Raw genomic sequence first — 144,179 nt, forward strand, 5'->3', positions numbered from 1 at the left:
ATCCCTAAAGCACAAGAAGTCCTTCATAAAATATCAAAGGAATTTTATACTTGATCATTCTTTCCTCTCACATGTACAAGGTATTACTAATCAACAAATCTTTCTCCACTTATAATTCAATTACTTAAATAGTTGCAAATTGCAACCATAGGCTATCCTGCATTAATAAAATCATCAGCAAACTCAGGATTAAGAAAAATATTAGAATACACTATGATCATAAAACTCATGTTTCCTTTATATTATAATTTAACTTTGACATAAAGTCAAATATTTCAAAGTCATAATTTTGCAAGATTAGTTCCAATTAATTCAGGGATTCAAGACCTGGGAATAGACTACTAAGTCTATTAGAATTTGATGCTAACTTAATTGGAAATTTGATCTTGGGAAATATCTTCCTTCTTTGTTCCATCTACCTTTATATCTATCCATCATTATCATTTCTCAAGACCTAAAATGATCATCTGTTTCTCTAAACAATTCTTAGCAAAGTTACTTCAGTGTAGAAATGTGGCAATTCTTGTGAATTGCACTTTTCTGCTGCAAAACCATCTCCTACATTCAAACCTCACAACCTACAGGACTTTTCTTTTGTGTTCTAATCACATGTGGGAGTGTGATTTCTGTCAAGTTTCATTGCTTCCGAAAGCATAAAAGAAATTGAAACAACTACTATACAGCCTATGTGGGGACACTTTGCTCAGCCTGGAAGGAGGGTACTGGACCTGCCTGTACTGAATCCACCAGGTTGAATTGAATCCCCAGGGGATTCTTGGCAATGGAGGAGATGGGAATTGGGTGGAGGGGCTTGGGGGAAGGTGGGGTTGGGGGTGGGAGGGGGAAGGACAGGGGAACCCATGACTGATGTGTAAAATTAAAACAGAAATATAATAAATAAAAAAATAAAAAATAAAAAAATCTAAAAACATTGAAAAATATTAATTAAATGTCCATTGTAAAACTTAAATCTATATACTTAAGAATGTATGTGTGTAGCTTCATGCTACATATACTTACATTTGTGCTATGTATAATTACATAATTGTAAACACCTTCACCACAGTGTGTTTGTCTGTGTATATGTGTGGTTATACAAATGCATTTGTAGCTAGCTACATACATTTTATATAGACATATACTCTACATTAAGAATCACATATTATATAAATTATACTATCCATAAAAATCAACACTACTGTGGCAATTTTATGGTCCTTTTTCTGCAGCAATGACTACAGTGATTAGATTACCCTGCCATTCCTGAGGGCTTCATGTTATAAGTTGATACAGATACTTTTCGTTTGTGGCCTTTTTAGCTTGAATCTCAAGGAGTCTTACTAATAAGATCAAACCCGAGGCCAATTATTGGGGTGACTGCTGGAAGATCAGAGAGACAGAACAAGCCACAGCTACCTCACCTTGCCAGTTCCTCAGCTGATCCTATTTCCTCAGACTGCAAGCTTCTGAGTCCTCATCCAGAATGAATCTCAGCTGAACTGTGCTGCTCCAAAGCCTGAATGCTTAACCAGCCAAATGCTTCACCAGCCAAATGCTTCTAGTTTCTGGTCTTCACGTCTTATATAATCTTTCTCTTTCTGCCCCCACTCTCTGGGATTAAAGTCGTGTGTCACCATGCTTGGCTGTATCCATTGTGACCTTGAACTCAAAAAGATCCACAGATATTTCTGTCTCTGGAATGCTAGGATTAAAGGTGTGTGCTACCACTATCTAACCTCACATTTAATATTGTGGCTGTCCTGTTCTCTAACCCCAGATAAGTTTATTTCGGGGAACACACAATATTTTGGGGAACACAATACCAGAGGCCTTCTATTGTTGTCCATTTAGTTTGTACACAGTCACTACTACTATATTGTCTTTGGAACATTTTGATAATTTCATATTCTATGGCTTCATGACTAGTCCCTTACATACAGAAATAAAACAACTGGACTTCCTGATTTCTTCATCTTTAACACTTAAGGATTATACCAGTCTTACCTGACATAACAGATTGTCTAGTTTTAACTACCATTTACATCTTACTCAAATGCATATGTTAGAAACATTGAACCTTCCTTGTTTAATGTCTCATCAATAATTCTTACAAATACTTTATCAATTTACACTTTTTTGATGTATATAGAAGACGGTACTTTTCAAGCCATCATTCAAATATCAGATAATGTGGTTTTGTTTTAAATAATTATCTCATAAGAATGACTCACAGCATTCATCAAGTACTTTCTCTTTAAGCTATGTTGAAAATGCAGACTCAAAGAATCTTATTTGTAATAGTCAAAATCATATATTACTAAAAAAATCACTTAATTGTAAAAAAAAAAGTTTTCTAGTATCTTAGATTTCTAATGGGGGTATCACCTTTTCTAATACAATTTGTTTTCTTAAAATCTCAACATCTTGAACCGTAACAACAGTACTGCATTTCAAAAAGGTGACATTTACTTTCACATCTGGAGAATTAAATCAATAGCTATATTTGAAAGAACAAAAGTTGGATAGCATATTCCGCTGAGTGAAGGAAAGAAGACACCATGAGGTAAAAGGAGGTGTTACCACACTAATGATCATTTTCTAATAACAGAAGGACCTTTCTGTGAAAAAATACCAACATATTTTTTTTTCCACTTCTTCCTTCTCTTTCAGCTAACCTTTGAATGAGAGAAACTTCTGATGGTGTCAAATGACCATGAGGATATTAACAACTGGACATGCAGCCTGTCCGTCGCTGTTGGGTATATCTCCTTTACCAAGCTAGCTTTCCCCACTACTGCCACTGACCTTGCAAACAGCTCCGACAAAGGTCGGAATGGATTCATTGATCAGCTAGACCAAGCATATGACAGTCTGTGCCTTAATTGAATCCCAAAAGGGGGCAGCCTGGGTTTTTATTACAGAGGCCAGCCGATAGCACTCATTAAAAGCTCCACAGACTGTGTGGTTTACTAATTAGTTTATTATACAGACACCTTGACGATGGGCGAAGTTGTCATGTTGCCCTTTATCGCACAGGGGATGTTGTTAAAAGTTTAATCAGCTAACACTGACCAAGTTAGCTTGGCAGGCTGTGAACGGTCATTGCGGAGGTCACTCGTGCTGCAGAAGCTCTGACAGGGTCGCAGCATGAACGTATAATAAAGAGAGTGTTACATAAGGGAGGAGCATACCTGAAAGAGACCCCTGGAAAGAGATGTGCTCTGCGGGGAGTAGGGAGCAGATGGGCTGTTAGGACAGGTGAATCCTTTTAAAGTTTACCTTTACCTGCCCTGGTTAACACATTGGTTCTTAGGGATGGGGTGTACAACCGTCATTTTGATATGTTCATCAGATATAGTAAGATTTATAAGTGGGTTTGGAAAATTTTGGTTTCTTTTTTTTGCCTAAAATAAAGATTGTTCTTAAAAATGTACTTATTTTTAATATTTACATAGTCCTAGAGAAGTAGGTGAGATATTTTTTACATCATTTAGACTTGGCCTACATGTCTAAAGAAATGTGTCCCATAACTGGATATTATTATTAATTATTATTCAGAAAACTAGAGCATTGATCATTCCTATAAGAAAATTCTCTAAATTACCGGTTAAGTCCTATTTATTCCTGAGATTTTTAAATTTTCTGATAGGTTAGCTTTAAAAACATATCCTTTACACGGAAATTATTCTTTCTGATATGCTAGCAAGACTATTCATTGGAGAAAGCGTTAGTAAACTTACCATATCTGTTTGGTAAGCACTCACTAAAGAACTGAGGTGAAATGATGTGAAAGTTTTTGCTTTGATTTTATAATTCAGATTGTAGATAATGTAAATCTTGAGTATTCACCTTAGATTTTTCATTGTTGTTTTACTTTCCCTCGTGTTCCCATCCCGTGTCTGAACAGAATATCCCAGTGCAGGAAGGGAAGCTCACAAAACGGAACAAAAGATAAAAAGGTCTCCATGCCAGAAAACAGAAAGATGTGTTCCTTAAACATGCATTAAAAGGGAGAAAAATGCAAGGGAGGGAGAGAGAAAGGGCAGGGGCAAGGGAGAGAGGGACAGAGAGAGGGTGGAAGGGAAGGAAGGAAACACAGGGAGAAAGGCAGAAGGAAGATCACACGTTCTTCTACTCCAGTCATTAAGGTAGTCCTAAATAACATTATTCAGTCTATGATTTTGAATTTATGAACAGAAGCTGCATGGGTGCATAGGACTGTATTTTACAAAGTATCTATTGAGAAATTTCAGCAGTGGATTTTTTTCCTCTATACATCTTAGTGAGATGCAGGTGACTGGTTTAGGAAGAGATACGTGTATTTTCTCTCTGTGTGGTCCTAGAATATTCAAATCTCTAGGGTCTGTGTAAGCCTGGAGTTTAATTCCAGGTCATTCAATGGATAAATTGTGCTGTTCCAGACCAAATCCTTTGAAATTGATACATTTACTACTCTATAATCTGACTTTACTCAACACCAGTTGTCATATCTGCAATGTTATCTGAAGGCATTGTGATAGTGAATCCATGTGGGTTAAAAAAGATAAGGATGTATTGGAGCAATACATTTATTTTTGATACAGCAAACTTGTTTTTACTATGTCTTGAAAACTAATAAGTAACACTGAAAGACTTCTATCCCAGAGATTAAATGACAATTTAATACATCATTCAATGTTTTTGTGAAAAGTAAAGATATACCCTGTATTGCATTTCAACTGGAGAAGAAATTTTAGGCAGCATTGTGTATTATTCAAGCTGGAATTGATCCAGAAAAGTAGGTCTAATGTTGGAGCTAACTATAGGCTTTGTGAAAAGAGGCATCTTCAGGGGTTCACACTTCATGGTAGTTCTGAGGAAGCTTCCCATGGAGACAGATTGTTCCATCAAGCCCACACAGGCAAACTCTGTGCTATTAACTCACTTTGGAAGAAAAAAATAAGTGAACTGTTTGAACAGTACAGCTAAAAGAAGATGCCTATGGTGTATTTATTTTTTATGCCAACCATGGAGAAAGTCATGAAAAATTATTACTGGTTTATCTGAAAATTCATCTTCACAAATGCATCTCAGCAGGATTGTGTTGCTTCAGATATGCCTGCTTTATGTTATAAAAAAAAAAGCAACAAACTGACAAATCTGACTGCTAAATAGGAAATTGTGGATCAAATGCAACTTAGATGTAGTCAAAGTGTAATTATAGAATGTGAAAAGACATCTGGGATACAGTAACCCAACAGAGTTCAATATCAAGTACATGCATGTAACACCTATGGATTGTTGAGATATATAGAAAACCCACATGGAAGCAGAAAACAGGATAGCCAAAGTACATCTTGCAGAAGAGGAAGACATGAAACCAGAATACGAGCATATAATTAAAATACTTATCTGATCAAGGAAATTGAAAATTAATTTATACATAGTTTAATTGCAATTTTATTACATCTGACAATTCCAATGTTAAAAGACACCATAAATATGTGCACTCTCATATAGTAATTCTACTTTAAAAATATCTCTGGTCTTATGTGTCTTTAAGTAATCAAATATTTTTACCCAGAAATGCCATCTGAGTTTCAAAGACATGTGTGGGAAAGTTCAGGTACCATCCATATGCTCTTATTCATTTAACTGTAAGTAAATCAAGCAACCAACAAGTATGCAAATAAAAGACTACATAACTAATGATGGAGATATGGAAAGGTTTCTCTTAATTTAATTTATAAGCATGTAGCATAAAAATAGAAAAAATCAAACACAAGGAAATCAAAATATTGCAAGATCATAAGGAAATGTAAGAGCATTATCTGAGGCTGGCATTTCCTGGGTAGCGATCAGGTGACTGGCTAACCTAAGTCACTAGGTCTCATATTATGCTGGGACAGTGAATAAGAATGAGCCCAGATGGGACCAGGGTTTAGAATGGATGCAGCCACAAAATCTTCTGTCTTCAAAGTACAATGCCTTGTGTATAAGAATGAACCAATGTTTCACGCTGGGAATGTAAAACGTATGGATGATGAAAATAAGTTTTCCCCTGACAAACTTAACCACTGTCTTTATTCTCAAGACACTTTGGAGTCATTACCTGCAGCTCTTAAGAATTCCCATGCTAGAGATTCATACTGTAAAAGGACTTAGTTCAGCATTACCTATAAAAGCAAATTCTGCACTTTTGGGGAAATAATAACAATATAAATTGTGACTGCTTATCCATCTCCAAAGGAAAAGATCTAGTCTCATAAAGGTGGACTTATGATGCATCATTAAACTCAGATGAAGGTACATATATTTTACCATGACTCATGGATTTCTACACTTTGGGCAGAAGAGAAAAAACAATAAGAGTGAAACTGTAGGTTGATTCTCTCACACAAAAATCTTGTTTAAAAAGTGTGTGATTAAGAATACAAAATAATAAAAGACAATAGTCAAGGAAATTGATATGAAGAGAAGCCAGCTAAAATGAAAGAGGTAAGAAACATTAAGTGCATGTTTACTTAAATCACAAAACATGAAGCCGAACTAAAATACAATTAAATAAATGACCCAGCAGTGCCAAAGAGAAAAACAACAATCTGGAAGTTATTTAATTAAATTGCAACTCAGAAACTAAATAAAGATGGAAACGATACAGAATAGGTGTGACAGGTGTTTAACTGTGGCTAGAAGTGAAAGGAAAAGGGATAATGAGGTTATGCTTTTCACTACAGTAAACAAAATAAAAATGGGAGTTTCACCTATTATCTTGAAATAATCACCTGGCTAAAGTCATTCTGAAAAGAGAAGAGTGATAAAACCATTTGAACTGCCATTAATTAACTGACTGATGCATAGGAAACAAAGCAAAATGTATGAAAGGAGCAGATAGAGAAGACTGCTTAAACAATGAGCAAGTAGTGGACAGGATAAAACATTGCTTAGAGAAGGTTGATCCCTGGAGAGGAAACCAGAGCTCCATGCCCACAGGACTCAGATCATGTAAAGATGACAGGCAAGACTCAGCAGGAAAGGTCTGCTCTAGGGTACTTTATACTGGCTGCCTACACAGAGTTCACAGAGGCACAGTGCCTTCTGCTTCCTGCCCTCATCAAAGCACATAGTCTAAGCATTTTGACAATTGAATACAGAACAGTATAAATAAAATTAGATATTAGATCCTGAGAGCAATGGGAAAATAGACAATTCAGTCACCAGATGTCTGTGGAAGCCTCTGAGAATTCAGTCTCCAACCCTTGAGAATAAGTAAATCATAATCACCAACAGTGTCTTCAGAGTCTAGAATCTTCCATAACAGTGCTTAGTTATGATTCACAGCCTATTAGAACAGATTCTTGAAATGACAGATATGTGTTTGTATCAGCAAATCCAATCTTACATATGTTCAATTTTGGGGATATAGACTGGAATAATTTTGTCACTCTGTTTTGGAATCTTGGAAGAGTCTTGGAATAGTGACTATGGAGACTACTAAGATGGATATGTAGTTCTTCATACTCTAGAGAGTTCTTAAATATAAATCTATACTGTCATTTTCTTATGATTCAGAGAGAGTAAAGTGAGACAAGGACCCTATGTGTGTCATTTTCTGCCTTTATGTGCCTCCACTTCTCAATTCTTACTATTTTCTGTCTTATGCAGCCAAGCATTTATATGGGTTTTTCACTTGTTTTATTATCTAGGCAATGAAATAAAGCATGAATTTTTAGCTATATTAATTAATCTTATAGCCACAATATACTAAGAATAAAATGTTTTGTATGTGTAAGGTCACAAATATTTGTGTAAGTAATAAGAAATAATGCTAAGATATATTTTTGTTTACCTGTCTATTATTAAAATAAGATTTATAACTAAAATGTATATGGTAACAGTTTTATACTTGTAACTCTGAAGCGTGTCTGGATGTTTCCTTAGGGAAGAGATCTTAAGGTCATACTTTTAATCATCTTGTTGTTCATCTCCAGTATTTATTTTGTAATTTTGCATTGGGAGAGGTAATTCAGAAGAGAGTTATGTAAGTACAAACTTACATCTAGTATCCTCTTATGAGTGAGTAGATACCGTGTTTGTCCTTCTGAGTCTGGGTTATTTTTATCTTTCATAACTGTATTTAGTTTAATACAATGTCTTCATTCCCCCTGTACAACCCATTTTAAGCATAGGAAGTATGTGCCATCCACCATAGGTCATTGCCATCTTTTAAATAAAAACCATTAATAGTTTTATGCAATAACTAGCTTAAGTTGAAACAGGTCATTTTGGGAGCAAAACTCAGAAATCTGTTATTACACTGAATACTTACAAAAATAAATGTTTCCTTCTAGCTCAGGAGTCAATCAATTTTTATCAAAGTGCTATGGAGAAGCTTTTAATTTTGAGTACTTTTATGGATATCATTTCTGACTAACAAGGAATGCAGCACATTTTAATAACTATGAAAATTGGCCTTAGTATTAATATTGCCTAAATGATTCTCTTTTGACATATGATATTCAGAAAAAATCCTGGGTTTCCAGCTGTGATTTTGAAATTGCTTCATTTTTTTTCCCCCAAGACAGACATAATTTTTTTCATTTGGTGACAGGAACAGGAATTTTAATGTTTTGATGTGTTATTAGTGTTGAGGTTAGTTTTCATTAATCCACTGTAATTTATTCACAGTAACTATTTTCATTGTATGGCATAAATATTTTCATGGCTAGAGAATCGATATACTAGAAAATGTAGGCAAAGATAAATTAGAGAAATGCATGCTTTAGTATAGGGATAAGTAATGAATTTTTGTATGTATCAGATCACAAATGTTTGCATAAGAACTGAAAGTTTTAAACAATATGTTTGTTTTAAGCAGTGTTTCAAGTTCTAAGACACCTAGCAAAAATTTCGTGATAGTATGCAGTGGCTACTAGAAGGAAATCCAAAAATCTACAGTTTATCTACATCTAGATGTACTAGGAAAAGCTATTGAAGCAACAGGGTAACTAATAATACAAACAAAAAGAAAGGGAATGGAATATAAACATTTTTTATGTAACTTGGCATCTTGCTTGTGCTGATTAATTTAAGCCATCAACATGAGATAACCTAATATAACCTGGGGAAAGTTTCAATGTAGAAACTGCCTTGGTTAAATTGGTCTATAGACATACATGTCTCTAAGGTGCTGTAATTATTGTTATTGAGGCTGGAAGATCCAGTCTGTAAAGTAGAGGCAACATTACCTAGGCTGGGCCTTGAGCTGTGTAACCTAAAAAGCTAACTGTGCCTGAAGAGCAGGCCAACAAGGGACCATATATTCATTCTTTCTCTGCTCCTTGCAGTGGATGTGATGTTAAAGGTCCTCCCTTGATTTCCTATCGATCATTTAATATGCGAAATAAATGTATTCTTACAATCAAAAGGTGACTTAAAAAAAAAGAACATAACTGATTCAGAAGAATCAGTGATATTTCATAACCATAAACATTTCATTAAAACAAAGAAAGAAAATTTTCCATTCCGCTGGGCAGTGGTGGCACACGCCTTTAATCCCCGCACTCAGGACGCAGAGCCAGGTAGATCTCTGTGAGTTTGAGGCCAGCCTGGTCTACAGAGTGAGTTCCAGGAAAGGAGCAAAGCTACACAGAGAAACCCTATCTCAGAAAAAAAAAAAAAAATCCATTCCTTAGTGAGGAACCATAATAATATGATAAGTGAAGTTTCACTTGGTGATTTATTAAACAAATCAAAAAGACAAAATGTACAGGCAGAAATAGAACACACTTTTATGAGAATTCAGTCTAAGGTAAACAGTATTTTTTTACAGTGGTTGAGAAGAATGGAATTTTATTCTCCAATGAGTCATGTTGATGAAAAAGAAAATGAAACAGCTACTTATTTCAAGACTCCCAAAATTTCAGATATGTGTTGTGGTTTGAAAGAAAATGGCCCAAAAGGGAGTGGTACTGTTAGTGTGGCCTTGATGCAGGAAGTGTGTCACTGTGGGGGTGGGCCTTGAGGCTTCTTTTTCTCAGCTTCCCTCAGTGTGCCTTTCAGTGGACTTCCTGTGCCTGTAAGATGTAGGAATGTCATCTATTCTAGCACTACATTGCTTGCATGCCGCCATGCTCCACAAAATGATGATAATGAACTGAAACTGTAAGTGAACCACCCCAATTCAATGTTTTCATTATAAGAATTGCCATGGCCATGGTGTCTCTTCACAGCAATAAAAACCCAAAGTAAGACATGTGTGTCTAAACTACCATATATATCCCTGTTTATACATGTATAGTCATAAAAACTAATATTTAAATTGATTAGAAAAATATAAATGAGTTGTTATGGTCCCTCATTGTTACAACCATTTTTGAAGTTCATTTTACAATGAGCAATATACCAAGAAAAATATTACTAGATATGAGGAAAGTGAATATACACCTTTACTTCCAACTTAGAAGATCAGACATTGCATAGCACACACAAAAAAAGCAGGAACAATATATTGTTCCAATATTGAAGGAATCTGTGCAGACTTAATACATATGGAGGTCTAAAATACCCCCCAAATCTTATTTTGAGGCCTGACTGCCAGACTGTGACACTGTTGGGGGATGGTAGCATTCTAAGATTGTGCTCCAGTGAAAAGACCTTGGGTCTCTGAGCTGGTGGGTGACCTGATGGGGCCCTGGAGCCTAGTGGCTTCCTAGATACCCTGAGGTAATCACCCTGCTGTCAAGCTGTGATGAAATACTTCAGAGGAGTGAGGCCAAGCAATCATTGGTAGAAACATCCAAAATTGTGAGTTGAAATAAACATTATCTCATTTTAAGTTGTCTACCTCAAATATCTTGTCATGGCCACAGAAAGCTAACACGTAGATTAAGATAAAGAGCTATTACAAAAGTAGCATAAACAATGGGAAAAGAAAAGTAAGATTATGTTTTTGAAAGGTTTCAGGGTCAAAAATAAGTTCTGCACAGTCATTATATGAAGAAATATAAATCATCAATGAATAAATACTGCCTGACCATAGATGGCATGCTCTCTCTCTCTCTCTCTCTCTCTCTCTCTCTCTCTCTCTCTCTCTCTCTCTCTCTCTCTCTCTCTCTCTCTCACACACACACACACACACACACACACACACACACACACACACACAGAGAGAGAGAGAGAGAGAGAGAGAGAGAGAGAGAGAGAGAGAGCTAGGGAGAGAGGGAAGGACACAAATCAAACCCATAATTAATTAGAGCTCTACCACTGAGCAACATGTTCAACACAAGATAGTGATAAATTCACCCTTAAATTGGATATTCATGAGAATATAAAGCAAAGGAATATTCCCAGAAGCATTCTGCAAATAATTACCAAAAGCAATAAAAATGAGTGGATTGTTTGCCTTAAAAAAAAATCTTGCCTCAACTGAATGTACCAGGCTCTGCTGACTCCCCACAGGAGGCTTGTCTTAGAGGAGGTGGGAATGGGAGGTGGGTTGGGGGAGGTGGGAATGGGAGGTGGGTTGTGGGGGGGGGGGAGGGGGGAGGAAGGAGAGGGGGATCTATGGTTGGTATATAAAATGAATAGAAAATTTCTTAATAAGAAAAGAAGTGAATTAAAAATTCCACTAACTTTGTTTTATTTTTACATTAGCTACCATTGTGTAAATTATAATAAATGTATTTGTTGTGTTGGTTGTTTTGAAATGTTTTGAATTTAATCTAATCAATTTTTTTAACTGCTCTACGCCCATCAATTGCAAAAGCACTTGAGACAAAGTAAGTGTCAGAAATCCTTATTCAAATAAACAAGTGACATGCGTGGTTTAAAAAAAATCCTTATTTTTTTTCCAGTCAAAAATCTTATTGAAACATTGCTTTCCCATACACTATATTTTGATTACAGTTTCCTCTCCCCACTTCTCCACCTACCCTAGCCCATCCCCTTTCTTTTCTCTATCTCACTAGAATATAAATAGGCTCTAAAATATATAATAAATATCATAAAATTAGATATAGTACAAAAACAAAAACCAAGGAAAACATAAAAACAGAGTAAAACAAAACAAACACAGAAGAAAAAGAGCCAAAGAATTAGCTCCAAAGACATAGGTGCAGAGATACACCGTGATCCCATGAAAACACCAAACTGGAAACCACAATGTATACAGCAAGGGCCTGTGAGGAAAAATGGAAAGCCCTGACAACATTATGAGGAAAAGAACCTCAAAAAATACTTTTGAGTTTGTTAGATGTTGACAATCTACTGCTGAGTATGAGGCCTTGCTTTAGAGTGGTTTGTATCCCCACTGTGATGGTGTTGGAGAAAACAAATTTTTCATGTTGGAATCATTATCAACTGGAGATAGCTTCTGGGTTGTAAATGGGGGGTTGGATTCATTTCCCATCTCAGTGATTGGACACCATCTCGCCCAGAGCTGTACAGGCCTGTGCTGCCACAGTTGCTCTGAGTTCATACATGCCTCAGTTTTCTTGTGTGTGGAAGACACTGTTTATTAGCTTGGTGTCATTTCTCCCCTCTGGCCCCTACAGTGTTTTACCCTGTGTCCTGCATAGATTCATAGCCCTGATGGTATGAGTTTTAATGGAGACATCCCATCTAGCCCTAATTTTTTCTAAGTCTCTCACTCTCTGCACATTGTCCGGTTGTGGGGCAAAGGAGGCACACTGATCTATGAGTACAGCAGAATATCATTAAGAGTCTTTTTTTCTAAGTTCCTTTGATAGAATAAAAATATTTAATGCTTTTTCTCTATCCTAGGCTTATCTAATATTGGGTTCTTAGCAGCCTGAAGTGTGTCAGGCATGCATTCCATTTAGTAGAATGGACCTTAATCAATCAGAGTTTTTGGTTACTCCTACAATGTTTGTGCCACTATTGAACTTGTTCCTCTTTCAGGCAGGTACCATTATAAATTGAAGGGTTTGTGGCTGATCGCTCTTCATGTTTCTTCTTTAATAGCATACAAAGGACCTTCCAGTACCACAAACTCTAGTCAGTAGGGGGAGGGTTCTAAGTAGGTAGCAATTCAACTTCGTAATTTTCAATGGCTCGTGCAGGTATCGTCTTCAGCCATCTGTTTGGAGAGCTATCAATCATCTTTGCAATAACCTCAGTTGTTTTAGGGTCTCTATGGGACCCCTTTGGCCACCAACTCAATTAGATGTAATGTCTGAAGGCTTCATTTGGTGGCAAGAGATGTCCAGTTGGGGTTTTATACTCTCCATTAATATTATTTGGTTACTCCATTTAGATCACCTTCATGTATGTATATATTTTAGAACACTTTTACTCTATTAGGTTTTCATTATGACCCCCTCCAATAATCCTTAGTTTTATCTGTCTGCTTGTATTCCTTCCCTCACCCCCTCTTCCCTCCCACTCCATGTTTGATGCCCCTGTTTCAGTCTCCACATCCATCCCATCCTTATTTAATAAACCTAAGCATCAGTTGAAAAAATACACAAACATTAGTTTGAAATATATTCAAAAAAATGCTTGTTAATCTAGAAAAATTAGTATTACCTTGATCTTGACCTAAGGCTCACTAAAATGACCAAACTGTGTATTAGTTATTCTGATATATCTAAAATGTAAATATAAATAATCTGTAATCATTAAAATGAAATATATTCCATAAATGTTGCTTATATATTATATAATTTTTAAAGACATATATTACACCCATCTTTTCAGAAGCACATTTTAATATATTTTATGATATAATAATATATATTATATAAATAATTCATAAATTTAATGCATGTGTGGAATGGGAAAATGTAGATGACATCTCCATTGTGCAGTCTCAAACAAAACCATATTTTTAAAAATTTTTTTTGGGTTTTTCAAGATAGGGTTTCTCTGTGTAGCTTTGCACCTTTCTTGGAACTCACTTTGTAGACCAGGCTGGCCTCAAACTCACAGAGATCCACCTGCCTTTGCCTCCCTCCCAAGTGCTGGGTTTACAGGTGTGCGCCACCACTGCCCGGCTTCAAAACCATATTTTAATGGTCCATTAATCACTTTTAATTTTTAGAAATTTCTATTAGGTGAGGAGTACATTCCATTAAGGATATAAACCAGCCTAAGCTTTGAAAATTTAATATTAGTTACTACATGTCACTAGAGATAATGATGGGTTGGTGTTGAATTGTGTGTTTTTAATGCTTTATCAAGAACACCAGGGAAACCATGACTGCTGCATTTATACACAGCTTTTTATAAAGTCACCTGCTATTTTTCCATGCCCTATGTTTCATAGAATGAATGAAGGTGGCAGCCTGCCAACATGGTACTACCTTTTTATATTTTATCTTCTAACAAACTAATTTCAGTTAGCCAGGCATCACTCTACATGAGAACATTTAGAGACAAAAAAAAAAAAAAATTGCAAATACAGTAGGGGTGACACAGGAGGCAGACAGGCAGACATTCTTTCATCTGACTGCCCTGTGAACATAAAGTACAGGTCAAGATTGTTCTTCTATAGTAATAAGGAAGGCACCAAGGATATGTCTTCTATTCTTGTCTACAGGGAGTTTAAGTGTGCTGGCCTAAAAGCAAAAGTAAATTATTAAGCCTTTATATTGACTAAAATAATGCTTAGTGATGATAGTTATATGGTTTTCACACAAACATTCCTCTAAGATTAGCTGAATTCTTTTTCACTCATACATTTATTGTTTCTTTAAAAACTTTCATTTACTCCATTTTCCATCACAGCACTGATCATCATACAACATAACTGGCTTCATGTGTTTGGTTAACCACCTTTCTTTCCTTGACAAATATGCATGAAATTCCATGTTTCAACCTCTTCTCCCTAAAACCAGGTGTTATGACACTTGCTAGTAACCCCACCACTCAGGATAATGGAACAGAGGAACCAGAAGTTCAAATACAAAATCATCAGAAAGACCCATATTAGAATTACAACCAAGGTTTTTGTTTTACTTTCTTTCTACTTTTTATCCATTATAAACAGGAGTTTTACCAAAAAGAAAATGAATAAATGCTAGCAAATATTTCTATATTATCATGGTTCAGAAATATTGTATTGAACTATGTTAGCAAAATACATACACCCAAAAGCTTTCTTGTGTTTGAAATGTCACTCATGGAAAACCAATAAATAAATAACACAATTCTGAATATCATATATCATAATAGCTGACAACTTCATATTAATATTACTATTATTTATTACAAATACTACTACTCCTAAGTGTGGGAGTGCAGTAATGCATAAAACATAACTTCCCAGGGGCGATCAGAGGACAGCTTTTGGAAGTTAGTTCCTTTTTCCAAAACTGGGTTCTGGGCATCAAACTTGGGTCATTGTGCTGGCAAGGGAAGCGCCATCTTGGAATTCCAGTACTTAGAAATACGTGGAATTTACAAAGTGTGTAAAAATACTGCCTTGACTTTGTTGTTTCATCATTGTGGTCGTATATTTGATGCACATCTAACTGTATTGAGTTATGTTGCATGTTGGAACGGGTCTTCTTAACAGTAACGTGGAAGTGAAATCAAGTTGTTTTGGGATACAGATCAACTATCATCAGAGAGATTGGAGTTTTTAGTTGGAATTGTGTTGTTGTGAGATGTAACCAACTGTGTCTGAATGCCTACCTGTTAGCAGGGCTTTCTCAACAGCATTCCTAGAGAACAAACTTTTCAAATCATGGACTGTTTTGATCAGCTGTTGTTTTCAAGTTACTATGTCTCTTTTCTTTCTAAGCTAGATTTCTGGAAAATAAAAATTAGAGTTTTCCTTATAAACAACAAGAGTAACAAATCCAATTTGAATTTAATGCATTGAGTCATCTTTCAGTTTTCCTTCATTAATTCTTTAAACATCTTTTCCCTAGAGATTCAAGATGTTTTTTGTTTCTTTGTTTTGGTTTTGGTTTTTGCTTTAAGTTAACACTAAAATTTCAATGAAGTTAAGTCTGTTTCCATTCATCCTATTTACTCCATTGGTCTTTTCGTTTGTGGAGTGAAAACATATTATGATCGTAAGTTGGCATTAATTATCCTTCTGCTTAGAACTTTCCCATTGATTCTTTTTTTCCAGAATGTATTCTAGAATTTTTTTAATTTAATTTAATTTTATATATCAGCCATGGGTTCCTCTGTCCTCCCAGCTTCCAAACCCGACCCTGCCTTCCCCCCAGCTCCTGCTCACCGTTCCCATCTCCTCCAGAGGAAAGATTCCCCTGGGGATTCAGCTCAATCTGGTAGATTCAGTCCAGGCAGATTACAGTCCCCTTCTTCCAGGTTGAGCAAAGTGTCCCCACATAAGCCCCAGGTTCCAAACAGCCAGCTCATGCACTAAGGACAGGTCCAGATCCCACTGCCTGGGTGCCTCCCAAAGAGTTCAAGGTGTTCAGTTGTCTCACTTATCCAGAGGGCCTGATCCAGTTGAGGGCTCCTCAGCTTTTGGTTCATAGTTCATGCGTTTCCATTCGTTTGGCTATTTGTCCCTGTGCTTTTTCCAATCTTAGTCTCAACACTTCATGCACTTAGAATCCCTCTTCTTTCTCGACATTTGGACTACTAGAGCTCCACCTGGGGCCTGGCCAAGAATCTCTGCATCCACTTCCCTCAGTCATTGGATGACTTTGAAAGCCAAAACGACCTGGACAGGTATAAACCCATTGATTCTTAATTGTTTTTTTCTTCCCAATTAATTTTATAATAAATTTATTCAGCTCAAAATTCAATGGGATTGGAAATAAAAATAAATAATAGTTTCTAAGAATCAATTTTAATTCTAATTTTTGTCTAAGTGAAGTTATCTATGTTTCCTAAATAAATGATTCACATATTCACAAGCACACATAAACAGGAATAATCACTGTAACAAGTACAAGAAAAAATACAAATAAGTAAAAAATTTAAAAGAGAGGTGATTGAAAATAAATGAGTATTGTATAATTTTAAGCTAGTTGTGAAATTTTTAAGAACTTATAGACAAATTTATACATATACATATATATCATATAACTTAAACATATATAAATGATCTTAGTTATGTAAGGAACTGTAATAAAAATAAGATGTGTATATATGAAAGGAATAACAAAGGAAAAAATGTTACATCATTTATAACAAGTAGTAGCTGTTATAATTATTGGGATACTTAGATACTTTCTAATCTCTGGTATTTAAATGATTTAAAGTAAAACAATAATTTATACTTTGCAAAATTGCAGTGTATTTCCCTACTACATGTTAATTAGAATGACAAAAAATTGCATATTATTTCTTAGGGAACTCATTGTCTATTTTCTCCTATTTGGCAAAATTTCCACAAATATTTCTCTTTATCATCTCTTTGTGTTTAGTCTGCTTCTCTTGAACCCTAGAAAACCACAATTCCTTCACCTAACATCAAGCCACACTAGTTATGTCTCATTCCCATGCAGATGAACAATACCATCCTTGACCTCTCACCAGCTTTGGAAAATCACTTCTTTCTAGTTTTTCCAGAACTTGGCTTCTGGATCCATATTGTGCAGGCTTTCCTCCTACTTCCACATGTTGGAGTGTCCCAAACTGTCCTTAGACCTATTACCCATTCTAAGTAGGCTCTTTTCTAAGTAACCTCACCTGGATGTTTATTATGTGTATATTAATAAAGTCTAAAGTGTCCCCATCTCTAGAAAATGAATAACCCAACATTTCATATATCTCAAGCTATTCAACTTTTCCACATAAGTGTACAATAACTGATTTTCAAAGAGACAAAATGGTATCTTGAAGAGGTGGAAGACCACTTTCTATATTATTATATTAACAGGTTAAGGTTGTCTAGCATTTAATGAAGCATTACAAAGCTTTTGAAGAAACAAGGGAGAACAACCTATTCATCAAACTAAAAGAACCCAGGAAAAAAATATACTTTGAGATTAATTTGACAATTTTTTTTTATGTCTACCATCCTCTATAATACCCAAAGAGCTAAAAGAAACCTTCCTATAAAGGAAAAAATGGAAATTACAAATACATCATATATTGGGGTTGTAAATAATTTTTTTAAAAATTATAAAATCTATTTTACTTTTCAACAGTTGACTTAAACAGTTTGAGAGTTCCCCAGGGAGTTATCATATGAACCCAGATATTTCACTTCCAAAAGTATTGAAAAGTTGAAGACATAGGCTTATGCTACCACTGCTCACAGTAACAACAGCTTATATGTGTGATAATTGATAACCAGAAAAGTACATGTAAAGGAATATTATTAAGTCTCAAAAATATCACAGTGGGGGCCTGGAAGATGGCTTAGTGTTTAAGAACACTGACTACTCTTCCAGAAGACACAAGTTTGATTCTCAAAACTCATTTGAAGGCCCATAACTATTTGCAATTCTAGTTCCAAGGGATCCTACCTTCCACTTCCGGATTCAGCATACACCAGGTATGCTCATGGTGCACGGACATACATACCAAGCACCTATTCACATTAAATAAATAATTTTAAAATGGCAGAAAGACACATTCTGGAACATGGTTTATCTTCATTATTATGTATGAATTGACATCAAAGGCCACCTGTATTATTCTAGAGTGAAATAATGGGAATAAATAAACCAATAAACAAAAAGACAAACATGTAGATTGCTTATTGTAGAGTATAAGGGGACATTAAGAACATCCATGTAGTAAGCACTGCTTTTCCCATGGGGGGTGGAAACGTCTGAGACTAGACTGAGGTGCTGTTTCTTAGCACTAAGAATGTGCTCAGTAACTCTAAATTGGTCCCTTTGTCATGATTAATTTTCTGCTTTTCAGTTTTGTGTTTAGACTTGTTTCCTTAGCATAATAATCTCATCTGCCTGGTCTCCCCTGTTGCTCAGCATCATCCCCATGATCCTGCAGCTGTCCCTCACCTAATGAGAATGTGTCCTCAACCTAGTCCCAATATGGCCTACAGAAGCTCACATGTGATTGGACATCAGAGCAGCCACACATTGACTTTTGATCACCACAAGGCAGCACAGAAAATCCCGCCATTGACCTCCAGGGCCAGTTATCATGTAGCTTCTATCTCACTTTTGTGACCAAGCTGCATGAAGTGCCTGGCTCTTCCTGTGGTTTTCTGACCACATCGCAAGGAATGCAGCCTCAGAACCTGCCCATTGATAGTCCCTTTATCTGTAGACTCTTACCTGTCCCTTGACATTTACTTTGCCCCGTGACCTCTTCCAAGAGCATCTTTGTGGCTTACATCCTAACCTTTTGTGGTTCTCTGTTTAGATGAGGATTTTAATTAGCCTGTCTCTCCCACCTTTAATTGTCCTCATTGTCCTTATCTTAATGTAAGCTTGTCATCAACTAATTTCTCTGTTCATTCATTTATTTTCTATCTCCTTGAAATATTAAGACCTTAAGTAGAGAGGATTTCATTTTCTGCTTCTTTGTTTAGTTTTGTTTCTAAGTCTTAGGTTTAAGGATCCTGTCTGATTTTCCTTTTCATTCTTGTGCCCTCATTTCAGAGTCCATATGATTTATTAATTATTAAAGAAATAAGCATTGTAAATTGATAGCCATATGATATCTATAAAGTTTCATAAAGCCTATAACAAGAAGTTATTAGGGTTGTAAGTGAAATCCTTGTTATGAATGCTTGTTTTGGTTATGCATGTTCCTGAACTTCACATTCTTAGTAGAAATACAACAGGTATATACTTCTTATCATTTCAGCTCTATGAAAGGTGAATGTTGTCTGGGACATATAACAGTTTTGATTAAATACTGATAGTCACCCCCTTCCTGAATAAGACACCTAATCATACAATCCTCCCAGACAATTTTGCTCCATGCTTTATCAAAACTATGCTGGCATCTTTAATTCTTTCCTTGTTGACTTACTGATTGAATAATTGATCAATTGATTTTATGTGTATAAGTGTTTACACTCACTCGTGCTGCAGAGGCCAGAAGAGAACATCAGTTACCTGGGACTCAGTTACAGGTGATTGTAAGCAGCTATGTGCATGATGAGAACAGAATCATGGTCCTCTGCAGTAGCAACAAGTGTTCTTAACCTCTGAGCCTACTCTCCATCCCTTGCTTTTATGTTTTATTCTGTTGATTTGCATCTTTTGGGGTCTTATATTTACACCAGACATTGGTGAAACTCTAATAGTGTTATACTCCCAAATTTATCTTTAAAAGCCTCAGGAAAAGTTTCATACATACATACATACATACATACATACATACATACATACACACACATATATTAGAAATATACTTATAATACATAGTATTATATATAAAATAGAAAGCAATAATAAATAGCAGTGTAATTCATCTCCCACTAGTCTGGAGAAGTCACCTGAGCCCAGTCTTTAGGCCCAGGAAGCTTGCTCATGGAGATGCTGACTCAAATCCACAGTACTTCCTCAGAGTGAGTGAAATAATTAAGGAGGTTGTCAGGACCACCGAAAGCCTCTGATCCACCAGTTCTCCTGATCCACAGAGACTCATCCAGTTCACCAGTTCCTCAGTGCTTCGAAGAACAAAGGACTCATTTGAGGATCTCACTGATGGAGAACCCTTTGTGGGGCTGTGTGCTAATCCTTGTTTCCTGCCAGGCCAAGGTGAATGGAGAGAATGGACTGTATAATAAGGCATTTGGCTCTCTGTTAGAAACTTTCCTAAAGCAGAGAAGTTGCTGATGAAAGGCAGTGGGCTGTACATTTGAGCAGGGGACGTTTCCCAGAATCTTCAGTGACTGTAGAATGAAGGACAACAGGGGAAGGGGCCACACACCTGAACTCCCTTTGCTCCTTCCCTGAAAGTGAGAAAGAGCATCAAAAGAATGAAAGGGACTGAGTCTCCAACAGAAGATATCATAGATTCTTCCTTTGGGTCACAGGCATGGTTCGCATTATAAAGCAAAAAGACTCCTAATATAACATTTATGAACACCTTGGTCCTTGGCTACACATCCAGAAGTGGTAGAAATGTGTCTGTATGTTGGATGAGAATTATAACTAGGGATAGATTTGCAGTATCTTTTGTAGTTAGGGATAAATGACTAAATCTTGACTGCTTTACTTTCATTTTTTTCTCCTATTCACTATTTAAATTTTTTACCTTTGTAATTGTTTACAGTAAATATTTAGCAACCTTGCTACATTGTATTACCTAAGAAACACTACCCAGAAATTGCTTATTTGAAGAATGTTAGATCATTATTTGTAAGTTAATTTCTTTGATCTATTAGAATTTATATTACGTCAGCACTTTCCAAGTAATGAACATTAATTAAACCCTGGTGTTAGGATCAGCTCTGTCAGAAGTTTAAATTACTCTATTTTTAAAATATCATGAAATATTTTCTTTCAAGGCACTGCATAGGTCTTTAGAAATCACTAGATCATGACTGTAAAGCAAGTCTGAATTCCATTTTAGAATTTTTTCAAGCTTAAATTTGTACACTGTAAATATGATACTTTTACACTGTTCTGTTAATTAAACACACGGGATGATTCCGACTTTCATAGAAACATAACTTCTGGAAACATCCCCAGCACTGTGAACATCTTACCTCCCTCTTTGTCACTCCCATCACTGCTGTGTGGTTGTCTGTTGTCATATGTAAACTATACTTTCTAAACCTCTCTCTCTCTCTCTCTCTCTCTCTCTCTCTCTCCCTCCCTCCCTCCCTCCCTCCCTCTTTCCCTCCCTCCATCTCTCTTCTGTGTGTGTGTGTGTGTGTGTGTGTGTGTGTGTGTGTGTGTGTATTTTGTGTGAGTTTGGATATATACTACTACTGTGGTGTACATTTGCTGTGGCACACATATGGAGGTCATAGAACAACCATAGGGTTTGGTCCTCACAATATATCTTGTGAGAGGCAGGATCTTTTATTGTTTAGTGTTGTGTACACTATTCAGCTGGTCTGAAGTTATCTGGAATTTCTCCTGTCTACACCTCCACAACTGACTTTGTGTGGTGCTGTGGATATCGCTCTGTGTAAATAAAGTTCTGATTGGAGAGAGGCCAGGCAGGAAGTATAGATGGGACAAGAGAGAAGAGAATTCTGGGAGGTGGAAGGCTAGGTGGAGAGACACCGCCAGCCGCCACCATGAGAAGCAACATGTAAAGACACTGGTATGCCACAAGCCATGTGGCAAAGTATAGACTAATAGAAATGGGTTAATTTAAGATAGAAGAAGTAGATAACAAGAAGCCTGCCACGGCCATACAGTTTCTAAACAATGTAAGCTTCTGTGTGCTTTCTTGGTTGGGTCTGAGAGACTGTGGGACTGGTGGGTGAGAGAGATTTGTCCTGACTCTGGGCCAGGTAGGAAAACTCTAACTACAAATGGTGCCCAACGTGTTTGCAAGAGTTTCCACCTGAAACCTGAGAAAAAAGATCCTAAATGGAGCTAAAAACAGCTTCCCAGTTGTCTCTCTCAAGTTAGTGGCAGCCTGCCGGTTTGAGCTACTATGGCGGGTTCCTGGCAGGTTCCTGGTGTGTGTGTCTGACCTGCAGTGTGGCAGGAATGAAAAATCTACAAGTGGCACTTTACTCTGCTGCGTGGTAGATTTAGCCTTTGCTAGTTAAAAACAACAACAAAAGGTTTCTGGGCTATGAACTGCTTTGATAGAACTGCTTCTGATAGTTGATGGTACACATCATAGCTCCAGACCCAGAGCTGGTGGTAAACTGTACCACCGCCATGTTGGGAAGCTGAGGTGGGCGGAGCTAGCAGCCACAGAGGTGTTTCAATCTTACAAAGATGGATATTACACAGAGAATCTGGTTTGTCTTGTCTTTGGGATTTTTAACTGCAAAAAAAGATTTGATCATAAAAGCTGTTGAGTTAAACAAATATGTAAATTTTAAAGGTACCTTGACTTCAAAATTTGGATATAAGGATATGTTGTTTTGGAAAAGAGTTTCCACAGAAAGTCAGAGGCTATGGATTTGTTCCAGATTAAGATACATCAGGTTTGATCAGCCAAGACCACCTGAAAGGTCTCCGATGACACTATGGCCCAGATGATCCAACATCCAAAATGGTTTCAAGGCAACTGGCTCAGAGGTTTACCCTCATGGACTACTCCATAGTCCTAAAATTTTCTTTATGTCCCCATAAGATACAGCATCCCCCTCAAGCAGGAAAACTCTAACTACATGTGGGTTTGGGTTTCAGGGATCAAACCCAGGTTCTTATGATTGCAAAGCAATCCATCTCTCCAGCACATGCATAAAATAATTTTCATTTGTCTTCTAAATATAGATAGGTCAGATGTTTGGAACTTGCTCTTCTAAATCCATAATTTTCTATTGTGTTTTTCTAGGGTGTGTACAGTGCATCTCTCCAAAAGGTATTTCATGGCATTGTGTTTTTCTTTTTAAGTTTATTTTAATTTATTGGCTTTCAGTAATCAAGTGTAAGGACATGGAATGTTCCAATTTAACAAATAAACAAGCAAACAAAAACACTTCCTTGCCTTTGTTTACATGTGTAAATTTTTTATGTACAAGTTTGTTAAGATAGCTAGAGATTTGGGGATCTAATTATTAAGGCTTTGGCTTAGCTACCACCACGATGTTGGCAATTTAGAAAACAATTCTTCTAAAATACAATATCTTTTAGACTGTCAATAAATTTAAATTGGACTAGTCATTTCAGGTTTTATTCAGATGACCCAGTAGACACTGAATAGAAGCACTCAAGACTGGAAATTATGTCTCCACGCTGTTTGTACTACCTAGTTGGAACTGGAATCATGTCATCTAAAAGAATCAATTTTCATACCCTTCAGATTGCACAATGCACACAGATGTTTACTCCCTTTTCCAGCTAAACCAGGAGGAGAGAGCAAATGAGCTTGCTTTGGTAATTGCATTCTCTCCTGTGATCATTAAATGTGTTTTATCTTTAAAATGCTAAAATGCTAAGATACCACGAGGGAGCACTAACTCTAGAATTAACCTGTTAAATCTGAGAAAGCCCACAGATTTGCACTTTAAGCCTTTCTTAAAGAGCTCTTCTCAGTGTTATTTCCAAAGTGATACTGTAAAGTTTATCAGCAGAAATTCAGAGACATCATTTAACCTTTTACAGAGGCCAGGAACCAGATCTCTGTACTTAGAAATATTGACTGTCATTATCAAAAATATATACACAAGCTTTTCTCATTTCTAATTTTAAAATTCAAACTAATAATGAGACATGGAGAACCTTGAGGTGTGCAAGAAAAAAAAAAAAACAGAGAGAAGTGATAAAATTGAGATAGAAAATACACCTTGTAATTTTTGGTTCTGTGTCTAGAGATGGCTGTCTGGATAGTAACAGTCAAATGATTTTCACATAGAAGAATTAATCCAACAATGAGGAACATAAGTCAGAGTCTACACTGCTAAGGATACTAACAGTTTAAAGGATGAATACAAATAGCCTAGATATCTAAATTAACCAGTAATAAATTCTCTCTCTCTCTCTCTCTCTCTCTCTCTCTCTCTCTCTCTCTCTCTCTGTCTGTCTCTGTGTGTGCGTGTGTGTGTTTGTGTGTGTGTGTGTAGACTGGAAGCCAATATTAGGTGTCTTCACTATGATGGAGGAGGAAACTCAAGTCCTCATTTTTTATGCTAAAGCACTTACTGACTATGATATCTCCCCAGAACAACTACACATGTCTTAAGAACACATAGTTGCAAAACATAACACAATGATCACCATACCATAGATATTTAAGAAATATTCATTGGCTACCATCAATAAATGGAAAAATTAAAACTTTTCTACTTCCATGATCTCTGAGATGAGAGAGATTCCTCTCTGCAGTGAATCTTCTCATTTGCCTTACTCCAGGGGCAAAATGTATTATAAATTCATTATTCTATCAACAGAGTGAAGATAACAATATTTCTGCCTAGGCCATTAGAGGAACCATCTGACTTCTTAGGACACTGAATCCCTGTGTCTGCTTATTCACAGGCTGCCACCAGTGGTTGGTGATAATGAGGTGATAAAACAACTTTTGATACAGATGTGTCTCTTAGTGGGTTAGGCTTTCAGGGAATTGGTCTTTTGGTAGATGGGTCTCTCCATAAGCCTGATAAATACAACCACGCAAATTTGTAATGTTCAGTGTCCACGTTTGGTGGCTAATGATAAAGCCAACTGATTCATAAAGTTGAGTGTGAGTCAATATCTTTTTTTCATTTTATTTAATTAATTTACTTATTTTACAACCTGATTTCAGCTTCCCCTCCCTCATCTCCTCCCATTAGCTCCCCTCCTTTGTCACCCCCCTTAATGCACTCCTCCTCTGTTTCTATTCAGAAAAAGGCAGACCTCCCATGGATATCAACAAAGAATGGCATTTCAAGTTGCAAGAAAGCTAAGAGCCTTCCCTTATATAAAGGCTATGCAAGGCAATCCACTATGAGGAATAGGTTCTCAAGAAACAGGCAAAGTGCTAGGATCAGCCCTTGCTCCCATTGTTAGGAATCCCACAAGTAGACCAAGCTACACACTGTCATGTATATGTAGAGGGCCTAGATCGATCCTATGAGGGCTCCATCTTATAGACTATTAGAATTGTATGCAATGAAATCAAGAATTACATATAAAGGAATCAACTTTAAAAATGTTCTAGAACTACAAATTTTCTCTTTTTAGTCTCATTTTTAATTAAGCCACTCAAATAGCACTGGGAAGCCACAATCGGCTGGCTCTGAAGCTAGATCCAAGTCTGTGGTAGTTTGAGGTTTGAAAATTGGTGAGAATGCTAGCGTGTACTTGCACAACCCTGCAGCTTGCATGTCTCCAGATGGGGCACTGTTAATATTCAGGAATTGTGGCAATGCACTATTTTAAAACAAATACAGTACAGCCGTAAAAAGTAAGTTTGTCTGCCATATGGCTGTTTATTTCTGAGTGCAGAGCCTTACTGTGAGATGCTCTGTTCTGCAATATGGAACAGCCATGTATTCACACCAGTACACCTGCTTTCATAGCAAGAAACATTTGCGATGACATTGAACTTACTGTATTGTAATCTGAAGAATTCCTTATCATTTAGGAGATTGTAGGAGTGGTCTCATTTATAAGACATGGAAAATGAAATTCTATACTAGAAGCAGTTACCCTTTTAATATATGTATTATTTAAATATGTAAAAGAGCTGAGTTGGGTTAGTAAAAGGATATGGTAGAGAGGAGTATGACCTGGGGCAGAAAGGCCTGTGCTTCAACTCTCCCTGGGAAAGGGACTCCTTATGTAGCTATGGGCACGAAATGACATTTCTCTACCTAATCGAGTCTACCTTTATAATTGGAACTTAAATAATAGAATCAGAATAATAGATTTCTTCAAATTTTATGTAGGTTTGCCTCCCAGAAAGATACAATGAGAATATCAAATGAAGCCTTTCCTAAATAAAGCAGGCAAAAAAACAAAAACAGTTTCTGATCTTCATCAGTAGAAAGTGGTTTTCAAGGCCAGAGTTGAAACTTCAGAGAGTATGTCATCTCCTGTTACTGAGGAGTCAGAGAAGGAGTGGTCTCTCGGGAGACCAAGCAGGACTCGGAGTGCGGTATGAGGGAGCCATGCCATTCTAAAAGGATAAACACTCTACCATGTGCTTGCTTATCTACTAACTCTTTTGAGATACAGCTGTTGACATCTGTTGGAGACTTTCCATGCATGACTTAAGCCTTTCCTCCTTCCTTCCAGAGACACCATAGTCCATACATAAACCATGAAATCTCTTTACAAGCTTTTGATTCTGCTATCATTAAATCTGACAGTATTAAACAACCAGTCAATACACCTATGTTAATTGTATAAAGTCTTCAGACAGCAAAACTATAAAGATCTATGAAGATAAACAGCAAGGATGTGTCCAATACTCTTTATTGTATAAGAGAAAAGCATGGCTCCTCAGAATGTTGATCTAACTCTTGGATAAATTTTACTATACTTTCAGTAGTAGATTTTGAGTCTCACCTTAGTAATAATGCTTTGCTATCACTCTAATTAATGTTACTACTTCTCAATGTGATTTGTTCTTTCCTGAGAGGTGTATAGTGCATTGTGAGAGCATCTGATGTGCTCTTTTCTGCTCACCAATTTTGTTGATGATGATAGAAGCACTATGTTCAATCAGCAGGAAGTGCTGGGAGATGATGATGAGATTCCCAAGGAATGCCAAAGGAAAGTAGGAAGACTGGAAGTCATAACAAGCCAGGATCCATTCTTTGACAGTTCTAGGAGTCAGAAGATAAGGTGTCTGAAGGGCCAGTTCTTTCTGACATTCAGAATTACTCTATTTCTTGCCTGTCTCCTACATTCTGGTGACAGGTGGCATTCCAGAGTGACTTGGGAAGAGTGGACTTCAACTGTGTAAATTCTTCCATTTGATTGGCTTTTGGGCAACTCTGTAGGTCATTTCCCTTATTAATGATTGTTGTGGGAAGGTGCATCCCACTGTGGTGATGCTATCCCTGGGCAGATTATCCTGGTCCTATAAGAAGTAAGGCTGAATAAGCAATGGAGAAAAAGCCAGTAAACAGCATTTCTATTCATTCTGCCCTCTCTCTGGGTCCTATTCCAGGCTATGGCTGCAATTTCCCACATTGATTTCCTTCAATGGTGGGCCATACTCTTTAAGTCAAGTAAACCTTTATCAGGTCCACAAACTTCCCAGATTTCTTCTGTCTCTGCTTCCTGATTTATAATAGGAAAACTGTAATCTCAGCACTCAGAAGCTAGATGCAGGATGATCAGAAGTTTAAGGTTACCCATTGATATACAATAAGTATAAGGCAGATAGAGCTGTGTGAGACAGTATCTCAAATACTGTAGACACATATTAAATTGTATAAAATCAGGCAGTTTTATAAATACTTCTAAAGTGAATATGCAGGAAATAATCATAATAGAGAAATGGTGCAATTATTTTATAATCTTAAAAATAAAATAAAAATAACATTGTAGGGCTGGAGAGTTATCTCAGCAGTTAAGAGCAACTACTGTTCCTGGTGTTGACATGATTGTGTTCCCAGGATCCACAGCTGAGGGCTTTCAGTCACCTGCAACTCTAGGTCCCTGGCTTTAACACCATCTTCTGGCCTCTCCTGGAACCTGCTGTTTTGCATACACACACACACACACACACACACACACACACAGACATGCCCACACACACATTTAAAAATAAATTCTAAATAGAACCTTGGAAAAGGGAAAGTCTTTGCTATCATCTTCTGTATACTTATTCTTTCTGAGGACAAAAATTAGTAAATAGACATTACCCTAATATAGGTTATTTTCTTAATGTTTTAGAATATAATTAATTTCAGGAACTGACAAACATTTTCTGCAAAAGATCAATTTGCAAATATTTTAAATTCTGCAGCCCATAGGGTCTGTTGCATTTACTGAACTCAACCACTGAAACAAAACATTAGACAATGTGTAAAAGAATGAGTGTGTCTGTATTCCAAAAAAATGATTGACAGAGCAGGTGGCAGGCCAGCTTAGATCCTTCAAGCTGTTACTTAATTTGGTTTCTGTTTCTTTTGAGTATTTACACAAACAAAATCACAGCCTAATATTCCTCGTGTTTTATGTTTTTACCCCTTTTTCTTTTGTGTGTGCAAAATACGTGCTTTAAAGTTGTAGGGTTTTTTCCATGTTAGTTGTTTAATATCCTACTGCATACATATTCCTTATTCATTTCCATTCTAATATTGCTGTGTTTGAGTTGTTAGATTTCTAGTACAGGACTGCTAGAATTCTTGTACATGAACCCAGACCTGAACGTGATGAGTTTTAGCTGTGTATATACTTACAATGTAGTTACTGGGTCATAGGGTATTCATAACTGTAAATGTACTTAATAATGTCAATTTATTTTCCAAAGTGGCTGAACTCAGAAACAGAACCATCAGAAATGTGAGCCTCAGCTTTTATCTGACATGGTGATAGAACTTCCATGTTTACTTAAAAATAGTTTTCATGGTATGTTTGTAATCCCATGGTATTCAGCCATTTTGAATTATTTCATTATCTGAGAATTTAATACATGTTTATAATGTACTTTGACAAAATCCATCTTCATTCCTTCCCATTTGGCCATAACCTGTCTTGCCATATGCCAGAGCAGTTTCTTTATTAACCAATGGTAGCAACACATAGTCACAAGATACATAAAGACCATACCACAGCACTACATTTGGCTCCCACTGTTGGGCATTGATCCACATAGACCTGAGAAAGCTAAAAAGGAACCAAATGCACAGAAACGGAGTCATACTAGGCTTTCTAGTCTCACAGGCTCCTGCCAGCAGCAGTGCAGAGACATGTCTCCTGGGAGCTGCCTGCTGGATGCAGCTGGCCTCCAGCTGCCCGCTCTAAACTGCATACCAGATTTTCGCAGTCTCTTCCACAAGCCGAGGTACAAAGAGACTTCTCCCAGCCCCTGACTGCAGAATTGAGAACACTACTGTGGGCTTAAAAACACTGCTACATGCTCCTTAATACTGTTTCCCAGAATTGAGCAGGTAAATGTGACTCATTAGTACCTGTCTCACTTTGAAAAGCCGAGCATGGTGGAGCTAGCTGCCAAATCCACACTTTTGTCCTAGCCAAGCAGTTTAACAGTTGAAAAATTCTCCTGGTCAGAAAAGGATTAAGGATACATAATAAAGACAGATTCTGATGGGGAAAAAAATCTCTAAACGGGTTACAAGATGTTTAAATATATATATAGGCTTGAGCAAGAAAAGAAGAAGGGTAGAGAAAGTCCTTAAAAAAGAAATAGAATTTTTTAAAAAGCTACATAAAAGTACACAGAGAACCTGGACACTGTATATCATTGTGCTTTCTTTGGGATTTTTAACTTCTGAGACATTTCATTTTAGGGGTTGCTAAGTTAAACCAACATATGTATCTTTTTTTGAGATTTATTTATTTAGTATACAGAAGAGGGCACCAGATCTCATTATAGATTATTGTGAGCCACCATGTGATTGCTGGGAATTGAACTCAGGACCTGTGGAAGAATAGTCAGTGCTCTTAACCTCTGAGCCATCTCTCCAGCCCCAACATATATATCTTAAAGGTATCTGATATCAAAATTTGGGTCTAGGGATATGTTGCAACAAGGTTCTGCTTTTGTTTCCACAGAAGAGAAGCTGTGGATTCCCTCTAGGTTAATATGGTTCCATCAAGGAAAACCCCCTGAGAGGTCTCCACTGGGAGCTATGGCCCAGATGGTCCAACATCCAGAACATCTTGGCAGCAACTGGCTGAGATGATGCAGCCTCACAGATGACTTCAGTCAGGACTTGACCATAATACTATATCTTCTCAAGATCCCCATTAAATCGCAAATGACACCAATCAGCAGGAAGTAGTATAGAAAGATATACCCAAACTCCAAAAATATAGCTTAAGAATATATGTTTTTATTTAAAGGAGGCTGTAATATAGAAACGACAAAAAAGATAGATTATTAAATCTACTCTAATTCAACAAATAACTGTTAATCTCAAAATACTTTACATTAGTATGGATTTGATTTATTAATACAAATACAAGATAAATTTTGTTATACTGTACATATATATGTATGTGTGTGTATTTCTACTCTTGTTTACAGTATAATGTTTATGCAGCTCATTTAAATTTGTAATATATTATTAAGAAATACTGAATAATAGTCATCTATGATAAACTTACAGTCATGTTAGTTTAGTTTTTAGGTATACAAAGATCAATAGATAGATAATCTTCAAATACTTCAAAGACCTATAGAATATGGCATTTAAAATGTTTTTAAAAATGCCGGGGGGTGGCATGGGGGTGGTGGCGCATGCCTTTAATCCCAGCACTCGGGAAGCAGATCCACGCTGATCTCTGTGAGTTCGAGGCCAGCCTGGTCTCCAAAGCGAGTTCCAGGAAAGGCGCAAAAGCTACACAGAGAAACCCTGTCTTAAAAAAACAACAACAAAAAAATGTTTTAAAAACTTACACTTTTCTGGATAATGTGATACATCTGCCTTTGGCAGCACCAATTATTTCATAGAGAATGATAGACATCAAAGAAATTCGTTATGGAGTTTACCAACAACATAGAAAAGGCTAGCCATTTGGGCAAGAAACTGCTCTTGATTACACTGCTTGACAGTATGTTATATGATGGTCCTTCAGGTTCCTGCTTTGCAGAAGAAACTGCAAGACATTCTGCACACAGTATGTTATATGATGGTCCTTTAGGTTCCTGCTTTGCAGAAGAAACTGCCAGACATTCTGCAGGACACAGAGGAAAGTGACTGATGAACTTTGCCATTAAACAGAACATTCCTTCAAATTTCCTCTTCACTGAAAAGTATGTCAGATACTCTAAACCAGTAGGCTGAAGATAGATGCCCCAACATTACAGAGAAACTTTGGTGACTTTGCCAACAGCCAAATATCTCTGTCATTTCTAAAATTTTGGAAATTGCTTGCAATGTACTTCCTGTTTACTTAGCTAGTATTATATCCTCCTGGGATCTTTGATGGAATTGATCCTAGATAATTATAATCATAGTTTTCCTTAGTTATGATAAAAGGTAAATTAGATATAAAACTTTGGACTCACAAAGATAGGATGATAAAATATTTTCTTTAATTTTGGCAAATACAAATAGACTAGATATTATAACTGTAATTCTTACTTGATAATTGTTTCATTATATGTAATTTTACTATGTTAAAGTTAAAACCTTGCATTTTTATTAGACATAAAAGGGGAAGTACTGTGGAATGGTCTTTCTGTGTGCTGTGATTATGTGTTGCTACCATTCATTATTAAAGAAGCTGATCTGGCCTATGGCATGACAGGTTATATCCAGGTAAGAAATCCAAGAGAAGATACAGGGAGAAGAAAGATGGAATCAGGCGATATGCTGAAAGCTACCAGGGGAAAAGGTGTAATGGAATATAGGTAAACTCACAAGACATATGGAAATATATAGGTTAATAAAAATGAGTTAATTTAAGATGAAAGAGATAGCTATCAAGAAGTCTCAGCCATAGACCAAACAGTTTATAACTAATATAAGCCCCTGTGTGTTTATTTGGGACTGAATGGCTGTGGGACTAGGCAGGACAGAAACTTCCATCTAAAATTACATAAAAGTCAGGTATGGTGTAGGTGTGTATCAGTAGCCTAGGCACAGGCAGGAGAGGATGGGCAGAAATTGGCAGATCCTGGAGGCTTGTTGACCAGTCAGTCCAGATGAAATGGCAAGCTGCTGCTTGATCAAAGAGACCTTTCACAAAAAGAAAAATGAAAATGTGGAGGGAGTGATAGGGGAAGACGTCTAATATTTATGTATGGACTCCACACATGCATAGGCAAAAAGACCCACTCATGTGAATACTCACACATACATCATACACTAATACACAGACAGACACATGTATGTGTGTACATGCACACCACACACACACACAAAGACATCCAAAAAAAAATAATCAAATCTAAATACTATCCATTCAGGGAAACAATGAAAAACCAGGAAAGAGAACAACTACATGATAATGTAAATGATGAAAGTAATATAACACAATAGATTAAGTGTTTATCCTATGATAATAGTACAAATAAACATAGCAGACTAATGATCACCTCAAGTTTTAAAACATGGAATAAAATACTTGCAAATTGAGAAAATCTTTTTTTTTTAATTTGGTTTTGCTTTTAATTTTTTATTTATTTAAAAAAAGGTTTTTTTCAATTTATTTACCAATTCTTGTTCTCCCACCCTCCTTTCTCCTACCCCCAACCTCCCCCACTCCACCCCTGTCCACTCCTCTGACAGGGTAAGACATCCCTTGTGGAATCAACAAACTAAGCTGAGGCAGGACCAAGCTCCTCCATGTTGTGTCCAGGCTAAACAAGGTATCCCACCCTAGGTAATGTATTCTAGAAAGCCATTTCATGCATCCAAGGTAAGTCCTGGTCCCACTGCAAGGGACTCCCCAAATTTATCTAGCTACATAACTATCACCCACATTTAGAGGGGCTAGTTTGGTCCCATGCATGTTCCCCAGCTGAGAGGCCAGAGTCCATGAGCTCCCACCAGCTTGGGTCAGCTGTCTCTGTGGTTTTCCCCATCATGATGTTTAATTTAATTTTTTAATGGACTTTTTTCTGGGGCCTGCCCTGAGAAAATTCCTGCCAGAGTCCTGGGAAAGAAATTACAACTGGCAAGGGGTTATCTGAGAAAAAAGAATCTACATATACCATGCTTTTTGTCTGTTTACTTTATTCCTCTCTGACAAAATTCTATCTATACAGCTTCAGTTCCATCCTGAGTCTCAGTTCCTCTCTATACCTACATTTTTTCTGTCCCCTCATAGTCTTTATGTTTTTGATCTACTCTTCATCCCATGTTCCTTCATCCTCCATCTTTCCTTCCTCTTCTCCTCTCCTGATCTGATTAATCTATAATCTACAAGAAACTTTTCCTTGCTCCTCACTCCTCAGCCTGAGCCTTTCTGCCTTCCTATTTACAGAAAACTGCCTTGTTCTTCCTTTCCTCACCACATGACTCTGCTCTGGCCAGGAATCCTGCTTCATCCTTCACTCCACCTGGATATGCAAAAACCTCCTTTGTTCTGAGTCAATTGCTTTGGAATGTCATTTTCCTGTCTGAGGAGGGAGGTCTAAGCATCATTTGTACAAGAAGCAAAACTATGCATCTACAGCCTAACTGTCTCCTGGGCCCTGTAAGGGTGTTAGTTACTTAGTGGATCAGCATCTGAGAATCTTACACTGTTTGCCAATATGGTCTAGTAGTATATGGGCCCACAAGAATTTCATAGCAGAAGACAGCTAAAGTATTACAAACTGAACAATACCAAATATTCCATGATAAATGATTTCCTCTAGAAAAATGCCTTGAAATGTCTAGGTGTAGCTTTAATGCACAGCTGAATCTCTATAATATATTCTTGCATCCCACAAGAGTTTTTCAAGGCATGTTTTCTCTGTGTAATACTAGCTTCCCTGGAACTTGCTCTGTAGACCAGGCTGGCCTTGAACTCAGAGAGATCCACCTGCCTTTGTTTCCCAAGTGTTGGGATTAAAGACCTGTGCCACCACTCCCTGGCCATAATGTCTTTCTTTTAAAAGAGAAAGAAGAAAGAAAGAAAGAAAGAAAGAAAGAAAGAAAGAAAGAAAGAAAGAAAGAGAGAGAGAGAGAAAAGAAGGAAGGAAGGAAGGAAGGAAGGAAGGAAGGAAGGAAGGAAGGAAAGAAGAAATCTCAAAGACACAACAAGCTATGAGATGTTAACCAAAAGGACACTGGAACCACATCTTTTGTTTGAACTTTTCTCAGAATTTTTTTGTTGTTGCTGAAGAAATAAAACTAAAATAAACTCAATGAGAAGAAATATGTATTGGTCTTTGGCAAGTAGATTAGGTAAAATATAAACAAGAAGACAGAGGGATGAGGTATAGAACAATGTGGCACAACAATCAGGGTTTCAAGACTAACAAATATGATAAGGAAAAATGAAAGATGCTTGTCACATATACACCAACACAATGGTAAACAAGAACATCATCACCTTTAAAAACAAAATTCTAACTATATACAAGTCTAATGAGATGTATAGAAATAGAAATATAGGCTACTCTCAGTGCACTGTTTCAGTTTTGAAGGTTTTAAATAAAATTTTAATTTAAGAAGAGCTCTATGTATATATTGCAGAACACCATTTACACATATGTCCACAGGTATCTCAACAGGGCAGAAAGCAAGCCAGCATTGAGGAATTGTGGAGATGAAAATGTCCTGAGGTTCTGATGACTTTGAGGCAAAATCATACTCATATCAGTTTTAATTCCACAATGTTTTCTTTGATGTGTGTCATAATTTTCTCTGAAATTAAAAAAATAGAAAAAGAAAGCAAATGTACAAAATATGGGGAGAATGATTTGTATTAAATGACTAATTTTCTTAAATTCTCAGCTATAAAGCTGGTAGGTCAAAGGAAAACAAGTAATATTTTATCTTAGTGGTTACTGAAAAATGAATATATCCTGAATGGAATCCAGTTGAAATCAGTAAGCATTTTCATACCAGCCAGGTAAACAATATGTAGCAAAGCTTAAAAGTGTATGGCCATGTCTGTATCTGTGGGTCTTTGTTGATGTCTGTGACTCCTCTTCATCATTGAAACCATGTCTGGGGCCTGGGCCACTACCTAGGGCTATGTTAGAGTCCAAGGGACTATGTTGATGCTAAGCCCATGCCAATCTGAGAGGCCTATACTGCCACTCAGAACCATAGTGATATCCAGGCTCAAGTTGTTGCTGATGGCCATGTCTGGGTCCATGGTTCTACAGCTGGTGTCTGTGTTGATATCTGTTGCTCATGTTACTACAGGGGCCCATTTGAACCATGTGTTGAACCATGTATTGAAGTATGAGGGCCATGCTTAGCTGACCCTACCCCTCAACAGCCCTAAGATAATGGACCTGATGACCAAAACACTGGAGAGCCAGTCCCACCCCTAATAAAAGAGTGCCCACATATACACACTTTGGAAAGCTGGTCCCACCACTCACCTGAGGGTGGTGGTCCTAGAGGTTCATCAAACCAACTCAATTACCACAGTATACATTCAGGATTTAGAATTGGCACTCCCCAATATCTACCTATATATGACCTGCTGAAGGAACACATGAAGGGATTGGTCCTGTGGAATCACAGTCCAGGATCTCCATGACTCATGGATGGGGGCAACAGCAGAATATCTGAGAGGAGTTTCAGTGAAGGTCCAGTATTAATGGTGTGCTAGAAGCCAGAGGCCTTGAACCTGACTAACAACTCATTACACAATGAACATTTGCAAGCAAAGCTATTTGGACAAAACAGTTTACTGAATGATACAATGCAGCTAAGACAAATGAAGAGGCAATGGTGAAGCAGAAAAGAGAGGAGGAAGTGGAGTTTTCTTTGTTTGTTTTGCGTGGTTTTTTTTTTTTTTTTTTTTTTTTGTTTTTTGTTTTGTTTTTTTTGTTTTTTTTTTTGTTTTTTTTAAGCTGAGGATCGAACCCAGGGCCTTACACTTGCTAGGAAAGCACTCTACCACTGAGCTAAACCCCCAACCCTGTTTTTTTAGTTAATATTCTTGCTTATTTTTTTTTATTTGTATCTTATTTTTATTATTTCTTTTTTAAATTTCCTTTTTGGGGGTGGGGGACACTGCAAGGGTGAAATGTGGATTTGGAGGGACTGGGAAATGAATGGGATTGAGATGCATGATGTGAAATTACCAAAGAATCAATTAAAAATATATATATATTTAAAAAGAAGTGTATTTTTGAGCTTAGCATGGTCCTTCAGAAAGACTGACTATCTTGATCAATGTTGTTACTTGAGTGTTCATGCTAAGTTGAAATTTACTCTCTTGAATGGAAGCTCTTTAAGAGTCAGGGGTTTCTAAATAAAGGCTCCTTATGACTCCAGAAATTCTTTTTTTTTTTTTTTTAACTTGTAGAAGGAAGAGTTTATTTGGCCTAAAGTTACAGAGGAAGAGTCTACAATGGTGGATATGGACAAGGCGTAGCAGCAGGCAACAGGTGCAGGGAGCCAAGAGATCCTGTTTCTATCCACATACAAGAAGCACAGAGAGAAATCAAAAAGTGGAGCAAAGCTGTAAACCTTCAAATTCTGTCCTCTGTGGCATACATTCTTCAGCAAGGTTATAAAACGTCCCTAAAAACAGAGCCAACAACTGGGGACCAAGTATTCCAATACAGAAACCTATGGGAGACATTTTGCATTCAAACCGCCACAGCTAGGATTCATGAAGACCTGTTTATTAGGAGAATAGGTTCTAAAGAAATCATGAGGGGTGGGTAATCAGTTGCTAAACTCTGGAACTAGAAGGATTAAAGGAAACCTCCTGCTGTGGGATGGTCTTTCTGAACACTATAAATATATGTTGCTCTCATTGGTTGATTTAAAGAAAGCTGCTTTGGCCTATGGCAAGGCAGGATAGGACCAGGCAGGAAATCCAAAGAGAGATATAGGAGAAGAGGAGCAGAGTCAGAGACACCAGCAAGCCTCTGGAGAAGCAAGATGTATTAGAACACAGGTAAAGCCACAAGACATGTAGCAAAACATCTATTAATAGAAATGGGTCAATTTAAGTTGTAAGAGCTAGTTAATAATAAGCCTAAGCAATAGGCCAAACAGTTTGTAATTAATATTAAGACTCTGAGTGGTTATTTTAAAAGTGGCTTCCAGACTGGGTGGTACAGAAAAGCCTTTGTTTACAATCACCCTTTCCTTAAAGCTAAGGCCCTAAACAGGCTCAGCTCTAAGTTCCAGGAAGTCAGCTATTTATACAATTCCCAGAGGTTGTAAGAGAGGAGCCACTGACCCCAACCTCAGACACCCAGCATTTACAGAAACAGACAGCAGACCTTTCCCTTCCCCTGTAGTTTCAAATAACAACATATCTAGAAAAAATAGCTTACTTCCCCCATTCTGTCCACACTGAGATTCTGCTACCCATTTCTTAACCTTTGCTACAAACCCACACTCAAGTCATGCTGCCCCGGTTGCCAGTGGGTCTTGAGATGTCCCTCTTAGGTTAAATAGTCTACTCCCACTATTAAGTTTAGTCTGAATTTTCATCCTTTGTTTCCTTCTGTAAACTGAGTTTACAGAAGAGTCAAAAATCTTTAAAGGAAGTTTTTTAGGACTTGGGCAATACCGATGTTTTTAACTTAGAAAGTCACTGAAACTGACTAGATGGACTGGATCCCTCCCTCTCTGACATCCTATAAGCAGTAAGGACAGCTAAGGAAACTTAGACCAGCCAAACTACCTAAATGAGACTCTCTAACATTTTGAGCTAACTTTAACTCAAGGAAAGAACTCCCAGGTCTAGTTCCATGAGCCATCATCCATGCTGGGATGGGCTTTCAGTGCCATAGCTGTCTTTGGGTCTGGCCTGTTCCTGTAACTCCAAAACTCACTGGCTTAGCAAGTTGGACATCAGTGTTACTGTTACCTGTGGCTAGTTCCTTATCTGGGATGAGTAGTTTTCTGTTTACATGAACCTAGGAATAGTGCCACCTAACAGTCCCTCACTAAGTTTGTGTTGAAACATAATGTTCAGTGTGACCATATTTGGGGATAGCACTTGGAGGAGAATAGTTCATGGAGGCAAAACTTACTTGAAATGGACCCACTGCACTCATAAAAGAGGCATATGGAGCTAACCCACCCTTTCAACTAAATAAATTTAAGACAGAATATCTGTGTATGAAAGATGATTAAGATGTTCACAGAGAGCTAATCACTCTATGATTTGATCCTGGATGTTAGAAGATCTGTAACTATGAATAATATGTTTCTGAGTCTTAAAAGTCTATTGGCTGGTATTTACTATAACAAGCCACTAAGCCAAGATGTTCTAACATCAAATATTTTAGAAGGATTTTTTAGTCTTGCAATACAGTAATATTTGATTTACCCATGATCCACATCAAGATCCTCAAAGTAAGGATAATCAATATTACTTGAAATGAGAGAAATTAAATAAGAGAGAACAGCTCATGTAGGATAAAAGAGCCCAAACTAGTTCTCAAGAAAAATGTGTTATCTGGAGAAGTATGTTGTTTAACAGAATGTAAGAGTATCTCAGACTGAAACATGATGTTTACAAAAGAAAAACAGTGGAGTATACTGCAGAACCCAGGCCCCTGAGGCAATTTAGTAGGTATGTTACACAAGGCAGAAGGAGAGAGTGATACTCAAGAGTCATTCACAAATATGAAGGAAGAAGAAGAAAGAGTCCAAATGACCAAAAAAGAAAAGTTTAATATTATTCCATAGTTAACACCAAGCCATGGTTTTGGAAGAAGAAACTAATAAAATTTGAATTTTACTTTGTATAGGAAGAAGTCTCTAAGATGGGAGTTGTCAATGAAAACCAGTTAAACATTGTGATAGTTACTGAGAATTTAAAAATGTAGAGGTGGAAATAAAGTTAGTAAATCAACTTGTGTGGACATAGGGCACATATCAATCATTTCCTGTTAAAGTGGATATATTTGAAAAAGACCATATCAAGGTCACCTAGACAGCTAAAGACAGGGGTAGCAACATTGTAGAAATATCAGTAAATACTGTGGTTAGTGAAAATAATATAGAAAGGTGGGCATGTTTCATTAGTTAGCCTAAGCTCATAAACTTAAGATGAAGAATGATATAATATTTTATAGAATAAACAAAGTAGGGGAAAATTGTGGTAAGTCTAAAGAAGCCATGGGATGAAGACATAGTCTTTATGTTTCATTACTTTACTTGAGTAGATATGAAAATATGTCTATCAAATTCAACACCAACAACAAAAGAAGAAATACCATCTTTGTTTATTTTGGTCAATCAATAGGCTTATTGGAATTAATTACAGGTGCACAGGTGAGAAGTCACTTTTGGGAAAATTGATAACCCCCAAAATACAGTCTTATGAGGTGTGAGGGTAAATAGGTGAAAGGTTGAGTGAAGTTGTGCTTCATTTATGCAGATCTTGAGAGGTAGTCATCCATGCTGATGTGTTAGTTTTTTGGTGATATAGATGTTTTGGGGTAGTACATTTCTAACCCACTTTCTCCCTCATTTCTATTCCACTCTTCCCATGTGCTGCAATTTTTTTTTTTTAATTTCAGGAGGGCTACTATGAACAGAAACAATTTATGACTACCAATTGGTCTTAGGATTCAGAAGAAAAATGGTTACTTAGAAAAATGTTAACCAAGTCCAAACGATCATGGAGGAAAACACAGTTTCTATCAATTGTTTCTTTACACCACCCCCTTCATCCATAAGAAACATCAGGCTAGTCCCCTGATTCTATCCTCTCCTTTATTAAATATACCTGATAACTCAAAAAAACTACCATATAATATATTACTTGGAAGTTGATCCCCTGTGGTGATATTTTATTTGTACTGAAATGTGGTGATGTTTTATTTGTGCTTTAATAAGGTTTGCCTGGAGATGGGAGTGGGGAGGAAGACCAGCCATTTTAAGTAAACAAAAATTCAGGTAACCTACACCCTTAATCTGATCACTTATCAAGCATGGTCTTTGTGTGTTCAAAGACACACTAGGGAACAGAGTCAAGCATGATAACACATGCCTTTAATCCCAGTACCAACTATAGAGACCTGGAGGTCTGTATAGATAGTCAGTGACAAGGAAGTGAGGTAGCTGAGCTAATATAGCCAATGAGAGGGCATAACATCAAGGCAATAAAGGTGTGGGTAAGCCAGGAAGTGGCTCACATTTGGAAGCTGCAGAGTTGGTTAGGTAAGGTTGCCTAGTGGCTTTTCCTATTTCCCTGATCTCTCTAAGGCTTTCACCTCTATATTTGGCTCCATGTTTTTTATTTAATAAGATCATTTAGAAATATTTCTATATTTGGCACCCAACATAGGACTTGAACCCATGACCCTGAGATTAAGAGTCTCATGCTCTACTGACTGAGCTAGCCAGGCCTATTGGCTGAAGATGGATCCCTCAATGTTACAGAGGAACTTTGGGTGACTCACCAGGCCAATAGCTGTCCCTGACATTTCCAGAATTTTGGAAGTTGCTTACAATGCATTTCCTGTTTACTCAGGTAATATTATTTCCTTCTGAGGTCTTTGATGTAGTTGAAGACTAGATAGTTATAATTATAATTTTCCTTTGTTATAATAAAAGATAAATTAGATATGAAACCTTAGACTCACAAATATAGTATAGATAGGATATTTTCTTTAAATTTGTCAAACGTAAATAGACTGGATATTGTAACTGTAATTCTTGCCTGATAACTATTTTGTTATATGTAATTTTACTGGGTTAAAGTTAAAACCTTTCTTTTTGACTAAACAGAAAAGGGAAAGTACTCTGGATGTCTTTCTATATGCTATGAATATATGTTGCTCTGATTGGTTAATAAATAAAGCTGTATTATCCTATGGCAAGGCAGCTTAGAGGCAGGCAGGAAATACAAGCAGATAGACAGGAAGAAAACGGCACAGTCTGGAAGGAGATACCAGCCAGTTGTGCAAGGAGCAAGATGCCAGCAGAACTGTAAAGCCAAGGAATACATGGCAAAATCTAGATTATAGAAATGGGTTAAGTTATAAGAGCTAGCTAACAAGAAGCCTACCTTAGGCAATGCAATTGGTAATTAATATAAGCCTCTGAATGATTATTTTATAAGTGGTTAAAGGATTGTGGAGCTGGGTGGGAGTGTAGAAACCTTCCTACTATAACTCCCTATTGTAAAGACACTCTTATGTGACCAAGTTATCACAAGGCAAATAACTGAGGCTTAGCTGCATGTGATAGCAACCATAGCAGGGGTGGATGCAGCTGTCATCACAGCCTTCACAGAATCAAACTCCATCCTTGCTACTCGCAGGTATTCCAATATATTCTACAGCCCATTGGCTATTGTCAGTGTGTTCCTGTGCTCCCACAGTGCACTAGGTTGATTAAGGAGGCACACCACCTCATAAGACTTATAGAAAGATGGCCATCTGAAAGCTGCACAACTGAGTCCCCGTCCAGTTAACCTCCTGAAATAAGTTTAATAAGCCCAATTTACCAGGTAGGAAATTAAAAATTTCATTATCATGAAATGAAGAATAATTTCTTAAATTAAATCTTGATTGAAGACATCCATTTAGTCCCTAGTATTTTCTGCATTCTTCTTCTTTGAACAGAAAATATATGAGCACCCAACTGTGACGAGAAATAGACATTTATAAGCACAGCAAACTTGCATCCATCTCTTATGTCAGGAGAATGAGGTACGAAGACTTTTTAATCAAGCTAGGCTCTCAGAGCACACAGATGAACTCAGTATTCAAGAGGTTGTCACTGAAGACTAGGCTGGACTAGATAGTAAATTAAATAGTGTGGGCTACATAGTAACCTCTTGTCTACAAATGACAGAAAGAAAACTCAATCATTGGAAATAATATTAGAAAAATATACTATCAGAAAGACATACTAACAGGTGCACACAATCCCTCATTCAGAAAGGATTTAAACATCAATAAGCCTCACTAACTTCTTGAACACTAAAACTGGTGACTTCTGTATACATATATCAGGGACAAATGTCAAGTGTAATTTTTTTATTTACAAGAATAAAAATTCAAACAATTATATATTATGTAATCAAATAAATCCAAAACATAAAATTTGGATGAAGAATTTTTTTATGATTGAATGCCTTTAATTGAATCAGTAGCAGGATGTGTGATTTATTATTTAAATGTGCTTGAATAATCCTTATAATCTCTGCTGTTTCCTATAAGGTAAGAAACTTTAACAAAACAGAAAATATTGTTTAGCTGAGTACATACATGCAAACACAGACACAGGTATTCAGTTGATCCGGTTAGCAATAAAAAAGCAAGATATGGTCACCATGGTTGTTTGTTAGTAAATTATTCTCAGTAGCTATTTATGAATTTCAATGGAAAACATATCTTTAAACTGAAAGTATATGTCATGAAATTTAAAGATGTAAAAGTTAATCAACCCTTAGCAAAACAAAAGTGATCAATAAATTAGACAGAAATGGAAAATTTTGCATTTACTATTTAGAGAATGTAAAATAAGCTGGGCAGCGGTAGTGCACACTTTTAATCCCAGCACTAGGGAGGCAGAGCCAGGTGGATCTCTGTGGGTTCGAGGCCAGCCTGGTCTACAGAGTGAGATCCAGGACAGGCACCAAAAGTACAGAGCAACCCTGTCTCAAGAAAAACAAACAAAAACAAAAACAAAACAAACAAACAAAAAAAACCAGAATGTATAACGCATAGAAATAGAACAAGATAGTCTAAAAAAGTAGAATGTTTTAATTTTAAAATATTTAACTAATAATACAAATGAGACATCTAACAAATGTTATTCTTACTTCCTCCTGGTCTCTAGACACACCAATTAAATATATTCAGTGCATTGTGTTTCCCGGTAGCCTCATCTTTCTTCCCAAAACGCCTTTGTAGGTTCGTTTTTATCTGCAAGCCAAGGTGGGATTTCAACCTCATCCTTCACATTACCCATCCTATTAATAACATAAGCCTTTATACTTTCTTTTAAAAAACACATGAGGTGAACTTTAATTATACCATGGTATCTTTATTCTCTTTTAAACATGTCTTTATCTATTCAAACCCCTTTGGCCTCACTCATTGCCCAGTTTATCTCATTCATTTCGTAATTGGATTTCTGTAGCAGAACCTTTAAGGCTATCAAACATCTTAGTGAAAAGTTTGTCCTGATTCTGTATTTTAAAAGAACACCTCTCACCCCCATTTGGCCTTCTTGATCATAAATATGGTCATGTTATAGTTGCATTTTGGTTTGTTGATTAATTATCATGTTCCTTTCTAGTTCAGCACTGGTCAGTAAGAACAACCTGTGTGATGCAGTTTTCTCTGTCACCTGTTTACTCATATTATCTAATTCTTAGAATACACCTTAGAGAGCAAGTGGATGTCCCAGATCCCAAAAGCCTTCTGTGGAAGACCTTTAGTTAGACAACTCTGCTGCAATGGTTGCATGTCATTCCCATGCTGATTTAAACTCCTAAATGATTTAATTGACTATGGAAGTTCAAGCTATCTCTGGACCTATGGTCTTTCCATCTAGTTCACTGGTTTCACCACTAAAAGAAAACACTGTTCTATAAGAAACTTACTGCACTAGTTATTTGTCCCATGGTTGTGACCAAATACCTAACCAAACCAAGATAAAACAAAGTAAACCAAGTTAAAAAAAAATTTGAGGATACTGTCAGTCCCTTTAGGGAGGTGTCCTGGTATAAGCAAGCTGAGGATACTGTCAATCCCTGTGGTGAGGTATCCTGGTATAAGCAGACTAAGCCTGTGGCATCATGACATCTCTGAAGACCAGAAACAGAGAAGACAGAAGCTGGTGCTCACACACCTTCCACCTTTTCTTAGTTTACTCTGTTAAGGACCCTAGCTCATGGGATAGTGCCACCTACATTCAGGGAGTGTTTTCCATTCTCAGTTAATTCTCTCTACAACTCTCCTGACTGATACAGAAGTGTGCTTCACTAACACCCCAGGAATTTGCTAATCCAATGGAGTTTGCATTCCAAATCCCCAATGACTGCATTGTCCAGAGGTTATTTTTCTAATCCCAGTCATAGTTCATTAAGATGTTAGCATGGAGGCGGGCATTGGTGGTGCACGCCTTTAATCCCAGCACTCGGGAGGCAGAGGCAGGCAGATCTTTGTGAGTTCGAGGCCAGTCTGGTCTACAGAGCAAGTTCCAGGGAAGGCACAAAGCTACACAGAGAAACCCTGTCTTGAAAAACAAAACAAAACAACAACAACAACAAAATGTTAGCATGTAACATCATTCAGACCATTTCTACTTTATATTTTGAAGTAACAATTAAAAATGTTAATGACAATGAAAATATTCTTTCAATTCCTATCACTTAAAAGTGATGAAGAAGAAATGTTACCTTTGATAAGCATAACAAAATTACAATCAAAGGTAATTTACATTATAATTGTAAGGGAGTGCTCAGTGAAACCACTGAACTAGAACACTCTCTGGGTAGAAAGCAAATTTATTCAGGAATCTGCCAAGGCTGTCTCTCAGTGGGGAAAGAAAATACCACAAAAGTAGGAGAAGCCTTGCTAGTTTTAAGATGACAAGTAGGGGCTGGGGGTAGGGGCCATTAAGGGTGTGAGTGAGCCAGAACAGCTGGGGAGCTAACAAGTGGACTTTGATCTGTTACAGGCTTGTTTGAGTTAATTGGGAACTAGATGTCCTTGTGTGTAGATGGTTGTAGGAAGCAGAAAAGGGAAATAGTGGCTTTTCCTGACAAATAGAATCCTGCTTCACAATGTTTCTAAGGAATGCTTGTTTAGGGTTTTATCTGCTAGCAATCCTCGTGTTTACTTAAGAATCTAGCCTGAGCTGAGCCCACCATCATTCTGGACATTGTTAACAGCACTGTCATTTTGGGAACCCGCTTTGGACCTAAAGTGATTTTCTTTGCAAAATTGTGGACATAAGCCAAATTCAGATATACTGAGTTGTGAATTGCAGAAGAGAAAAGAACAGAGAATATAACCAGCTCAGTCTGGATCATGTTGCTGGTTATGTATACTCTCAAGACTGACCATTTGGTATTGGATACCCATCTGGTGTGCTGTTCCCTGACAAAGACTATTTGTCCTGCTCTCAGAATTCCTGTTCCCTGTAGTTCTTTGTCAGGGTGAGGCATCCTGGGCTTTCCTTCATCCATGTTAACTTGTGTTATTGTTCAGCTCAGGTTTAGGCAGTCATGTGGGTGAGACTTTATGAGTGTAGCTTCTTACAATCCTAGGAGAAACAATCTCAAGGAAAACTATTTCCTTGTCTCTTAGAATCTTTCTTCCCTCCTTTCCATAATGATCCCAGAGTCCTTTGGCACAGGACTTGTGAAATAGATATATGAGCTGGGATGGGACTCCACAAGTCTGCATTTTGTTGGTTGTGTTTTTCTGTAATGGTCTCAGTCTGTTACAAAAAGAAGTTTCTTTGTTGAAAGGTAAGAACTATACTTATCTGGTTTAATAAAGTTAAAGTTGAAGGTTTTCCACCAGGACCCATGACTTAACTAACTCTGGGTAATTGACTAGGTTTCCAACACCCAACATGTTTGCCTTCTTGTAAAATGGTCTGCAGTAAGAGAGTTGTTGGTTACTTCCAAGTTTACTTGCCGATACTCCACCCTTAGAATAAACCATGCTTGTTGTTGGTTGTTTTTTGCTCTTACTCTTTGTTCTTTGGGCTCTTTGCAGGGGCCCACCACCCAGCTCCCAAGTAAGTCACACAGAGAAGCTTATTACATATGAATGCCTGACCTTAGCTTGGCTTGTTTCTTGCCAGCTTTTCTTAACTTTAAGTTATCCCATCTACTTTTGCCTCTGGGCTTTTTTCTTTTCTTACTTCTCTATATCTTACTTTTGCTCTTACTCCATGGCTGGCTGTATGACTGGGTGGCTGGCCCTTGGTACTCTCCTCCTTTTCTTGCTCTTTCTTCTTTTTCTCCCAGATTCCTACTTATTTTTCTTCTGTCTGCCTGCCAGCCCTGCCTATCCTTTTTCCTGCCTTGCTATTGGCTGTTCAGCTTTTTATTAGATCATAAGGTGTTTTAGAAAGGCAAAGCAATACAGCTTCACAGAGTTAAACAAATGCAACATAAAGGAATGTAACACATCTTTTCATCATTAAACAAATGTTTCAGAGAATAAACAAATGTAGCACATCTTAAAATAATATTTCACAACATACACTGCTCACAGTTGTGGTTCATAGGCATCATAGCTGAGCAGGACTGTTTGTTGCTTTTCTCACTTGGAAGTTTGCCTGGTGCCTTCTAGTATCAATGAAGATTGTCCATAGGGAGGAAACTTTCAGGTCAGATCCATAGATCCAGCCTGAAGGTGTCAGAGTCCTGGATCCAAAGTACATGGTATCTTCAGGTACAGGGGCTTATATTACATTATTTTGAATACATGTAATATATATATATTGCTATGAGGGTCTGCACCTATCATTAACACAAGCATGTGAGGTGATGATTTCAGGTTTTGAAGAGTACTATCAGGAATCTCATACTTAGCACACACCTGGGGGAACACCCCACTTTACATTTTCAGGTAAAAACCACAAATACTCCAGAATGTAAAATCCCTTTTATTTCCTGCCAAAGTTTAGATATTATTTTTGGCAAAGTGGAAGAGAAGTACATTATACAGACTATGCCTCTCTGGATGTCAGTTCTCTGCCAGTTTCACTTCAGCACCATGGATTTCTGACAACAGATGGACGCCCCAAGTTAGTACTTGGAATCCAAAGGTGTTTAAAGGATTGTGGTGGTAAGTGTAATGCGTTAGTGAGAAACTACAAAGAAGGGAGAAGGAAAAAGCAAAGCAGCTTATTAAACTCTGCAACTTAGCACAAACTGAAATCCATCAGTACTTTTCTCTGTGTTTCAGAAACTGAATTTGGGACAGTAGGACTACTCACTTAACCACAATAGTCAATTTTTAAACCTCATATTAGTTAACATTTAGCAGAGATAATGGCCCTTCTAAAATAAAATTTAAAATAAAAATACATTTGCCAAGATTTCATGAGGGAATTTCTTCCTGCATGGCTGGTGGCTACTCATCACTCTCTTAAACTCTTCCTAAATTATAAAGTTTCTTGTGTTGCAGAAATCAATCTTCAGGCTTTGTCATCTTAGTGATACCCTTTAGCTTGTGGCTTTAACAGATTCAACTCCTTGACTTATATGTTTAGCACTAATGTTTTGAGTTGCCAAAAAGTGTAACAAATGTGCACTGGAAGCCTGTTCAGCATTTCAAACATATACACTCACCAAAATCTTCATTCTATGAAATTGATTAGTTTGGTTCCCCTGTTGACATTTATTTGAAAGGTGGATAATCTCCAAGTTCAAGACTGTAAAATACCTCCTAAATTTATTTTGAGTATGTTTATCCAATAATCTTTATACTTTGGAATTTATTTTTGGCTGCTACTCATAATATATGATGATTATAAATTAAAGTAACACATCTTCCTTGTTCTACAGAACTTGAAAGGACTTTCATATTAAAATATGCATTCATGGGATGCTCTTCGGGATCATTTCTGACAGACAGAGATTGGAAATCCTTATTTGATGCTCCCAATAAGAAAAAAGGGAGAAAAATGCTGAATAAAGTAAAAATTAACACCTCGTCTCAGATACATCATATAATTGAAGTCAAGAGGACCCAATTTTGTGGGAAATGAAGAAACAAACAAAAAAAAATTAAGAGAATGACAAGTTACCAAAAATATAAACTACCAGAGCAAGTAGTTAGTAGGAAGACTATGAGAAACATTTAAAAGGCAATTAACAAATTGCTGGAGGCTGGGGGCTAAGGAGCTTGGGAGTGAAACCCTCCAGAAGCCCCCACATTTTCACAAGTTTTTCCTCCAGGGGCTCTGCTAGGATTTTGCAAAGAAAAAAAAAAAACACTTAAAATATGACCAAAGTATGGCAGTGTCTAAATCAAAATCCCTCAGGCAAGGGAAACTACTTCGATGGAGCCTCATCTGACTTGCAGGAAGAAAAAGTAGGAGACCTAAGTACATCTAATGATTCTGGTTCCTTTTAATGGAGTGAAAAAAAAAAAAAGGTAAGAATTCCTTCAGACATACAACCAAGACACGGTCTCACCAAGAGGGAGAATGGATATATATGGTCTGGATTTTGATAATGATCACTTGGCTATGTTTTGCTTGTTTTATTTAATATGGTGGACCTGGGACTAGATTTCACGTCTGAAGAGCCAATTGACTTCGCTGTTCTAATTCAAAACAGAAACATCTCCTTACATGCTGCTTAAAGAGTGGTGGCTATTCCATAGCTCTTCTTGAATTTTTAGATGCATCTTTATTCATTATATTGTAGTTAGGTATCATGATATCTTACCCCATTTTTAATTTGAGATTTCTTTCAGCAGTGGAACTCATTGCATAAGCTTCTTTCTTTGTCCTGGGCTTTCTGTACCCCATGTTTGGCTTGCTGGGTGTTTGGTTTGCTTTTATTATTTGTGGAAATATTTAATTACTATTGGTTTCTCATTTGGCCATTGGTTACTTTAAAAAGGTATTAATTTACACAATTTATGAATTTTCTTACTCTTATTGATTTCTGATTTTGTTCCATTGTGGCCTGGAAATACTTCAAATTATTTCATCCATTTCTCATTTAATATTTGTTTTGTGCTCAAATATGTGATCTATTCCAGAGAATGTTCTCTGTGTACAAAGAAGACATTATGATGTGTTGCTGAATTTAGAAATCCCAATGTATCTGCTCAGTTCATGTGGTCTATGTGTTGTTAAAATACAGAGGTTCCTGTTATTGTTTCTGCCTTAAATGTTAGTGTTCCCCATGTCTCCAAGTTGACATGTACACTTTTAAGCATGAAAGCCATGTAATAAAAGCAAAATTTTACCTAAAATTATTTAAATTGCCATTTGTAGCTTAAATTATAGGTCCTATTGAAATACAATAATATTTATTTTACATATTATTCTTTATCAAATAATCCATATGTTTGAATCTCTTCAGTCATTGAAGGTGCCATCTTATCATTTTTCCTGTAACATTAAAACATACTTTATATTTATCTTGATTTCTTTTGTATTTTATGGGTATATTTGCCTACAAATGAAATTTATATTTCAATTTATTTTTATAATTTTCATTTTTGCTTTTTATTTTTGTTAACAGCTTCATACATGAATATAATACACTTTGATCATTTTAACCCCATCCCTGTTTCTTACCCCCACTCACACTGAACTTCTTCATAAAACAATGTCTTTTCTTTTGAAGCAGTGTAATTATTAATTGTTCCTATATTTTGTACACTGTATTTTGAATATATTTACCTACAATAGACGAGCAATGCTTCAATAAGATGCCTCAAGATAGCAAATAAAAGCCCCACTACCAGAAATGAGTTGTTGAAGCATTAAAGGGTATTTGCAGTACCCTTGGCTACCTTCCAGATCATACTGCCAAAAGCACCATACACTTGAGTCACAGAACATGGAGATTGTTACTCATCTAAAGGCTTCACACTACTGGGTATCTTACATGGTAATGAATCTGCTATGTACACTATTATAGAATAAAAGTAATTGAAAATCTCACTTATCTGTGAACCTTTCAAGCTACAACAATGACTGGCCTGACAAGATACACCCTGATGTACAATAGTGGCATTAATAAAGGGAGTAACCAACCACTTTTTGATTGGATCTAAGTGCCACTCCAAGAGATGGAAACCAAATATACTGTTATTAAAGGGGCCTAGAACCTGTGTCTAGATAAGTTGTTCTTCCCAGGGGAGAACTAAAAAATATTCATCTACTTGTATATTTGAAGACCGGCTTGTTCTGATATTTCTGGTGACCCATTTATAAATGTTTAAATTATTAAATATGGTGATTATCTCGGTTTGATTATTCTATAATAAATATATGTCAAAACATCACATGGCACTGCATGTATATATAATATTTGTCATCTAAAAACACAGTAACAGTGTACAAATGAGGTAATTTTTTCTTCTTTTGATAGGTATTTCTTCTTTTGATAGTCCTTTGATAGTTATTTCCTTCTCTTCATTAAATTTAAATGATTACTCTTAAGATTACAAGAGATGGCTCAGAGGTTAAGAGCACCGACTGTTCTTCCAGAGGTCCTGAGTTCAATTCCCAGCAACCACATGGTGGCTCACAACCATCTGTAATGAGATCTGGCACCCTCTTCTGTATACATAATAAATAAATAAATAAATAAATCTTTTTAAAAATGATTACTATTAAGTTCTTTCTTCTTGACCAAAACATTTTATTTCTAAAGGTATTTTAAATAATTTCCCTGGTCAAATTATAAAACTTTCCACAGAGTATTACTCTAGACATGTGTCCATTTTTTTGATTAGATGAAGATAACGTACCTCTTGGTGGAGTTCTTTGTGGTCTCTCATTCTTTTACCCGCAGGAATGTGCTGAATTCTGAATTTAGCTAAGATGATGATGCATAGATTTTTTTTTAAAAAAAATAAGATATTTATTATAATATTCAACTTATTTTTTTATTTTTGTAAGTTTTGGTATAACCATAGATATAACATTTTTCTTTGTGCTCTTATTTTTTTTTCTTTCTCAGCTATTTCCATCTTAAAAACACATGTTTGTCAAGTGTCTAACATACTTTAATAAACCTTTTCAGTCTAAGAAATAAGTAAAGGCTCCTTCTCATAAATACAGTCCTTCAACTCTATTAAATTTTCATTCTTTCTTCATTAGCTCCAAGTTACTCACCTTCTCTAGGGCTCCTTATCAGGCCATTATGTTGAAACTATCTACTGTTAAACTTATGGATCCCCTTCCATTATAATGCTAATTAGAGTCAGAGCCATTCTTTAATTATATTTGGTTTTCCATATCAAGCATACAAACTTAGTAAACCTTAATTCAATTAAAAGCTAACTACAATGTCTGAGAAAAGTGTAGATCCCCCCCCTTTAGGTAATAGAAAATTGATCTTCAGAATTGCCAGCTGGATTTCCACTTCTCATTAAAAATTTTAAAATGTCATTGCACCATTTTCTCTGAAAGTCTGAGACAAATTCTGACTGCTGCTTAACTGATATATGGTTAGATTGTTGGGTATGGTGATTGAAACATTAGGCAACAATTCTGATAGGACTGATTCAAAAGAGGATTTGCAAGGAAACATTCATCTAGGGATATAAATTCGCAAGATAGTCTTTTAGTTACTTATAAGAAACATAAATAACTATTGTAGTCACGTATTTATAGAGAAACTTTATAGTGTATTTTAAAATAGGACTTTTTTTCTGTGTGTATGTGTTTGTATGTGTATATGTGTGTAGATATGCACAGTAGAGTACATGTGTTTGCGTGTGTGTGTGTGTGTGTATGTGTGTGTGTGTGTGTATAGATATGCACAGTAGAGTGCATGTATTTGCATGTGATATATGTGTAGATATGTACAGTAGACTGCAGATGCTCTCTTAGTTCAGAAGAGGCTATCAGATCCACTGGGGCTAAGAGCACCCTGCCATGGGTGCTGGAATGGAACATGTGACTTCTCAAAACCAGCAAGAACTCCACATCTAAGCCATGTCTCCTGACCCAATATGCTAAATTTTGTAAACATTTATCTCAAAGATTAACAGTCAAATTTCTCAAGTTTTACACAATGCAATACAATCAAACTCATTCCATTCTCAGGCTAATTCTATGGAGATAGACTAGTTTTCATCATCTAAAACTAAAGTTGTTGCTAGTTAGAATATTATCAATGTCAGTATTTTTATAAACAAAATCAAAGCACAAGTGTTTCTGCACACATACACCACATTAGAACTTAGGCTTATTAACCAAATCTTCAATGTTTAGAGTTATCTCTGATTTTCAAATACATCCTTAAATGAAATCTGCCTTTGTATTATTAAATTTTAACTATCACTTATGTAACAGGAAGGAAAAGGAATAGAAACTTCTTCCTAAGTAATTAAAAGAAAAAAGGAAAAAACTAAAACCATGATTTATAATACTACTAATAAATTCTTCCTTTCCCTCAATTACTATAAAGTGATTTATGTATTAGCTTATATAGCAATGATTTGGTGTTCAAAATCTTATATATCTCAAATGAATGTTCCACTAATATACTTTGGAGACTAAAGATTGGGTTTAAAATTGTAAATATCAAAAGCGTCAAAGACACCCTCACTCCCACACACACACACAAAAAAAACCTAACAACCAAAACATACATGTAGAGGACCCAACACAGACTCCTGAGGCTCTGTGGTTGCCGCTTCAGTCTGGAAGTCCCTCTGAGCGGTGTTTTGTTGATTCTGTGGGTTCTCCTGGTGACCTTGAACCCTCTGGCTTCTACACTTTCCTCCCCTACTCTGCCTCTTCTAGGGTGTTCCCTGAGCACCAGCCAATGTTTAGTCGTAGGTCTCTAGCTGCAGGAGGAAGCCTTTCCTGGGTAGGTTTGTGCCAAATCTTATTGCATCTTGTGCTGTGTTTTGGTTGACATCCCTGGGAGGCCTGCTCTTTTCTGAAGGGAAATGGAGGGCAGTGAACTTAAAAGAGAGGGGAGATGGGAGAGTGGAACTGGTGGGAATGGAGGGAGGGGAGGCGGCAGCTGGGATGTATTGCATGAATAAAGAATGAATAAATAAATAAACGATAAATTAGCAAATAAATACAAGAAAGCACTTGCCATGTTTTCGCTTAACACGGGTTAGCTCATACTTTCACAGGAGAATCATAATGTGATGAATAATTGCCAAATTTCTTGGACTGATTTTACTTACTTGGGAACAGAATTGAGTTATACCTTTTAATGTCTTTAGCTACTGTTCAATTAGATTAACCAAATCAGTTTTACTCCTTTTCTGCTTCAATTATTTTCACTTTTCCAGACTATTAAGGGATGAGATGGTAGAGCTAGGAACTGAAAAATCTTATTCTAAGTAGTTCGTCAATGTGACTTAAAATATTTCATATAATACATAAAGCTGTTTCCATGACAAGTTTTAAATTAAGATTTCACTTCTAAGAAATAAACAGAATGAAGACCAATTCAGTCCTTCAAGCAGTAAATTATGTTAATCATATCTCCAATGTCAGTTCTTGGGAACCAGAGGTGGGAGGATTTGGAGACTGAGGATAGCCTGGGCTACATAGTCAGACCACCTCAAGGAGGGAAGAGAAAAAGAAGAATCTTACAAAATAGGGAGAGGACATGCAGATATGACTGGCCACACTAGTGGAAGCCCATGAACTATGGACTGGTTGCTGGCTGTGGAGCCCCTTGGGACTGGACTAGATACAGAGGACAGTTGTTTGGCTTGAACTGTTTGGGGGGCACCCAGGCAGGGGGATCGGGATCTCTCCCTGGTCTATGGCCAGGCTTCTGGAACCCAGTGCCTGTGGTGTGACACCTTGCACAGCCTTGGTGCAGGGGAAGTGGCTTGGACCTGCCTAGACTCAGTGTGCTGGGCTCTGCTGACTCCCCATGAGAGACCTCGATTGTGGGGATGTGGGGATGTGGGGTTGCTGTGGATAGTATGTGGAGTGAGTAGAAAATTTCTTAATAAAGAAAAATGAGAAAAAACAAAGTAGGGAGAGGATCAGCAATTTCAAAGAAGTTAAAAGAAGATGTGCAACAGTTCTTACTTATGAAAAGGGTGACACTCAATAGCTCGTTAGTGAAGTCTTGAGACTACCTAAAATTACTTTTTAGGGGCTTTGTGCCACTTGATGTGGTTCACTATCATAAACCATGTAACATACATCTTGTTTAAATTTTTATTAAAATGAGTATAGGGCTGGAGAAATAAAAGGTACAGCGTGGCCTTGTAACACGTGTTTTTATTCACTGAAATAGGCAGATACCCTTAATGGTCATATATTGGTTATATACACATCCACATATCTGTATCTACCTATATCTATCTGTCTCTATATATACATATTTGTCTACTTTCTCTTGTATTTACAATTTACATTACAAATTTGTTTTTACAGAATTTATTTCAAATTTTACATTATTTCCAAGAAACTTACATAATTTTTTAATTTGCTTTAAAACGTTGTTCTGTTTCTGTGTTCTAAAACTGTAAAGCACCTAACGTTTTTATTGGCCAATGAGTATTTTCAACTACTAATTTTTTCAGACATAGAATTCAACTCTCAATTGCTGTGCCAAGAGCCAGATGAGCCCAGAGGTGAATTATTCTGAGATTTGTGATCCCACGGGGGCTTCAAGAGATTCTATGAAATGAAATCCCAAGTAGATTTTGGCAAAAGAAATTTTAAACAGAGCATCACTGAGCTTACTGCTGTGGAGTTCTTACATTTTTCTCAAATTCCCTGAGATATTCTGCCCCACTTCTGCCGAGAGCAATTCTATAGCAAATAGGGAATAGTGAGTTTTCATTGCTTAACTCATGGAGAGCATGTTGTTTATGTCCTCAAGGACAAGTTTGTGAAAAGCAGACATGATACCACCTGGTATGAGCTGAGTTTTCAGAACAGAATCCCAAGGAAGCTAAAGAGTATGTCTATGTCAGCAGCAGGGTCAGATCATGATGATTCGACTTCAAGATAAAAACATTCTTCAAGGACACTAAGAAAACCATAGCATAAATAAATTTAAATAACTCTTCCTATCTATGTACAATTATTAACTTTATACAATTACTACCTTTACATTAATACATTTATTTCCACACAGAAAATAATTTTAAATTGACTCTGTACAGATTTATTGTTACTTCTATCAAGATTGCACGAGTTTTTCATATAAGACAGCAGGAAGCTTTGTATACTTAAAGAAAATAGAAAATTATTTAAAAAGAAAACTAATACTTCTAAAAATAAACACAAGTGTGTGGATACTGCCTTTCTGTATATAGGCTTAACTATAGCAAGGTGCTACAGGGACTATCAAAATAAGCCAGAGAACAGAAAGGAAAATCTAGGCAAAAATGCATAAATATATCGAAATCAATGAATACCAGTACTTGCAGCTGGAATAGCTATTCTCAAGGTAGTAAGTGCTTTTTCCTACCTTTATATGAGATATTAAATGTCTGCTTTATGTGTACTAATATATGAAGAAATGGAGATCATCATCAGTGTACTCCTACTACTCTGCAATAACTGACCAAGACATTGTCTCCTTTATGATGGGCTTTACCCATTCACACTGTCACCCATTAAAAGCAAAACTCTCCTTTAAGATGTTTTACATGAGGTTTAATGTTGCAGAGTATTTGTACACTATGTGAAGATGTGTAACAGGCATTGTTAGAAGGTCTTATCAATAAAATCAAACCTGAAGCTAGGTATTGGTGTGAATGCTGGAAGATCAGAGAAGCAGAACAAGCCACAGCCACCTCACTTTGCCAATTCCTCAGCTGATCCTTTTTCTTCAGACTGGAAGCCTCTGTGTCCTCATCTAAATGGGTCTCAACTGAACTGCTGCTAAAAAGCCTAAAATCTTAACCAGGCTAGTTCCTGGTCCTCACACCTTATATACCTTTTTGCTCCCTGCCATCACTTCCTGGAATTAAAGGCTCACTTCTTGGGATTAAAGTCCTAAGTCACCACACCTGGCTGTTTCCAGTGTGGCTTTAAATTCATAAAGATCTGAATGGATTTTTGCCTCCCAAGTGATAGCATTAAAGGCATGTGCTACCACTGCCTAACCTCTATGTTTACAATTATGGTTCTTCTGTTCTCTGACCCCAGATAAGTTTATTAGGGTGCACAATATTTTAGGGAACACAATATCACCACAAAGATGTGTCGCTGTGATTGATATAATAAAAAGCTGAAAGGCCAATACCTAGGCAGGAGAGGATAGGCAGAATTTCCAGGTAGAGAAAGCAAGAGAAGGAATCTAGGCACACAGACACATGTGACAGAATATAGATTAAAAAATATGGACTAAATTATAAGAACTAGTTAGGAAAGCTTAAGCTAAGGCCAAGCTTTCCTAATTAATAATAAGTCTCTGTGTCTTTATTTATGAGCTGGTAGCCAAAAGAAAAGTTTGACTACATATGGCATCCAACATGGAGGCTTGAATATCCAAACATTGGGCCTGAGAACGCTAAAAAAGGTTCTGGACAAGGAGCCAGATATGCCTTCCTAGTCCTGCACTCTCAAGTGGGCCAGTGCTTGGCATACAAAGATGTGGCTCCCAGCCATTGCCTGTGGGCTTGAGCCAGCTAGTAGCATGGAACCTTGCAGTGGACAGACTAGTCATTTGAGGCTTGGCTTACATAGTCAGAGAACACTGCAGACATGCAAAAGCCAGGCCCAGTCACAAAAAATACTCTAAAAAAGTAAAGTATACCTAAAAAGGTGCTTGGGTGCTATAGAAAGAAAAGAAAATGGGTATAGACAGTCAAAGAAAAATATAAATATTTTAAAAATAATAAAGTCTTTAAGGAAAAAGTAAAGAAATATTTTTAAAAAGCCACATAAGGACAGTAAATATTATAAAACAGGGAGTTTGTAACTTACATAGTACATTATTAATTTTGAATTTTTTGAATGTTAATGAATAAAGAACAGCAGCTGCTGAGCGACACTGGATTATGGAAGGGACTGATGAATTAAACCAGCTTATATACTTTAAGTATGTCTTGGCTTCAGAATGGAAGTCAGGGAATGTGTTGCATTGGGAGAGAGGTTGCTTTTGTTTCCACAGGAAACAAAAAGCTATGAATTCCTTCAAAATTAATAAAGATGGGGAGGGGGCTCCTGAGGATCTTGGCTACAGACATGAGAGAGGAAGCCAGGAAAAAATAAAGGACAGGAGATGTGTATGCTGATCCCTCTACATTGGAACAGCTCAAAGACTGAACGAGACATGATAAATCTTGTTGGCTGCACAATCCCCATGACTTATCATTACATGCCATCTTTCATACGGCATGGGTGGAGATTTATATTACAGTTTGATTATACAGTCCAAACGGACTTAAAAGTTGACAGATGCCTTTTACCTGCTCAAACATAAAGCAAAAAGTCATCTTTAGCAGACTTGTACACAGTTCATGTTTCATCTTGTGTTAATACAGATGTGTATGTCATCTTTAAAAGTTTGTGTGTTTTCAGAACAAAAGGACTAGACACCAATAAAGACAAAACAAGTAGCCTCTCAAATTGCCTCTGCTGCCATTTACTCAATATTTTGCCTCCAGAACAACTTCAAACTGTTAGCTGAGATGGTTCAGCCTTACAGACTACTCCAGAAACTATTTCAAATGAGCTCTGCACTTTCCCATAACACAGAGACTAAACAAACAAACAAACAAACAAAAAGATACAGCTAGCTTTCCAAGGACTTAAAAATTATCCCAATTTTCTCAGGGTCACCTAAAGATGCCATGACCCCCAGACAACAGGAGGCAGTGTATATAACACTGCATTCACATTCCCAAGAGGTGGGGTGGGTAGCTTTTGGTCATTCAGTGGACTATGAATGTTTATCATTGTTTAGAGGTGTTAATTGCAAGCTATTACTGGTCATAGGGAAAAACTAAACAAAGTAGGTTAGATTAAAGTATCTCTTTCTAAAAAAAGGAGGAGGATATAGAAATGATAGGATAAAAGGTAGATTATTGAATATACTTTTAGACTAAAAACAACTATTTGTCTCTTACTTTCATTGGTAAAGATTTTTATATATTGACACAAATTTAAGGCTATTTTTAAAACATATTGCATATATGTTTCTACTCTTGTTTAAGATATTTTTCTACACTGATACAAATTTAAGGTTATTTTTGTTTTAACATGCTGTATATATGTTTTCACTCTTGTTTGAGATATACCTATGAGCTCACTTTAAAATGTAATGTAAAGTTGTAGTCCATAAAGGCTATTTTCACAAACTGTTTAAGATAATTAAGAAATATAGGTTAGTAGTTTGTCATCTATAACATCAAACTTGTAGTTACATATGTATGTTTTCAAGGTCAAATAGATACATTTTTGATAGACAGTCTTCAAGCACTTCATAGATCTACAGAATATGGTATTTAAGATATTTTAATAACATAAGGCTTTTCATGACAGTGAGATACATCTGGCCCTGGCAGTACCAATTTACTTCAAAAAAGGATGATAGACATCAAAGAATCTCCACATAGAGTTTGATTTTATTGTGGCAAATTTAGCTGCTGGGCAAGAAACTGTCCTTGCCTTAACTGATTACTGTGTGCTGTCCAAACTGGATGAACAGGAGACAAAAGAAGGAGACTGCCAAACATTGCCAAGATAAGGTAGGATAGTTCTTCAAAATTTGTGCTTCACAGAAAAGTCTGTCAGATATTCTAAACCTGTAGGCTGAAGATGGGTAACCCAAACATTGCAGAGAAATCTTGGGTGATTTTCCAGGCAGTCAACTGTCTTTGTAATTTCTATAGTTTGGGAAGTTGTTTGCTATGCCCTTCCTGTTTATAAAGGTAACATTTTATCTTTCATGAGTCTCTAATAGGGACTGAAGACTAGATAGTTATACCTTTTAGTTTGTTACCAAATTCAAATAAGGAATTTACAAAAGAGATATAAAGTTTATAAAGGTTGAGAGACATAAAAGCTTAAGTTGTTTATCTAAGAAAATATTTTGAGGTCTAAAAAGAGAGTTTGGTTGGTAATACAAGTTAAGATATTAAATGAATGAAGGACAAAACTTTGGACTCACCAAGATAGGATGGATAATAGAGTGCTTTCTGCAAATTTGCCAAGTACAGATAGAATAGACATTGTGAAGTTAATTCTTACCTGGTAATTGTTCTTATTATATATAGTTTTACTGTGTTAGAGTTAGCAGCATTTCCTTTTTATTTCAATTAAAAAAAAGGGGGGGGGAATGTTGTAGAATATTTGCATGATGTATAAAGAGTATTATGGTGATTGGTATAATAAACTGCTAAATGGCCAACAGCTAGGCAGAGGAGGGTAAGTGGGATTTCTGGTGGGAGAAAGGAAGAAGAGAAATAATCTAGGTATGCAGAAAGTCAACAGTCAGATGCAGAGAAATCAGGATGGGCAGTACAGAGATGAGGTATCAAGCCACATGACAGAATGTAGATTAAAAAATGGGTTAATTTAAGTTACAAGAACTAGTTAGGAACAAGTCTGAGCTAAGGCTGAGCTTTCATAATTAATCATAATTCTCTGTGTCATTATTTGTGAGCTGGCTGCCCAAAGAAAAGTCTGACTACAGTTTTTGGTCTGAGAAACGAAGCTAAAAAGAGGGCACATTGAGATAAAAACAAATTATGTGGGTTTATTTTTATCCAAAATTCTCTGTAGAATGAAATCACATTTTATATATAACTTATATATATATATATATATATATACATATGTGTATGTATATATTGAGAAATATATATAAATACATACATACATACATGTGTAGGCTTTTTAGAGCAAAGTCTTCATTGAAGTTGTTTCAGTGTAGCAGGGAATACATAGTATTCCTTGTAAGTAGTTTGAAAGTTTCAGAAGCATTGTGTCACATTCTTCACAGTACAACCATAAAACCATGTCCTTGGAGATGGAATTCTACTAGCTTCACCAAAGGTAGTCAGTGAATAAGCTGGGACATTTGTTAAATCTGTTATTTGTGAATGTCACCCGGTAAGCCTCTCCCTTTTTAAACTATATATAGTTTGTACTCACTATAATTACTTGTACTATACGCCAAAGAAAATCATATGATTTCTTATGTAGCCCAAATTTAAAACAAAAAAAATCCCCAAAATATCTTGCTACACTTACTTGGCCCTCATTTCTTGCAACTGCTTCCAACATTATAGAATGCCTTTTTAGGGCTTTTCTTCTATGCCAGCATTTCAATGTCTATACATTGCCATATTTTCATAATTCTGTTTTATTTTGTTCCAAGAGACATTGTGTTTGCACATAAATTCTTTTTTCCCTTGTCATGTCTGCTAATCTCTCTGCTGTTGTTGTGTGCTTGGCACAGCAAGTTCAATTTAACTCATGAAAAGCAGGCTGTCTTCATTTGTCATCATCAACCGAGATCATTCTGGAATCAAAACTTGTTTTCTATTATCTTGTTATTTTTGGTGATGATGTATGGAAGGAAAGGTAGAGCATGGCAGGGCACGGGATAGATCTGTACTTTATAACACACATCAGCCTCTGTCTAGTAACCCCATGGGATTTCTGCTTCCATCGTCTGCAAACATAAAAATTCAGAGTAAAGCTTATTCCAGCAAGTGTTTTTTAGATGAAGTGCTTGGTGCATTGTCCATCAGAGGAAAATCCCAGCACTCAGTAGACATAGACTGCTCAGATAATCTATAACCCCAGAAATATCCCAGCCAAAGGAAGTCCGAAGTGTAATGAGGAATTTAAATGGAAGTTAGAAATCATTATTTTTATATTTCGAAGTAATAGGAAGATTAAGTATAACCGAATACATTTTTCAGAAATGATTTTGAGAACAATTGAGCAGAGCGATTTCATTTTATTAGAACCACATATTCATTTTGCCCTTCTCAAACACAAGCTGGAAGACATTTGTAATGAAAATAAAGCCAAAATGAAAAGCATATAATATGTTTTTTATCTGATATAGTAACAGGAAATACATCATTGAAGCCTGCCTTAAGTAGAATTAGGGTATTTTTAAAAAAAAAACAACTCTCTCATTAAGCTTTCATCATGGAGTGTTATATGTAGTAAGTGACAGATTAAAATATAATTGTTTAACTGCTATACATTTTGATATTTATATGAATGCTAGATTTTAAAGCAAACATATAAAGTGTTGCTATTTTAATGTATTTATCACAAGATAAGTTTAGAAGAGTTCCTTAATTTGTCTATTCATCTAAATTTTAAAGTAATTTGTTACTTAAATTATACTTTTGTGATCAAGACAATAAAAAGAAATAGTCATAGATAAAATGTCTCATAATTTAATTTTTAATGTAGTTCTCTTTTCATTTTAATGCCCGAGTTGGAACATTGACCTTTGTACATATGAAGCAAGACATTACCACCATGATATTGCAAGCCTTTTGGGTTTTATCCTTTTTTGTGAACATTAAAACTCAGGGCTTATTTGTAGTGTTTCTAACTTATGATTCATCATCTTTGTCATTTGATTGATGTCATCTAAATACCTTTATCCCTTTGTAAAAACAAATCTCTGGGTATGATGGACTACTTAGAGGTCTGATAGTGTTACTTTTGACCAAGTGCAGAAAAACTCCCTACAGCATCCAACATATACCATCAATCAACTTAGAACTTCACATGAAGGGGAAAACCATTTTACAATGAGCAATGTGTTCCATATGGGGTATACTTATTGATATGAAAAGAAATTCCACTATCAATTTGTCTATATTTTTCTTGTGGAGAACATATTTTAATCTTTTAACAACACTATTCACATGTTTAGTAATACCTATCATTTCTGAAAGAAGTGAATATATCAAGGTAAATATTCCCATATGTTTAACTGAAAATTTCACATCATTTTTAAGCAGCTATATTTAATGAGAATCACTTTTTATAGAGAAAAAGGTTATTTTTATTTATGTGTCTGTGCACATTTATATGTACAGATACCTCCTCAGGCCAAAAGAAGGTGTCAGATCTCTTGGAACTAGAGTTATAGGTGGTTGTGAGCCACCAAACACAGGTGCTATGACCCAAATCCACGTCCTGTGAAAGATGAGTAGACATTGATGTAGATGAATTTCGAAGTGGTCTTATTAAATAAAAAACTTGGAGCCAGAAATAAGGGTGAAAATCTGACAGAGATCAGAGGAATCAGAACAGCCACCAGCTAATCTTACCTCACCATGCCACAGCTTCCAAAGTGAGCAACTTCCTGTCTAAATTGACATATATCTTTCTATTCTGCTAACTCATTTTCTCTCTCCACCAAGCTACATCATTTCCTGCCTGTCTGCACAGACCTCCAGAACTCTGTGGTTGATGCTAGAGTTAAAGGCATGTGTCACCAGCCTTGTTCCCTAGTGCGACCTCAAAGATACAGATGAATTAAGGGAGTGTGCTAACATTGCATGACTTCGGTTTTTACTAATAGTGGCTGGCCTTTATCCTCTGATCCTCAGATAAATTTTATTGGGGGACACAGATAAATTATCACCTCATTTCTCCTTTTTGTCTAATAAAAATTAAAGAAAAACTATATACAGTTAGTACAATAACTATATACAATTTATACAAGCCATAAATACATCAACTTGTCTAGTATAAATAGACTAGATATTGTAACTGTAATTCTTGCTTAATAACTGTTTGTTATATGTAATTTTACTATGTTAAAGTTAAAACCTTCCTTTTTAATTGAACAGAAAAGGGGAAATGCTGTGTGATAATGCTTTTGTACACTGGTTTAATAAAACACTAATTGGCCAGTAGCAAGGCAGGAAATATAAGCAGACAAGGAGAATTCTGGGAAGAGGAAGGCTGAGTCAGGAGATACCAGCCCACAGTCCAGGGAGCAGCATGTAATGGCTCACAGGTAAAGCCATGGAACACATGGTAATATATAGATTAACAGAAATGGGCTGAGTTTAAGTGTAAAAGCTAGTCAATAGTAAGCCTGAGCTAATGGCTGAGCAGTTTTAATTATTATAAGCCTCTGTGCATTTATTTGGGTCCGAGTAGCTGTGGGACTGGTGGGTAAGAGAGATTTTTACTGACCGTGAGCCGGACAGGATCACGAAAACTTTTAGCTACATACTGATATAAATATAAATTATATATTAAAATTATAAATATAATTAATACGTATATAATAATTTCCAAGATTTTTTCATGTAATTGAAACAGTATTTGGAGCTGTGATTGATGGAGGATTGGAAGTTTGTTAGTTTAACAAGACAATTTTCTTAAGCAATTTCTTTTTATCAGGAACCATAATAAACAAAGAAATTTTCTTTACTTAAGACTACAACAATATTAACTAAAAGTATTATATGATGCAGAATATTTAACTATGTAAAAGTTTGTTACATTTGTTTATGCTGCATTTGTTTAATTATGAATAGGATGTGTTGTTGTTTCACCTTGCCTGTCTAAGGTACCTGATTGGTCTAATAAAAAAACTGAACAGTCAATAGGTACACAGGAGAGTGATGGGGGGGGGCTGTCATGCAGAGAATTAAAAGAGAGAGAGAGAGAGAGAGAGAGAGAGAGAGAGAGAGAGAGAGAGAGAGAAGGGTAAGAGAAAGAGGAGAAAGAAGGGGACACACTGGGGGCCAGAAAACAATCAGCTGCCAGACAGACAGACACTGGAGGAAGCAGGAAGGTAAGAGATACAAAAGAAAGGTAAAAAGCCCAAAGGTAAAAGGTAGATTAAAAAAAAATTAAGTTAAGTTAAAAGAGCTAGCCAGAAATGAGCCTAAGTTAGGCTGAGCATTCATAACTAATAAGAAGTCATCATGTCAAAATTTAGAAGCTGTTTGGTGACCCCCAGAAACAAACCCTGCTACTATTATAAATTCCAACATTTGCTCATTTTGGTATATGAACACAGCTGCTCTTTCCATTATTCTGTTTGTGCAGTTAAAAATACATACACATCTACTGTGATTAACATTGTTAGGTATTAGGAAGACAAAGGAACAAGCAGTTAAGAATAGTTGTTTAAAGATTGAATCAAACCTAAAGTCAATAAGTACAGGACACAAGGTAAAAGCATATGAGCAAAGTGTGAGTCCTGAAATACTTTCCCTCATAGTTCTACATTAGCTGTACCATGAAGAAGAGGACAATAGATGAGATGAGAAATATACTGAGATATGATGACTATAAACTGAAAGGGTTTATAGAGAGATGTGTTACAACACAATCCTAACTGAAATTAAAGTCTACATGGGTGATGCATTTTAAAGGTTCTAGATTTATGTTTTCTTTCTTATACTTACTTTTTCTACAAAAACTTAATCCATCCTGTGGTAGTTTAAATGTAAATTTAAATCTCATAGGGAATGGCATTATTAGAAGGTGTGGCATTGTTGGAGGAACTGTATCACTTTGGGACCAGACTTTGAGGTTTCCTATGTTCAGAATACCACCCATTGTCTCCGACAGCTTCCTGTTGCCTGCAAGATGTAGCACTTTCAGCTCCAGCACCACATCTGCTTGCATGCTGCCATGCTCCTGATCATGATGATAATGGACTGAACCTCTGAAAATGTAAGCTACCACCTCAACTAAATGTTTTCCTTTAAAAGAGTTGCCATGGTCATGCTGTCTCTTCATAGCAATAAAAACCTGAACTAAAACAGAAGTTGGTATAAGGAACTGGTGTCTTGCTGTGATAGGCCTTACCAGATGTTTACTTGGAGGAATTTGTACTTTGGAAAGCAGTGGAATGCTTTAAGCACTGCTTAATGGACCATACTAGGAGGAGCATGGAAGACAGTGGTTCCAAGTTATTTGAACTATGTGGGGCTCACTCAAGAGGTTTCAGAGGACAAGAATTTTAGTATGGTGCCTAGAAATCTTTCTTGTGGTATTTTGGTGAAGAAAGTGGCTACTTTTTGCCCTTGTTCGAAAAGTCTGCATGAAGCTAAAGTGAAGAGTTTTGGATTAATTTCATTGACAGAAGAAATCTCAAAACAGACTAGTGAGGACTCTATCAAATGGATATTAGAGGTAAGCATGATGAAGAATTATAATGAAAAGGAGCCAGCTGAACAAGGAAAAATATTTGAGGGGAAAATTGCAACAGGAAGTGGAATGGAGCTAAATCCTGTCTTCAAGGAGATAAACAGGTTAAGAAACAGAATAAAGGGAGTGATGACCTCAGGGCAAGATTCAATTCAGCTAAGTTTCCAACTAGTGGAAAGAAACTAAAAAATAAATAAATAAAATAAAAAAATTTAGAGCTTGGTGGGGTAGGGCAAACCTTTAATCATAGCATTGGGAAGACAGAGGCTTGCAGATCTCTGAGTTTAAGGCTAGCCTGGTCTAGAGATCCAGTTTCAGGACAGTCAAACTTAGGCTTTGAAGGAGAGAAAGCTGGTGAAGATATAATTGAGCAAGGGGCCCCGGGAAGCAGCAGAACTTGAAAGCTTTGGCCATGTGGTTTTGACTTTAAAGTTAAAGATAGAAGATATGGGTTATGGAGTTCGCCTCCATGCCTAAAGAAAGATGCTGCAGCCAGGCATGTGTCAGGGGTGTCCCTGAATGGAGGCCTAGTAGGGAGGCCATTTTCAACTTCTGTGAAGTTGAAGCCTGGATTCCCTTGGAGAACCCAAGGTGTTAGAAATGCCAGAGTCAGGGGATACCTGCTGAGCAGAGCCACTAACAGGAAGTGGAACCAGCCCAAGGGAAAGAAGTATATTACAGTCAACAAACCTGAATGGAGTTGGAGATCTGATGAGTGTTTTTACATCAGACATTCTTGCTTTGTCCAGTATTTCCTCACTATGCTCCCTTTACTGAATGTTGGAAGGGTAATATATATCCTGTGCCATTATATGTTGGAAATGTATGATCTGCTTTTTGATTTTGATTTTTATAGGTGATTACAATTAAGAGATTGCATGAATCTCAGAAAAGACTTTGAACTTCAAAACATTGTTGAGACTGTGATAGACCATGGGGACTTTCGAAGTGGGACTAAATGCATTTTGCATTATGACATTGTTACAAGCTTATGGAGGCCAGGGAGTAGAATGTGATAATTTGAATGTAATTGGCCACCATAATCTCATAGGAGTGGCATTATTAAGAGGTATGGCTTCCTTGGAGTGGTTATGGCCTTGTTGGAGGAAGTATGCCACTGTGGGTGCAAGCTTTGTGTTTTCCTATGCTCAGGATAGTGCCCAGTATCTCAGTCAACTTTCTGTTGCCTGAAAGATGTAACACTCTCAGCTCCAGCACCACAACTGCCTGCACCCTGCCATGCTGCTGATCATAGTGATAATGGACTAATCCTCTGAAACTGTAAACTGCAATCCCAATGAAATGTTTTCCTTTATAAGAGTTGACATGGTCATCGTGTCTCTTTACAGCAATAAAAACCCAAACTAACACAACCCTTATCCCAGAGTTCAATGACAAACAATTAATAAAATATTGTGTCATGAGCACAAATGCACAGCATTTATCCATCCTGAAAAATATAATGATAAAGGTAACAAAATTGAAATCTCATTATCCAAATTAGTGAGAAGCCTAAGGAAGACTGACAGTATAAATAATGTGCAAGATATTTTAGTACAACTAGAAGAAGAAAAATGGAGCTAAGACCAAGCATGGTGGTTTAATCACAGCACTCAGGAGACAGATGCAGACAGATCTCTGTGAATTTGAGACTACTTTGGTGTATAGGGAGAATTTCAGTCCAGTGAGGACCTGCTAACTGCTGCCACTTGCTGTCTCCCCCACGCCCCCAGTCAAGCAAGACCTGGAGACCAGGAGTGCACGAGCATCCCTCGCCTCCACTGGACCCCTATACAACTGCTGCCATGATTCTTCACAGTGAGTCTGCCGTTCTCACAGCTGTAGTCTGAGCTATATTCTTTGCGACGGACACCCCAGGGGTTGTCCTCGGGCTGTGCTGGCAACAGCAGGCACATTTTTGCTCCTGATGAGGAGAAAAATGTCGTCTGGGGTCTACAGGGTGGACCAACAGCAGCGCAGTCGCAGCTCTCCCATCCCATGACAAAGAGAGATGGCGAACTTGAGCTGATTCTTAGATCTCTCTCCACTCTCTGGGATGCCCAAGATTGGAGTCTGATTCCAGTTTGTTATTTTATTTTATTTTATTTTATTTTATTTTATTTATTTTTCTCTCAGCTACAGCTATGGGACACAGGGGCAGGTACATTTACCACCTACATTGACGGATAGGGGCAGGCACCAGTAAACCTGGCCATATAACAGCAGAAAAACTGGCCACATAACAGAGTCATGGGAACTTCTGCCAGCGAACAGGCAAATAAGAGTTACACTATCTCCCAGCTTTCTGCTAAAGCTCTAAACCCTTCTCCCTCCCCACTTTGCATCTGCCATGTGCAACTTTTTCTGTCTGACTTCCACCGGCAGTGGGCAGGCTCAAATAGGCGGGCTTGGGCAGCTTCTAACACTCTCACCCTAACTCACCTTAACTCCACCCACTCATTTTCAAACTGCCTTAAGAAACACAGACAGGTCTGAAAGCAGCTGAGATCCATACTACTAAGTTTACAGTAGTCAGGATGGTTCCTAAGTCAAAAAAAAAAAAAAAAAATCAGCTTATAGCCTCAGACAAGCCTTCCAAAAGGATCGGTTTACAGTCTGCCTACTGGCAGATCTTCCAAAAGCTGTCCTTAAGCCACCAATCATCACGGAAAAAAAAAAAAAAAATCCAGGACACAGAGTAAAATCCGTCTTTTGTTCCCCAGACCTCCCCAACTAAAACTTAAGCATCTGGAGAGCAAGGCTCCTGACCCCATGGGCAAAAGAGTCGTCTGTGGTATTTAAGCTGTGCCAGGGAAGACATAAGAGCCCAAAACCAAAATTGCCAAGTGCTGGCACTCGCTGACTCCCAAAAGCTGTTGGGTCCCTGTTTTAAGTAAAAAAAGGCCAAGGGCTAGCAAATGCCCTGCCAGGCCATCAACAGCTTTGTTAAAAGTGCTGCCTAGAAAGACAAACAGTCAGCTGACTGCCCCCAGTCACCAAGACGCATGGATACATCAAGCTAAGAACTCCAGCAAACCTAGGCTTGGCAGGGAACTCAGAATGCAGCAAGGAAGCGATCCATTTCTTTCCTTATGGACACCAGAGCCACTGACTCAGTCCTGGGAGTTTTAGGATGTCACTTCTCCTTTCTTTTGTTGGGTACAGAGGAGAGCCTTACTTACCTCACCAGATTTAACTGCACTTTCGAGTTACTTAATGAGAAAAGATTTCCAACTAAGATAAGAGCTCATTGTTTTACTTTAAAATTACTGCCTGTGTTTCTCATGTGTATACAGACAGGGCCATGATCTTTGCCATGTCCCTAATTCCAAAAAATAAATTCTCCTGTACCATAAGCTCTTCCCAGTTCCCTGTTCTAACTCATTGTTCAGCAAATGATACAGGACCACCACAGAACTGGAGTCCAAAGATCATCAAGTAAGGAACTGTAACAGCTAAAAGGTATTTACACCCCCAGACCCAAAAGCATCTGGGCACTACAAGAAGACTTTTATGTAAACATCTATTACTATGAGATGCTTTAAAATAATCTGTCTCTGATAAAGCTTAACATGTTTCAAAATCCATCTGGACAGGCCGGATCTACCAACATAAAATAATGATTGTTTTTTCTCTAAGCTTTTTTCTATGTCACCAGCATCTTGTCAGACAAGGTTCCCAGCCACAGGTAAGAGGGATACATGTCTCCAGAGCAAATAGATGGCAGACAGTACCCCACAACGCCTGTCTACCTCAGAAGACTCCCCCAAGAGCCAATTGATGTCCAAAAAATCAGCTGGAAGCTGTTTTTGAGAGGAACAATGCCCCTATTCCCATCTAGCTTCTTGTTTTTTAATAATAAGTGAAAGTCTGGGATGTAAGGGTTTTGTCCTTAGTTACGTCATCATCCTGGGACATGGGCCAGCCTAAAAAGCAGGTTGGCCCCCACCTTCTCTCTTTCCACCCTCTTTGCAGTCTCTCAGTTTCTCTTCCTCTCTCTGTCTCTGTCTCTCTCTCTGTGTGTGTCTCTTTCTCTCTCTCTCTCCCTCTCTCCCCATCTCTCCCAATAAAGATCTAGAAAGGTAACCATGGCTCGTGATTCTTCCACCAGCACGCTCCTCCGCCAGCATGGCCGCCAGCAGCGCCGATTTAACCAACAGAACCTATCTACAAAAATAAGTAACTAGAAAAAAGGTAATAAATGATAGTTGAAATTGTTGGACAGACAAGCAGAGAAGCTGTCTACCTAGAGTAGAAGGGCCAGAGAGATGGAGGGATGTTTGTTGGTTATGAGTGCTTTCTGCTCTTCCTGAGGATCTGAGTTTGGTTCCCAGCACCTGATTGTACAATTTAAAATTCTCTGGAAATCTAGCCCCAGGGGATCCAATACCCTCATCTAGACTGTGTAGACACACACCCACACAAATACAGAGAGGAAGGGATGGAGAAGGAAAAGAGTGGGTAGAGAGAGAAAAAAAAGGGCACACACACACATTAAATCTTTTAAAGAGAAGATAAAATAACTTGTTATTTGTCTTTCAAAAATGAGGAAGAAAGAAAGAAAAGGAGAAAGGAAGAGAGGAGGAGGGGAAGAAGGCAGGCAAGCAGAGGGATACAGAAGTCAGATAGATAGTCAGAAGTCACATCAGAACCATCAGAAAATAATAGATTACAAGCTTATTTATTCCACTGCTATTAAGTTTTATCTCCTTGGAAGGTTTGATATTTCTAATCCATATACACTCAAGAGTAAGAAAAATAATTCCCTCTGCTGTTCAGTTTAAAAGCAAAAAAATCCTAAGAAACCAAAGAAAGAAAATTCCAAGAAATTACCCACCTTCCAGAAAGCTATGGCTTTAATCCCCATATATTCAGAATACAAATAACCGTTGTTCCTAAAGCATTTCTGACATTTAGGAAAACTCCCCAAATTGCTGGAGTAGAAAGATCACTAACAAAGAAACAGTGTACCACCATAAGAGGGAGAGTTTTTATAAGCTACTAACTGGAAAAGCTGGTGCCTTTGGGTGTCGAGAAAGGGGAAGTCACATCCAGAGAGAATCACACATAGGTCTTGAAAGTTGATTCTGATTAGTTAAATATTTGAAGGTAAAGTATTTGGAAAGATATTAATGAAAGAGGAAGACAATTGCTTAGAAATTAGCATTTTAAAGACAGTAAAATATGAAGAAAATGATCAGAATGCTAATTTAAGATTCTAGGATGAGACAATGATTGAAAACCTACAAGTTGCAGGTGAGTCAGTTACCAAACAAGTGATGCAAGCTGGGGTTCCAGAACCGTAGAAGGTGTTATTTTTGAACAGAACTACAGAATACACTGTCTTTGGACAGAAAGATCACAAGGGCTAAAGAGGATAAATTAAAAAAAATCATTTATATTATAAAACAAGACGTAAACAAATAAGTAAATAACAGAGAAATAAGGCTTAATACAGAAACAAATAAAAAAAAAAACAACCTCAAATAACACCTCCAAGGAATAAGCTGGTAAACAATTTATCCAATTTAGCTGAAGAGAACATTCAGCGTTTAGAGGGATAATCTTATAAAGCCCAAAATAAAATTCATTAAACAATGACAAATTTAGGAAGACTGCATGAGAGAATATTAGATAATTAGCCCAGGAAAAACAGAAAGATGATTGTGGTCTCAACACAACCTGGATATCTAAGTTATAAAAGGTGTCTTCTGACCCTAGAGCCAACATGGGCTATGTCATCATCAAACCACCAGGGATAAATAATGTAACTAGAAATATGCTGAAGTGTAGATGTAATGATCTTATTAAATAAGAAACACAGAGCCAAATGCAGAGTTAAATGCCCAAGAGGTAAGAGCAGTAGCTAAGAGCTGAGACTAAAACTGCCTTCTTACCACCTGCTGCCACTGCCATCATTCCCCTGAGAAAGAGACCTACTTCCTGTGTATCTGTCTTTTTATTGACTTTCTGTTCTGCCTTCTCATTAGTTGTAAACTCAACCACATGACCTCCTTGTCACTGCCTGTCTATACAAACCTCTAGGTCTCTATAGTTGGTATTGAAATTAAAGGCGTGTGTCTCCACCTTCAGTTATGGCTTACTATTAGCTCTTACCCCCAGGCAACTTTATTTATTAACATACAAATAAAATCACATTTCAGCACAAATAAAATATCACCATACTGAAGTTTATTAAATGGAAAGAGAAGAAGTAGGGTGTGGTACATACCTGTAATCCCAGCCCTCAGGAGGCTGAGGCAGAAGGACTATAGGTATGCAAATAGTTTTGGCTTCACAGTGAATTCATGCATCAAAAAGATTAAGTGATAAAGTATTTTTAATGGATTACAGGGGCTAGAGGTAGATTCAGACTTAAGAGCATTAAAGCTCTTACAGAGGACTTGGGTTCAGTTATCAGCACCCACATGGCAACTCACAACTATTTGTAATTTTAGTTTCAGAGGCACTAATGCCCTCTTTTGGCACTTCCAAAGGCATGGAACATACTTGGTGCATACTTACAGGGTGCATACATACAGTCAGGCAAAACACTTATACATCTAAAATAAAATTAAGTATATCTTTTGTTTTCATTTTTAAAAAAGTAAGGTGTAATGGAATACATTACTGTAACTCAAAAAGTAAAGTGTGTAGAATATCTTCATGCACACAAGATGGCAACTCATGTGTACCTGTATGAGAGCTGCTGCAATGCATCTGTCAGTTCTCAGCTTTGCCTTCTCCATCTGCATGTTTCAGCTGGACACTCATCTATGCTGTTTCTTTCTAGTCCAGAAAAAGCAGTGGATACAAAGAAAAGAGCACAGAATGAGGCAGAAGTGGACAGGAAGGGCCCAAGATTTACCAACAGGATGGAGACTCCTAACCTATAAGTGTTCTTGTGTGTAATCTGGACTTGTATCTAACTATGCATTTGCTTCATGTGTTCAGTCTTCTGTATATGTTGTAGGTATCATATTAATTATGAAACACTGAAGACATATTTCTAATCTAGTCAGAAGAAAGATCATGTTTCTTTTCCATCACTCCTGAAATGAAATCATTATACCACTAGCTCAGATCAGAAACAAGAATTCCAACTTACCATATTTGTGCAAGTGATGTTTTGCCACTATTAATTTGTTTATGTCAAAGATTTTCCTACAGCGGAGAAGCTAATTACCACAGACTTAGACACATATTTTCTTTTCCTTTGGCCATATCTCAGATCAGTTAAAATCCACACCTACACAATCCTATCACAATGGTTTCTATTGACTTCTGCAGATGGCACTTTCTACTGACGCCCTCTGTGAGACAGAAAAGAAAGACGCTCGTTCACAGATTCCCTGGAGCACATTGCTACCATTGATCCATGGTTTTAAGGGCTTTAGTCACTAATTTCCTCCCACCAATGGAGAGACCCATTGCTTAGTGTGTTTAGACTCTTATGGCTGCCCACTGTGACTTCAGTTCTTAATCTGCCTGGAAGTGTCAGAAGTCACGCTGCTGCTTGGAAAGGGAGTGATTTTTTTTTTTTTTTTATCCTGCTACTGAGTGTGCTGCTTTTCTTAATACTAAGATGTCCTGGACAATGGAGAGATTTACAAAAATAGATTTTATTTTCTTCACTTTTGAGTAAATAACCACTCAATAACCATATCTACATATGTCAGAAAATACTTTAATGATACAATAGCATTGAAGGAATGCCGGCATAAGTCCTGTGCTTGGGAAGTTTATGTGATAATTTGCTCTTGGTAATGTTCAAATATAAGTTAAAAACATTAGCACTATTAGTAGAAAAATAAGTTTAATATTTTTAACATTTATTTCTTAATGGTCTAGGTAACTTTCTATTTGCTAAAGTTACAAGTTCTTTTCATTAAGGCTAAATCTTAGCTTTTGCAAATAGGTCAAATGGATTAAACAGCATAACATGTATAAATATGTTTAACCCCATTGTGATAGAATATGAACAAATTGAAACATCAATGAGTTTTCATTTTTCACTTTCCAAATGAGAAATATTGAAAAAAATAATAGAGCTGAATGTGGAAATACTTCTTATAAAAATGAATTATTTTACTAATTTTAGTAGGCAACTTATCAATAAGGATTTAACCATTAAAATGTTCATCCCCTTGATATTTAACCCCATCTTTTTGATCTACTATAAAATATTAATCTAAATCATGAAAATAGCTTTATAGACAAATGTGTGTTATAACATTATTTCTAATTTGTAGATGTATAATTATTAAAACATGATAAAATTATATAATGTAATATCATTAATCTATTTTAATAAGAAAGAAAATACTTCTGTTTATAACCTAGATCAAAGTTCAAAAACAGGTATAGGTGAAGTTAATTAAGCTTAGAAGCCAAGAAAGATCAGTACTTTATTACCTGGGACAAAAACAACATCAGAATGTATATTTCCATATAAAACATAATTACTTACAAAATTCTTTTCTTTAATACAAATAGAAATCATAGGCAGAATCAGGCTGAGGTGTAGCTTAGTGAGTAAGTGCTTCTTTATCATAAGGAAACCTTGGATTCCATCATAACATGACATTCATTATCAAACTGTCTTAGGAGTGCATGCCTATAATTTGGAATTCAGCATTTGGGATGTCTAAAGAGAAGGACTTGTCTTGTATAGAGTTCAATATCATCCTGGGCTATATAAGATTCTGTTTAAAAGATTAAAATCAAATAAAAAAAAAAAAAAACAAGAGAGAACAAAATTTATAGCCGGGACCTCCAATCAATCACACAGTCTTTTCTCTTTCCTTCTCTCCATCCCAGTTTGCTTCTTTACCTATAACAAGCCACATACCAAAGCAACTTGGGAAGAAAATTATTTAGTTCATCTTGGACTTTACAGTACATCATCAAAGGAAGTCATGGCAGGAACTTGGAGACAAGAACTAAAACAGAGATCGTGGAGGAATGCTGCTATATTGATCCTCATGGCTTGTTCAGCTACCTTTCTTCTATACTAAAGCCCTTATGCCTAGGAAATATACTGCCCAAAGTGCACTGGGCCCTCCTTCATCAATTAGTAAGGTAGAGAATGTTCCACAGGCATGGCCATAGGTCATTCAGTTCCTCATTTGAGATTCCCTCTAGGCTTATGTCAAGTTGACAAAAACTACCCATGACACCTTCCCTTTCCTTGAATGTTGGCTTCAATTTCTCTTTCTACAAAAGCTGACTATGGAATGTGATTATGGAATCTTATGTCTTCATGTTAGCCTATGAAGCTGCCAGCACCCACACAGAGAAACATCCTCCTGTAAGGAAAGCCTCTGGTTGCTTTGTAGATCACAAATGAAAGAGAAGAGAAGATACAGGTCCACACCACCTCAGCCTCATTCTCCTGAAAAATGTTAACATGTTATAAAACCAGAAATAATGAAAAAATTATCAACAGCTGTATGAATAGAGACATGATGGAACTTGAAGAGAACAAAACTATTTTTTAAAAGAAAACAAAGAAAAAACAAACATAAAAAGCCTCTTAGCTAGCTATCATCCATGTTTTCTATAATCCATGCACATTTTGTATTGTTCCTTATGTGATATTTCATAAAATATTGAGGATGAAGAGGCAAACTAAATATAAAATATATAAAAATTACAGTGTATTTTGGAATTGGCAAATTCACAAGGATAGTAAGGAGCTGATATTGCTTCTGTAGAGGACCTGAGTTCTGTTCCCAGTGACCAAACCAGGAGCTTACAACTGCCTGTAACTCCACTTCCCAGAGAATTGGATGCCCCCTTCTGGACTCAGAGGGCACTGGGATCACAGGTACAGACCTTCACACAGGTAAATGTGCATCCCCATGAATGGAAAATAAAATAAAATCTTACAGATAAGAGTTCTTCATTTGAATGTGAGCATGTGTAGACATCTATGCACTATAGCATTCTACCCAAGGTAGGCTTTCTGACCAACTGAACAATGATGGAGTTAGGAGGAAAGATTAGAATGCACACATGAAGGAAGTATAACAGAAACACAAACTTCATCTTCACTCTTGATGAATAAAGAAAAAGATGGGCTAATGTTTTCTAAGTAACACTAGCATGGACTTTCTTTGGTAGACAATAGAAGATGACAGCAGAGTAAGTCTGTCTCTCAGTTCACATAGCCTACCTGACAACTCTTAAAACCCTTCTTCTCCCCACATGTGGTGTAACAATTCACCTTCTCACTTGATATTGCAAATACAGGACATCATAATCTCAGAACCAGAGGTTGAAGAGTCCACACCATTTAATAAAATTGATACCAACTTCCTTCTCTGACACAGGTTACCAGAGGGTGTCTATTGTCATGAAACATAACCATATAACTTATCAAAGGTTAAAACTTTCATGAGTTCCTTTTGTGATGGATTCTTACAATTTATGATTATAAATCCCCAGTTTAGGTGACTTATCTCCTCATATTAGGACATTAAGACCTTTTACCTAAATGTCAGAAGCATTGATGGCAAGGATAAATTAGCAATCCATCCTCAATCTGTTTTAAAAGTTTCATTTAATTCCCCTTAAATAACATCAAAACAGACTTTGGCTAATTAGTATTTTTCTGGTGCTGAAGATTAGATTCTTATATAATACAAGCATTAGGGCCAACAACATGCCTCAGAGGGTAAAGGCACTGCCAAGCCTGATAACTTCAGTGTGATTCCTAAAACTCATATGGTGGAAGGAGAAAACAGACTCCTGCAAGTTGTCCTTTGATTTCTTCAAGTACACAAAATAAATAAATAAGAAATAGAAGCATGCTTTTTGGGTGGGGATTACTCCCTAACCAACATCTTTGCTGTTTATTAACTCACAAGGACAGCTTTGAATAATTATTATTTCACATTAATTATTGCTTAAAATATTAATTTTTGCTTCCATAGAGTGGGATAAAGGACTCTTCTTGATAATTGAAAATGTCAGAGTCACAATGTTTCATGGGATGTCACAATGTCCACATAAAAATTAGATTAGGATAACCTTACTGTGTTAGAATGTAAAATATGGAAGTATTTTATAGCAAATCCACCTATATCTATATCTTTTTATTAGGAGCAAAACCATAATGGGTTATAGGTAAATATAGAATATATGGAACCAGAAGCAACTTTAAGAACAACAGAGTCTAAATTATGATGTTGACATCTTCTGCCCACCCCTTTATAAGATGAATCTCTTTCTTCCAAAGATGAAAGTCCCAGAAACCATTGCCTCAAAATTAAAGCCTCAAACATCAGAGGTACATCAAACCATTCATTTTTATGCTAAGGACTCTCTTCCCTTTCAGAGTAAAGGGCAGAGCACAAGCAGCTGGTCTTACTCTATGCTAACACAGTCTCCCTCACTGGTTTCATTGCCTTATAGCCTTTTCTCTCTTACTCCATCTACTCCACAGCTCATCATCACTACTTCAGAAATGTATCATAAATGTTTTCCTGGTGGTTGCTGCTACATCCACTATTTACTGCAGTCCTGTGTGCACATTGTCAGATCTTCTCACCTCAGATCCTTGCTTCAATAGTTGCTTCTTCTCCAAGCTATCCCACAGAAAATGATTTGAAATTTTCAATATTCCTTGGTGTTTAGGATACTCCTTTAATCCTTCCTTTTCATTTCTTCATGTTTATCTGATCTGCCACAGATATTGAGTAAGATTTTTCTCCATTCCAGAGAGTGTGAGGACAAGAAATTTAGAAGGAAAGTTACTGCAGAAAAGGCAAAAGGGGAGCTCATGAAGAAAGGAAAGATATCAGTGCACTGTACACAGGTTATGGATGTGGTTGGCTCAATTGCTATGAAAAGCCTGGACAAGCACAGATAAGATATCAATGTTGTCCCACATCTGGAGGAAGGAATCTAGTGTATTTAGTTATTAATTTATAGTCGTGGCATTTGGCAAGCATCTGCAGAATGATGTAAATTCTAATGTCTAAATAAATTGCTAAAACAGGATTATTACTAGGAAAAATCACAGAATTTTATAACTGAAGGTGTTACCATGAGGGTAATTGGGTGACTAAGAAGTGCTGTATAAGGCAAATGGTATCTGAGACTGTCAAGTTCAGTCTTGATTAGAACACCAGTAGGCATTCCAAGAAACTTATTACATTCATTGGAATAAAAATCAGTAATTTGCACCTGTATACCTACCTCTCTTCTTCTTCAGCTACTCATCTATAAGGAGACAACCAAATAGCTTTTGGTTGCTTTGCATTGGTACAGAAATTTTCCCTATATCCTTGAACCATTAGGTGAACCACACAGATTTAGTGTGTGTAGAGACTTTTGGATGCTAGTTATCAAAGACAAAGAAAATAATGATTTAAAACAAACAAACAAATGGTATGTATATGTTGTGTATATGAGTGCAAGCTCATGTGTGTACCAAGTGTGTGTGTGTGTGTGTGTGTGTGTGTGTGTGTGTGTGCGTGTGCGCGCGCGCGCGCGCGCGTTTCAAGGACAACTTACAGGAGTCAGTTCTCTGAATTCTCTACTTCCACTATGTGTGTTCTGGGGATAGAACTTAGGTGGTCAGGCTTGGTGGCAATTGCTTTGACCCAATGACTCATCTCACAGAGACTAGCACTGAAAAGTATATCCTACAGATTAAAATGAGAAGCATGCCTGGAGGGGTGGATAAATGGGTAAGAGCACTGGCTGTTCTTGCAGAGGACTCATGTTCAGTTCCCAAAATCCACATGGCAGCTCACAACTGCCTGTAACTCCAGTTTTGGTGTATTTACCATAATCTTGTGTCTTCCAAGGTCAATATATATATATGGTGTATGTACATAAATTCAGATACTCACACAAATGAATAAAATAAAAACAAATAAAATCCTTTAAAAAATCACAACACTGAAATAAGTAAAGAAAGACAATCAGATACCCCCCCCCAAGATGGTGCCCTAACATTTGGGGTACAGCTCAGTTGGAATGGTGCTGCTTATAATGCACTAAGCCTCCCTGGTTATACTATAACTGGTATGATGTTGCATACCCAAACTACAAGAACTGGAGAAGTAGAATCAGAAAAATCTGAGGTTCAAGGTCATTCTCAGCCATGAAGCAAGTTCAAGACCAACCTGGGTATATAAGACACTGTCTCAAATAAATCAAAGGAAAAAAATCCAGTTTGAGGCTCTCAACTTGTGGCATTTTGCAATCAGTAACAAAAGCAACTTATAGGTTATTTTATGTTTAATTTTATCTTGTCTTAGTAATGTTAACATATACTTGCTTTCAGAACAATAAATCTTTCTCTTTATCTAGAGGCATTTTTAAGAGTTTCTGTGTAGTTCTCAGGTAGGTTCTTTCTTCACCAGCTAAGTGGAAGCTATATCTACATGATTTGGTTCTTGTGCTCTAAAGACATGTATGTTCATGGAACTGGGTCTGATGGTACCCACCATGCTTTAACAATGTAGACCCACATAGGATCTTCTTGTCCTGAGCTAGCTCCTTAATTCAAATCTGTATGAAATGAGTGTGTGTGCACTTTTAAGGCAAATTTTTTAAATCATAAAAACAAGCCTAGCGCAGTGGTTCATGCTTGTAACCCAAGCATTCAATAGTTTAGCTAGGTGTGCTAAAGTCTAAGGTCAGCCTCAACTACAGTGTAAGACATGGTCCCAAATATACATGTATCTAGGAAAATTATACCCCAAAATTAAAGTGTTAAAATTAATGAAATTCAACAAACTGCTGATAGTGAATTAATTCTGTAAATGGGTCTATTTACAAAAACTAGTACCTGCCACATTTAGTTATTATTTTCTATATCTTCTCTAAATGATTTTTACAGCAGAAAACTCCCAAGTTACATAATTCACAGCACCATAAATATTGAATCATTATAAACGTCTGTGAAAGCTAAGATAATATGATGTGATTGTGTCATCTGAGTCTTGATTGAAAAACTAGAAAATATACTTTCTAATTTAAACCTGCCATTCTATTCTATGGTGCCTGATTGCATCTCTGCAATAGTACACTGCAAGGCTAGGCACACTCTCTCCACTCTGGAAGAACACAGAAAATCAACATGAGTAGCTTATCATTAAGATAGTAATAGTACTAAATTATCCCAATCAGTAGGTGAAGCGTCTTAGAACTAGTTACTATTTGTGCATGAATTAAAGTCTTACAATATAATAATCTGACAAGCATCAGAATTTCATGATAGTTACCATAAGGACCAACAGATTTTCAGTCATTAGAGTATAATATTAAGTTATAGATGGACTAGGAAGCAAAAACAGATGGGTAAAATCTGAGCATGAGGGCCAGCAAGTGGCAAGATGTCTCAGCAGGTGAGGACATTTGCCACCAACCTCAAAGACCTGAGTTCCTCTACGGAAGATGGTAGAAAGAGAAAATTAACTTCACAAAGTTGTCTTCCGACCTCCACTTGTGGCCCATAGTGCATGTGTGTGCACATGCAAATTAACTAATTAAAACTAAAATACTGCATTACTGTATGTCCCTATTCTCTGAAATCTCATGTTTTGTTTTGTTTTTTTTATTTTTTGTTCCATCATCAAATATGCATTGGTTTTCTGATATATGTCAAGCAACACAGGAGGTATGTTAGCAATCAAAACAAAAATCCTTGTTCTCATGAGTCATCTAGTTTGAGAGTATTTTATAGTAACACACAGCTTTAAAGCCTATTGTAGCAGTCCTAATGTGGAAGTTAATGTGGTAAAGTTTAGGCAAAACAAATATAAAATAAGAAGATACAAATGTCATGGAGGTTGCTTCAAACCTATAAGGGATATGACCAAAGCACTTAAGACGTGGAGTAGCAAATTCAGAGGCTCTGTGGATTGCATCGGAAGAGTGACACTGACCACTGGAGGAAAGATGGTTTGACCCCAGGGCATCAAGAAAGACTCAGAAGATAAGGGCCACAAAGAGATTAATTAGAGGAACCAAGGACAGTTGGAAAGCTAACAGGAGCAAGAAGACAGACTGTTATCTATACAGTCTGAGCTTGGAATCTATTGAAATGTTCCAAACACCACAGACTAATTCAAATGTATACATAATCATTCTTATGGCTGTGCTGAGTAGACAGAAGTTTGGGTGATTATAGACAGTATGAAAAAGACATAGGGACAAGAAACTGATAGTTTTATCAACAAAGTCAGTGAGGGCTAGTTTTACTGCGTTAATATTTTTAAAAGAGGATATAAATTTTTGAAGAAAAAGTGGAAAGGAATTGTCACTATTATTAGAAAAAATATGCTGTAGGGATAAGTTAAGAGTTTTATGATGATATTATAAGTGCTAGGTGTGACCCTGTAAATCACATGGAAACATTGACTGTTTAATTTTGGGTTCATAGATGCTTAGATACAGAATTTAAAGATTAGAACAGTGACAGTGGGAAAACAGGACTGCACCAACATCAGAGCTTGTGAGTAGTCACAAATTTCTTTAAGTTCGACTTTGCATTAAAAATGTCACTTTATATCCCACATAATGAGTGAGCCAATAAAGCACTCATTCATCTGCTAGCCATTAATTAATAATTTAGTCATGTTCAACTATCGCAATAATTCAAGTACCAATTAATAATTCATCAAAATTTCAAAATGTTGTTTTTCATGCTCTCAGTTCAGCCTTAGGGTAAATAATCTATAGCATATGCCTGTCTAACAGGAAAAAGTAAGTGTACTTTGAGCCACTGATGAAAACCACAAAGAATGTGTGCTCTAAGCATCAGTGCCCTCACAAACATTGTTACATACAATGTTAAAGAAGGAGTGCACGGAAACTCATGATTTCTACAGGGTGTCTTTCCTAAATTGGAGATGGGTATAATTGGCAAAAGAAGGTACTCTTTTTTAGAAATGACAGTTACAAATATTAAAAGTTGCAGGTCTTTTAAAAGCATGTTACAGCCACAGTTTCAAAAATAAGAAAAGTCAGGCCTCCAACTTCTTTTTCAAAATATGGCATTCTCAAATCTAGTAATTTGAGACAGAGATTAATAAAGGAGAAAAAGCGACAGCTCAGATCCAGAGAGGTAACTTGGTAAATGTCATAAAACTAGCAAACTATGTAATTGTCATAAAAACCTAACTCTCTCTGATAGAAAGTTCACAGATTTAGCATGCTATATTAGCACATTTCACCCATATTCTCCTAGTTAGAAAGGGGTAATCTGAGAAAAAAAATCCACTTCATTAGACCTATTTATATACATAAGGCTCTGGAAATTAACATTTTAGAGAAGAAAATGGGTTGACCTATTAGAAAAGAATAATTAAGGTTAAAATAAGTATCATATTTAGAATCTGAAGAAAACCGTCTAAAATGCTTTAAACTTTGTCTTATGTATGGGCAAAAAAAATCTTTCCTTCCAAACACTATGTAAGCACTTAAGCAGGTGAACTAATATTTAAAATGTGTAAAGGAGAGGTAAGAGAAGACTTGTCCCAAGAGTGTGTGTGATCATTAATATGGTAATATGGTTAGTCTACTTCCTTGGTGTGTGGTGTGGTGTGTATGAGTATGTGTGTGTCTACTTATGTGTGTTTGTGTGTGTGTGTGTGTGTGTGTGTGTGTGTGTGTGTGTGTGTGTGTGTGTGTTAGGTGTTACATTTCTATTGCTGGGGAAAGACACATGACCACCACAACTCTTATAAAGGGAAACATTTTAATTGGGGCTGCTTTATAATTTCAGAGGTTTAATCCATTGTCATCATGGTGGGAAGCATGGTGACATAGCCAGACATGCTGCTCGAGAAGGAGTGGAGAGTTCTGCATCTTGATCTACAGGCAACACAAAGTGAACTCTATGTCACACTGAATGTAGCTTGAGCTTCTGAGATCTCAAAGCCCACCCCCATAGTGACACACTTCATCCAACAAGACCACACCTACTCCAACAAAGTCACACCTCTTAATAGTGCCACTTATTATGGGGCCATTGTCTTTCAAACCACCACAACAGTGTGTGTGTGTTTGTAAACATACATATGTATATGTGCACATACAAACATATGTACATACACACACACACACACACACACACACAGCTATATTAATTTGGTTTGAACTTATTTTGAAATCAGACTAATATCAACTCAGAGTTGAACTACTGAAAAATCCCCCAGCATGTTCTTGCTTTATCTTTAACATTTACAGATGACAAAACTCTCACACATAACAAGATCTAGAGGTGGGTTAGTTTTCTAATCTTACAATTAGTTGAGTGCAGCATGCCTCACATCTTTAATGTCATATTTCAGAGGCTAGTATACAAAACCACATGATCACACACTCATTTCTTTCCCCATATTATTTTCTATACAGAGTTTGGGGATTTTAGAACCTGACTGCTCGCTACCACTAAAACCATCATACACATCTATAAAAGAATTTAAATGAGCACCTAGCAGCAAAATTACTGCCACCAGTTTGGGTAAAAACATTATCTCAGCTCCATGTTGAGAGCTGTTGTCAATGTGTCAGTGCACCAAGTAGAAGCATTTTCTCTCCCTGAAAGGCATCACAGACTGTGTGCTGGGAGGTTTACGCTCCTCTTGATCCTCTACTATATGCTGACCGACTGATTCTCAACTGGTGAGTCGCAACCCCTATGGTGGTTGAACCATGCTTTCACAGGCTGTTTCTAAGACCATTGGAAAACACAGATATTTACATTATGATTCACAACAGTAACAAAATTATGGCTATGAAGTAGGTGATGAAAATAATGTTATAGTTGGGGGTCACCACCACATAAAAAACTGTATTAACGACTTGTAGCATTAGGAAGGTTGAGAACCACTGTGTTAAACACTGATCAGAGTTTATAAAACTGCATACTGATATTTTCCAATGAACTGTGAATTTGTCTATGTTACTTACTCATAAGCAAATTTAAAAGCAAAGAAGGATCTTGAGGCAAGGGGGAAATACAATTGTTAGTAATGGTGTTCAAACTGTAAGTTGTTGTTTTTACAGTGGCATGTTTAGATATATGTTAAGTAGGCTTTCTTACCACTACAGTGGGTTCTTTAAGTTTTCTAAGTATTGTTCTTACCACATGTGAATGCCAGGTATTCATCCAAGAGAGCAGTTTCGTTGAGGATCCTCACTGGAAAGCAATCTCATTCGCCACATATTGCACGCCTCAGCCTGTGACTAAAGTCACCACACTCTTTCCTTCCAGTGCTATTTTCAGGCTACTGGACACTCATTTTGAAATGCTTTTCTGCTACTTAGGCTAAACTGTAACTGTCCCAATGGACTCCTGGTGTTACCCTTGACCTCTAAGTCATAATTTTTTATTCATTGAATATCTTAGGGTTTGACTCACTGTTTTACTGCCCTCCTAAGAACTTTGAATGTCTCTGAGGCTCTGAAAAAACTCTGTGAGTTGTTTTCTCAGATTTTTTGTATTTTTATCTCCAGTACTTTGCACTGTACTTCACATCCACCCACCTATTCCCAACTCTGCTCAAAATCCATCTGTCTAAGACATTAGGATTCCAGTGCACACTTCTTCCCATAGTCATCTCTTGTATTTATGTTTAGTCCTTTATATATTTTCTGTTCTTTTAAGTGTTGCATTCTCCAGTCACATTGTCTACTCTTTTCCATTATCTCCCTTAGTCCATGATCCAGAGGTATTCAATGGTCAATTAACCCCAATAGAAATACATTTCTGTCTTTGTTCAGCAGAAGCCAGTCCTGCACACATGGAGAAGGACTCCTATGCATTCACTTGTTTAAAAGGGATGAAGACAATTTTAAAGAAGCTAAACAATAAATATTAAAAGAAATAATGGCTCAACTTGATAGGCTCAGTTGTAGTGTCTTCAGTGAAGTAACAGTTGGTCTCTTGGTGAACATCAAAGCATGGAAGGCCCTGTAAAATCATCTCAAATCAGCAAGTGTTATGGTCCCTGTATATCAACTATCATCATCAAAGTGCCAGACTCATATTTCTACATGTTTAAAAGTTTCCATAACCACTTTTAAAAACATTTACTAAATTGTGTGTTTTCTATAGGATCCCATTTTTATTAATTTCCTAATGGCAGTTAAAGATGAAATAACCTCAGTGGTAACTTTCATCTGTCAATAAATGTAGCAAAATTGTTTCTGTCAATGTTTATATTATATTTAAAATAATTAAAAATAAATTAATGCAAAATAACAAAACCAAACTATATTTCAAACTCTACTCATGTTAAAAGACTTTCACTTGCTCTATTTAACAAATGTTTTTTATTTTAATTTTGTATTTAAGGCCATGATGAACCACAAATTTATTTACTGGTTCAATCACAAAATTTATGAAAAAAGATGTACTTCTAGTTTTATGTATTTAATTAGTTTTTTTGTGGTATGTGTATGCAAGGGGCCAAGATACCCAAGGTGTCTTTGTAATCATAATCTTTTGTCTCATCATTACAAGGACTGAGATCACAGAGTGTGCTGCCATATCCATACCCTTAATTTTATTCTTGACACAGAGATACACACACATAGTGTTGAAGAAATGCAAATTTAAACTTTCATTTTGCCAAACTATGGGTACTTTTGTTTTAGACAGATAGCGTTGCCTCTATAGATTATGAAATAACAGTGTTTAATATAAAATATTTATAGTAACTAAGGTTGAGTTGACTCAAAAAGAAGTAAAAAAATGGAAAAAGAAATGAACAACCGCTATTTTGATAAAAGAAATCAAGATAAATGTTTTAAGTATCTAAATTATTAAGACACTAAAATCATAAAATATTTTTCTTTGGAAAGGTATTAGACAACAGCTAAAAATCCAAATAAAATAGGAATAATGAAATATATTTTGAAAGCTTAGATTAAGAGTAATAAAAACTAATTAAATTTAAAATTAAACTAAATTAAATTAAAAAGTAAAAATAAAGAAAATATAGATCGAACTGGCTTTAGTGGTATTTTTTTTAACAAAAGAAAAAGGGAAAATTTCAAAGTAGAAAAGTTCTAAATCACAAACACAGATAAGAATGACTTAAATAAAGTCCAATAATATGATAAAAACAATCCAAAAACTAAAGAAGATTATGAACATGGGGGTGAGTATGTTTGAATTAAGAGCCAGATAATCAAGCTTTTGCCATGGTTAGAGGCTAAGTGGGAAAACGTGACTGAAGCACAATTCTATAAATTCACAGTCACCAGGCACTAGACCATTATACCTCACCTTCAAATAACACTTTCTTCTGAATTTTAATGTCACAGAACAGAAAAAAAATCCCATTTAATTATCAAACTAGAAATCACAACATTCATAAAATATTTCTGTTGTATAAAATAAGCAGCAGAAGAAAATTTTATTTTCCAGAAAGCAGAGAATAAAATTGTTCCAACATGACAAAAATGTTCGAATGAAAACAGATTGATTTTAGTGGTAAATATTTTAAAGCCACACTCACTAATATTTTGCAGGAGATAAGATTAAAGTCTATTGTCATCACAAGATGTTCTTCTGGAAGTCCCAGAACGTGACATAGAAATGGAGTTATAAACATTATTAGATCAGAAGTTAAATTTGTGTTTTCAAAAACATAATAATTCATCCCAAAAAACAGCATAGCATGGTTACATAGATTTGTATTTAATTAATAGTATGATCTGTGAAGCTTATTATGTAGAGGAAAATATTCAAAAGTAGTAACATTTTAAATATTAGCAATGCATGATAATGGAAAAGTAAAACTGCTCTGTTTGTAAAGTTTTATTAATTACTCAGAAAAAAATACCAAGGCTTAATTGTAAGTAAATCACTCAGATATAAACATTACAACAAGGTATAAGAACCTTATAAGAACACTTAGTAAAATATAAGTATAGAAGATAAAAAAATTAAAAGGCATGTTATAATCATTGACTGAAGTGTGAACCATTTAAGATAAATTTCACTAAAATGTGCTTATAAATTTAGAAATACTTCCAATTTAAGAAATAATTATCAATCTGGGCAGTAGTAATATACCCCTTTAATCCTGGAACTCTGGAGGCAGAGGCAACTGAATCTGTGAGTTTGAGGCAAACCTGAATTACAAAGTGAATTCAAGGACAGCCAAGGCTACACAGAGAAATCCTGTCTTATTTTTGTTTTTGCTTTTGTTTGTTTGTTTTTGAGACAAGGTTTCTCTGTGTAATATCTGTGCTTGTTCTGAAACTTACTTTGTGGACCAGACTGGCCTAGAAATCACAGAGATCCAAGTGCCTCTGCCTCCCAAGTGCTAGGATCAAAAGCATGTGCCACCACAGCCTGACAAGTATAGACATTCTTTTCTCATACTTAACATAGGATTTCAGAGTATATGTGTCTCTCCATACAAAAATGTATGGAGATTTGCGAAGAACCAAACAAACCTAAAATATTAGGAGTTCATGAACCAGTTGATGCATCAGTTATGGATGATCTTGAATTCCTGATCTTCCTGTCTGTGCTTCCATGGTGGTGTGGTGGCAGATGTGCATAATTAAGGAAATGTTTAGCTTAAGTGTTCTAAAAAGCAAACCCATGCACATAGAAAGCCATTGATAGTTTTACAAGCATTTAGCATTAAATAGTGTGGACTGCCAGTATTTATTCCGTCAACACATGACAAAGAGAATGAATATTTCTCAAATCATTTTGCAAACTTTCCCTGAAAACCAAATCAAACAAAGACAATGTGAAAAATAAATAAATAATAGTATCAAAAAGTACCTACTCTTTTCTCTCATAAACATAAAATAAAATAATTCTTAACACAAGATTATCAAATAAGCTGTACATATAGTAGAACATTACTCACGAGAGATGCAGTTTACCCTAAGAATTCAAGGTTGATTCAGTGTTTAATAATGAAAGAAAATAGGTGGACACAGTGGTATTCACATGCAGTCCCTCAACAGAATCCCAAATGTTAATCCCATTCTGAATAATAACAGATACAGTACAATAGAAACAGAAAAACTCCCTTTTAACCTGATAAATGTCATCTACACAAACCATCGCCATCCTAGTAGCAAGAGGAAACATGAATAACATCTCTTTGTTTCTGAATAAGCCTGGCTAACAATTCTCACCACTTGTAGGTGCCATTTGGCATTCCTCACTTGTATATATGGATTCAAAGTCCAATATGTCTCTTTAATACCACTTCTTCAATACTACATACCTCTTTCCTCACATCCAACCTGAGATATATGGGGTGAATAAAGCTAAAGGGACTGAGCCCTGTCAGTAGGACATTCACAGATATCACCAAATAGAGTTTAACAACTTCTATGGACTGTTCAATGCACACCTCTTCAAGGTGCCTGCAGTGCCTCATCGTGATCTCCTATGCAGAGGATTCCTCACTGTCCTAAGAACTACAGCACATTTTGGAAAACACTTTCTTCTTTTGTAAGCTCACAATTCCTTTAACTTGTTTGCTGGCATATATTTTCTTCACATCTTGCTAGTTTTAGAATTTTAATGACTAAGGTTGTTCTGATCGAATCTCCTACCAGAAATAAACATTTGGCCTAAAAAAAGAGCAGGCCTTCAAGATTTTTCCACATAAAAACAAATGCAGAAATTGAAGACACCTTCTACTAGCTCACCCCATCAAATGCACCCATTTGCATAATTTGGCCACTTATATTTTCTCAGCCACATATTTATCATACTTCTCAACTAAATTACTCATAGAGGAGCACAAATCTATCTGTTTAGATAATTGCTCAAAATAAACCACCTGTTCTATGATAACACTGCATTTACTATGTAATGTTGACATTCATTGCCAATAATATTGTTTCCCAATATATATCTTTCTCTCCATTTTAGCATAAAGTCCTTGGAAATGTGGTCCATAGTAGGTGTGCATATATATGTGTGTTAGTATGTGTCTTTGCAGTGATGGAAAGTATATATGAAATATCTACCTGGTTTTTAAAATTATTCTGATCCTTCAATTTTCTTATTCAATATAAAAATGAATACTTTTGACCTTCTGCTCCTGGTTATTCAATTTAAATTACACATTGCACTGAGAAAACTGACTGTCTATTTTACTGAATATTTTCATAGCTTTTTTCATTCTTGGGTAGTTCCTTCTATTCTTTGTTTCTCAAATATAGTTTTGTTTCTAAGAATATTCTGAACTAGCACAGAAAAGATAAAATAACTTTTCTCTCACATTTTCCTTCTTCTAATATAAGACCATCTGTGCCCGAAATGTGGCTAGATGAATTTGTACTTTGAATTGATATTGAGAAATGCAGACACATAAGAGAGACAAGTTTATTTAGCAGTTAAGGTGCCATGCCTGAACAGTTAAGTTAAATTCTAGACTTACACGGTGAAAGGAGATAATGGAATTTGCAAGCTGTCCTCTGGTCTCCACATGCACAGCATGGCATGCACACACACACACACACACATTAAAAATAAATACAACACTTTTTTAGGTATATGTCTATGTGTGGTATATGTGTGATATGTGTGGTATAACTGGATCTTGAGGAATACTTATTCCCAATTTTCTGAGAAACTGCATTACTGGTTTCCAGAATGGCTGTACAAGTTTGCATTCCCACCAACACTGGAGGAGTGTTGCCCTTGTTCCACATCCTCTCCAACATAAGCTGTCTTCAGTGTTTTTGAACTTATCCATTCTGACATGTGTAAGATGGTATCTCAGAGTTGTTTTGATTTACATTTCCCTGATGACTAAGGATATTGAACAATTCCTTAAATGCCTTTCAGCCATTTGAGATTCTTTTGTTGAGAATTCTCGGTTAAGCTCTGTACCCCATTTTTAAATTGGACTGTTCGCTATTTTGATGTCTAGCTTTTTGAGTTCTTTATATATTTTAGAGATTTGCCCTCTGTCAGATATGGGATTGGTGAAGATTTTTCCCATTCTGTAGGCTGTCATTTGGTCTTATTGACGATGTCCTTTGCTCTACAAAAGCTTCTCAGTTTCAGGAGGTCCCAGTTATTAATTGTCACTCTCAGTGTCTGTGCTACTAGTGTTATATTTAGGAAGTGAACTCCTGTGCCAATTCGTTCCCGACTACTTTCTACTTTCTCTTCTTCTATCAAGTTCAGTGTAACTGGATTTATGTTTAGGTCTTTGATCCACTTGGACTTGAGTTTTGTGCACAGTGACAGATATGGATCTATTTGCAATCTTGTGCATGTTGACATCCAGTTATACCAATACCATTTGTTGAATATGCTTTCTTTTTTCCATTGTTCAGTTTTGGCTTCTTTGTCAAAAATTATATGTTCATAGGTGTGTGGATTAATGTCAGCATCTTCAATTTTATTCCATTGGTTCACATGTCAGTTTTTATGCCAATACCAAGCTTTTTTTTATTACTATAGCTCTACAGTAGAGCTTGAGGTCAGGGATCATGATGCCTCCAGAGGTTGCTTTATTATACAGGGTTCTTTTAGCTATCCTTTTTGTTTTTCCATATAAAGTTAAGTATTGTTCTTTCCAAGTCTGTGAAGAATTGTGTTGGGATTTTGATGGGGATTGCATTGAATCTGTATATTGCTTTTGGTAAGACTGCCATTTTTACTATGTTGATTCTACCTATCCAAAAGCATGGGAGATCTTTCCATTTTCTCTTGGGCATATACCCAAGGAATGCTCAATCTTACCACAAGGACACAGGCTCAACTATGTTCATAGCAACATTATTCATAAGAGCAAGGACCTGGAAACAACCTAGATGCCCCTCAACTGAAGAATGGATAAAGAAAATATGGCACATATACAAAATAGAGTACTACACAGCAGTAAAAAACAATGATATCATGAAATTTTCAGGCGAATGGATGGAACTAGAAAATATCATCTTGAGTGAGGTAACCCAAACTCAGAAGGACAAACATAGTATGTACTCACTCATAAGTGGATACTAAATATGAGAGAAGGGATGGCCAGACTGCAACCCACAACTCCAGAGAGGCTAGCTAACAGGGAAAGACCCTAGGAGGGACACATGGATGATCCTGTGAAGGAGAAGTGGATGAGATCTACATGAGTGGACTGGGTGTGTGGGGGGTGGCGGAGGGCAAGGAGTGAGAACATAGGGAAATGGGAGGGTCAAGCTGGAACAGGGATAGAGTGGGAGGGCAGGGAGGAAGATACCATGATAGATGAGGACATCATGGGAATAGAAAGAGGCAGGGAGCTGGAGAGAAAACAAACAGAATAAAAATGAATACAACACTTTTTAATGTCATTTTATTTTTTGTTTTGGGGTTTTTTTGTTTGTTCGTTTGTTTGTTTTTTCAAGACAGGGTTTCTTTGTGTAGCTTTGGAGTCTGTCCTGGAACTCGCTCCGTAGCCTGGAATGGCCTCAATCCACCTGCCTCTGCCTCCCGAGTGCTGGGATTAAAGTCATGTGCCACCACCACCTGGCTAATATCACTTTGTAAAATATATAAAGTTTACCTGACCCTAACCTTGTAGTGGAAATGAATTCCTATGTCCTCTGATTACTTGTATAAACTAATGTTTGAAACCTCTTTACATTTAAAATACTTGTATTGTTAGAATGCCATGTTGCTATTGTTGTATAAAAATACTCATATCTTGTAACTGGAGAGGCACTTAGTGGTTAAGAGCATTGGCTGCTCTTCCAGAGGTCCTATATTCAATTCCATCATGCACATGGTAGCTCACAACTACCTATATCTCCAGTTCCAAGGTACCTGAAGTCCACTTCTGACCTTGATGGGAACCAGGCACGCAGGAAGTACACAGACATCCATGCTGACAAAATATTCACACACACACACACACACACACACACACACACACACACACACACACACTTTATAAACAACCATTTTGTGGTCATAATGAAATGTATTATAGAAAATGATTTTAATTCTTTCCTAAAACTTTGTTATTACTGAGTAATTCTTAATAGTCTTGCTCAGTTGCCTGGATTGTTTTCAGCTATGCTCACTGTATTAAAGGCATTTTCTCTTCATTTTCTGTGCCTACAAATGTATATCGCACAAATGCCAGCTGTATCTGAAATTACTAAGACTAGTCAAATTCTAAGTTTTTTCTGAACAGATTGCAACAGCCAGTTGATGAAACTTGAGCTAATTACACTAATGTTGACAAATGCAATAGCACCAAAACAAATGTCACAGTTTTCAAAAGATTACACCTCTCCAAAGTGAATGGGAGGATGCTAAATAGATTCAGTGATTTGTGGGTGTAACTGAGCTATTTGTGCAAAAACAGTTTTGAAAATTATTATTTACAATGCAAAAAGTACAAGTGGAGTGTGAGAACCTCTATGTGATTTTTAAAGGTAGTTTAAAGAAATATTTGAAATCTTGGAACAATAAAAATGACTGTATTCAGCACTGGAAAGCTATTGAAATTATGTTAATATTGTATTATACAAAAATACAACTTTGCATCTCAAATTAAGATGAATTAATATGGATACATGAACTGAAAAGGCATTTTTATGAGATTTAAATCTATACATACCCAGGAACAGTATTTATTATATATTCAGCCACAGATATCCTTATATTTTCTGATACTTGAGAATCAGTGAGCATGTGCTAGTGTCCTGCACTATCAACTGTGGTGAAAGTGTTTAGCAACTGCTTTACTCAGATCCTTCTGATTCTAATCCAAGTAAGACACAATCACTTACTTTTTACTTTTTATTTAACAGATTCTCATGTGTGTGTGTGTGTGTGTGTGTGTGTGTGTGTAACAACTTTTAGTCATTTTTACCCACCAATTCCCCTTTCTCATCCTATCTCTTTGCCTCTATAACCATTCCCCTCAAGTCTCCCCACTACTTTCAAGTCTTTGTCTTTGGCTCCTGAGCTTAATTAGAGTTTCTCGCAGGAGTAAAAGTGGGGGTTGGGTGGGCATTTACTGGAGTAAAGACGACTTATCAGTAGCTGCACCACTGAACAAAATGACAGCCAGCAACTTGATCACCATTAACTGTCAAAATGGGTCACCTGCAGATAGCTGAGATTAAATGACATACTCCGGTTAACAATACAGGATGTCAATCCAAGGTCTACTTGACTCCCCAGCCTCTGTACTTCATCCTAATGCATACTGGATATCCAGTCGCAAGTGCTTGAGGAATAAGTACTGAGAGTTATTTTACATTCAAAAGGACAGTCTGGAAATGCTCCTTGAACCTATCATGGTCATTCTCTTAGCAATGTTTTCTACACTGGGGGGTTTCTTTTCATTTGTTCTTTTGAGTTACAACAGGTTTCCCTAAAGTCTTGTGAGAAGCAGCCTTCCTGTGCATGATAGACTTGTTATTGCTTAAGTAATCCTTCTTATGTGATATTTTTGAAATATCAAGGCCTACATGATGATTCAGTGAGTAAAGATACATGTTGTCAAGCATGGGAATGCGAGTTTCACACTTAAACCCACATGGTAGAAAGAGAGGTAAGTTGTCCAAGTCATTTTCTGCCATTCACATCTGTGCTGTAGCTGTCAAGGGCCATGGCACTTATGCACCCACACAAATACACACTCAAAATCAATCAACACGTCTAAAACCAATGATGCTAGGTCCTTGGGCAAGAGAGAGCTCAGTGAGGAAAGGAACTTGCCACCAAGCCTTAATTTGATTCTGGAACTGACCAGCAGGTGGTCCTCTCATTTCCTCAAAGGAGCCATGGTTCATTTACACACACACACACACACACACACACACACACACACACACACACACACACACACACACACACACATACACACGCATGCACACACACACATACACACACACACACACACATGCATGCACACACACACATACACACACACACATTCACACACACACATACACACACACACACACACACACACACACTCACTCACACTCTCACATATGCACATGCTCACCATGTGTGTACATTGACACACCAAAAAAAAAAAAAAAACACACAAATGAATGTAATAATAAATCAAATGCCTAATTCAACAGGTGTGGTTTTGTGTACCTGCAGTTCTAACACTTGGAAAACTAAAGCAAGAAATTGTTAATTCTAGGCCAGCAATGGCTATACAAAATAACTTTATTAAGAAAACCAAAATAAAAATAGGTTAAAAAATTTAAATTTATTAGAAATTTTGATGCCACATATAAAGCTGTAAAAAATAAACTCTTACGTTTAAGTAATGGAACTTCTGATATCTGTCTACCTCAATTTGAGGATGATGAGGTATCTTTGACAAAGTCTGTCCCTACATGGCAATAGGAGACTGAGTCTCATACTTTGGTGACATTAGCCCTTGCAATCAGTGTTTCAAGCTAGTTATTCAGATGGCATGAAATGTAACAACAAAAATGACCAGTAGGATGTTCTAGAGTCATCAATGCATGTTAGTATTTACCCAACTTTCTATTTACAATCTTGTAGTAAATTAAGAAAAAAACTCAGCTTTTAAAATTTATATAAAAGTGGTCTGGCCTTTTATATCTTCATCTCCTATTATTAGCTAATTCAACTTAGAATTTCTCTTCACTAGATTTTATTCTTACTCCTGATGTGTGCTGGAATAGCCTCAGTTAGTGACATCTTATATTTTTAAACCAGACACTCTGATCCTAGCCTAATTTCTCCTTTCTTACCCACATAAATTCTTGTCCTTTGGATTTCTGTCCTTCTATATCTTATGCTTTTCTGAGGAGCTGTTAGTTTTCTCTCTTACCATGCTTGTGTCCAAGGGCATCTTTTCCTCTTAGCCCTTTACAGACTAGGTATACTAAGGAAAACATTTTCTGATTGAGAGGTGTAATAACCCATAACTTCAATCTGAAATACTAGCATAGAGCTTTGAATGCATTAATCTGAGTGTTATATAAGTGAAAAATGTTTTGTGTTAAGATTTAAATAAATGGTTTTTATAAAATATTAGGTGTAGATGTATCCGGCTTGTTAAATAAGAAACACAGAATCGATTGCAGAGTTAAAAACCACGAGGTCAGAGCAAAAGCGGAAAACCTTACCCTTCACTGCTTCTGCGGTTCCTCCTCTCCGCAAGAGACCTACTTCTGTGTGTCCTGTCTATTCAAAGACTTTCTGTTCTGTTTTCTCATTGGTTGTAAACCCAGCCACATGACCTCCTTGTCACTGCCTGTTTGTACAGACCTCCAGGTCGTCTATGGTTGGTATTGAGATTAAAGGCGTGTGTCTGCCATGCTGGCTGTGTCCTTGAGCACACAGAGATCCGCCTAGCTCTGCCTCCTAAGTGCTGGGATTAAAGGCGTGCACCACTACTGCTCAACTTCTGCTCTGGCTTGCTCTGACCTCAAGGCAACTTTATTGACATACAAATAAAATTCACATTTCAATACAAATAAAATATCACTATATTTCCCCTTTTCTATTTTAATAAAAAGAAAAAAAAAGGAAAAAGTTATAACTAATAAAAGAAAAACTATATACAAAAGTACAATAACTATATATACCATATATACAAACAATAAATACCTAAACAATGTCTAGTCCATTTGTATTTGACAAATTCAGAGAAAATAATTCCATTATCTATCCTATTTTGGTAAGTCCAGAATGTACCTGATTCACTTTTTATCCTAACTTATATAGCTAACGGAACTGTCTTATAACGTCTTTCAAATTTATACACTTACAGCTCTTAGTGAGTTTTTCTGAAATCCTTAACAAAGATAATTATAACTATAACTAACTGATCTTCAACTCCCTCAGAGACCCAAGAAGGAAATAATACTACCTAATAAAAAATAAAAACAAGAAGTGCATGCAAGCAGCTTCAAAAAAAAAAAATGTGAGTTGACAGAAACAGCCAGCTGCCTGGACAGTCACCTGAGGTTTCTCCACAGTGTTGGGGCATCATCTTCAGCCTACAGGCTTAGCGTATCTGACAGACTCTTTTGTGAACTAAGATGTATACAAGGTCAACAGTTTGACCTCACATTTGGTGAGAGCAGTCCATGTACCAGCAACACCTGAATTCCATTAGTGTCATGTCATGATTCAGGATTTTAAATTCTGGAAATTATTGATGTCTTTTCAATTCAGCAGTCCATTTTTCTTGGCTGTGTATATGTGGCTTCATCTTGGCATCCTGTTCTTCTCCACATCTCTCTATTAAACGCCAGTCTACTATTGAGAGAGGTGAGCTTAGTTATTCTTCAAGAATAACTGTTTCATCTGCTGTTCCATTGCATATCAGAAGCCATCAGCCCACTCCCTGTTTTCAGCTGCCTTCGAAGAAAAGGGCACGGTACCTTTTACAGATTGCAAAGGTCACTCACTTCAGGGATGGTGCCATATTGTCCTGGCTTCAGAAGATGCCTTTTGTTAAAGCCACAACCACACTTGTTTTGGCAAGAATTGGTAGTCCTTGGTTTCATGTCCTGTCTGTCCTGTTTGTCAGCAGTTGATTCGAGGATACTTTGTTGTCCAGTGGCTGACTTTTGCCATAATGAAAGTTAGCTCCATATGCAGTTTCTTCAATGCCCATATTTTCTCTGAAGTAGATTGGTACTGCCAGGAGCCGTCATGTCTCATAGTCATAGGAAAAAAGAAAAATTCTTAAGTTATTAAAACACTTTAAATGCCATATTCTGTAGATCTCTGAAGGGTTTGAAGATGACCTGTCTATCTAAAATATATCTGTTCGATCTTGAAAACACACCTAATATGACTACAAGTTCAATTGTAATGTCTAACCACTAATTTTCATTTCTATATATCCTAATAGTTGGTAATACTAACATTCAAGGATTAGCAAATTGCATTACATTGTTAAATGAATGGTATAAATACAATATCTCGAACAAGATTAGAAATACGTATATGGTATATTCTAACAATCTCAATCTCAATAATAATAATTTGTATACAATATAAAACAATCCAATTGAATGTAAAATATTTAAAACTAGTAATTATCTTTTTCTTTTTTCTTCTTTCTTTTTTTTTTTTTAACAAGCACCTTTTGCCTAGCCCTTTTCCTAACCCTTAACAACAACTTGTAACCAACCCTCCTAAACAATGAAAACTATCCCAGACCCAATACCCATAAAAAGACCAAAAAACCACCCACCCCACACCACCCCTTTGGGAATGTGGGCTTCGAATTCTTAAAATTGCTTCCTGCTGGGTATGGGCAAAGTTATCTTTATTCTGAAAAGAAAAATTTTGGGTTAATTGACAAATTCTAGGAAAGATAACTATATTCTTTGTTATCCATAATGCCAAAGTTCAGGGTTTATCTCAAGTCCTTATTCAAGCAGTCTTTGAAACTGGATCATCTCAGCTAGCCATCTCAGAATTGCTCTAAGCACTTTGTAGTCCAAAACTGATCTGTAGATGATGTTTGTCAGCTTAGTGATATTATTTTCCACGTGGAATTGTCATTGTGGGGCCCCATCTTATTCCTGGAGATTTCATTTGATGTTAGGCCTGGCCGTGATTTCCTGCAGAAAACTGAAAAGAGACTCGAACACAAAGACATGTATAGGCAGCTAATCGAAGCCTTTTCTCTAAATTAATTAGTACTCATATGACCATTATTATCTTAACAAAGTTTAAAATATATATATATCTTGTGAATTTTGATATAAAATTCATACTTTAAGAAAAGTTTAAAGAATCAGAATAGAGTCAAAGAATTGAGACAAGCTGGCTTTGGAGATGAAATTGGCTCACTCCTTCTCTAAACCCAGACATATTGCTAAAAGAAATGGTTAAGAGATTCTTGTGTCCCAAATCAGAAGAGCCCTCTGGTGTGGGACAGAGAAAAAACAATATTTTTCTTTAAAGCAGTTTGATTATAAATGAGATCTCTTTCTAAAGAAGAAAAGGGGATATGATACAGATATAATAGGATGAAAGGGTAGATTAAGGAACTTACTTCTAAAGAGCAACAACTTGTTTAAAATGTTTTACATTGGTTTAGATTTTAGTCTATTGATACAAACTTAGTTAATTTTGTTATACTCTGTGCATATTTCTACTCATGTTTAAGGTATTATGTTTATATAGCTCATTTAAAATTGTAATGGATAATTAAAAATAGATTAATAATTAGTCATCTATGATAATCATACTCGTAGCCATGTTAGTTAAGTCTTCTAGATATACATAGACATATTTCAGATAGATAGGTAATCTTCAAATACTTCAAAGACCTACAGAATATGGCATTTAAAATACTTTTAAAATTTAGACTTTCTGGACAGTGAGACATGTCTGCTCCTGGCAGCACCGATTTACTTCAGAGAGGAGGATAGGCATTGAAGACACTTTATATGGAGTTTATCTTCACCTTTGCAAAAATAGCCATTTGGGCAAGAAACTGTTCTTGCTTGGACTGCTCAATCACCTGGACATGCAGGACCCATAGAAAGGTGACAACTGAACTTTGCTTTCAAAATGGTCCTTCAGGTTCCTGCTTCGCAGAGGAAACTGCCAGACATTCTACAGGACACTGAGAAAAGTGACCAAGAGACTCTAGCCCTGTGGGCTGAAGACAAATGCCCCAACTTTACAAAGGTACATTAGGTGACTGTCCAGGCTGCCAGCTGTCTCTGTCTACCCTGCAAGACTCCCGAAAGTTACTTGCATCCTTCTCCCGGTTCTCAGGTAATATTATATCCTTCTGAGGTCTTTGATGTGGTTGAAGACTAGATAGTTATAATTTTCTCAGTTATGATAAAAGATAAATTAGATATAAAACCTTGGACTCACAAATATAAGATAGATAGGATATCTTTAATAATGTAACTATAATTCTTGCTTGATAATTGTTTTGTTATATGTAATTTTACTATGTAAAAGTTAAAACCTTCCTTAAAAAAAAAAAAAAGAAAAGGGGAAGTGCTGTGGATATTGCTCTGTACAAATAAAATGCTGTTTGGCCAGTGGCTAGGCAGGAAGTATAGGCGGGACAAGAGAGAAGAGGATTCTGGGAAGTAGAAGACTGGAGAGAGACACCTCCAGCCGCCGCCATGAGAAGCAACATGTAAAGACACTGGTAAGCCACAAGCCATGTGGCAAAGTATAGATAAGCAGAAATGGGTTAATTTAAGATAAAAAAGTAGATAACAAGAAGCCTTCCACAGCCATACAGTTTGTAAACAATGTAAGTTTCTGTGTGCTTTCTTGGTTGGGTCTGAGCAACTGTGGGACTGGCGGGTAAGAGAGATTTGTCCTGACTGGGCCAGGCAGGAAAACTCCAACTACAATTAGGCATTTGATTTTTTAAGTCTCCAGTTGGAGATCTTAAAAGTAAAGACATAAAACCAAACTGTAAGTCATGTTTTAGTTCAATAAATTAAGTAGATTCATTTTACTTTGTCTTCATGGTGTACTTGTTATATAGTGATCACTAATGTATAGCTGTATGTGATGAGATTTATACTTCACAAGACACGTTTACACACTAAGGAGGAGGTGGAGGAAGAAAATTGCTTTTCCTATTCTTATTTTCTTATTGTTTCCAGTAACAGTTAAAAGCATCCTGAAGCTTGTTGAATTTGAATCCCAAATTGTATTTTATTTGTTAAATTACTTCAGTTACTTATTACATTAGCTTTTATTTTTAAATTAATTTTTAAAATTTTAATATAGTATACAGAATAGAAAACTGATATAGAAAATGCAATTTAATGCAGGAAATATGGCCCTTTAGGCCCTATATTTGAAGTTTGTTCATTGTTTTCCTATGATGCTCCAGTTTTATATAAAAAGAATAATATCCCTTGCTTAAGTATGAGGATGCAAAGAAAAGGGGGAACACTCCTCCATTGCTAGTGGGAGTGCAAACTTGTACAACCACTATGGAAATAAATATGGCAGTTCATCAGAAAATTGGGAATAGATCTACCTCAAGATTCAGCTGTAAAACTCTTGAGCATATACCCAAAGGATTCTCCATCCTACCACAAGGACACTTGGCCAACATGTTCATTGCAGCTTTATTCATGATAGACAGAAACTGGAAACAACCTAGATGTCCCTCAACCAAAGAATGGGTAAAGAAAATGTGGTACATTTACACAATGGAGTACTACTTGGCTCATAACAACAATGATATCATGAAATTTGCAGGCAAATGGATGAAACTAGAAAAGGTCATTTTTAGTGAGGTAACCCAGACTCAGAAAGACAAACATAGTATGTAGTCACTCATAAGTGGATACTAGATGTTAAGTAAAGGATAATCATGCTACAATCCATAGACCTAGAGAGGTTAAGTCACAAGGAGGATTCAAGGAGTGGGGGTGGGGCAATGGATTTTTACTGGGAAGGGGAAATAAAGTAGATTTTGTGGTAGACTGGGAGTGGGTTGGGATGTGAACACAAGAGATCAGGGGTGGGTGAGAGGACTGGGGGAAAGAATGGAACTGGGGAGGGACTGGGGGGTAATATAGAACCCTAGTGCAGTGGAAACTCCTTGGAATTTACTAAAGTGACCCCAATGAAGTCTCCTAGTAACACAGGATATGGAGCCTGAACTGGCCATCATCTACAACCAGGAAAGGCTCCTAGCAGTGGAACATCAACCCAGTCATTTACTCATTGACCTACAATCTGCCTGCCTGCACAATGTTCTGGGGTAACAGTGGTATAGAACTTGTGGGAGTAGCTAACCCCTGACTGGACTAATTAGGTCCATACACCATGAGAGAAATCCCAGGCCTGACACTACCTGAAGGGACCGGAACCGGAAGCAGGCCAACCCAGACACCCAGGATAGAAATGAACATGACTGGAAAAGAAAAAAGATTCCTAATGATAGTTTGCTGTGCTCATAGATTGATGCCCAGTTCAAGTGTCATGGGGGGGGGGGTTGTCATCCTACAGCTGATGGGAATAGAAGCAGATATCCACAGATAAATACTAGGTGGAGCTCAAGAATCCCAAAGAAGAGGGGGAAGGAAGGATTGCAGTAGCTAGAAGAGTAGAGGAAACTGGGAAAACACAGCCCACAAAATCAACTAAGCAGGGCTCATAGGAGCTTGCAGAGACTGGAGTGACAATCACAGACCTTATCTGGGTCTGAGCTAGGTTCTCTGCATGAATCTCATGGCTGTGTAGCTTGGTATTTTTGTGGACTCACAAAAGTGGGAGTGAGTGGAGAGTTCTCTGACTCTTTCATCCACACTTGAGACCCTTTTCCTCCTACTGGGTTGCTTAGTCCAGCCTTGATATGAGGTTTGTGCCTAGTCTTATTGTAACTTATTATGTAACCATGTTTGGTTGATATCCCTGAGAGGCCCACTCTTTTTTTTTTTTTAACTTTGAATGTAAATGGAAGAGAAGTAGATATGGGATAGAGGGGGGGTGGGGGCAGGAACTGTGAGGAGTGGGAGGAGAACCTGTGGTCTGGATGTAATGTATGAGAGAAGAATAAAAGAAAAAAATTAATTACTCAGAAATTATAACATGCAGCTTAATTATCAGCATTAAGTTTAATACTATGATAATGAAGTAGATGCTCAAGTGGGGAATATTGTCTTCATAGAATCAAAATATAGAAAGAGAAGCAGAGCATGAGTATGAACGCGGAGGGCCCTCTCTATGATGGCTGTTTTTCACAGCTGTTTTCTCTACCCCCATCAGTCACATTCTTAGTGGTTGTTTTGTGTAAAGTTGAGTTCTTTCATTTGCTTGGTGTACAAATGCATGTGAAGATACATGAGATTTGTTTCTTTATTATTTTAAAAGCATAGAAATTTTTGAGAGGTTACTAAATAAAATGCTTTATACAAAATATGATAAATTTCTATGAGTTATCATTTAAAGGTTATTTGGGATATTTCATTATCTTGTGAATCTACCTCAGAGTTGACTCAGTTATAAATAGATTAACATGCCTAATGAGAGTTACAATTTCACATCTCTACAAAACGTGAAATGATATAAAATCAGCTCATCCAGATGTTTTCAAATATTTTGTTTCAGTTTTGGAAAACATCTGAATAGGTAATGTTTTTCGTTTGTTTTTCTGTTTCAAGCTATTACTGTTTATTTTCTTCCAAATGTTTTGCCATTTTATGAACATTGTCTGTATACCAATCAAAGTAACCATAGAATATGAAAATCATAATTTAACTGGACTTCTAAATCTCTTTTATTCATACAAATAAAATCTCAAACAAAATTTTAGCATAGGTAACTTGACTCGATAAAATTATTATAACCATTGATATTACTTTATATATTTCATGGCTTAGGGGTATTTATAGAAGACAAAACCGTAACTTTATTAACAGAACATCAGCAGAGTTATGACTACTTCTGATGTGGCAACACTTGTGAAAGTGTTGAGTATTCAAACAGCCAAGTGAATGATCTCAACCATGGTGCAGGAAGAAACAAACATGCACATGTATTCAAATGACATCAGAATAGCCCCTTTGCATCATAGTGTGTCCACAGAAGCTTGGCTGCTTCTCCCTCTGAAGCAATTCCTCCTCCAGCCTGGCCTTCTCAAGCGTGTTTGCTCAATCACAGAGAGTTGGTTTTGATTTGGACTTCTCCTTTATGCAACACTTTAGAACACCTGTTCAGTCATTTTGCTTTTCTAGTAGTTTAAAAATCATGAAGACAGAAATTATAATGAAATAACTCTCAACTTTTCTCACATCGTTTAACTCACCCAGTGTTCATATGCTTATACAGTGTCTGATACTAAAATACTATTTTTATTCAAATAGATGTTATAATAATTAATCTTGTTATTGCCAGAGCAGAGGCAGGTAAATATGTGCTCCTAAAATTTTAGGGTTCATTATTTACTCTTCAGAAATTGAAAATTATTTCTTTTTATAATTCTTAATTTTAAATCTAAAATTTTTAATTTAATTAAAAAACTTTAATTAACAGACATTACTTTGAGTAAAATATACTTGTTAAAATTTTCATCTATAAAAACGTTCATCACTGAGTAAACCCTCTCCAGCAATCTAGCCATGGCTACAGTAAAACTGCCATATGATCAGAATAATAAACTAAATCTTGAAACAATTAAATTTTGAGCAGTGCTTAGTCACAGTACAAATTTTATTTGTATTTCCAACACTTTTTAAAAAAATTATGTATTTAAAAATAACAAATACTACCTGGTTCCGCATCCAGTCAAGACACTGACAAATCAGCCAAGAACTCAACTTTCAAGGCATATTTATTGAAATAGACACCAGAATAAAGTGAAGTAAACTTGCTGGGCTCAGTATTTATGGTTTCAGAGTTAAAGGAAAATATAGATTCAGAAAGAGTTCAGTTTTGACCCTGACCTTGCTTAGAATAGTCAGATCCATCTATGATTTGGAGACTTTCTCGCTTAATTAGCAAGGCTGTCCAAACTGTTTCTATATAAACCTCCAGAGAACAGAATGTAAACCCTTTCCTCTATTGTTAACGCCTGCTTTATAGATGATGAAGTATGTAATGATTGATCATGCGCTGTAATGATGGATAAGGACAATTTCTAGAAAGGTCAAACCTATTAAATAAATCCTAGAATATGTTTAAAAACATCTTGTCTGCCTCAATGGAGCATGGTACCTCTTTTCAATGACAGGTGGCCTTCACATCAAAGGAGTAACCGCAATGGCAGACAATAGATATTCATACTTCACGAAAAGAAAAGTAGGCAAAGAAGTGGGGGTTGTGAAATTGCCAGCCCTGAAATAAGAGGTTATCCTGAATAGACTAAAATAAATGAAGACCTTGACTGTGGCTCCCTAATCCATAAACATTCTAATCAAAAGGAAAACAAAGCAAACAAACCAAACCAAAGGGAAAGCCAAATAACAACAAATAACCCTTTTAGACATCAGGCGTTTGCTTGAATGACGATGTAAAAATGTTTGAAGCACTTATTTTCAATGCTATGCACTAATAACTCCCTTAAAGGTAATTTGAAAAACCAGCATCACAGACAAACACATTTCCCACTGATGCATCTAAGGATGTTATTTCCAACATCTTAGGAACTCAGACTAAAGTTCAATTAAGTTTCCCAGAATTTTAGAAGCATATAACTTTGGGTCTCACACCCCAAACACTGTGTTTACTTTTTTCTAATGTGGTTTTCATTTTTCCACATAAAAATTATTTATATCATTTTTATGTATTGTTCAACAGATATACTTTAATATTAAATTTGATATGAGAGATAATAAGCCACATTGAAGGTCATTGTATGCATTTATATATATATATATTAATTTAATTACTACTTATTTTTTATTTTTATGCTTTCTTTAAATCTTAAAACTTTATAGTTGATCAAGCAACATAATCTATGTTCTGCTGTTAAGTTTTGGATTTGTTACTTCTTGGTATAAATTTTCCCATTTATACTTACTATCCTGGAAATTTCCTCCCAATATATTATCCCAATCATCAGCCCTTTCATGACCCCCGCAGAGTTTTTCTCAGGTTCTTTCTCCTGGTTTCACTCTGTTCTGTTAAAAAAAATACCAATCTTTGTAGGATACAATCTATTTCTACAATAGCTTCCAGAAAAGTAATGTCTGTCCTTTATACCAGCCTCTTATCACAACTCCAGTATTATGTGATTAAAATTTACATACTTATGAGCTGTATTTTTGTAAACTAGCAACTAATATATGCCCATTATTTTGGCTTATAAATGAATAATTTAGAAAATCTTTATTGGCTTTTTCTTGAATAATGTCATCACAGGAAGCTACAAGATTGGTTTGCATATTGTTAAGGTATCCAGGTACAGTCCCTTGAGTTGCATGCTGTAGTAGTTCTCTATAGCAAGCATTTTTTACTACCACTCACTTAATGATAATTCATTCCCTTAGAGTTCAGAAAATCATAAGTCTATAATCATTTTCCCCAGGACAGAGCCAACTGGCCTCTATCTTTTTGACAACAGAAGGGGAAATCCTGGTACCTGTCTTCTCCAGCTTCTCATGTTTAGCAGTATTCCTCAGTCAATGGTGCCTACATCTGTGCTTCACATCCTTCTCTGAACTTTTCACTAACATTATCATATCATATCCTCTGAATCAGCTCCTCCAGTAAACAAGAAGAACACCAATAACATGCCAAAGTGGAAGGGGAAGAACATACCAAGAGGTTATCCAGTGCCAAATGATAATCCCTGAAAACAAACATGCAAGTAACATTATGCAGACTGAGCAGGTTGTATTTAGGACTAAATGTGTTCATACAAAGGAGTATATGCATATATATACATACATGTACATGTATATGTGAATATATATACATATATATGTACATATGCAATAACAGTGAAAAAAAGATGCCACAAACTTAAAGGAGAGCCAGGAGAGTTATATGGGAGAGTTTGAAGGGAGGAAATGGAAGGAAGAAATGTAATTATAGTATAACCTCAAAAACAAAAAAAATTAATCATTGTAATTGTTTGGGGAATACCTGGATAATCCTAGTCACACCCACATTTCAATGCCTTTAACTTTAATTACATTTTCTAGATCCAATCAAGTTCTCTGGCCACATAAGGTAATGCTCTTGGGTTCCAGGAATTAGGAAATAGGCAGATATGTGAGTTTTTATTCACTTCACCACAAATACTCTGCTACACTCGAATAGTTACACGAACTCTGTGTTTCATTGTCTTAGTAACATACCATCTGTTAGTTTTTAAGCAGCGCTTTACCTCGTGAGGAACATGTACCGAACACGACAAGACCACAGAAGAGTTTTATTAAAGAGGATAGAGGTGACAGGCCTGTGTGAAACACACGTGGGTGAGGAGATAAGGGGGGCTCATGCAAGGTGGCACCGGCTTTTTAAAGGTTGGGCTGCGCATGCGTACAGGAACTCCTGTGGGTACTCCACGCATGTGCGTAGATTACATGGCTGCACACTCACTTTACACAACCACGTAAAGCCATAGAGTCCTGGTCCTGTGAGATGTCTGACCCGGAGATGGCTATTCTGAACCGGAAATAGTTAGGCGGTCCGCCAGGCAAGCCCAACCGTGTGGACATGTAATTCTCTATCACCATTACCATTTCATGGCTTACCTTTCAGCATGATATTATCCAGTTCTGTCTCCATTGCAGGAGAAAGGAAGGTCTTCCTCTACAACCAGCATTTTCAAACTGTGCCTTTATAGCTGTCATTTTATAAGAAACATTAGGAGAAACAGAAAAATAATGAAACCTCTGTTCAAATAAAAACCTTGGGAAATGCTTCTATGTGTTAAATCAAACAGAACTAAGTACTTATATTGAAGCTGAATACAAACAGCAGATTTCTGGGTGGCTTCCTTCTCTTCCTGTGATAGCCCTGGGGTGCCTGCTCAGAGTCCAGACCTGTGAAGGATGCAGTGAAGAGGATAACACTGTGACATTGTGTAAAAAGCTTTCTAACAAATGGCTTGCTACTGAACTTACTGCCTTGTTAATCAAATTTCTTCCAGCTGCAGTGGTCAGTCTTAATTCAGTGTGGGCCAGAAACCATATTAGTATGACCAGCATCTTAGAGAATTTTTAAAAAGGCATTCATTTAATCTAGCTTTTCTATTGGTAGTTTCTTTTATGGGTTTAGTATTTTTTAATTTATGATATGATATTTATGTATAATGTACTTATATTTTGAGTTTATTTTCATTCTAAATTAAATGTATTTGGTCTCAGAAAGTTTCTGTTGAGAATGTAGGGCAATTGTTGTTATTCTCATTTATAACTGTAAAGGCTTCATTCTTAAAAGCTAAGAAAGTACTCATCAAACAATATATTTAACTCCTCGTATCAATAGTAATTACACTGAACAAACTATTACTTGAAACTAAGCAAATAAAATTACTGTAATTGTTTTAGAGATTTAAATACAGTCTCTATAATAATTACAAATGGCTTTTACCTTAGATGGATTTTGTGTTGAGGTCAAAAGGTGTTATTTCAAAAATATTGACTACTTTTGATTATAAATGTTGTGGTGAATGGAAATACAGCCAATACAAGCTACCCCTGGCTTCTAGGAAGTATCTTGATCAGTTTGGATCACTGGCTAACATACACAATATTTTTACTAGAAAGACTAATTTGACTACATATATTGGAAATAAAAACTAAATATAAACACTCAAAATATAAAATAACTGTAAATTTGGTAGGACTAATCATCTTAATTATCATAGTGGTAAAGGCAAACATCAGAGAAAGTTGGAGATGAAAGTGTCTCAAAGTATTTAATCTAACAAGTATCCCCTCATTGGCTGTGAAGAATGATTAAGAATGAAAAATTCCAAGACAATTCCAGGGATTTGAGGATGAGAAATTTGGAGAATGAATGCATAATTGAAATTATACAGGAAATCAGACAAATGAGACTAATGAGCTCATTGTGACAGGTAGAGTCTCCCATCAGTGGGATTCTAGCTAGAAATACTTTGTAATCTCTGATGTAAGTTTAGATTTTAAAGACTGTTTCCATGGAAGTATAACCTGAGAGTTATCTGTAGTTACACAGTATAGATCACCATAGATTATAAATAAATTAATGATAATTATTATAGGAAAGAGTTTTCCAAGGGTGTCTTATTTATTGTATACAAAAAAATAAATAACTTCCCTTCTACAGTTTTATTATTCTCTCTCTCTTTCCCTCTCTATTTCTCACCTATATCTTCTGTATATGTGCACCAATGTTTATCATTTCAACATATTTTTCATATGTCATTTACATTTCAATAGTTACCTTCATTCCAGATTCCATCTCATAATTGTGTCTTCCCCAACTCACCCCCTCACATTTATTCTGACATCCATTCCTTATAAGTTAGTTGGAAATATCTCTCTTAAATAAATCAGTGTTTAGTGTTCTGCTTAAAAACCATAAACTAGCTGGGTGGTGGTGGCACACACCTTTAATCCCAGCACTCGGGAGGAGGAGTCAGAAAGCTCTCTGTGAGTTCGAGGCCAGCCTGGTCTACAGAGCAAGATCCAGGACAGGCACCAAAACTAGACAGAGAAACCCTGTCTTGAAAAAAAAAACATAAACTATTTTTATGTTGTTACTCAGGAAAAGAGTCCAAATTTCTCACCTTGATATTTATGACAACCACAAACAAAGCTGAATACAATAGAACAAGAAGTGAAATTTTCACTACTTTCTGCAAAGGTCTCTACTGAATTTCCAGAGGAAGGTGAAGATGGCACTGTCAATTTAATTTGACTCCCCTGCTTTATAGCAAACAAAAGCACACTAAAGCTCTAGATACTAGATTGTGCTGGTTCCCTGTAGCTAGAAGACAGTCACAGATTGGAGTGAGTTGAAACACATGAGCGGCATTTAAACCATCATAACAGTGGAATACATGGCAAGACTTAATTGATTGTGAATTGACAGTGAATAAAGGGTGGTCAACAACTATTATTCATCTAGTAGTTATATTAATCTTTGTAAGTTTTTAACTGTAACAATTTCACCAAGTTTTAGATCTAAACTAGCATACACATTTGATTTTTTTTTTCTGTAAGGTAATTTTATTCTATTATTTAATTTAATTAACATTTTTCATTATTTTACATACCAACAATAGTTTCCCCTCCCTTCTCTCCTCTGCTTCCTCCCCCTACCTCCCATTTGCTCCCCTCCCCATCCATTCCAACAGAGGCCTCCATTCAGAAAGGGGCAGACCTCCGTGGCCTTGACACAATGGAAGGAAATCCTGACAGATCTGATTCTTATGATGCAAATAATGTATGCTGCTTCACTTTGGTGCTTATGTTTGCGCATTTGTGTGTGTGTGTGTGTGTGTGTGTGTGTGTGTGTGTGTGTGTGTATGTTGTGTACACATGTGTGTTAGGATGCATATGTATGTTTGAGCACACATGGATATGGAAGCCAGAGGTCAATGGATGTCTTCCTCCATCACTATCCACTTCAAATCTAGACAGGGTCTCTCCTGGAGCTTACTACTTAAAACAGAGCAGCTGGCCTGGAACCCCACAAATTCTTCTATATCCACTTGACCAGTACTTGGTTTATAGTACATACCACTAAGATTTGACAGAAACTCAACTCAGGTCCTTAGGTTTTCACAAGAAGCACTTCACTAACTGAGCTATTTCCTCAAACGCCCAATTATATAGTTTGTATCTTCTTTTGGGACATATCTAGGGATAGTTGAGGCACAGACAAGAATATTGTTTACATAGTATGAAATGAAAATTACTAGAATCTTCTCAATGAAACTAAATGGTACTCTGAAGTAGAATTTATTTTTGAGTAACAAGACACCATCATGATCTAATATGAATATGATTGTTATAAAGTTCAAATAACTAATTTAAAATGTTCCAAATCACTTTTATTTAGTGGATATAATGGTCATTTCCCATGTGTGCTGAATAAAATTGTCCAACAACTCCCAAATGCTGCCTTGACTTATGTTTGGTGGTTATACTGGTAGGAGGCATTAAGACACACAATCATTCCCTAAAAGAAGTTAACTGCCTTACACTATTGCAATCATAATCCCCACATACATCAAATTATCATAGCCACATTATATCATATCAAATTTATATATATATATATATATATATATATATGCATATATTTATACATTATCTATCATTGCCTTAGCTATTCACTTTGCTTTTCAATTCTAAGTAGTTAAAACCAACAAAAAACATGTTTGCTATTTACCTTTATTGTCTGAGGCCAAGGGTACATGAGAAATTGACTGCATCTTCTTTTACATGGCTGTAGTTAGAGTTTTCCTGCCTGGCCCAGTCAGGACAAATCTCTCTTACCCGCCAGTCCCACAGTCACTCAGACCCAACCAAGAAAGCACACAGAAACTTATATTGCTTACAAACTGTATGGCCGTGACAGGCTGCTTGTTATCTGCCTTTTCTATCTTAAATTAACCCATTTCTATTAGTCTATACTTTGCCACATGGCTTGTGGCTTACCAGTGCCTTTACATGTTGCTTCTCATGGCGGTGGCTGGTGGTAAATTAACCCATTTCTGTTAGTCTATACTTTGCCACGTGGCTTGTGGCTTACCAGTGTCTTTACATGTTGCTTTTCATGGCAGCAGCTGGCGGTGTCTCTCTCCAGTCTTCTACTTCCCAGAATTCTCTTCTCTCTTGTCCCGCCTATACTTCCTGCCTGGCCACTGGCCAATCAGAATTTTATTTACACAGAGCCATATCCACAGCACATGGCCAATAGTAAAGTTTCTATCTCATTGAGAATTGTGTTTGACCTTTAAATCAATGACATTTTATTTTATGAGCCTGTAGTAATAAGTAACAAAGTATCAATATAGTGTGACATACCTTGCTGGAGGGTAACTTGAACCAAGCAACACCATATTAGAAGGTCTTTCATAGGAGTCCAGTGATCTTGGAATGCCAAACTCAGTGGTGACTACATTATGCTTCAGTTTACAAAAAGAAAGAGAAACCACATGTAGTGACCAATTGACATATGGCAACTGATCCACCCATTCAAACACAGCGATTTGTTGATTGAACACAAAATGTGGCTCTGTGTGTCATTATTTTTAAAACACCAGTGCTCTCATGATAAGGAGGAAATATTAATTCATAAAACAAGTTGTTCTTTTAAAAAAATAGGTGATATTATACATATATACATATATATGCATATATATATTCACCTAACAATAACATGCTATTCATTCATCAAAAATGCTAGAAGCAAATCTCTCATTTTCAGTACTAATCAACATGGAAGGCACTATTTTAAGTACACTAAAACTGACCCAAGAGGTAAACACTATGAACCTAATAAAGTGTTGAATCTAAAAGTAAGCTTATAAGAAATAACATGCTGAATGTAAGAGACTGTAATCAGCTAGGTGAGATAGGTACCAAGGAGAGCAGGCCTAGAAAAGGAGAGATTAATGGGTAATAGTTTTCAGCATGGAGTCTCTAGCTAATGATGCTCTGTGTGTAAAACAGCCAAAGGACAGGGATAGACTCCACAAACGAAGAAACAAGTGGTACCCAGGGCATGGCTTGTGCTAATCAGCCCCATTTCATCATTTGTCAGTGTGTACATATATCACACGGCTACATTTCCCCGTCAATACACACATTAGTATTTGTCGGTTAAACGTTTAAAAGCACAGATATTGACAATTTGAGAAAAGAACTAAGCAAGATCTCTAGAGCCTGTAAGATAATGAAACAAAGCATTATTCTGATGTAATTTTTATTGACCTAAATATTGTAGGCTCATAAAATTTCAGGCCATTAGTTCCTAGAAAAGTGGAGTTGATTTGAGTTTTTTTCAGGGAATTTTTATGATTTCAACAAAAGGTAGTAGAGTCCACTAATAATTACGTGATGGTTATAGTTTTATTGTTAGGTCCAAATTTGTTCGACACCTTTCACAGTTATTTGCTCTGTGTTACTCATTTGAGTGTAGACACTGGAAGCTTGTCACACACTCTTTACTCTTAATTGCCTATAATAAATGGAACATCAATATCTGTAGGAGGTAAATCCACCAAAAATCAGTATAGTGATATTTTATTTGTATTGAAATGTGATTTTATTTGTATGTTAATAAAGTTGCCTTGAGGTCAGAGCAAGCCAGAGCAGAAGCTGGGCGGTAGTGGTGCACGCCTTTACATCTACAAATTAGTTATGATAAAAACTTAGTGTCATCATTTTAGAGGAGCTCAATAAACCTAGTAAGTTCTTTAATCTGTTTTATATTTGGAATTCTTGCCTAATATTCAATGGTGTTCAACACAATGTTAAAATGAGTGGTCTATTTTAGATGTAACCGTCTTGTTAAATAAGAAACACAGAACCAATTGCAGAGTTAAAAACCACGAGGTCAGAGCAAGAGCAGAAAACCTTACCCTTCACTGCTTCTGCTGTCCTTCCTCTCTGCAAGCGATCTACTTCTGTGTGTCCTGTCTTTTTTATAGGCTTTCTTTTCTGCCTTCTCATTGGTTGGAAACCCAGCCACATAATCTCCTCATCACTGCCTGTGTACAGACCTCCAGGTCTTCTATGGTTGGTATTGAGATTAAAGGTGTGTGTCTGCCATGCTGGCTGTGTCCTTGAACACACAGAGATCTACCTAGCTCTGCCTCCCAAGTGCTGGGATTAAAGGAGTGCACCACTACCGCCCAGCTTCTGCTCTGGCTTGCTCTGACCTCAAGGCAACTTTATTAACATACAAATAAAATCACATTTCAATACAAATAAAATATCACTATATTTTCCCTTTTCTATTTTAATAAAAAGGAAAAAAGTTATAACAAATATAAGAAAAACTATATACAAAAGTACAATAACTATATACCATATATACAAACTATAAATACCTAAACAATGTCTAGTCCATTTGCATTTGATAAATTCAGAGAAAATAATTCCATTATCTATCCTATTTTGGTAAGTCCAAAATGTACCTGATTCACTTTCTATCCTAACTTATATTGCTAACAGAACTGTCTTATAACATCTTTCAAATGTATACACTTACAGCTCTTAGTGAGTTTTTCTGAAATCCTTAACAAAGATAATTATAACTATAACTAACTGATCTTCAACTCCCTTAGAGACCCAAGAAGGAAATAATACTACCTAATAAAAAATAAAAACAGGAAGTGCATGCAAGCAGCTTCCAAATGTGCCACCACCGCCAGGCTCTGCTCTGGCTTGTTCTGGCCTCAATGCAACTTTATTAACATACAAATAAAATCACATTTCAATACAAATAAAATATCACTATAGTCTATCAGAACTATTGACTTCATAGTATTATAGAATACAAGGCAAAAAGATTGCAACCAAGTCTGATGTTTTTCAACTACAGAGGACTGGGACTGAAAACTTAAGAAGTATGTAATCTAATTTTCAATTATTTTAATAAGTAGCTTAATTAAAAAGACAATGGAAATTTGTTAAATTATATAACTTGTCTAAAGACAAGTTGAATCAGCATGTTAGAAGAGTACATAGTGTATGATGCCATTTATATAAAGTTGTATAAAATGCAACATAATCTTAGTTTCAAAGGTATTGATGGCCTTCCTAAGAACATGGAAAAGGCCAGTGAGCAGAATTACTGAGAGTTAAGGATGGTCTTTTGGGGTGATGCATATGCTCCTTACTTTTATGATGGTGAAGGATAACTTAGGTACTTACTTAGTCACACTATTGGTTAGTTATTGGATGTCAATAATACTCCCTAAGAACTAAACAAGTATTTCAACATAAGATGTATACACACAGCAGTGTCATCCTCAGATACAGGCCTGCACACTATGTAGAGCACTTTTGTCTTACTACAAAGGAAAGTCCAAGTGGTAAGCTAAAAAGAATTTGAGTTTAGAAAATCTGAACTCACAAATTCTAGGTATATCTGTAATTAAGAATAGAAAGTGAATTTATACTTTGAAAAGATTCACAGAGACAAAAATTTATTAATAAAGGAAGACATAAATTTTAATTATTTTATTTCAAGACCCACTAAGAAAACAAAATAACAATTTAAAAATCTCATGAAATAAACTGTTATCTAATAAATATTTAAAAATTAGAAAAGATTGAAGGGCTTTAGAGACAGCTCTTAACAGTAGTTACGAGCACCTACTGCTCTTGTAGAGGATCCAAATTCTGCTTCCTGCACCCACATAACTGCTCACAACCATCTATAACTTCAATTCCAGGGAACCCAGTATAAATGCCAGCTGATCATTTTACCAGAAGCTGTAATACAACTCAGTTGGAAAGATAGAAGTGGACACAAGTATGGAGACTGGTAAACTTAGAAGCCTTCTGAAGCAGGAAGTAAATAGCTCTCTCACCATAAACACCAAAGAAGGAATAGCCGTGTTCTTCAGAGGCACAACATGGAAAACACATTGAAGATTTTGTTTGCATTGTCTTATTACATGCCTCATAAAATTGTTTCACTGAGAGACCAAGAAGATGGCACCATGGACAAACCATTTGCTGTGTGAGCATGAGGACCTGATTCCAGTTCCACTGAACAAATGTAAAAGATGGATGTGGTGGTAGCTGTAACCTCAACCTTAGGAGGAAAATCCCTCCAGTTTGTCATTGAGCCATCCTCGAATTCATTAGCCTGAGGTTCTGTGAGAGACCATCTCAATAAAGAGAGAGCAATGAAGGACGAGCCAGACATCTGGCTTCTGTGGGCTCACAAGTACATGCACCCGCATATACACTGCACAGTTGTACAAACACACGCACACTACACACCAAAAACAAAACAAAACAAAAACTATTTAACTTTTAATTGTGCCGTGTACATATCTCATATATGACAAAGTATACAAGTGAATGTAATTATAATTAATAAACTAAGTAGAAAAGTGTGGCTTACATAATATTGTAACATTAACAAAAAACACTGCATTCTCATGATAGTGACAAAGATAACTTGACACACTTGGGGTCATACTACTTTTGGCTTTATTCTGAGATGAAATTACTAAATTATTTCTTCAAAGAGTTCTTCAATCTTTTCACACGGGGACTGATTTCTTCATAGATTTTTTTTTCTTGCCAAATCTTTCTTAACCTGTAACATGAATGTTTAACATGAACTCTCAGAAATGTCTACATACAACACCGAAAAGGGACTGCAGATATCTTTGCCACTGTGCAAGGGTAACTCTCTAGGTCTAATTACCACTGGGCACCGCGGTTTGCAACACTTCATCCTCCTGTGCCTTCTCTCTGGTGACAAGTGCACTTCCGCCATGTTAGCCCTGGAGTTCATTGGAAGGCATGGATGACTGAGGAAGGTGTGCTTAGCTGCCCGGCAGCGCCATCTTTTGGTCTCCGTCGGCAATGACCCAAGCTTGTGAGAAAGACTCAATTATGTCATGTATGTTCACTGTGTACCTTTTTGCAATGCAGTGAGAGAAGAGAAACGACTTTAAAATAAACGTTACTCATGAAACGGTTGACCGAAAAAGATATATCTGAAAGGAAAATATCTGTACTTTGTTTACTCAACAAACGTTGAAATGTAATTTTAGAAACCAGTCACTTCTATAATTGCTAATTTCTTCAGCAAGCATTATGAATCAGAATACATTTTTTTTCATTACTCCCTAATACCATGCAATGAAAGTGCTACGCACCTCTGGACTGTGAAAATGTTCAGTAATTTGAGTGGTTTTTTTGGTTTTTTTTTTGTTTTTTTTTTAACCACAGGTTCCAAGATTCTATTTTTTCAACTTGTCTTTAAAAGATTAAAAGTACATTTATTTCTGAATAATCATTATTTAACTAAATTTGTCATTTTTTCCTAATCCTAGCACATGCTAGCACATGCTACCTTCAACTGTGTCCAGCGAAACTTTTTCAGGAAGTGCAAATTGTATGCAAACTAGATTTGAAGTTGATGTAAAGAACAAGATAAAATATAAAATGAAATAAAATGAAGAATAGGAATAAAGACAAGAATAGACAATTATTTATTTTTAGTTCTTTCATCAGTATAATAAAGATAGTAAATAAACAAGAATATTACATCAGGAAATATATATATAAACATACACATGCATATATATATATGTGTGTGTGTGTGTGTGTGTGTATATATATATATGGCTACAATAATGAATAGCTAGTTATATTATAAATCTAATTTAATGTCTACTTCAAAGTTAATAGGACATTTTATACCAATCAAAAATAGTCTTAACAAAACCACAGAGATGTTTTCATGTAGGTTTTTATTTTAATATAGTTTATTTTTTCAGGGAAAGTTGAAATCCACAGGAAGACTGAGCTGCACATGTAGAGATTTCCCAAGGGCTCCTGACCCTGTGCTCACTTAGCCTTCTGCAATGCCTGTAGTCCTTGTCAGAGAATATTCATCACAGCTGATGAGCAGGCCTGTGTCTTCAATGTTCATCTTCCACAAGGTTTTATTACAGTTCCCTCAGTACCATGTATCCTGATTCCAAACAAACTTACTAAGACATCTGTCTTCTCTGCACATCATGATCCCACTCTCTTAAAATCTGCCTGCAACTCGCATATAATATTTTATGATTCAAAATGTTCTTATATTTAACTTGACTGAATAAATGATGTGGTATTTTAGTTTTGTGTCATTACATTCTCTTATGGTTTATTTCATCGCATTGTTTTAACATATATAAAGCTTGAAGAAAATGCTTCTTTCCACATTACAATGGAAAGGGGGATTTCCTATTAAAATCAATTTATAGTATATAATTGAAGTGTTTATTTATATTGTCTCTCTAAGTAAAATTTTCATACTATATACTGTATTTTGATCAAATTATTCTCCATTTTAATTTACCCATATCCATGCTAACCCACTTTCTCCACTCAATTTCACGTGCACTTCTTTTTATAGCCAAGGAGTCCACTTAGTAAAGGGCTGTCTACTGGAGCAACAGCCTTTTAGGGGTCACACACCTTAAAACTGACTCTGCTCCCAGTAGCCACCAACTGCCTAGGAATTCTCAAGTAAGGGTTGGATTTCATGCCTACTTTATCTTGTGCAGATCTTGAACATTCTTGAAAGCAGATGTGAGTTAGATAACTTTCAGAAGCACAAATACAGGATGATTTCTTCATTATTAATGAGTTTTCTAGACTCAGGTCAAGATTGATGTTTAGTATAATAACAGCTAATCATACATGAATGTTTAAATTCCATAAAATATAGAATCACCTTGGAGTTGGAATCTCCAGGCTTGCCTGTAGGATATTGCACTAATTATTTTAACTGATGTGGAAGACATATCTTAATTATAGGTAAAATTATTCCCTGGATCCTAGATTACAGAAAGTGAAGAATAGAAGCTAAATATTAGATTTTATTCAATCTCTCTGTTTTCTGACTCTGCATAAGATATGACAAGAACTTCAAGCCTCTGTGGCTTTTGCATAACCTTAAACTGTGAGGGAAAATTAACTGTTTCTTCTTGAAGATGCTCCTTAAGAGTATGTCATTACAACAGTGGGAAAAGAAAACAAGAAAATAAGACACTAGACTGTCAGATACTTGGCTTATAAGGTCTATAAGCAATGTAATTATCTGGGCTTATGAAAATCTGCCTACTATCTGATTAAAAAAAAGTTTGAAGTAGTCCTATTGATGTCTGTGCATAGTGAATGCAACTCTTCCATTATTTTCAATATCCTCTGTCAACAGATTTTAAAACTTTATAGCAAATATCTCAATGTAGGTCTCTTTGAGTCCTTGTCTTTTTTATTTTATAATTTGATTTATTTTTACATATCAGCCATGGATTCCCCTTTCCTCCCCACTCCTTTTCCCCTGCCTTCCCCCCCAGCCCATCCCTCATTCTAATCTGCTCCAGGGCAAAGACTCCACTGGGGATGCAGCTCCTCAACCTAGTAGCTTCAGTACAGGCAGGTCCAGTCCCCTCCTTCCAGACTAAGCAAAGTGTCCCTGTATAAGCCCCAGGTTCCAAACAGCCAGCTCATGCACTAAGGACAGGTCCTGGTCCCACTGCCTGGGGGCCTCCCAAACAGTTCAAGCTAATCAACTGTCTCACTTATCCAGAGGGCCTGATCCAGTTGGGGGCTCCACAGCTTTTGGTTCATAGTTCATGTGTTTCCATTAGTTTGGCTATTTGCCCCTGTGCTTTTTCCAGTCTTAGTCTCAACAATTCTCGTTCATACAATCCCTCCTCTTTCTCACCAATTGGACTCCTGGAGCTCCACATGGGGCCTGGCTGTGTATCTCTGCATTCTTTTTTCCATTGTACATTTTTGGCTTTTTTGTCAAAAATTATATGTTCATAGCTGTGTGTGTTAATGTCAGGGTCTTCAATTCCACATGTCAGTTTTTATGCCAGTACCAAGCTGTTTTTATTACTGTAGCTCTATAGTAGAGCTTGAGGTCGGGGATTGTGATGCCTCCAGAGGTTGTTTTATTGTACAAGATTCTTTTGGCTATCCTGGGTTTTTTGTTTTTCCATATGAAGTTGAGTATTACTCTTTCCAGAGCTGTGAAGAATTGTTTTGGCATTTTGATGGGGATTGCATTGAATCTATAGATTACTTTTGGAAAGATTGCCATTTTTACTGTTAATCCTGCCTATCCATGAGCATGGGAGATCTTTCCATTTTCTAACATGGTCTTCAATTTCTTTTTTCAGGGACTTAAAGTTCTTATCATACAGGTCTTTCACTTGCTTATTTAGAGTTATCCCAAGGTATTTTATATCATTTGTGGCTATTGTAAAGAGTGATGTATCTCTGATTTCCTTCTCAGCCTGTTTGTCAATTGTATACAGGAGAGCTCGTAGGGAGTTCTTGAGTTTCTTGGGTATTTGTAGTCATAGGTTTCATTGTATTTGGGGCATTTCCAGTTATTGTTTTGTCGTTGTCATAGTTATTGTCATTTCTCTCTATCTACTCCATCTGGGGTGCCTATAACATGCATACTATTCTATCTGATCATGCTCCACAGTTGTCTTCAATTAAGCTTACTTTTCTTCTATTTTATTTCTTTTAATTTCAACTTTTAGAACTTGGCCATTTCCACTGAACTATCTGTAAATTCTTGAATTCTACTCAAATATGTCTTTTAAAGTTTCTTTAATGAAATTTTGATGTTAGCTATTAAATAATTTTCAGTGTCTAGTCTATGGTTTGGCCTTCTTGTAGAGTATTTTTCTCTTTAATATTTCCATTTTGTTTCTACATTGTTTTTCTAACTCTCTACTCAGCTTCCTGTAGTTTTTTTTTTTTTCCTTCAACATCTCTAAGGCATTTTGTTATTTATCTAAAGGATAACTTCATGGGCTCTGCTTAGGGATGGAGTTTGATGATTTACACTTTGCCTTTAAAATGCCACATACATTCTGTCTCTATCACTTATGATTTTGCTGTTGTTGAAGACTGTACATTTGGATTAACGTAGATAACTCTAACAGTCCAGTTAATCTCCTCTTCCTGGATTTACTGCTGTTGTTGCTGTTCTAGAATAGATGGGCATCAAAAAAAAAAAAAGTCTAGTATGTAACCTTAAACTCTTAGGTGTTTTTCTGTTTTCATTTTTCTCTGAGCATGTTCAGTACCTTTCTACAGTTAGCAGAACATGTATCCTTTGAATAAATGAGTGCTTAATCTCTAGCTTCCAAAGAATATAAGAAGAGGCACCCTGGTGACACTCCTTAAAATGATTTTAAAAAAAAACATATTTAAGTGAGACAAACATGTAACAAAAGATGGAGCATTTAATCAGTGGCTAACGCATAGGCTGTATTAGTCAATGTAAGTAGAGCATGAAAATGAAGTTATTGTTTTGCTGAGAATGATGATTTATGCATATGACCCTAGTAATAAGCTGGTAAATCAGAGATAGGCTGAAAGTTTGAAGCCAGCCTGGGCGATATAGTTTCAGGACAGCCTGGGCTACACTTTGAGCCTCACTCTCAAAATAATTAATTAATTAATAATAGAAACTCATTGTTTTAAAACAGGCTAAAGTTTACATTGTAGAAGAGATTGAAGAAAGCACATTTCAGACAGATAATTGTCATCACTTCATTTTTTTATTTTTTTTTTTTACTTTTTTTTTACTATATTTGTGTTTTAATTTTACATATCAGCCATGGGTTCCCCTGTCCTCCAACCTCCCGCCCCCACCCCCACCTTCCCCCCAGCCCCTCTCCATCATTCCCATCTCCTCCAGGGCCAAGACTCCCTTGGGGATTCATTTAACCCTGGTGGATTCAGTACAGGCAGGTCCTGTCCCCTCCTTCTAGGCTGAGCAAAGTGTCCTTGCATAAGCCCAAGGTTCTAAACAGCCAGCTCATGCACTTAGGACAGGTCCTGGTCCCACAGCCTGGGTGCCTCCCAAACAGTTCAAGCTATTCAATTGTCTCACTTATCCAGAGGGCCTGATCCATTTGGAGGCTCCACAGCTTTTGGTTCATAATTCATGTTTGGCTGTTTGTCCCTGTGTTTTTCTAATCTTGGTCTCAACAATTCATACGCTTACAGTCTTTCTCGATAATTGTACTCCTGGAGCTCCACCTGGGGCCTGACCAAGGATCTCTGCATCCACTTCCATCAGTTACTGGATGAGAGTTCGAGCATGACAGTTAGGGTGTTTGGCCATCTGATCACCAGACTAGGTCAGATCAGGCTTTCTCTTGACCATTGCCAGTAGTCTACAAAGCATGTATCATTGTGGATTTCTGGGGACCTCTCTAGCACTTTGCTTCTTCCTGTTCTCATGTGTTCTTCATTTATCATGGTCTCTTATTCCTTGTTCTCCCTCTCTGTTCTTGACCCAGCTAGGATCTCCTGCTCCCCTAAGCTCTCTTTCTCTTGAACCTTGCCCTTCATTCCTCCCACTGCTGTCCAGGTTGTTCATGTAGATCTCATCCATTTCTCTGTCATTGGGGGATCCCTGTGTCTTTCTTAGGATCCTGTTTCTGTCACCGTGCACAAAACTTAAGTCCAAGTGGATCAAAGACCTCAACATAAATCCAGTTACTCTGAACCTGATAGAAGAGAAAGTAGGAAAGCATTGGCACCAGAGAGCATGTCCTAAATATAACACCAGTAGCACAGACACTGAGAGAAACAATCAATCAATGGGATCTGTTGATATTGAGAAGCTTTTGTAAAGCAAAGGACACGGTGAACAAGACAAAGCTACAGCCTACAGAATGGGAAAAGGTCTTCACCAACCCCACATCTGACAGAGGGCTGATATCCAGAATATATAAAGAACTCAAGAAATTAGAATCAAAATGCCCAACAGTTCAATTAAGAAATGGGCTGTAGAACTAAACAGAGAATTCTCAACAGAGGAAGCTCAATTATCATCACTTTAATAAGACACTCTGTATGTTTAAAAAAGTAGTATAGAGTATAGAACATTCCAGAAGAGGAAACTAGAAATTGAAATTGAAAAAGGAGAGAGTTCTCTGACATAAATAATTCTTGAGAAAGTAATATATAAAGTTGTCAAGTAAACAAAAACAATATTTTCCTTTTGTGTTCGGCAGCCTGCCTTAATTAATGCTGTGTTATTCTGAAATCTATCTTATTAATATGTAGAAGCAATTATAAAAATAGAATAATCTTACTGTTATAGATAGCAGCTGGGACTTCAGTCACACCTCCCACACACAAATTGTGTCTGAAAATTTCTGAATATTAACCAAGTTCCTGGCTCAAATATTTTGGCCAGAAGCATTTCCTTTCCTATGAATCTGTAGTTACAAAAGTTTTCTGAGGCCAATGTACAACTTTTTGGTGACATCTGTACCAAAGAGTACTGAAGGATTGGTTTTCTCACTTACATATAGGTGGTACTCCAATATAACAGGTCTTTGTTAACTTAGTTGGTATACTTCACAGGAGAGATTTAATTGATATTCTCCTCACAAAGTGATTTAGACACTTGATGATTTGGCCAATGAAAAATCTAGCAAAATGATGATATGGGTTATTGGTGAAATTATTAAGGCCATTCCACGTAGTTAAAAGGGAGGTTTATTTTGTGGGGTAACTTACAAATGAAGGGATAGGTTGTAGGGTCTGGGAAAGGTATGGCGCAGTCTGGCGGTGTTCTCTGGAGAACTCTGCTTGGTCTACCTCCATTGACCAGGGTCCCAGAACAAAGAGAAGCCTCTCTGGGTCTTCAGCTTCTTCCCTCAGCCCCGCCTTGTGGGCGTGACCATTGCCGAAGCCTCAGTTGGGGTTGGAACTTCCAGGCCAAGGCTGGGATGGCTACCCACTACAAAAGATCTTATAACAATATAACACAAACATAGTTAATAAAAATGACATGTACTTTTTTATTTAAAGTTTCTTTTTGCAGTTAATTATTTATGTTAGAAGTCCAGTTTACTTTCTTAATTCCTCACTGTTGGTCAGTTTTGTGAAGCTCTGACAAAAAATAATCAAGAATATAACTTAAACCAGGACACATTTGCTATGGTTCATGGGCTCAGAGGTTCATCTAATGCTTGTTTGGTCTCACATTGTGATGGTGGGAACCTATGGTGGAGGAGATATTCCTTCTCATGGAGACAGTCAGGAAAGAAAAGAAAGAATGTGGAAGTATACATAACCCTCAAGAAAAAAAACAAAAAGAGAGAGAGAGAAAAGAAAAGAAAAAACCACAGTGGCCTATTTCTTCCAAGTGGGCACCACTTCCTGAGGTTTTCAGAAATTTCCTTTATAGCATGACAAGATGGGAACCAAGCATTGAACACAAAATTGTATTCAAACATTGTCATTTTACACATGATCCACTTATTTCTATAATCAATCTTTCAATCATGGTGCCATGTGACTATTTCTCTAAACTGAGTCATTTTTCCCACTTTAATACTGAAACTTAATCTAAGGTTCAAACAACAAAATATTAAATTTGTTCTCAGTTGCATTTTCTCTGTTTATTCCTAACTTCTGCTATCACAAATGTTTACTTCATACTTCTTCCTTCGCCCAACAATATCTTCACCTACATATACACATCTAACTTATGACTGGTTTCCTTTTTTCTGAAAAAGTAAATAGAAATCCCTGAAGGATAACTTACATATACATCATCCCATATCATCTTTTAAAAAGTCCGGTCCAGGCATTACATTTCTGCTCTCATGACTATGCGTATACCAGTTGCTGAAGGATACTGTAACAAAGCACCTGAGACTGGATATTTTCACACACATATTAGTTGTTTCAAATTTGTATAGCCTAGAAGCCCAAGATACTCGGCAGTAGAACTAGGCTGGTTGCTTCTGAGAGGTGTGGAAAAACCTTTTCCATTCTTATTATATAGGAAAAAAAGAAAACAGAATGGCATTGAGAAATCTCCCACCCCTTGTAAGTTGTCAAAGCATAGACAGAGCCCCCATGGAGTAAGAAGTAAAATAATAATAATAAAAAAATAGAATGTGAATGTATTTAAATATAACATATAAATAAAACCCCAAAACCAACACAAAATGCAATAAAACTCCAGGAGAAAAAGAAACAACTTACAAAGTATACAGTCACAATGGAATTCCTTTTCAGAAATCTTTAGAGAATGAAATAAATATTCAGTGACGAAAGCAAACAAAGCCAGGCTAGGATTTATAGATGCTAATTGTGTGTAAATGAGAAATATTTTCCTAGAAAAAATATTTCACTGCATGAAAACATACAATGAGGTCTTTGGCAGAATGAAGTATTGGTAGAAGTTTGGGCAAGCAGATAGGTCAGAAGATTTACAGGTTTTTAAATGCTCATTCCTTGCTCATGATTCACCTAACAATATGATTTGTCAACTTAGCAATCAATTTAATACATAATCTCAATAGCTTATGCATAAATTACATGGATGACAGCGGTGTTACAGGGGAGCAAGTTTGGGATTTGAAACTACATTTTTATTGATTGAACTATCATTTAAAACTCTGTGTGTGTGTGTGTGTGTGTGTGTGTGTGTGTGTGTGTATGCACGCGTGCATGTCCACAAAGAGGCAGGATTTCATTTTAGACAGTCTCATACATACAACCCTGCCATTGACTTCCTATGTCCCTGAGGATGAAATCCTCCTGTCCCCAAGTGTGTTAAGTGTTAGGATTGTAGACGTTTCCCACTATATGGGGCTCTGAACAGTCTACTTTCCTTGCCCACTACAAAATTTGTACAAATAATGCACAAGAAATATGATTAGCATGTTATATAAAAAATAAGTTGGAACAACCCAGTTTAAACTAGAGATTGGAAGAAAGAAGCAGAGAAAATGAGAATGAAAAGATCAGCAATGACAAAAGTTACAAACGTAGATATTAGCAACAATATCAGTAATTGCCATGAATTTTAACAGTATGAAGTTACTCATTGAAAAATATGTTATCCAAGTGAACTAATAAACAAAATCACAGCTTTACATTGCCTGTGAAAACATTAACATGCATACAAAAGTAAAGGGCTTGATACAAACAATCAATATTAACGTTAGGTAAAAGAGATCTGATAAGGAAATAATAATTTCACACTAAATAAAGTTTATAATGGGAAACACTAACAAGATTGGCAGAAAATACTGCGTTTTATGAAGATCTTCCTCCAGTAGATTTTTGTGTTGCTTCCTTAATCCCTCATTCTCTTTGCAACACAGTAACAGAAGTAACCTCAAATTTATCTGCTCCCATTCTCATGTGGTACTCATTGTATGACACAATTCCAGCAGAGACATGAGCAAACATCTCCTCTCATCCCAGATAGGAAACCTACAGACCAAAGTTCAGAAACCACCAAATTCTAACTTGGTGAACCCATGCGTTTTATTTGTGTTACTCAAAAGACTGTGGATAAGGGGTAACTTGCACAAGCAGCAAAGACTCAAAGTAAGTTGCATAACCATAAAATCTCAGTACAATAGCTGGAAACCTGGAATTCAATGTACAACTTGTAGGGGGATCAGCAAGTCAGAAAGTGTCTACTCAGAACAGTTAAGTTCATCTGGGCTTCTTCTGGCTGCTCACCTAGTCTGAACATGTCTTTCAGTCTTAACTGCTCATACACAGTTGGTGATGGAGGAATGTAGTGAATGTGGTAAGTTTCAGGGACTTTCTTATGCCTTTGAGTTGTTTAGTTCCTGAGCTCAATGAACTTCCCTGAAGAATAAAATGTCTGACTTCCCTCTATACCACCCTTTGTCTTAAGGAGTTCCCCTCTAAAACAGAAGGTTTTAACTTACAGGAAATTCCTACCAAATCTCTCCACACTCCCACAGAGTAAAATCAGTGAACCTATTGGGCCTTAGAACTTTCTGACTACCATCCATTCTCCTACATAGGAAAAACCTGAGAAATATTTTCTGAATTACAGAGAAAAGTGGTAAAGGAATTGATTGCCTAATGGTCTTTGAGACTGAGTCAAATGGACCCTTCAGTTATGACCTCATTGAGGTCTTATAGAAGACACTTCTTTTCAGATGAGGTCTGAGCTATGTTGTGATTTCCCCTCCATATAGCTTATCATTTTCTACTATCTCGTTTACACTCTAAATCTCAGCTGTACTCAAACTTTTGGGTTCACTGAGCTCAGTACCTTAGAAATATCAATAGAGATTTTGACCATAACTGGAATAACCCCAACTAACATTCTGCCCATTTCCTCACCTAAGTAAATTAAATTCACATAACATTTAAATAAATTGTGCTTTACATAGACCAATGTTTAAAGAATTGTGCTTTTGTAAGTGCTGACATTTCTAGTCACATTGTAGATCATAACTCATATGCATAGCACCACATTGATGGTTAGAGTTAGTGTTTAACATAAAAAGATTTCTATAATCACTTTTAAAAATATGAACCATGTGAAGTTGGCTTTTAAAGGTCTCTTACTTCTCTGTTGTGGCACATTCATAGTGCATATTCATTTATGTTATAGATATTTTAAAAATTACGCAAAGCTAATTCTATTTTATTTACCATTATATACATCATCAGGACTCACAAATTATGTTCAAAAATTATCTGTTGAACAAATAAAATACTGTTGCCAGATCAAGGCTGTGACTAACCCCTATTCAGTACAGATTCTTAAGCACTGAGTTCCTCCATGCTTCAATTCAACTGGCATTCAGTTTCACATTGATACTGTTGTTTAGTCAATGGATGCATGCCTATACATTTACAGTACAGTTCTGTGCCCATTCTCCCTGCTCCTTTGCTGATGACTAACTTCCTCATCTGGGGGAAAGTATCCATTTGGTAGCTCTGTTTCCTTGACAAAGTTTGATCTCAGTGTGGCTGCACTCCATGCTGCTTTATATGAAAGTGTTACTATCCTCCCCCTACTTCATAGTTATTCAGAACCTTTCAGGTTTGGGATGAAGAGGTCTGATTGAAAATCAGATACAGACACATATGGAGAATTCTAAGTTCCCAGTTGCCTTGAAGTTAAGTGGAGTGGGCACTTGATTATTATGAAGACTAGAATTGGATTGAAGAATCATACTTACAGGTGTAATGGAGCTCAGAAAGTGTCAGACCTTAGAAGTACCAGGCCCTTGATTGTAGCAGCTGGAAGTGATTTAACAAGCACTCGAGGTGACAGAATCAGATGCTTTATGTGATGAATGAGCTGTTTCAATATAGTAAATTATTTTGCTCTTTAAAAATCAGAATTAAATAGCTTATGTCTTGTCAGGGGAAGAGGGAGACCTAACAGAAGGACACACATTCACTGGTGAACAAAGGGGAGTTCAAGCCTAACCCGCCTTTCTTTGGTCCACTCATTACAGTTTTGTGAAGGAAGATCTTAGACATTCTTTTATTAATGAAAATAAATTGTATTTCAGGAGCGATATCATTGTGCCATTTATTGAAGTCTCTGTCTTTTCAAGAAATAATATTTAATGGCATAGCTGAATTCTAATGCAAGTGAGTACTTCTTAGAACTTGCAGATAAAGTACTCAACTGTTTCACCCAATGTATAATTAACAAGTCATTTCTTCTTTATTTCAACCTACAGATAAAGATTCATTGATTTATCATTTTTATTCATTCATATTGAGTAACAGACACTAAGTACTTACAACTTGACTTTGGGAGAATAACAGCGACTAAAGGAATCTTACTAATAATTTTTGGGGGGTGAAGAGATAGTTCAAACTATAAGTGCTTGTTGCATAATTATGAAGGTCCATTTTCAGATCCTCAGTACCCACATGAAAAGCTGGAAATGGTGGCATGCTCCTGTAATTCCAAGACTAGGGAGGCAGAGGCAAAGGTATCCCTAGGAACTGGCAGTTAAAAACTCTGAAATGGAAAGCAATAAAAGATACTGTACAACGTCTGCCTCCTCAGGCACATGTACGTGCATACAATGCATACATAAACATGAGCACACACAGGAGAACACAATGCATATCTGAACATACACACACACACACACACACACACACACACACACACACACACACATGAACATACATACACATACAACTGAAAAATAGACAAACATAAAATAAGAAATTATCATATATTTGCATCAATAATTCCAAATGAGATTCTTCCTGTTGCTAGGAATTCTTTCTGGACTATATTATGTAAAATTCCTTTGTGTTACCTGAAAAGTGCATTAAGCCTTGAGCAACATTGCTCTTTGATCTGACTAGTCCTAAGCCACCAGAGTACCTGTTCTGTTAATGTCATTTACATGTCCTAAACTCATGGAATAAAAGAAATTAAAGTTTTCAAGCAACTACCTACCTCAGTGCACAAATTCAAGTATGTGCTTAAAGATATAGCCACATAAATGATAAAGTTAAAACACTTGATTGAAATAGCTGAAGTTAGCACTTACCCTTACTAACTTGTAAGGTACCCTTACTTAGAAGTATGTGATATTACTTAGTATCAAAAATTCCAAACATAAGGGACAGAAAAATGACTCAGGGTCCCAGTGCACTTGCTGCCAAGACCAATAGCATGAGTTTGATTGAACTCCAGACCTATGTTGTACAAGGAATAAATGACTCCCAAAAGATATCACTGACCATTTGCATGGTGGGATGACCCCCTCCCCCAACCACACACAAAAAATGTAATTTTTAATTAAAAATGGGAAAATAATCACAAATTTTAGAAAAGTAAGCTTTATTAATTCTATTAATTCAGTGATGGTTTCATTTCAAATAAAAACAATTTACTAAATACTTTTTAAATTTTTATTTATTTTATGTGCCTGGGTGTTTTGCTAGCATGTATGTGTCTGGACACACAGAGACCAGAAGAGGGCATCAGTTCTCCTAGAACTAGAGTTCATATGGTTATAAGCCACCCTGTGGGTACTGGGACTACAGATGGCTGTGAGCTACCATGTGTGTTCTGGGGATGAATTCAGGTCCTCTATAAGAGCTACAGAAAGTTGTGAGCCACCATGCTGGTGCCAAGATGGACTTAGGTCCTCTAGAAGAGCAAACAGCACTCCTGAGCTCTCTCCAGCCCCCTAAATAATTGGTTTTAATTATTGAAAATTAATACATTTTTAGAGAAAATGAGGTGACCCTAAACAAACCCAATAATATTTTGTGAAAACCATATTTTTAAAGAAAAAATAAAGAGAAGGAAGCTAATGATATATATTTATGTTTATATATAATGATACATATAAATTTTATATATATTTTTTTTTGAGGGCAAAATTATGACATTGTACTTTATGCTTTGATAAGAGAAGTCTTCATATTTACTTGACGTTTTTGAGAAATACTAGGTGTGCTTAATATGATTTTCTCATTGATTATGTCTAAAATTTGATTATAAAAATCCAAAGAATTTCTTCATAATTTAGCTTATGTATCATAATTTATGAAAATAAATTCAAACATAAAAATTTAAAAATAAGATTTTCATTTTCAAGCTGAATATTCCTCATATTGCCTTACTTTTTAACATAATTATTCACAAATAATAAAAAATGTTTATATATTGTTTTCTGATGCTTTATTTTTAACAGATTAAACTTTTAATGAATCAGGTCAAATTTAATGGTGATTCATGATGGACATAAATCCAACCAACAGTTTTTTTTATACTGTCAACAAGATATATCCTAGGCAGATACATTCATTTATTTGATTATTTGTTTCACAATTATCCTTCATGTGTGTGATGGGCAATCTTCATCATAGACCTAACTTAATTTAGAATATTGGGGAAAATACTTACATGTGTGTCTAGGAATGCTTCCTATGTGTCTAAACTTAGGTGTAAAAAAACTAACCTAAAGTGTGAATTTCACCATGGCAAGACTTGGAGGTCTCAGCTGAAAGTAAAGAGAGAGAGAGAGAGAGAGAGAGAGAGAGAGAGAGAGAGAGAGAGAGATGTATCTCACTGCTTCCTGGTTGTACATATAGGTAGTATGGGCATCACCTCAAGGTCCCATCATTATGTGCCCCTGGCTGTGATGGGCTCTATTCTAACAGTGAACCAATATACTCCATGTTCTTTAAGTTGCTTTTGTCAGGAATTGTGTACTATCATCAAGAAAAGTAAATTACACAATGTTCTCAACTTCCCATCTGATAAACCAGTAAATTTTCTAATTCTTAAAATCATGTTAAACAGATCTGGGAACTAATAAAGTAATTCAAATAAAAGCCATTACTAAGTGCCCATCTACTTTTCAAGCTTGAGAACTTCCTGCATGCATGTAACGTATTTTGGTCAAATCCATTCCATTTCCTCCCCCTTTGGTTCCTCACCTATGATGTGCTCTTTTATCCTTTATGACCCATTAAGTATGCTCAGTGTAGGATATACTGGACCATGGATAGTCCCTCATGTACCACATCCCTAAAGAACACTGAATCTCTGACTTCCAAAAGTCAACAGCTCCCAATAGCTCCTCAGCTATGGGTTGCACTTCCAAATTTGGGATTTTATCTGGCTCACCTATGCAAACATTTACAGCAGCTGGAGTTCATGTGTGTAGCATGCTTTCATGTCTATTAAATAAATTGTATTTTTCTGCCAAGGTTCATTTGGGGTAAAAGATCAATGTAATGAAGCTGTGTCCCTCAGAGTAGAGCACTTCAAAGTCTCTTTCTTTATGTATAAACCAACTGTATGTCTCTGTAATGATTATCATCTACTGCAAGAGGAAGCATCCCTGATGAAGGCTGAGAAATGCAATAATTTATGAGGAATAAAGTTAAGAATTTAGAAGCTAGGTTATTACAATATCCTTTTAGCAAGATAATAGTAGTAACTTTTCCTCTAGGTCCCATGACCTAGCCTGTGACTTGTTTTTGTCCCAGTTACTAAACAAGAGTTCTGTTTCATGGAGTGGGCTTCAAATCCAATCAGAAAAGTATCAGTTACTTTTATAACATCTGTGCCACTATTACAACAGTGGGCATATCTTTCCAAAACAGTTGTTACTGACTGAGCTGAGTAAGATTGTTAATTATTTTTCTCCCATAGCAACGTGCTTAGCTCTTTCCAATACCATGAAAGCCAGTCAGTAGAGATGAAACTTCCAGTTTCATACCAACCAGATTTCTCCAAGACTTAAACTCAACTAAGTGATGTCTTCATCAATATAATATACTGTCAAGTTCTGGAGGGTAACCCCAAGAGCTTGTAATGTTTGGGAGGTTCTTTGGGACTTCTCTGACTAACCACTTGAAGAGAAGTAATCCATACATTGCATTGGGCTTTTTATTTGATACCCTATGGTGTCTAGGAAATGCGTTGTCTCCCTATTACAGGATAACTCCATTTAGAACTCTTTTATATATGTATGTGTTAATATATATGTACATGTTTGTATTTTAGGAAAGTTCCACATTTGTAGGATTCCATATAACTTTTTTCAAAGGAATTTAGTACTAATTACAGCTACTCATTTCTCTAACCTGCTGTCCTGTGCAGCACCTCAATGCAACACTTTCTGTTATCACCCCCTCCCCTTCACATCACCTATATTCTATCCCTCTTCCCTTGAAACACATCCTGCACACATCCCCTTACTAGTTTTTGCCTTCTATGTGTGTTCTTCTTGAACATTAGATGACAAAAGCGGGTTTTTTTTTTGTTCTATTTAAACTAAGTTTTTTATCACTTTATTTTCTTATCAACATACTATTGCTTATTTGATGCTGATTTACATTTATTGCAAGAAAGCTCTACCTAGAATTCCCATTCTCTAACTCTCTCTCTCTCTCTCTCTCTCTCTCTCTCTCTCTCTCTCTCTCTCTCTCTCTTTTTCTCCCTCCCTCCCTCCCTCCCTGTTTCCCTGCCTCTCACCCTCCCCCCCTCTCTCTCCAAGTCACTATTTTTTTTTCATATAAAACACATAGGTATCAGAAGAGTCTGGTACATTCAGTTGAAGCAGAACCAAGCCCCTCCTCCTGCTCCCCATGGGAGGTCTTACCTTTTTGGAAGAGGGGATGGGAGGTGGGTTGGAGAGGAAGGCTGGGTGGTAGAGGTAGTAGGAAGAGGGAAGGGGGGTGTAGATGAATTTCTAAACAGTCTTATTAAATAAGAAACACAGAGCCAAATGCAGGGGTAATAGCCAAAGAGACCAGAGAACTAGCGAAGAGCCACAACTAATCTTAATTTACCACCTTGCAGTAGCTTCCCCAGAGAGTTTCTTCCCATCTAAACTGTGTTTTTATTGCCTTCCTGTTCTGCCTTCTCATTGACTCTAAGCCCAGCCACATCACTTCCTCATCATGCCTGTCTATATAGACCTCCAGGTCTTTATGGTTGGTACTGGGATTAAAGGCTTGTGTCACCACACTTGGCTGTGTCCTTGACCACACAGAGACCCTGCCTGCCATGTGATTGGATCAAGGGCGTGTGCTACCACTGCCTGACTTCGGTTTATGGCTTGCTATTACCTCTGATCTCCAGGTAAAATTATTTATTAACATACAAGTAAAATATTGCATTTCAACACAAATAAAGTATCACCACAGGGGGGATCCATGATTGGTATGTAAAACAAATAAAAAAAATCTTAATTAAAGAAAAAAAAGACATAGGTAGCACCTAGATCTTAAGTAGACATTTTTCAACAAAACAAGGAAGACATTCCTACATCAGTCAACAGACAAAGGTATAGCTTATGCTATATCAGTTCTCCTCAGCACAGGAATCAGGAGCAGCTGTAAACTGTCTAACGGAAATTACTATTGTCATAAACTGGTTAAAATAAAATATGAAATTAGTTCAATTCAACACTTTTTTTCATTAAGGACACATTGTCTTGAAAGGACAACCTTCCATACAAAGTTCTCCATCACAGACAGGCTGTGTTCCTCTCACATGGCCACATTTTGTGGGCTTCCAGCTGCTCATTGGCTAGATGTTCAGCTACCATGATTGGCATAAAAAATGCTTAACTACAATGGTGTCAGATTAAATTAGCTACACTTATTTATTTTTGATAATGTTACAGCTCTTCCTAACTTACAGTTCACTACAGAGCAAGGCCATCTTGTGACAAACCTCCATTTCATGTATTTCAATTCAATATTTGCTTAAATAATTCTGTTGGGTTCCTGACACATAAATTTAAAGTAATTTTCAACACCATTTAAATAATGTTTCTAAGAATTTACTCAACAGGGACTGTAAAGATACCTCTACAATTAAGAGCACTTGCTGCTCTTATGGAGGGCCAAGGTTCAAAATTGCCAGCATCCAAATAGCAGTTCACAACTTTCAGTGACTCCAGTTCCAGGAGAACTGATGCCATTTTCTGGACTTCACAGGAACTGTATGTAAATTCTGTACTTTTATGCACCCAAACACTCATACACATACAAATAAAATAAATAAAATTTAAGAAAGAATTGAATAGCAAAAATGAATTGGATATCCTTTAAAACATTGTTCAAATTTTTATATATAGTAGTATGAATTAGAGCATCAAACCATTTATCAGTGTACATATTTCAGTCAAATTTTCAGCCTGAGTCATCTGGATTGCTTATGACTTAAAGAAGAAGAAGAGAGGCCTAGAGAGGTTCATCAATAAAGTGTTTGCTCTGAGTGAGGATATACATTCAATGCTCAGAAACCTCCTTGAAGAATAAATTTTGACATGAAAATGAACACCTGTAATCCCAGTTCTAGAGAAACAAGTGGGTTTCCGGGTCTCACTGGTTAAAAAAAAAAAAAAAAAAAAACTAAAAATGAGTGTTGGTGGGTTACTTAAGTACAGCAACTGTAGTAGAACTCTGGCCTACACACACACACACACACACACACACACACACACACACACACACACACACACACACACACACACACACACAGGGCAGCAGGGGGCGGAGGCAGACAGGCAAATAGTCAGAGATCTACTTTCTAGCCACCTGACATCCAGTACTCTTCCACAAGAAAGAAGAGTACTGTATTTTTGCTAAGAGTACAAACATCCTCATATCTATTTTTTAGTTTGTACATTTCTTTTTAAAACTCATTGGGAATAAAATAAACATCTGTCCCTTTATCAGAGGACTAAATGAGCTTTTCTCCTGTATTTTTTCCATAAAGTTTATTATTTTACAAAAGCAATGTACTACTGCATTAACTGAGAGTTAGTAAGGTCAAGAAAGGAACCCTATGTGGCTATGTGGTAAGATTCGAACACCTTTACATGGGATCTGGTGTATGAGCTGGGTAGGGGATTCGAACACCCTTACACAGATCTGGTGTATGAGCAAGGTCGTAGGATTCATGCACCCTTTCATAGGATCTGGTGTAGGAGCACACACTATTGCTGATTTTACCAAATCACATCCTTTGGTTATTTCACTCTCAGACTGAAAAAGAAAATTTCAGAAAAATTGACTTTTGAAGGATTGGTTCTCTTTCTGAAATAAGTGTTTGCAGATGTTAATAAAATCAGTAATGTTTTATGAACTATAATAAATGTATTCTTTCACACTAAAATGACGCTTGGTTTTTTTTTCCTTTAACTAAATGAAAAATCTTAGAAAAATATCTTTTAAAATACACTTTCCAAAAGAATAAAAATCACTCATTTTACAATAAACTAAAATTTAAGGATATTAAAAAAATTTAATTGTCTATTAAAAGGTTTTAAATACTCTAATCAGAGTAATAAAAAGTAGAGTTAATTAGTTTATATTGCTGAACATCTGCTCCTAGTTACAATAAAGCTGGAGAGGCTGAAGACTGTGTTTTTCACATTTCAATCACCTAAAATCAGATGCTTTGGAATATAACAGCATATTGAACTTGATGTAGATGCTACATTCTTAAGAGAAAATGGCATAAAGTCTCCCTTTATCATCCAATGCATTCTTTTTAATGATGAAGCTGGAATTCAGGAAGAAATAAAGCTTTCAGATACTAAGACAGAAACATTTCACAATCCCTTATCTACTTGAATGTATTTCCAGATTTCTCAAGCCTTATTTCATACATGGCATATCAGCAGTTTGTTTTTTGTGGACTTTCCAGAAACTTTCAAAAAATGGGTTTCTGGGGATGTGTGTGTCTGTGTGTCTGTGTGTGTGTGTGTAATGTTAAATGTCTTACAAATTACGTGTTTAAATAACTTTAAATGACAATAAAAAAGAAAGGTTTTAAAGCACACATATATTTTATTAAAATCCAACTGTGTGCATAACCCATTCCAGGTGCTAAAATAAAATACTGAAAAAGCATTCTCCTGCTACCAAGAATTACACTATGAAAGCAGCATCGTGTTGTAAATTAAATAGCCAAAGGCTGTTTTGACGTGCACTTTATTGTATTCTGTTGTCCATCTCATAACTCTGCTCATCGTATTATTCCATTTAGACTTCAAGTTAAGGGTCTGAATATGACTTGTCCCCACAGACTCACGTGTTTGAGCTAGATGTCTCCAGGCAGTGAGTTGTTTGCAGAGTGTGTGAAACTTTTGAGAGTAGCTGGCTGGTGTGCATAGGACACCAGAGCTGAGCTTGAGGATTATAGCCTGCTGATTCTGGTATATTCCTGCTTCTATGCAATTGAGAAGTGACTGTCCATTAATAGATTCTGCTGCCAATGCCCAACCTAGCTCCAGCTGCATGGCTTCCCCATAATAACTGCCTGTACCCTCTAAACTGTAAGACAAAATAAACCCGTCCTTGATTAAGATTTTGCTGTTGCTGTTGTTGTTTGTTTGTCTGAGGATTGCAGCACTCATGCTCAGCTGTCCAAATGTTCATAGACTCCTATGGCTGTCTTTCTCTTCGTAACCACTGCTGGGAGAATGTTCTGCTTTAATCCTTGTGTGCTTAGGTTTGTGTGAAGGCAAAATGTGAAACTAGCTCCTTCAACAGTCTCTCTGCTTGGACATAACTGTACAGTCTTTTTGCCATTTAAGGTAGTATATTCAGAGGCTCCTTGTATATAGACATGGTCATGTTTGGTGGTGATCAAGTAATAATTCTTCTACTTAACACAAACATGGTTAGACCTCTATGGTTGGTACACATATTTTATGTCTAAAATGTAGTAGTAAACTTAAAAACAACAGGTAACATAGTTTTAAGAAGTCAAGACTTTCTCCCTAGTTAATGAAGACACAATAAATAAAGCATCAAAGAAGTTACATAAATAAATAAACAAGCAGGAATTTTGTCAGACTGATGTAGGGACAGCACAACAGCAAGTTTAGTGCCTCAGAAAATGATTTCAGTATTAAAACTACATCTATTGAGAAGTCATGAATGTGAAGGAGGTCCATGAATGTATTTCCATTGTCTGTACTTTAGATGCCAAATTTCTTTCAAATTTTAACTGTACTGTGAAAAGAAGAAAAAAAAAAGATCTCTTACAATATTCCTAAAGAGACCAAATAGCTGTAAGGGCATCTGTGCTGAGAGGCAGCAGGTGTGGTCTCGCTGGTTCTGCTTCTTCCCATCATTTCTGTTGATGGTCTCATAAGCCCCTCCCTGTCTTGTTTCCGTAGCTTGATGAACTCATCCATCAGAGAGTACTACTGGACAATGACATCAATGTAGTTTGATGGAATAAAGGGTCAGAAGCTTACACCCATGGAGTGGTACTCTTGAAATCAAATCAAAAATTACCACCATTTATCAGAAAGATAAAGGGGAAAATAATTTTAAAAAATCAATCATTGTAAATGTCAGCATGGAACAAAAAGAATGAAGAAATGTGGCAAATATCAGATGAAACATTAAATTTTGATGAAATTGAGACACTTTAAAAGGAGCAAACTGGAGTTATTTTAGGTATGACACAGAAAAAAAATATTTCTGATAAAAATATTTGACTGAATTATTTGTTTTAATAATAAAAACTTAAAATAAAAACTGTACTATACATGTGGGTAAAATGCATCCACAGAAAATTTCCAAATTAGGGTAACCAAGTGACTTGAGATTACATATGAAAATGTTTAAATTTAACCTTAACTACTCATAACAAAAATACAAATTAGTGTGAAAAGAACTACAAACTTAATCATCCTATTCCAAATTAGCCTTCTCTGTGAATCAAGTGAATCAAGAAAAACATTTTGGTATTTAGCATCTTTTCCTCCGCCCACATTCACTGTCATGTCCTTCTTTTTTCTTCACATCCCTCACATATTTTTAATTCTGTTTAGCCACAGCATTCACACCTGTAGTCTGCTTTAATAAAACATGTATGTTCTCATTATTCTGACATCAGTGTTGCTGATACATCTAACACATATGATTATGTAGCAAAAGTTTATGTATTTATCTGTTCATACAACCTTGGCTTCTATTACATAGGTGTAACTATGTGCAGAACTTTTTTAAAAGATTTATTTTGCTTTATTTTATGTGTGTGACTATTACCTCGTTATGTTTGTCATTCATGTACCTTCAGAGGACAGAAGAGGGAGCTGGGTCCCCTGGAACTGGAGTTAAAGGTGGTTGTGAGGCATCACATGAGTGCTGGGAACAAAATCTGGATTCTCTGGAAGAGCAGCAAATGTTGTCATTTCTGAGACACCTGAATGTATATACGTTAGCTCCCTCTGGTCATTACTTGTGGGTTCTTGTGAGTTGGATATGAACTCCCAGCACTTTTTCTCTTAAGCATTATCAGAGTAAGGGTTAGTCTAATATATATTATTCTAGTGAAGCCTTAAATGCTGTAGGCAAACAATGTTCAGCCCTTCTTGTGGCTTGTAGGAACAAGTTCCCACAACTCACTTGCCACTAACTCAAAATACACCTCAACACTGGATATAATTTTGAAGTTTCTACCTTTACTGTCTAATGGAGTAGCAAGATCTTAATTTCTCCTGAAGCTCAGCATCTATTATTAGGGCCATTTCAAACACTGTTGCTGTGGTTGCCCATTAAACTGGACATTGAATCTGGCATTGAACACATGCCTTTAATCCCAGAACTAGGGAGGTAGAGGCAGGAGGATCTCAGGAGTTTCAGGCCAGCCTGGGCTACAGAGTCAGTTCTAGGACAGCCAGGGCTACATGCAAAAACCCTGTCTTGAAAACAACAACAATAACTATAAACGAAAAGAAACAAACAATCAAGCAAAAAACAACCTGGGCATTGAAAGAGGGGAATGATTGAAATCTGCTTCCTAGATCAACTCTTATAGTAGCAAACTTCACTCTTAATATAATGATTTTCCCTGTTAGTATGGCAGACCAAGATGGTATAGCTTTCTCTGCCCTCTCTTTTCCTGTGAAACAATGTGTCACTTGAGAGTTGCATATACAATTATGAATATATGCTCTGTCTTAGTCAGTGTTCTATTGCTGTGAAGAGACACCATGACCAGGGCAACTCCTAAAAAGATAGCATCTAATTGGGGGCTGCTTACAGCTTCAGAGGTTTGGTGCATTATCTTCATGGCAAGGAGCATGGTGGCATACAGAGAAAGATGCTAGCTGAGAGTTCTACATCTGGATCCAAAGGTAGAAGGAACAGGAAGCCACCATGCCTGGCTGGGGCTTTGAAACCTCAAGGCCCACCCCCAGTGATACACCTTCTCCCACAAGGCCACACCACCTAATCCTGTCAACACAGTGCCACTCCTTGGTGACAAAGGTCAAATATATGAGCTGTGGAGCCATTCTTATTCAAACCATGACAGGGTCTAAATGAGGAGCCCAGTTAAGTATCTGAGGTATAGCTAGGGGACTAATTCGTATTTAGAGCTTTAAAGAAAAGTTCATGAAAAGAATCACACTTCACTGAAACTTGTGTTAGCCTCTTTATCTATTAGAACTCCAGTGACTGTGGAGAGGCTGGAATATTCTAGGTAATTAGCTGTAGCAGGAATCTTAAAAGTTCTTATTAATGAAATCAAACCCGCAGAGGCCAGTTATTGTGGTGAATGCTGGAAGATCAGAGAGACAGAACAATCCACAGCTATCTCACCTTGCCAATTCCTCAACTGATCCTGTTTCCTCAGACTGCAAGCTTCTGTGTCCTCATCCAGAATGGATCTTAGCTGAACTGCTGCTCAAAAGCCTGAATGCTTAACCAGCCACATGCTTCTAGTCCTCACGCCTTATATATCTTTCTGGTTTTGCCATCACTTCTTGTGATTAAAGGCGTGAGTCACCATGCCTGGCTGTTTCCAATGTGGCCTTGAACTCACAGAGATCCAGAGGGATTTCTGCCTCTGAAATGCCAGAATTAAAGGCGTGAGTGCCACCATTTTCTAGCCTCTGTATCTAGTGGCTGTCTGTTCTCTGACCCAGATAATTTTATTAGGGTGCACAATATTTTGGGAAAGACAATACCACCACATATAGCCTAATTATAAAATTACAATTTGCTTTAGGCTGTCTTCAGTCCCTGTATATTCCTTGTATAGCTGGACTCTGTGGCTGACCTAATAACCTTATGGCCAACTGCTAAGGCCTTGTGTAATACATTAACCCAAGGGACCACTAGCTTGTAGCAATCAAAAAACTAAAAGTACTTGAAGATAGCATCTGAGGGGCTGTGCCGGAGACTTCCCCTTTGCCTTCTGCAACCGATCTAATACTCTTAGCAATGTATTTGAAAAGTACCTTAATCTATAGAAATTGATGTTAGCTGGCTCTGTTCTTGGGCAACGGTCTCGTCTCTCACATTTGCCTCCAAATAAAATACCTCTCATCCCTTTCTGAGGTAAGAGTTATATTATTATATTGACACCTTGAACAAGCAGTCTAGGAATGCTGTATTCTTAACTTTTCTTTGGTATTTGCCATAAATGACAATACTTTTCTCATGCTTCCATGGATGCTGTTCCCTCTGAGGCATAAATTGATGCATGATTCTCCCTGGCTCTGCACTCTGCTTTATACTAGATGTCTCCAGTGCTTTTGAATGTGTTAGTGATACCTTCAATATTCTAAAGAGTCCACCAAGACCTCTGCATCTGCCATAGACATGGGAGTAAGAGAGGAAAATAGACCCTCTGATTGTGATGAGGTGTGCTTGATAATTGTGTTGTAATGACAGCATTCACTTCTAAGGCACTCTCCTATGGCTAGTAAGGGAGTGATTTATACCTGAGGGTGCTCAAATCTCTTATTTGATATATTTAAAACTATTATTTTATTTCTATATTTGATTAAATTAATTCTATGGGTCCAAAGGAAGAGATTGAGGTTGAAGAATTAAGCATAGAGGATTCCATGGATTATATTATCATAGGGAGGAAGGACATAATTGTAGTGATGATACAAAATAATAAGAGTTAGTGGTTGTCATTGTTCTGCTTCCAGGAATGATGAAACACCACCAGACTAGCAGCTGCAATAAGCACTTGATGAGATGCTTCATAGACTGCTCTAGTACTGAGCCAGCAGGTCAGCTATCTGTTGATGTTGTCAGCATAGATCTGTGCCACAAGATAACCCACAGGAAATACTTACCAATAAAGCCAAACATGCAAGGCCTACCAAAACCACTTTCTTTAACTGCTTGGGTGTAAGGTGAATGTATGCACTTTGACTTGAGAAATTGTTTCTCCTGGTTTTCTGTAAGGGCCAATATGTGCACCTTCACAAGCACACACTCTTGCTACACTAAGAGCTTAACTCTTACTCCACAGGAAACCACTGTGCTGTTCCTGTGGAGTGTAATTCTTCTTGTGAGGATGATGTCATGATTAGAAAAAATGACCACTGATTGTTGCTCATATGAGTTAGATCAGAGGAGAGGCAGAGGCAGGTAGAGTCCCTTCATCAGGTGACCTCTCTAATGAAGATCAATCCAGCTGTACTTTGTATGGCATTTCTGATGCTCCTGAGTTTATCCAATAGCACTTTGAAGGTCTACTGCATATTACTAAACCATGATTGTCCACAGAGATAATACTGCATATTACTCAACCATGATTGTCCACAGAGATAACTGACATCAACCTTCTGCCAACACCCTGTCTGTTTACGTTATTCAATACTACATCTATCACACAACTGACAACAGTTCCTGCCCAGTGTCTGTAGCTCTGGGACCCTGCCTGCATTACTGCCTCTACAGTTAGCTCATCCTCCTTTATCTAACTAAAAGGACCTCAGGCAAACCGCTGTGTTTTCCTTCATCACAATCATCCAATGAGGTCTGTTATCCCTGAAATTCTTGTGCTTCCCTTCCTCTCAAGTTTCCCCAGCCAGAATCGCTCTTCATTTCATCCCTCACTGTCAATATCACCCCAGCATCTGCATTGGGGTTGCATTTCAGCATAATACAGGATGTTCACTGCAAAAGCTTTGATCAGTTTATTACTCTCTTCAAAGCACTTTTCTCTCACATATCCCTCCTTCTGGGGGGACATCACATGGAAATGTCAACACATGCTTCTAGAAAATGTAAAATACAAGTAATTAGTAAGATATTAGTAAGTGATGGAAGTGGAGTCATTTGTGATTGAGCACTCTACAGTAACATAAGTCTATGTCCACAACAGTTTTATTTTCTATATATCTCTATATTTATGGCAAAATAAATTTCTTAAGTACACTTATTCTGCATGAGAATTTTTCAAGAATTAGAGGTAAATTATGCTCATTATTTTAATGTAATAATTACTGTTATGACAAAATACTTCTAAATCTATTTTATTAACTTTTCAAGTGACTAAAGTATCATTATGAAGGCTTTGTAATGAGCTACACACATATACCTTGAAATGAGTAGAACAGAGTATAACAATGATTTCTTTATATTAACAATTCTGTGGTAGTTTACTTTATCTGAAAATCTCTGAGGCTTAACAAACACTAACACCTCCCTCTTATCCAGTGAGATAAGTATCATTATCCTAGTTTTATAGCAAAGTGATGGAGGCACAAAGAGATTAAGTGATTTCCTCAAGGTTACTGTCAGTGCTGACAAGGAACAGGATAGAAGTTAGATTTATGATTCTCAGATGTATGCTTTAACTACCCTTGGGCCCTGTGTAGCTGTCACCTTAAACACCCAGATGAGAAACAGAGAAAATGGTAAACAATGACCATATAGATAAAATCCAAAAATTTGGATATTTGAAATCACATTGATCAAATAGATAAAAGCATTAAACACAAAACGAGAAACCTAGTCACACTGAAAAGAATGTAGCCCATAATTTGTAATTAGAAAAGAGGGGTGGATTTTACTTTACCTGTCAATCAACTTGTATATGACTAGGCTTTGAGAAAATTTTAAAGCTATATGTCCAAGAAAATAACATTATTTAAAAATCTATTAATATGACTGACAGTGACTTAGATACCTAAAACCACTTGTTATTAAGTAAAAACAAACAGAAAACTTTATTGGCGACTTAGATTCTTTACTCTTTGTTTAAACAATCAATCCTGTCATCTAATAGAGGCTAAATTACTTTTTTGTCTGAAATGTATGTGAAACAAAAATCAAGATTTCTATGTTGGAAAAAGAAAACAAAATGATGTTTTAGATATGGTAAGTCAGGCACTTGGTTCATCTTTGTTCAGAATTCCTAAAAATAATCATAATCTGTACCCATAATATGCATTTAATTCAGACAAGGTCTCGTATAGCCCAGGATGACTCAATTGTTGTATAGCCAAGGAGACACTAAGCTCCTGATCCCTTCCAAGTCCACCTCTTGTGTACTAGGATTAAAGATGTGACACAAAATGCCTGGTTTAAATGGCTAGAAGGTAGGATCCAGTTCATACGTTCTATCTATCAACTGAGCTGCATTACCAACTTCTATCCATTGAGCAAATTAGTGTCTCTCAGGAATGGTTTGGTTTGAACAGTGTGCCTCTGTCTTTTGGAGACAAACCTGTATCAGAGGAAATGAGAATCAAATCCCAGAAGCATCATCACTGTGAAAAATCTTATATTTTTCTGAATTGAAGATGTTTATAAATCCCATGATAACTACAGAAGAATATTTCTATGTCCACAAATTTATTTTCTCACTAATATACAAATATTCTCATCTGTTAATACTAAATGTGAATATATATATAGTATGGCATATGTTTTTAAATAAATATTTTATTTATTAATTCTTTTAGAACTTCATATAATGTATTTTAAATTCACTCCCACCTCTCCTATTAAATCCTCCGAGATCCATCCCCACCTCCTCCTTACCTCCCAATTTCACATCTTCATCTTATTTTTTTAATTTAATAATTCATAGACTCCAACTTCTAATATCCATATATTTCTGAGGGAGAGCCCAACCATTGAAGTGCAGTCAAGCTCCTTGGAGCCACACCCTTAAAGGAAATTGGCTCTCCCTCCTCAGATGCCAGCAATCCTCCATAGCTCCTCAGTTATGGGTGGGAGTCCAAAAACTCCTCCACACTCCATGCTAAAACAGTGACTAGCTTGTGCTTGTGTGGGTTTTGAACAGAGATACAAACCTAGGCTACTGAGAGTTCATGAGTACAGAGGCCCAGCCATGCCCAGAAGATAGTTTGGCTCCAATACACCATGACCTCTGGTGCTAATGATTTTTCTGCCCATGCTTCCATCCTGGTCCCTGAACCATGTAATGGAGCCATTTGTAACTGAGCACTCTACAGTAATATATTATCAGTCCTTTGACTAAGAGTGTTTTTTATGCATTAACCACCCACCATCCACTACATAAAGAAACATCTCTGATGAGGTCTGAGAGCTACACTCATCTTCAAGTGTAAAGGAACCAATTAAGAAGTTAATTTGACACTATGTACATTTAACAAAATACCAGGGGCAGGTTAATCCTGGAGTCAGCGAGCTCCCTGGTCATGGGTTTTTGATAGATTTGCAGTATAAAGAATTTGTTACTTTTTCTTGGATAGACATAAAATTCAATCAGAAAGAGGCTAGTTACCCTGGAGAATTTTGTCCACTATTGAACCCATAGAAATATCTTGCCAAACCAATCATTAAGACATTTTACAGTATTTACATCTGCGTAAGACCATTGGAGACTTTTCTCCCAAGTAGCATGCATAACACTTACTAGTATCACAAAAGCTTTTTAGCAGGGAGGGAGTTTTAATTTTTTCTCTATAGCTGAACAGAATTCCATTATGCATCTTTACTACATTTCAACATTCACAAATCTAATCTGTTTCTATGTCTTATCTTTTGTAAAAAGAAATAAGCATATGTTTTGATGATGTACACACACACACACACACACATACACATACACACATACACACACACACACACACACACACACACACACACACACACACACTGAACATCATAATAGCATAAAAAATAATGTAACTGTTTGTCTTCTAAATTGACCTGTTGACCTTGAGTCATCCATCTTCTCCACTCCCTCCCACTTCCATTCTTCCATGTCCAGGCAATAGATTTCTAACTTATGGTCACTTTATTCTAGTTTTCATTATGACAGTTTTGTAGATTTGGAATCATTCAATATGTACTTTTTTTTACTAGACATTATACTCAACATAGCACATTTTTAAAATTGTATTTGTGTTTTAATTTTACATATCAGCCATGGGTTCCCCTGTCCTCCCCCCACATGTTCCCCCCAGCCCCTCCCTTCCATTCCCATCTCCTCCAGGGCAAAGACTCCACTGGGGATTCAGCTCAACCTGGTGGATTCAGTACAGGCAGGTCCAGTCCCCTCCTTCCAGGCTGAGCAAAGTGTCCCTGTGTAAGCCCAAGGTTCCAAACAGCCAGCTCATTCACTAAGGACAGGTCCCACTGCCTGGGTGCCTCCCAAACAGTTCAAGCTATTAAATTGTCTCACTTATCCAGAGGGTCTGATCCAGCTGGGGTCTCCACAGCCTTTGGTTCATAATTCATGTGCTTCCATTTGTTTGGCTATTTGTCCCTGTGCTTTTTCAAATCTTGGTCTCAACAATTCACACTCTTACAATCCCTCCTCTTTCTCACCAATTGGACTCCTGGAAGTCTACCTGGGGCCTGGCCGTGTGTGGTGGGTATTGTGTTCCCTGAAATATTGTGTGTTCCCCGAAATAAACATATCTGGGGTCAGAGAACAGACAGCCACTAGAACAGAGCCAGAAATGGTGGCTAGAAAATGGGAAGAGTAAGCTATACCAGAAGTCGGGCGGTGGTGGTACACACCTTTAATCCCAGCATTTGGGAGGCAGAGCTAGCTGGATCTCTGAGTTCAAGGCCACTTTAGAAACAGCTAAGCATGGTGACCCACGCCTTTAATCCCAGAAACACAACCTTTAATCCCAGGGAGTGGGGGCAGAAAGAGAAAAGTATATAAGGCGTGAGGACCAGGAATTAGGGGAGAAAAAAGCATGTAGTGAGTAAAGCATTTGGCTGGTTAAGCATTCAGGCTTTCGAGCACAGTTCAGCTGAGAGCCATTGGGATGAGGATTCAGAAGCTTGCAGTCTGAGGAAACAAGACCAGCTGAGGAACTGATGAGGTGAGAAAACTGTGGCTTGTTCTGTGTCTCTGATCTTCCAGCAATCACCCCAATAACTGGCCTCAGGTTTGACTTCATTAATAAGAACTCTTTAAGATTCTTGCTACAGCCGTGGATCTCTGCATCCACTTCCATCACTTATTGGATGAGAGTTCTAGCATGACAGTTAGGGTGTTTGGCCATCTGATCACCAGACCAGGTCAGATCAGGCTTTCTCTTGACCATTGCCAGCAGTCTACAGAGGATGTTTCATTGTGGATTTCTGGGGACCTCTCCAGCACTCTGCCTATTCCTGTTCTCATGTGGTCTTCATTTATCATGGTCTGTTATTCCTTGTTCTCCCTTTCTGTTCTTGATCCAGCTGGGATCTCCTGCTCCCCTAAGCTTTCTTTCCCTCAAATCTTGCCCTTCATTGCTCCCACTGTCGTCCAGGTTGTTCATGTAGATCTCATCCATTTCTCTGTCATTGGGCAATCCCTGTGTCTTTCCTAGGGTCCCATTTTCTAGGTAGCCTCCCTGGAGTTGTGTAGCAGTCTAGTCATCTTTGTTTTACATCTAGTATCCTCCTATGAGTGAGTACATACCATGTTCGTCCTTCTGAGTCTGGGTTACCTCACTCAGGATGATTTTTTCTAGATCCATCCATTTGCCTGCAAACCTCATGATGTCATTGTTTTTCTCTGCTGAGTAGTATTCCATTGTGTACATGTACCATATTTTCTTTATCAGTTCTTCAGTTGAAGGGCATCTAGGTT

Source organism: Onychomys torridus, chromosome 3 (assembly GCF_903995425.1).
Source record: "Onychomys torridus chromosome 3, mOncTor1.1, whole genome shotgun sequence".
Lineage (NCBI taxonomy): Eukaryota > Metazoa > Chordata > Mammalia > Rodentia > Cricetidae > Onychomys > Onychomys torridus.